At 44.3% G+C, this 143,722-nt stretch overlaps 5 protein-coding genes across 9 annotated transcripts; 3 read left to right on the forward strand and 2 right to left on the reverse strand.

The window, feature by feature from the left end:
* Positions 1–886: 886 nt before the first annotated feature.
* Positions 887–9,159, forward strand: SPINK4 (serine peptidase inhibitor Kazal type 4; the record flags this gene model as incomplete). Its single annotated transcript, XM_081103833.1, has 4 exons — positions 887–2,268; positions 7,260–7,300; positions 7,650–7,762; positions 9,114–9,159. Exons 1-4 carry the CDS (start codon positions 2,208–2,210, stop codon positions 9,157–9,159), a joined length of 261 nt encoding a protein of 86 aa, XP_080959959.1. The 5' UTR covers positions 887–2,207.
* A 4,707-nt stretch (positions 9,160–13,866) lies between these two features.
* BAG1 (BAG cochaperone 1) lies at positions 13,867–28,349 on the reverse strand. Its single transcript, XM_081103649.1, has 7 exons — positions 27,766–28,349; positions 25,846–25,974; positions 23,942–24,024; positions 22,336–22,449; positions 15,683–15,790; positions 14,780–14,842; positions 13,867–14,190 (listed from the first exon to the last, which is right to left on the reverse strand). The coding sequence occupies exons 1-7, from the start codon at positions 27,977–27,979 to the stop codon at positions 14,101–14,103; spliced, it is 801 nt and encodes a 266-aa protein (XP_080959775.1). The 5' UTR covers positions 27,980–28,349; the 3' UTR covers positions 13,867–14,100.
* A 278-nt stretch (positions 28,350–28,627) lies between these two features.
* On the forward strand, positions 28,628–41,180 carry CHMP5 (charged multivesicular body protein 5). Its single transcript, XM_081103993.1, has 8 exons — positions 28,628–28,788; positions 29,922–30,026; positions 31,369–31,415; positions 33,051–33,144; positions 33,281–33,352; positions 36,155–36,263; positions 37,599–37,711; positions 39,913–41,180. Exons 1-8 carry the CDS (start codon positions 28,720–28,722, stop codon positions 39,961–39,963), a joined length of 660 nt encoding a protein of 219 aa, XP_080960119.1. The 5' UTR covers positions 28,628–28,719; the 3' UTR covers positions 39,964–41,180.
* A 6,258-nt stretch (positions 41,181–47,438) lies between these two features.
* Positions 47,439–105,118, forward strand: NFX1 (nuclear transcription factor, X-box binding 1). Of its 4 annotated transcripts, none has more exons than XM_081103757.1 (24): positions 47,439–47,547; positions 51,247–52,245; positions 60,035–60,193; positions 61,347–61,424; positions 63,530–63,635; positions 65,391–65,462; positions 67,425–67,564; positions 69,510–69,609; positions 69,695–69,912; positions 74,893–74,990; positions 78,457–78,487; positions 81,393–81,472; positions 82,553–82,661; positions 86,802–86,921; positions 89,410–89,489; positions 91,517–91,747; positions 92,486–92,559; positions 93,598–93,699; positions 94,510–94,551; positions 97,723–97,821; positions 98,469–98,535; positions 100,147–100,292; positions 100,916–101,017; positions 102,741–105,118. In XM_081103757.1, the coding sequence occupies exons 1-24, from the start codon at positions 47,523–47,525 to the stop codon at positions 102,811–102,813; spliced, it is 3,351 nt and encodes a 1,116-aa protein (XP_080959883.1). In that variant the 5' UTR covers positions 47,439–47,522; the 3' UTR covers positions 102,814–105,118. The 4 variants fall into 4 exon arrangements, with proteins under 4 accessions (XP_080959883.1, XP_080959880.1, XP_080959881.1 ...); XM_081103754.1 differs by having other exon boundaries at positions 47,453–47,547; positions 78,457–78,529; positions 81,390–81,472; XM_081103755.1 differs by having other exon boundaries at positions 47,453–47,547; positions 78,457–78,529.
* Positions 105,119–117,382: 12,264 nt separating this feature from the next.
* AQP7 (aquaporin 7) lies at positions 117,383–127,003 on the reverse strand (the record flags this gene model as incomplete). 2 transcript variants are annotated; one of them, XM_081103758.1, is made up of 6 exons in its annotated part: positions 117,383–117,727; positions 118,105–118,322; positions 118,529–118,647; positions 118,859–118,996; positions 119,400–119,523; positions 126,863–127,003. In XM_081103758.1, the coding sequence occupies 6 exons, from the start codon at positions 127,001–127,003 to the stop codon at positions 117,445–117,447; spliced, it is 1,023 nt and encodes a 340-aa protein (XP_080959884.1). The 2 variants fall into 2 exon arrangements, with proteins under 2 accessions (XP_080959884.1, XP_080959885.1); XM_081103759.1 differs by having other exon boundaries at positions 117,593–117,671.
* Positions 127,004–143,722: the final 16,719 nt, after the last annotated feature.

Below are 143,722 nucleotides of genomic sequence, written 5' to 3' on the forward strand. Positions count from 1 at the left end.
CTTTGGTGTGCGGGCTGACACTGTAAGCACTGAGTCACAGAGGCCAGGGCCAACAGGGTTCTTCTTGGACAAGAATCCTCCCCATTGACTAATTTAACTATTCTCACAATTTATCTGTAAGCTTGAAATCTTCCTAAATAAAAAGTTTTTTTTAAGTGCTGAAATTTTGATTCAAATATTTTTGAGTGAGGTCTAGCTTCTGTAGTTTTAAATTCTCCCATTGGAAATCTAATCTGGAGATGGAGCTGGAAATTACTGATCCAAATATGTAAATAAAATTTTGTGGGCTTAAAATTTGTTTTAATATGTTTTTATTGATTTTTAGAGAAAAAGGGAGAGGGATAGAGAGATAGAAACATGGATGAGAGAAAAACATCAATCAATCAGCTGCCTCCTGAATTTGCCCCACTGGGTATTGAGCCCACAACCTGAGCATGTGCCCTGTGCCCTAACTGTGATTTGAATTGTGATCTCTTGGTTCCTGGGCTGACACTCAACCACTGAGCCACACCTGCAGGGCATTTGTTGTTGTTGTTGTTAAGCCTCACCTGAGGATGTTTTTTCCATTGCTTTTTAGAGAGTAGAAGGAAGGGAGGGAGGGAGGGAGAGAGAAAGAGAAAGAGGGAAACATCGATGTGAGAGAGACACATTAACTGGTTGCCTCTCTGCAGCTCAACCAGGGGCGGGGAACAAACCTGAAACCCAGGTACATGCCCTTGAACAGGAATTGAATCTGCGCCCCTTTGGGATGCAGGCTGACACTCTAACCAAACCAGCCAGGGCTTGTTATTCTTTTAATAAATCAGAAATTCTTTGAAAGCAGATAACCAAATATCTCATTCATAAATATTGTGTATAGATGGGGTAGTTTTAGATACTGATCTTGTCTGCATTAAACCCTTATAGTGTTTTATTTTGTCCTTTCCCCCTGTCAGTTGTGCCTTCATATGATGCAAAAAGAAAGAAAGAAAAGGTAGCCCTAACCGGTTTGGCTCAGTGGATAGAGTGTTGGCCTGCGGACTGAAAGGTCTCAGGTTCAATACCGGTCAAGGGCATGTACCTTGGTTGCGGGCACATCCCCAGTAGGAGGTGTGCAGAAGGCAGCTGATCCCCAGTAGGAGATGTGCAGAAGGCAGCTGATCGATGTTTCTAACTCTCTATCTCTCTCCCTTCCTCTCTGTAAAAAATCAATAAAATGTATTTTTAAAAAAAAAGAAAAAAAAAGAGCCGAAGCCGGTTTGGCTCAGTGGATAGAGCGTCGGCCTGCGGACTGAAGGGTCCCAGGTTTGATTCCGGTCAAGGGCATGTACCTGGGTTGCGGGCATATCCCCAGTGGGAGATGTGCAGGAGGCAGCTGATGGATGTTTCTCTCTCATCGATGTTTCTAACTCTCTATCTCTCTCCCTTCCTCTCTGTAGAAAATCAATAAAATATATTTAAAAAAAAAAAAAGAAAGAAAAGGTAAACTTCTGTTTACCTTTATAGCTCATTTCATACACTGCAAAATGTTTTCCCATCTGCTATCAACACTCTCATCTTCACAGCAGCCCTATGAGGTAGACAGAGCCAGAATTATCACCCCCATTTTGTGCACAGGTAAACTGAAGCTGTTTTATTTTTATTTTTTTTACAATTCTTTTTTTTAAAATTGTTTTATTGCTTAAAGTATTACAAAGAGTATTACATATGTCTCCTTTTTTTTTTTTTTTTTTGGTAGAGGCATTCCAGCCCCTTTTCTCTGCCTCCTGCCACCTTCCAGTTGCTTTTTCCTTTCTTTCTGAACTGCCTTCTCTCTCTCTCTCTCTCTTTCTCTCTTCCTCCCTCTCTCTCTCTCTCTCTCTCTCTCTCTCTCTCTCTCTCTCTCTCTTCTGACTTGGTTTCTCTGTTTTTCTCTTTCTACTTCCAATTTCCCTTTCCCTCTTGCTCCAGCCCCAAGACTGGCATCAACTTTGTGAGTTGTCCAAACTTTTCCTCAATTTGAAAATCTGCCAGCCCAATAACCACAGTCCCACCCCACCTCAGCTCAGCATCTCCGCGTAGAGAAAGCCCTTTCCGGATGCCAAGGTGCAGAGATTACTCAGGATGCCACTCCTGGCCTCTCCATCTGGCCCCAGATAAGATAAGGGGAGGGCTCAGCACTATAAACAGGCCCCATCCTTCCCCCGGCCCAGGCTTCACTAGCCGAGCCCACACCAACCAGGATCAGCATGGCCCTCCGTCTGTGGGTGGTCGCCCTGGCCTTGGCTGCCCTCCTCGTTGTGGACAGAGGTGAGTGGGGCAGAGCTTGGATTCTCTATGGCTTGGCATTGGTAGGTGAGCTTGGGGTGGGGGCAGAGGCTGGGCCTGGAGCACTTCTATGAGGCTTCAATTTTCTGCATATAACTTAAACATTTTTTAAAAAACAATATCTATTTTATTGATTTCAGAGAGGAATAGAGAGGGAGAGAGAGATAGAAACATCAATGATGGCAGAGAATCATTGATCGGCCGCCTCCTGCACGACCCACACTGGTGATCCAGCCCGCAACCCAGGCATGTACCCTGACTGGGAGTCGAACCATGACCTTGTGGTTCATAGGTCAATGCTCAACCACTGAGCAACACTGGCCAGGCTGCATATAACTTTTTCTTCACCCCTCCCACCATCGTGGGGAAAGCCCTGGGCTAGGAGGAAGGAAATCTGGATTCAGTTTCTGATTCTGGCCTAGAATTGCAAAAATCCTTTCCCCTCTTGGGCCTACATTTCTCCAGCTGTAAAGTAGGAGGTTGTCCTAGTTCAAAGCTGCACTGAGCAACTACTGGGTTAGAGATCAGGGAGGCAGAAAGGAGCAGGCCTATCTCGTCTGCTGGCTGCAAGCTGGTGGGTCTGGAAGGAAGGCTGGCCTGGGTACTCTCAGCTTCCATCCATTCTGACAGGCTATCGCTGTGGGACTGAGAGCAGCCATATGAGCACATGGAAGCCCCCTCTTCCTGGGAGCATTTGCCCTGGATTGGACACGTGCAGCTGGAATGGGGCCTCCTCAGAGCCTGGGGCACCTCTGCAGTCTCATACCTGTGTGTTATAAGGCTTTGTTCTCATTGTTCTTGACCCTTCAGACATATCAGTGAGCTTAAATCCAATGGGGGGTGGGGGTGGGGTGATGGGAGAGAATGAACAGTAGACAAGATAGGTGCAATGTATGTTAAACAGTATGTTAGAAGGTGATAAAATATGAGACAGAGAGATGGGTTTGGGATGGGGTTGTAAGGATAAATCAGGGGAACTTTTCCTCAGAGGCTGATGTTTGACCAAAGCTTGAAGGAGGTGAGGGAGTGAGCCATGTGAATATCTGAAAGAAGAAGGTTCCAGGCAGAGGGAACAGGCAGTGCAAAGGCCCTGAAGTAGGAGTCTTTGAGATACTGCAAGGAGGCCAGTGCAGTTGGAGGGGCGTGAGAGGCAGGGGAGGATAGAGGCAACCAGGAACTATAGTGTGTGAGGCCTTGAAGGTCAATGTGAGCTTGGCTCCCCCTCTGAGTGAAATGGGGGGTACTGAAGAGTTTTCAGCAGGTATGTTGTAAAAGGATCACTCTGGTTGCTGTTGAGAAGACTGAAGGGGGAAGCAAGGAGACAAAGCCATGGTGTTACAGGGCAAGGCCCGGCAGGACATCAAGGCCATCGACCTCATGGCCAGTCCCACAGACATTTCCCCAGCTGGGGACTCAGAGAATGGGTCTGGGGCTTCTGTCCCAGCACAGCCTGCTCACTCACAGCCTGGCTTCCTTTCCCCAAGTACTTCTCCTGGTGGGAACAATGAGGAGGCCTGCCCCGAAGGGAGTCCTTGCGCCCATTTCAGATTCCTGCCTTGGCTGAGTGAGAAGGGGATATCTTGGGCCCGAGTCCAGGGCAGCCTGGGGTAAATACAACTTCTTCTCACATCCTCCAGGAAGAAACTCTGACACCACAGGGTTTTGAACTCTTCCCCACAATGCACTTTAGGGGCCAATTCCTGAACACTCACTGTGTGGGGGCATTGACACTCGGAGGCAGAGGCAAGGGGAGCCCTAAGGAACTCAGGCCCATAGGAAGACAGGAGTGACCCAGTGGGACAGCACATGGTGGCATGAAAGCTGCTGCTATGGTCTGAATGATGGTGGCCCCCCGAATTCATATGCTGAAATCCCAATCCCCAAGTGACCAGAAAGCAGGTCATGAGGTCGGAACCCTCACGAATGGGATTAGTCCCCTTATAAAAGAGGCCCCCGAGAGCTGCCTACACCATTTCACCATTAAGGACATAGCAAAAAGGCACAGGCTATGAGCCAGGAAGAGGGCCCTTACCAGACACCAAATCTGCTGACACCATGACTTTGAACTTCCCACATTCAGAACTGGGATAAATAAATATGTTTTTATTTTTAATTATTTTTAAAATGTTTTTAATTGATTTTTTTTTTGAGAGAGAGAGGGATAGAGACAGAAACATCATTGATCGGCTGCCTCCTGTGCTCCCCCACGCCCTCCCTCCCCCAGGGGATCGAGTCTGCAACCCCTGGGTATGTGCCCTGACTGGGAATCAAACCGGTGAACCGGTGGCCTCTTGGTTCCTGGGTTGATGCTCCACCCCTGAGCTACAGCAGCGGGCTATTTTTTATTTTTAATAAGAATTTATTTGAGCCAAACTGATGGCATATACTGGGAGCAAGATCTCAAATGCTCCCCAAATGTTTGTTTTGTTTCTAAGACACCTAGTTTTTGGGATTTTTGTTATAGCAGCCCAAACAAACTAAAACTGAAGCCTAAATCCAGGCCTGCTCAGGAAACCCTGGGGGACATCAGGGAAGGTACATCTGAGCCTTGAGAAAAGGGTATGAGACCATGGGAGCAGGGGAATAAGGGCATTTCCGGCAGAGGCCACACTATGAGCCCAAGTAGAGCCTGTTCTAGGAAGAGGAGGCTGCGAGTGTAGGAACATGGAGGTGTGTGTACTAGGAAGTGAGTCCAGGGTGAAGTTTGGGAGCAGCTCATGCAGTGCCCTAAACATAAAATGAAGGAGCTTAGTGATCCTGACAGGCAGCCATGGAAGGGCTTTATATTTTTTTAATTTTTTTTTTTTTGTCCCCTAATAGTTACCGTGGAAGGCACAAAACTCAATGAAAGTTGACAGTGCATATAAATGTGTAACCCAGACCTCTATCAAGATACAGAATATTTCTGTCACCCCAGAAATTTCCGTGTCAGTCATCCCCACTCCCACCCCTTTCCCAGAGGCAACCGCTGCTCTGTATTCCACCATAGATTTGTTTGGCCTGTTCTAGCACGTCACTTAAGTTGCATTTATTCCTCCAGTCTGCCCTTGACCTTGGCCCAAGGTGCCCCTCCACACAGTATGTAGTCTTTTGTACCTGGCTTCTTTGGCTCAGCATGTTGTTGAGATTTAGCCATGTTGTCACATTATCAGTTGTTTGCTCATTTTTAAAAATATATTTTATTGATATTTTACAGAGAGGAAGGGAGATAGTTAGAAACATCGATGAGAGAGAAGCATCGAGCAGCTGCCTCCTGCACATTCCCCACTGGGGATGTGCCCACAACCAAGGCACATGCCCCTGACCGGAATCGAACCCGGGACCTCCCCAGTCCCCAGGCCGACGCTCCACCCAGCGAGCCAAACCGGCCAGGGTTGTTTGCTCATTTTTATGGTTGAGTTGTATCTCACTGTATGTGTGTGTCATAGTCTATCCGCTCTCCTGTTGCAGGACATTTGGTAATTTCCAGTTTTAGAAATTATGACATGGACGGGGTTGGGGCAGTGTGGTGACAAGGCTAGGTTTGCATTTTGATGCCTAACATCAGGCATGAACAGCACAGCAGCGGTCACTGTCTCAGTTCCCGTTTCCCTCTCTACCTTGGAAATCTCTTGTAATAGCATTCCCAGGCGGAGCTAAAACCAGTGCCTTGTAATCCTCTATTGATGAAGAACTTTCCACTTCTGGAGACAGCCCCCTTTATTGGGGCATAACTCCCACTGAGAGAACATTCCGGAACCCAAACCTGAAGCCTCCTTGCTCAGACAGGCTCTGTCCTAGCAAGTTGAGGTCTCCCTTGGCCTCAAGACAATCATTCAGAGATTTTAGGAAACATCCTGCCCTTTTCCACTCTACATAAACCGCTTTCCTTCCACCTGTGGTGTTAGGCATGGCTCCTGTCTCATCCACCTGTCACACTCACCAGTCACCTCACAATTTGCTCAGGTCCTGTAAGCAGTTCATCCAGACCTTGAGGGGCCATGGAACACACCAGTGTGTGCGGGAAGAGCCAGGTTAGGGAGTGACAGACCTGTGTGCAAATCCCAGCTCTGCCCTAACAAGCTGTGTTGCTTGACCTCTGAGCCTCCTTTATAGGTTGGTCCAGTTCCCCACGAAAGACTCAGATCTGCATGTGGTTTATGGGGCTAAGACCCTTGAGGGATGAGGGACGTTGACTCTGATGAGCCTACAGGGAGCCTTGGAGCTGGGGAGGCCCTTTAGCATTGTTCTGAACAGAGATGAGGGGTTCGGGCTGTTGTACCTGCATCAATCTGTCATTGGAGGTGGGCTGTTCCTGGGTAGGGGATGGGACCTAGAGCGAGGTAGCTCCATTCTCTGAGAGTAATTCCTAGGAAGGGTCTCACTATGAATGGCCAATACTCTTGGAAGCTGAGGAAATGAAGGTGTCAGTCCCACGGGTGGGCTCTAGGTAGCAGACCCCAGCACCCACTGCTCGCTCCATTCCTCCATTACACAGCATGAGAGAGGTATGAAGGGTAGTAAGATCATGTATTCTCGCTTGGCACAGATTGTTATTTTTATTATTACACTAGAGGCCCGATGCACGAAATTCGTGCAAGGGGCTTGGCCCCGGCTGTCTCAGCCTTCGCAGTCCCAGCTGCCTTGGCCCTTGCAGCCCTGGCTTCGTCCGGAAGGTCATCCAGACAGTCTTTCTGCTGTTCGGTCTAATTAGCACATTAGCTCTTTATTACGTAGGATGGGACATAATTCCAGTAGAATCTGACTAATAAGCAACAGGCTGGACTGCTCTTAATTCTAGATTTTCTGTCTCTGTTCATGTAACCCAAGGTCACATCAGCTTTCTGGGAGCCCCCCAGTCTGACTCACTGCCTTTCTGTGAGGAATTCGAGGTTGGCCAGTGGCTGGAACAGGTCCTCTGAAGCAGTCTTCAGATCCCTGGACTGGGGGGCTTAGAGCAGACATCACCTAATTCTTGCTGTTTTGCCTTTCAGGAGTGCCAGTGTCAGGAGAAAAGCTCGTTTTCTCAAGAATGGTAAGGCAGCCACTTACAGTTCTGGCCTTCCCTCTGTGGAGGGAGCCCTCCCATCCATGCTGGAAAACCAGCGTTGGTTTTCCTTTACACCCCTGCTCAGATAACTCCCGTGGCTCCACGGTGGCCAGGGTGGTTTCCCGAGCCGTGTTCCATGGATTAGTCCTCCCAGACTGAGCAGGCCCAGCCCCTTTGCCGAAGTCCCCAAACGGGCATCAAGCCCCTGCCAGCAGTGAAATCCCCCCACCCAGGCTCAGCAGGATCAATGCACTCTGGCTACAAGCAGAGCCCTGGGTTCCCCTCACTGCCTCTGAATCCATAAGTGCCCTCCCTCCCGTCTTCTCTCTCATAGCCCTACTGTGAGCATATGGCAGAGTCGCCAGACTGTTCCCAGACATCCAACCTGGTCTGCGGCACTGACGGGGTCACATATGAAAGTGAATGCCATCTTTGCTTAGCCCGGATGTAAGTCCACTCCCTACCTTCCCCTGTGTTTGCTTGTGTGGGGCTCCATCTCTGCTGCATACAAGTCTGAAAGGAGCAAGACTTGACCTGCCTCCTCCTCCACACACACCTGACCTAGGAAGAATCCCCCAACATTTGCTCCTAACAGAATGGGCATAAGTGTAATTCATGCACATGGTTCTAAGCAGAAAGCCGCAGCTGGTGAGAGATAGGGAGTGAAGACACTGATCCTGACTAGGTGACTTCATTTGATTATTAATTCATCCAGTCAACAATTATTTATTGAGCACCTATTATGTACTAGACACTGAGGAAACAACAGGGCATAAGCTAGACAGCATCATTGGCTTTCTGGGGCAGTCAGTCAGTCTAAGGGGGAAGCCACATTGACTGTTAGCTAACTACAGAATAGAATGCTAAAGGCTTGGATGGGAGTACACAGGGTTCTATGGGTACAAGGCAAGGGTAGGGAAGACTTCCCAGCTTTGAGGTGTAAGTAGAAATTAGCTAGGAAAATGAAGAAACAAGGGAAGGTAATTCTAAATAGAGAAATGAGTTTTTGAAAGATCTAGAAGGGAAAGTTTATATTTGAGGAAATATAAGAAGTTGGATATGCTGGAGTAGAAAATTTAAAAGAGAACAGGAGAGAGGCAAGAAATGAGCCTGGAGAGGCAGGACCAAAATATGACCTTGGTACATCTGAACACTCATTTAGTCTCATGTCTTCACCAATAAGACACTTGAGCTGGCCAGAGCTAAGTGAGATCATGGAAGAAAAGAAAGTCTTTGGAAGCTAGAATGCACTAGACAGATGTGCAAGAGAGCAGCAGGACAATATAACTTAGGTCATGATTAAACACTCAGGATTATATCAGGGGAGAAGTGACAGCTGTGAGATTGGATGTGAGGGATGATGGAGGAAGAGGCAAAAACAACATGCTGGTTTCTAACTTGTGGGTTTGGGTGGTTGGTGGTGCCATGTGCCAAGGTAAGAAACAGAGGGATGTAGCAGGTTTGTGGGGTGATGATGTCTCTGGACAGTTGAACCTCTGGGACATCCCAGTGGAGATATGGCTAGAGTTTAGGACAAAAGTCTGGGCTGGAGATAGGTTTGCAGCCATCAGTATGCTGTGGTGGTTGAGACCCTAGAAAGCTGAAACCTCCCAGGGGAGTGTGTGCAAGAAGGAAAAGCTATAGAGAGATGCCCAGGCACCCCTGGGGTCTGCCCTCCACCGTACACTAAGTGGGTGGTAGGGCTCAGCAGGTGTCTGAATGGACTTGGCCAAGGTCCCTGAAGGGTACATTACAGTTCCTGAGGAGGTGGCCTCATCCCTGTCTCCTGTGATCCTAGGAAAACCAAACAGGACATCCAGATCGTGAAGGATGGCAAATGCTGATCCCACAGGAACCTTGTAAGCCATGAAGCTTCAGGCTGGAGAACAGTGGTGGGAGTGGAGAGGATGTGACATGAAATAAAAGATCCAGCCCAACCCAGCCAAGTGGGCCAGTATTTTGGGGGACTCTGGGGAGGAGGTTGTGGATCTGGTCCCACCCTCCATACTCTGAAACTGATGTCCTTGCCATTGCTCCAGTGCTCCTCAACCCCGTTACGTGTCCCCCGAGAGATCCCTTTCTGAGGTCAGGGTTCTGAGAGGCCAGCCCCTGGCCTCAGCACTCTCTCAGCTCAGTGCTCCTGTCTGAATAAGGCCAAGAACCTAGGTGAGACCTATGCCCTCTGCCACTATCCGGGTGCATGCCCCAGCTTCAGAAGCCTTTGTGAGGGTCCCACAACCCTTCATGGCTTTCTCCCTGGCTGACGCAGCACCCCAAGTCTTCCCCCCACCCCCCCACAACACACAACCACAGCTGATGTTCAGGTAGTGTACACAGTACAACTGAACTGTTTGTTAAAATACTGAACTAGCTCTGGCTGGTTTTCTCAGTGATTAGAGCGTCGGCCCTTGGACTGAAGGGTTGCAGGTTTGATTCTAGTCAAGGACACATACCTTGGTTATAGCTCAATCCCCAGCCTGGTTGGTAACTGTGGGAGGTAACCAGTCTCTCACATCGATATTTCCCTCTCGGCCTCTCCCCGTCCCTTCCACTCTTTCTAAAAGTCAATGGAAATCATAGCCTCAGGTGAGGATTAACAAGACAAAAAAAATAAAAGTTTTGAACTAGGTCTGTAACAGTTGAAACAGGTGCTGCCTCAAGCCCTTGATGTCCCCCTGCACCCTGGCCACCCACAGCAGGATGACTCCAGAACCTGCTCTCTTTTGGCCAACGTCCACTCCAACTGGCTGCTAAACACACTGACATTAGACACAACCCAGCACACAGCACACATGCACTCATACAACGGCCCTCAGGAACACAGAGCATTCAGAAAGCCGACCATAGAGGCCCAGCCTATAGTATATGTCAACTACCCCCTCTTTAGGCCAAAGCCTACAGGGAGAACCTCTTGACAATGGTGGTAAGGAAAAGAGTGTAGAGGGGCCTGGCCGGATGGGAGCATTTCACACGGACACTGATTCCTATTCTAGTGAGGGCAGATAAGGCAGAACATTCTGTGGGAAAGCACACACATTTCAGAGGAAAGTGGGGGCAGGGAAGGCAGGAACTAACATTCCCTGAAACACAGAAATGGGAACCTAAGCAGGAATTGCTGCTGATAGATTTGAAACTATTATAGGGACAGGGAGGTCATCTATAGGCCCTTCCTCTGCTACTGACAACAGAAACTCCTGTTTCCCCCTGCATCTGAATAACAAAAAATGAATCTGGGCAGTAAGAGACAGAAAAGCTGAGATAACCGTGCCTTAAACAGAAGTTCATTTCTTTCACATAGACCTATTATATTATTAGTCTGCCATCCTCATCAGTTTCTACCTCCAGGTCAGAAACAGCTGCTCCAAATCCAGCTATCTCGTCTACATTCCAGCCCTCAGAAAAGAAAAAATGGCAAACTGCCTCTGAAGATGCTTCCCATAAGACGTACAGAATATTTACATCTCATTGGCTAAAACGATGTTTTCTTTGTCCATCCTAGCACAAGGAGACTGGGAAATATAGTGTTTAGCTGTTTGGCCATGTGCTAAGCTGAAAACTAGAGGTTTACTTATTGTAGCAGAATGGATATTTGTGACATTTAAAAGTCTCTGCTCTAAGTCTTATACTCAAGTGGCATATAGTTCAGCCAAGCTTCTCAGTGACCCTTCTCTCCCAGGCTTCCACTCATACAATGAGGAATCACAAAGATTCTGCCTGAAAAATGTGCCAGGCACCACAATGGAAAAAGTACCTAATTCCCACTTTACAGATGTAGAAACTGTGGCCTTGTCTCTGGAAACCACCCCAAAATATAAGTGTGGGCCCCTAAAGACCCTGTCTATGTCATGTGACCCTGCTGCTCTGGCCATGGCTGATTTGGCCAAAAGATTCTTTAGGATTTTTCAAATTGGAAACAAGGAAAACACTCGGTTCCTCTCTGGCAGTAAAGCTGTAAGATGTGTTTCCTACTTCACGGAAGAAGCACGATTGAGAGAAAGATGCTGACATACAAAGAAGATATAGAGAGCGATTCCAGGCAGTGTTTGAGGTCCTGAAATCCAGCTGTCCTTGAACTTCCAGTTACATGGGATAACTTGACATCCTGTCAATAAATTTCCATTTCAACCATGTCTTTGAAATTATGTTTCTGGTTCTCTCAACTAAAAGAAGCTTAACCACCAGATGAAAAAGGGATTCTAAGAGGAGGTAATTATGAAGGATAATTAGGAATTGTTGACTAAATAGACCGCATGTGGAGGATATTTTTTTTTTTTTTTTTGGCACAAAGTTTAAGCATGTGGAGGATCTTATAATTCTGTGAGGCTGAAGGAAGTTTATGGGGTCACAGAGCCCCATTTGTTCCCCTGAGATAGGGCGGATCATGTTCTAGGAAAGCGGGCAGCTGAGAAGGGATGTTCTCTCCCTGTTCACAAGCAGATACCCTCTGGATGGGTAGGTCTGTGCAGGGAAGGCTGTGTGACCAGGCCCCAGTAACCACCCTGCACATCTGCTAAACAGCCCATGACTTAGGGACTCTTTGCTCAACCCTTAAATGATGACTGTTAATACTGTAAATTCCAATGCGTTTGACATTTGTTCTACAAATATTTATTGAGCATCTACTATAAAACCAGACAATGTGTTTGAAATATGCTATCAACAAAACAAATAAGCTCCTTAACCCAGGGAACTTATAGTCAAGTATAAAAGGCAAATATTAAATTAGATAATCCCATAAATAAACCATCAGAGACTATGATACTTGCTGTGAAAGAAAAGTTATGACAAGCTGTGAGATGTTCTTGATATGTTCTCAGACAGTCCATGAAAGAGGCATTAAGTTCTGAAGGACAAATAGAAGTTACCTAGGAAAGGGGTGGCAATGGTGGAAGGGTGGCAAGGAGCTGTCCAAACAGAGGAATGGTGAGTGCTAAGACCCCGGGGCAGGAGAGGGTACAGAGCATCTGAGGACCTGAACGAAGACCAGACTGGCTGACCACACGAAACAAATAGGAGAGTGGCCTGACATGAGATGGAAAGGGAAGCCATTGGATGTTTTTAAGCAGGGACTGACATGGAAAGATTTGTACTTTACATCACTCATGATGCTCTGTGGAGAATGAATCAGAGAGGACCAGAGAGCAAGTGGAAAGACCAACATGGAAGGAAGGAGAGGAAGAGAAAATAAGAGCGAACACACAACCCTGTGTTAATTGGGAGGCAGCACAGTAGAGATAAGAGCATAGCCTCTGAATCAAACTGCCCAGCTTGGTGTCCTGGCTTAGTTACTTACTCTATGACTTTAGCAAATTACCTAAGCTCTCTCAGTTTCCTCATCTCTAACATGGATTAGTACCTATCTCCTAGGTTGTATGAGGATTAAATGACTAGTACATCAAGAGTACTTAAAATACTACCTGGCACACAGTGACTTTTCATTGAATGTTGTGGCCTAAGGTGACACAGCTACTACATAAAACAGTTAAGTACTGAATTGCTCTGATTACTGCTGGTGGTGGGCTGGGCTGGGCCCTGAGCTTCATGCACTTGTTCTCTCCACACCGCCTTGTCCTAGTCCCACCCACACAGTCCTAAGTTCCTGGGACTTCAGTGATGCCCTGTGTGCCAAATAAGATTGGCCTCAGAGTGGCCTATTGGGAGCCTGTCTCCTGAGCACTGTGTGAAAAAATGGGGTGACAGCAGCTGATCAGTTTAAGAGTTCTAGCCTGCAGAGCCACTCTTGATCTTCCAGACAGGATGCTTACGAGAGGCAACCGATCAATGTTTCTCTCACACAATGTTTCTCTTTCTCTCTCCCCTAAAAAAATAGTTTAAGCACTCTTCTGATTGCTGATGTGTATATAGTTTAAAAAAACAATAGGTGGTGGGGGAGGGAAGGCCACAAAATGGACAGGAACAGCTTTGAAGGAAATATAGATCTCAGGACAGTACAGTGGACAGAAATGCCGTTGAAGGAACTTCTGAGAAGCTTACGGCTGTCTTCACCACCTGCCTGCTTTACTCACTCCGTTTCCCTCTATGCCCTTCCCAAGACATGATTTTAACCCGGTTTGAACCAGAGACTCCGTCAACACTGGGTTCTAACCTCCTACAGATTTGCTAGGGGACAAGGAAGCCCATACATCAACCCCAGGCCTCACCTCGAGAATGGCCCCCTGGGATCTCCTGGCCCGTGGCTGTGCAGGTTCACTGGAAAGTAAATACAGAATCTGTGAACCAACAACCCAACCAGCTATTCCAGAATTAGGTCACAATGAGTGATATTTGGACTACTGTGTACCAAAAACCTGCTCCAAGCTATTTCCAACATTCCTGACTAGATACAACCTCCAAATGATTCTGATTTACATCTATGGGACTATGGGACCACAAGGGCAAAAAGGCCGCATGTATCTGAAGACCAGGGTGGCCTATAAATCTGAACTACCCGTGGACAAACGAAAGCACCCAAAGGTCAAAAGACATGGGAAGATTTGGGCCCTCCCAAGATAAGGTGGGCTGCTGGACAGCACAGCCACACAGAGGCAGAATAAGAAAACAAACAAGAGCTCTATTTAAGATTATAAACACAGTACTTGTTCATTGAGAGCAGGTGTAGCCAAAGGAGGATTTTAAGCAGGGAAATATGCCAAGGTGTAGGAGAAAGAAAACTGGCAATTGGTCAAGTGATCCAGCAGCCTTGGAGAAGTCAGGTAACTTCTGTTGCAGAGGGCAGAGCTGGTGGCACTGTTCTTCAGGGCAGCACAGCCTCTCTCCGTCTCTCCTCATTTGGCCAGGGCCAAGTTTGTGGATTGCAGCTGCTCTGCCTCCTGGCAGATGTTCTGCTCCACTGTGTCGCACTCAGCTAGGAGTGCCTGAAAGATCAATGCAGGGCAGTGAGGGTCCACCCAGAGTTAGCCAACCCCAAAGCTCTGTGCTCAACTATTCTGGAGAACCTATGGGTGACTGGCTCATGCTGAAGCAGGCTGCGCAGGGAGTGCCTGGGCTCCAAAGTAAAAGGATAGGGAGGTAGAGGGAAGAGCAGTACCAGGGTTTCTGACAATTCTCTAGGCCCATAACCACCAAAAGGAAGCCTTGACACTGCAACTGCACAATTTCAGGGCTACACTGTACATATGAATGGTGCCTCCTAGAGCTGTACAATGTGTCAGCCCATCTGCTCTCCAGTGATCTTCCTTCCCAATCAGTTTAAATTCAAACATAATTACAGGGACATGAAAGGAGCAATTCTCTTATATTCTGGGTTCATGCTGAATACCAACCAAAAAAAAAGCCACGCAACTTCTACTATATCCTTCTTTGAACAGATAAACACATACACCAACCCTTTATACCACACATGTCAAACTCAAAGGCTAACATGGGCCAAATAAATGAGGCATTGCAGCCTGCGAGTTTGACATGCTTGCTTTACACTGTGTAATGCTCTACCACACAACTCACCTGAACCCTTTTCACCAAACCCTTCCTTTTCAGTCTACTGTCTTTGAAATTTTCTGGCAGAACCTATGGAAGAATAAGTTGACACATAAATAATTCAGTAAAAATGATGTAAGAACACATCAGACATATCCATAGTACACCAAGTAGGTCATGGGTCACCAATGGGAATGAGACATGAATTTCAGGAGTAATTTTTCTGGGTCGGCATCCTACGTGACCCTTCCATGGCTCTTGCCCCTATAAAAGCTCCCTTTGTTCTGTCTGGGCCATAGAAACTGATCTGTAATGTGGACTTTGTTCTTTCACTGTTTCCTATGTATGCATACTATGTTGTGGCCATACCATGAGCTCGCTGTGGCAAGGAAAGCACCTTTTGCTTATTTTTTATAAGCCCCCTCCTTATTACCCCATCCTCAAATCCCAAGCAGAGTAGTTCACCCTCAAGAATGAGGCATCAGGCTAGAAATATCAGTTAATTTATTATCATCTGTAAAAGGGAAAGTGGTGTCAATGATTCCCAACAGCCTCATAAGAACTGGATCTGATTGAATTCTGTACAAGTAATGAGCTCAGTGGAATATCAGTCACATGAGTATCAGGAAAGTGAAGCCCTGTGTTTCTCTGACCATGAGACCATAGACCATTTGGATCCAAGCTTCATGAGGATTAGGTGCTACTAGCACATGTTAATAAAAATTCGAGAAGCCCTATGCTGGTGGGATGTGGGTGGTTAGAAATCAGGAATTGTCTTATCTTTCTGTGTATTCACCTAAGACCTAGCAGTATCTCGCATACAGCAGGTGCTCAACATCCTCAGACAATAAGGCCTCATTACTGAAAGAGTGAAACTGGTTGAAATATAGTCAAAGGAAACTAGTTCTTCTCAGGTGAATATTTACTTACTAGTGCATCAATCTCCTCCAAGATCTTCATAAACTGCTCGATTGTGGCTTTTACTTTCCTATCGAGTTTGCAGAGGGCTTCAGCTTGCAAATCCTTGGCCAGAAAACCCTGTGGAGAAATAATGCATTTTTGCAAGGATTCCTTGAAGCTGATGAAAAACGCCAAGCTGAGGTACTGATGAAGGAGCCACACTTTGAATCCATATTCCTCCCAATAGGCTGGGCCAGACCTCAGACCCACAACTTCATCTCTTGGGGAAAAATGAAAGCTGGCCCTGGGCCACCCTAAACACTATAACAGGCCACTCTAAAATAAACCACTGGGGCTGCAAATGCCTCCTGAGGCCTCACTTTAGCGAAGCCACAGGAGTATACCTACGCACAAGAGCCAGACATTAAGAGCACAGGGTTTAGCCCTGACCGGTTTGGCTCAGTGGATAGAGCGTCGGCCTGCAGACTGAAGGGTCCCAGGTTCGATTCCAGTCAAGGGCATGTACCTTGGTTGCGGGCACATCCCCAGCAGGGGGTGTGCAGGAGGCAGCTGATCGGTGTTTCTCTCTCATCGATGATTCTAACTCTCTATCTCTCTCCCTTCCTCTCTGTAAAAAATCAATAAAATATATTAAATGGGGGTTATGATACCCACACCCCATACGGTTACTGTGAGGATAAAGAGGTATATATGTAGACCCTTAATTCCTGACACAAACATGCTAACAAATGGCAGCATTTACATTATTTTTATTAAATTGTCTTGCTGTTTATTCACATTGCTTGGCCAAATGACCAGTTAGTTGGTGACAACAGGGATCTCTGAAGATGTTTATCAAAGCCGAGAGTTACAGATGCAGATTTGACAACATGTAGTAAACATTAGCCAACAATTTCAACTAAAAAATTTATTCTATCAGAAATACGTAGTCAGCCGAAATCGGTTTGGCTCAGTGGATGGAGCGTCGGCCTGCGGACTGAAGGATCCCAGGTTCGATTCCAGTCGAGGGCATGTGCCTGGGTTGCAGGCATATCCCCAGTAGGAGATGTGCAGGAGGCAGCTGATCGGTGTTTCTCTCTCATCGATGTTTCTAACTCTCTATCTCTCTCCCTTCCTCTCTGTAGAAAATCAATAAAATAAATTAAAAAAAAAAAAGAAATACGTAGTCAAAAAAGATTTATGTCTAAAGATTTCAAAGAAGCATTATGAAAAATGGCAAAAGAACATTAGGAGATAGGAGGAAATAGGGTATTTGAAACAGGAGAGGAATTTGATGTAGTGAGTTCTCCAAAGCTGACTTGAGGATGAAGGGGGTAAGGAATGTGGGTGGCCTCTGGGAGCTGAAAGCAGCCCCTGGCTTATATGATCAACCCAGAAATGGGCTTCTCAGCCCTACAACTACAAAAGGAACTGAATTCAGACACAGCCACAGGCACTTAAAAACAGGACCCTGAGGTCCAGAAAGAAATACAGCTCAGTTGACATCTTGATTTCAACCTTGTGAAACCCTAAGCAGAGAACTTAGCTCGCCCCCATGCCAACTCCTGTCCTCCGGGAACTGTGAGTTGAGCCAATGATAATAAAATTCATAGAAATGGGAGATGATACAACAAAGAAGTTGCCATGGTGCATAAAGAGAGCACTGGTTTGTTAGAACTGGAGGGCAGACTCCTGGTCCTGGGAAGGCTGCTTTCCAGTATGAGTGGTACTGAACTTGGATTATTTCTTGTCAGAGGGGGGCCTCAGAAGAAACCAACCCTGCACACACCTTGATCTTGGACTTCCAGCCTCCAGAACTGTGAGAAAATAAATTTCTACTGTTTAAGCCATCCTAAGCAAACTAATACACATGGCAAAATGCTTTGAATGGTTAAATCTAAGTAGGGAATGTACAGATGTTCATTCATTCTGCTCACTTTTTCAACTTTTCTGTATGTTTGAAAATGTATATATTAAAAAGTTGGGAGGGAGAACCAAGATGGTGGCATAGGTTAACGCCGGAGTTTGCTGCCTTGAACAACTACTTCAAAAGTGAAACTAAAAAACGGAACGGACATCACCCAGAACGACAGGAACGCTGGCTGAGTGGAAGTCCTACAACTAGGAGGAAAGAGAAACGCATACGGACACTCAGAGGAGGCGCAGTGCTGAAGTCAAATTCTGAGGTGCGGCGTGGGGGTACAGCGGGGCATCTTCGGGGGGAGGCGACTCATGCTCATCCGGCGCATCTTGGTCATCTGGCTCCTCCTCTGGACAGAGTTCACAAGCTTTTGCAAGGGTCATCCTAGCACTATGTGATCTCTCCAAGAAATAACCATTTGAGGTCTCACTGCTTTGCACCGGAGGTGACCAGTTGTTGTACGTGTACTGAGGGTTGCCAGTGTATGGTCATCTTTCGAGCTCATCTCCAAGCCACTCCACTGCCCAGGTCCACTTTCTTTTCAGATCTCCGTTGCCCTGCAAAATCTGGTAAGCAACAGGACAATTGCTAAAGAGAGCCACCATACACTTTATGCACTGGTACGCTCGCTTTTGATAGTGATTCTTAGAGTGCTGGATTGTGTCAAACAGCCCATCTCGGTCGTCTGGGATTCCTTTAAGTGCGTTATGAATTCTGTGAGTCTACCAGGAGTCCTCGACAGCAAGATTTGCAAAAGCAGATCCAAATAGGGCCGCAGCTCGTAAGTGTAGGAATACGCAACCTGCCACAGAAGTTCACTGAGGACAGTAGATGAGAACTGAGGATTCTCCCAGCAGCAAAAACGAAGCAATTTGACGGTTTCCTCCGAATTACTGCAATCCTCAATGATTTTCTTCACATAACTTGTTCTCACAAATAAAATGTCTGCCACATTCTGCTGAATTGGCATGATAGGCTGGGATAAATTAGGATCACCAAAAGGGTTGGGAAGAGGAGGATTACCATTGATTGAGGACTGCATTCTTGACGAGACATTGCAGCAGCAGATCAGCTGGGACACTACTGAGTACAGCTTGCCCAACTCAGCATACTGGTACTTGATGGGAGGACCTGGGCCCTCATCCAAAGACACAAGCATGAAGGTGGCAGGCACACTCAGCTTCAGAAGCTGTGTCTTCTCGGCCACGCCTAAATTGGCATACATCACGAACAGGTTGAAACACTGCTGCAAATGGCGCCCATGCTCCGAGACTTCCCTTCTCAGGAGATACAGCACCGCTCTCAGCAGGTGATCGCTGAGGCTCAGGTTGTCATAAGCCTGACTAGAAGGTCCAGGAGATGCAAAAGGTGAAGGGCATGGCCCATCTTGCAAGGAAAAATGCGCAATGAAAACGATCAGCTTTGCAAATGCACCCCTCACTTCTGCACTAGGGCACTCCAGGAGGTATTCAGAGAAGCGATTGGAAACATTAAAAAGGACGTTACGAGCAAACCAAAAGCACACATTCTTGCTGTGGCGAAGGAGAATACACAGTGCATCATACCAATCACTGGCTGAGCCACGGACTACTTTCTTGGTATGAAACCCTGTGGTGAAGCGGAACCTAGCAGCAAGTTGACTACTAATCACGGTGATTTCTTCTGCTTCAGACAACAGATGATCTTGCCCGGGAGGAGGATTTAAGTAAACACCATTACATGTAAGCAGTTTTTACATGAACTGAAAATATTCCAAACTGTACTGCATTCGGTTATGCATGAACTGCACGTTCTGTTAGCGCACACTTCTCTCGATGGCCGATGGCATGACGATTTGATGGGGTCTGCTGGTGACAGCGAGCTCAGATATGTATCGTATCAACTCATCGCCTTGGTCTATCGTGTCCAATCGCTCATAAAAGAGTATGTAGGCATTCCACCACCTTTTCTGGCGCCTGTATGACATGCGCTTCATCATGTGATCGAACACTTCTCCCATGTACTCTCCCCCGAAACACTGGTTTTTCATTTCTTCGTCGTCATCCATTTTACACTCTGTCACATCGCCGTCATCGAATTTATACCAGCGATTTCTCTCACCGTCCACACCATTCCTCTGAATGATGTAAGAGTAATAGTGGCCGCCACTCGCCTGGCCGCTGTGGACAAGCACACCCACGAGCCTGTACTTCGTGCTGCCTGCCGCCTCGCCCTCGGACTGCTCGTTCTGCTGAATCAGCTGACTCTCTGGGTTCACATTGTCTCCCTCCAGCTTTGCGACACCTGCCACCGTGTAAGGCTCCATGTCCAGCTCTCGAGGAAACTCAAAATAATCATTGAACTTGGTCGCACATTCTCTTTCCCAGTCATAGTCGAATCGTTTCAGTTGAATAGCAAGAGCGGGCTGGCGTAGGAGGGCGCGGTTGGCGTTTTCAATCGGGAGGGAGTCACAGACTCTGAGCTCCAGATACAGGCGAGTCTTTAGGGACCCAGACTCAAACGGGAGAAGCGGGACTGTCTGGCTTCGGTCAGAGCGAGTGCAGCTTTCTCTCCGAGGTTTGCAGCGGGTGCTGGGACTCAGAGAGGCAGAGCCCCTGGGGACAGGACTGAGAGCCGCCATAACTGCTCTCTCCGGCCCACCCTGTTGATCCTGTGCGACCAGCCCCGCCCAAGCCCTGCACAGAGGCATTTGCCGGATAGCCTCAGGCAAAGGCTAAGATTAGCACCTCCCTAGAGGACAGAAGTTCTCTCACTGCAGACACAGCTGATTCTCATAGCCACTTGGCCTGGAGGTCAAACCCTCCCTGGTATTAGCTACAACAATCAAGGTTTAACTATAAGACTGCGCACAAAGACCACTAGGGGGTGCACCAAGGAAGCATAACAAAATGCGGAGACAAAGAAACAGGACAAAATTGTCAATGGAAGATATAGAGTTCAGAACCACACTTTTAAGGTCTCTCAAGAACTGTTTAGAAGCCGCCGATAAACTTAATGAGATCTACAAGAAAACTAATGAGACCCTCGATCTTATATTGGGGAACCACCTAGAAATTAAGCATACACGGACTGAAATAACCAATATTATACAGACTCCCGACAGCAGACCAGAGAAGCGCAAGAATCAAGTCAATGATTTGAAATGCGAGGAAGCAAAAAACACCCAACCGGAAAAGCAAAATGAAAAAAGAACCCAAAAATGCGAGGATAGTGTAAGGAGCCTCTGGGACAGCTTAAAGCGTACCAACATCAGAATTATAGGGGTGCCAGAAGATCAGAGAGAGCAAGATATTGAAAACCTATTTGCAGAAATAATGACAGAAAACTTCCCCCACCTGGTGAAAGAAATGGACTTACAGGTCCAAGAAGCGCGGAGAACCCCAAACAAAAGGAATCCAAAGAGGACCACACCAAGACACATCATAATTAAAATGCCAAGAGCAAAAGATAAAGAGAGAATCTTAAAAGCAGCAAGAGAAAGAAACTCAGTTACCTACAAGGGAGTACCCATACGACTGTCAGCTGATTTCTCAACAGAAACTTTGCAGGGCAGAAGGGAGTGGCAAGAAATATTCAAAGTGATGAATACCAAGAACCTACAACCAAGATTACTTTATCCAGCAAAGCTATCATTCAGAATTGAAGGTCAGATAAAGAGCTTCACAGATAAGGAAAAGCTAAAGGAGTTCATCACCACCAAACCAGGATTATATGAAATGCTGAAAGGTACCCTTTAAGAAGAGGAAGAAGAAAAAGGTAAAGATACAAATTATGAACAACAAATATGCATCTATCAACAAGTGAATCTAAGAATCAAGTGAATAAATAATCTGATGAACAGAATGAACTGGTGATTATAATAGAATCAGGGACATAGAAAGGGAATGGACTGACTATTCTTGGGGGGGAAAGGGGTGTGGGAGATGCGGGAAGAGACTGGACAAAAATCGTGCACCTATGGATGAGGACAGTGGGTGGGGAGTGAGGGCGGAGGGTGGGGCGGGAACTGGGAGGAGGGGAGTTATGGGGGGGGGAAAAAAGAGGAACAAATGTAATAATCTGAACAATAAAGATTTAATTAAAAAAAAAAAAAAGTCGGAAGGACCAAAAAAAAAAAAAAAAGAACATTAGGTGATAAACAATAGAGAATTGGTTAAGTAAACCATGCTATGTAAGTTTTTAAAAGTATGGTCATTTTTAATGACAGAAAATGTTCAACATTTTTATCCAAAAAAAACAATTTACAAAGTGTACATAACACCATATCAAATATTTTCTTAAGGATGGAAAAGTAAATTCCAGTCTTTAGTAATGGTTATCTTTGAGTTGGGGCCTTACAGGTAATTTCTATTTTCCATATTAGTGTTCATATGTTAATTTAAAAGTTATATACAATCAGCATGTATTACGTTGTAATTAAAACATAACCATACATCCATTAAAGTTATAAAATGTGGAAGTCAAAGACAAATATGTGGTTTGGGACTGTTTCTAATCCTTACTTGGTTTCTAATATAAGAAACCATCTCTTAATATAAGAAATTGAATTGGATGACCACCCCATTAAGATCCACTCAACTTGTACCTTCTATGAATCAACAAAATATCCTTTGCTTTGCTAAACACTTTATAACAAACTAGACCAGAGATTTTCAACCTTTTTTATCCCATGGTACACACAAACTAATTATTAAAATTCTGTGGCACACCAAAAAAGAAAGTTCTTAGGGCAGGTACAAAGTCAAAGCCCACAAAGAGGTACCTGCTGGATTCCAATAAGCTCTTTATTTAACTCTTCCAGTTGGTCAGCTATCTTCTCCACAAACTTCTCCAAACTTTTCAACTTTTTTAGTTCAACTTCTTCCTCTGGTCTGTTCTAAAATGTTTAAGAATAAAATAAAGCCAATAATTACCAAAAACACTATCCCCTGTCAGAAAAAATTTCTTTTTACCAGAATCAGACTAAACCACTCATCAAAAAGAAAGTCTTAACTCTGTTGCTTCTTGGAAAGCAAATTGGAGGATATACATTAAGTTTTCAATCTACAAAAGAGTCTAGAGTAGAGAGAAGGTATTAGGTAAACATTCTGGCAAGGTCCTGACAATTTGGATTCAGAGAATAGAGCCAGACTCAACCTCAGCCTGGGGATGATCATCAATAGCCAGACTGATCCCTGGAGAGTGAACAAATTTTGAACACCTGTGAAGAATTCAGAATTTCTATATAGGTGGAATTCTACTATTCCTTTAAATAGAATTACAAAATGTCATCCACCAACATGACAATGATGAATACTTTTATTTATCATTCCCTCTATGCCACATACTATCCCAAGCACATTACCTGAATGATTGTTTTAAGCCTTATCAAAACCCAATGAGGTAGGTACTATTTTAAATGATAAAATTGAGGCTGTTGTAACCTAAGATCACATAGCCCAAAAGAAGTAGAGCTGAGATTTGAATCAGATTTGGTTCTACAAACCCTAGGACAGCTCCAATCAGGGGTCCTAGAACTTCTTCAAACTCAACCTTTGGGTTCTGCCCACCCATCACCATTCTCTCGGACCCTTGAGCAAGAAATCTAGAATATTTCCCCTTCTCTCACCTAAACAATTGGCAGTCAGAGCCAATATCTTCCTGATTTTATACTATTCCAAATTATTCACATTCTACTTAGTGGTGAAATCCTGAGTGCCAGTCTCCTAGCAGTTCCAAGTCTGGATGGGATTTTCTTTGCCTCTACTTTGCTAATCTCACCCTCTCTCCACTCTGAGTCAGTCACCTCATTCAAAGTAAGGGAACTTCATGTGACCAACAATTCCACTGTGTCACAATGCAGGGCTGGCCATGGCCCTCTCTCATCACCAATAGGCAATTGTCCTCACCTGTCACTAATTGGCTCTTTTTCTCCCTCAGTTCTTTAGTCTGAACCTTTCTTTCTGGCCAGTTTTTTACCCAATGGGAGATTTTAGTAAAAAGGGTGGTTAAAGGGAGAGAGCCTAAAACTTGTATTTATTTTTTAAATCTCCAGGCTTAACAAATTGTTCTTTGTAAATCCCCTCCAAGTAAGGCCTGTCTTAGGCACCTTATAACCAGACTGAGGTTCTACCACCAACACAAAAGTTATGTTATTGAGGCAGCACAGCTGCTCCAGACTTTCACAGTGAGACCCCTAACCAACAGAAGCCAGAGGGCATGAGAACAAAAAAACTGGTAAACCCATCACACAAATGGAGACTACATTTGTTTAGAGAGTGCTTCACCAATGCAGCATCTAGGTCCCCAATTTTGCCTTCTACACCGAAATATGCATAAAAGGCCTCAGCATTTGATTTGGTTGTGTTCTGGTAGAAAAAGTAATTTACCTTTTTCCCAATTAACATGACCCGGCAACCATTTTGTATTCCAACTGCAGACAATGGCTTCTCCATTTCCTTCAGAGACTGTCCTGAAGAGAAGAAAAGACTGCCAAGTTGTAACAATTGCACAGCATTGAAAACAGATTTCAGCAAGGGTACAGGAGAGAGACAAGTGTGTTCACTTATGGGAAGAGGATAAGTTGGTGTGATCTTTCTAGAACTAGGTGTCTTGACTCAGTAATTTCACTTCAGCTATTACTGTAAACAAATAACTGGATGTGTGCCTGCACAATAACACTTTACAGTAATTTTTAGTGCAACCTTATTCATATGGAGCAGCGGTTCTCAACCTGTGGGTTGCGACCCCTTTGGGGGTTGAACGACCCTTTCACAGGGGTCGCCTATGACCATCAGAAAACACATACATAATTACATATTGTTTTTGTGATTAATCACTATGCTTTAATTATGTTCAACTTGTAACAATCAAATTGGGGGTCACCACAACATGAGGAACTGTATTAATGGGTCGCGGCATTAGGAAGGTTGAGAACCACTGATATAGAGAGAAACTGGAAAGAGCCAAAAATTCAGGAATAGCGGGTGATGAACTATACATCAGTACAATAGAAGATTTTGTAGGCATTAAAGCTCATTTTTTAAAAGAAACATCAAGGCCACAATGAATGTTGATAACCCAGTGTTATAAGAAAAAAATGTTATAAAAAATGTATAACCAATATAAGCCTAGTTTTTTCAACTTAAAAAAAAAAAGAAGTCCACAAACAAGAACCCACACTTCTGGAAGCCAGAACAAACAAACAAAATAAAAGGCTGAACAGAAATATGCCAAAATGTTATGAGAGGTTTTAAAGCCAGGAGGGCATTTCTTCTTTGTGCTTTCTGTATTTTGAAACATGAATTTCTATTCCCTTTATAATTCTAAAGCAAAATGTTTTTAAAATAAAAAACAAGGAGTTACACTGTGAAGTATAAATACAAGTACTTCCCATCACTAAATTCTTTGTAACTGGCACCAAATGAGATAAATTTGGCCCCATCAGATAGCAAAATAATGGGTTACCATGAGAATGGGAAGACAGAGGGGGCAGGTGTGGAGTGGGTAGGGCTGGCAGAAATCAGCATTCCCCACTGGGCCTGCCACAGCCAGGCTCCTGGTGAGTGTGTTCATTCAACCCCCTCTGTGTCAGCAGCACTATGCTGAGCGTTGGACACACAGCAGTTTCTCTGCCCTCACGGAGTTTGTTATTCTAACAGAGAAATCAGATATTCAGCAACTACAAAAACAACTATTTAATAGTAACTTCAATATAAGTTATGCCGAAGTGGTAGGGAGTGCCATGTTAACATACAATGGGAAGAGGATATAACTTAGCCAGGGAAGACTTCATTAAAAGTCCATATGCTTCATTAAAAATGGTAAGGTTTCGCCCTGGCTGCATGGCTCAGTGGATAGAGCGTGAGCCTGAGGACTGAAGGGTTCCAGGTTCGGTTCCAGCCAAGGGTACATGCCTGGGTTGGGGGCTTGATCTTCAGTAGGGGGTGTACAGGAGGCAGCCGATCAATGATTCTCTCTCATCACTGATGTTTCTCTCTCTCTCTCCCTTTCCCTTCCTCTCTGAAATCAATAAAGAAATAATTTTTTTTTAAAAAAAATGGTAAGATTTCTGCCACCCTCATGTGACTTCAAATCTTATACCTGTCCAAATGTTTGGAAGTGTCCAGTACATAGTAGGTCCTCAATAAATATTTGCTGAAGAAATAAATGAATAAACAGCAAATAAGAATTGTCCAATTTTGAAAGCTATGAGCTACCATTAGGTATGATTAAGCAATTATAAATAGGTCATTTAGCTATAAGGGCGCAAAGCTGGAAGAGAAATGCCTACCTTTAAATATGAGTTTCTGAAAAGGTAGCGGGACTCCTGTGGCCTCTTCAACAACCTGGGCTAGATCTTGGACAATTGGTTCACTACTGCCCTGTTGTGGGGTAACATGAAGGTCGTACTTCTCATTGCCTGAGGAGAGAGAAAAGGGTTCAATTAAGAAAAATTTTCCACATGAACCAATATAGGCTGACACTTCATTATATTTATGTAGCCAGCCTTCAGCCTTCAAAGCCCAAGTCATATGCCCCCTACTCCAATCAGCCCTCCCCCATTTGTCCAGCTTCTGCTGACCTGCTCAAGGATTTCTGTTTCCACTGTTATAACTAACAATATTAGTGATATCAGCTAATATCTGAGTACCTAACATGCACAAGGAGCTGACCAGTCTCATTTGATGCATTATCTTACTTAATCCTCAGAACACCTCTATGAAGTAGGTACTACCTATTATGCCCCATTTCACAGGTAAGTAAGCTGTGAGTCAGTCCAGTTAAGACCTGTCTATAGAGACCCAACTGTGGAGTCAGCACTTGACATCTGATCTGATACCAAGGTCCATGCTTTTTATCACAAGCCGTCTGCCTCCTGTGGCCTGACTGCCCTTAGTCTGTATTGTACTGGCCTTTGTCCTCTTTGCTATAACGGACAAGGGACTGTTTTCCCTCCAAGTCTCTCCCACTGGGCACACCTGGACACATACATGGTTGGTGCTCAGTAAACAGACGAATGAGCCCTGGCCGGTGTGGGTCAGTGGGTCAAGTGCTGGTCAAGGGCATGTACCTGGGTTGCAGGTTCACTCTCAGTTTCCTGTGTGCCAGGGTGCTGGAGGCAACCCATCCATGTGTCTCTCACATCAATGTTTCTCTCTCTCTCCTTCCCTCCCTCTCTCCCTTCCACTCTCATAAAAGCAATGGAAAAAATAGCCTCAAGTGAAGATTAACAAAAAACAAAACAAAACAAAAAATAGACAAATGAGTGAATAAACTCAAAAACAGCAGAAAATTTCTTTTTGGAGCAGAGGTGCCAATTCTCTTTCAGGTATGTGGGCAGTAGGAGGTAGTCTGTTTACCATGCACCAGGCTAAGCCTTGAGCCTGCTCAACAGACTGGAAGTCAATGGGACAGGTGTGTTATTGTTTTTTAATATATTTCCATTGATTTCAGAGATGAAGAGAGAGGGAAAGAGAGAGAAACATCAATGCTGAGAGAGAACCATTGATGGGCTGCCTCCTGCACGCCCCCTACTGGGGATGGAGCCAGGATCCCGGGCTGGGACTCTTCAGTCCACAGGCCAACGCTCTATCCACTGAGCCAAACCAGCTAGGGCTGGGACGGGTGTTAGCAACTCTCCTTCACAGAGAACAGCTAGACGCCTAGATAGGAGACATCCCAGGATCACTCAAAACTGCAGGATCCAGCATCCTGGTCTTCATATCGGAGGCCCTGGGGTCTCCCACGGTTGGTTCTGGACTTGGCTCGCCCGTGAATTCACGGTGTAGTTCGGTGTCAACCCCTGCAGTAGACAGACCCAAAGGGTGCCCAGAGGGTATGCCTGGACCCACGGCCCACGCAAACATGGTACACGAGTCACACAGCAGCCATACACATGGCCAAATACAAGCCTGACACAAAGACCCACCATAACTGTGCTGGCCACACATGAACACGTGCAACCGGGGCCACGACGTGAAGCACGCAGGCGAAGATCAAACAAATGGCCTGAAACAAAATGCTGCGCCACAGAGAAAGGTGTGCTGACACAAGACCCGCACAAAAACCGGCCCCGCGGACACAAACCCACGCTTCCGGCCGCCCGGACAAACACCAGGACACGCGCTTCCGGAGGACCCGTGGCCACACACACAGGCCCTGCCGGAGTTTCCTGGCCCGGCACGGGGCCCACCCGGCCGCCCGCGCTCACTGTGGGTGACGGTCACGCTGAGTCCGGCTGCCGCCATTTCTTCATTCTGGGCCACTTCTTCGGCCGGGGCCGCCTCTTCGCTCTCGGTCACCGCTTCGTTCTCGGTCCCCGCTTCGCTCCGGACCACATCTTTGCTCCCGACTACCTGTTCGTTACGGGCCACCTCTTTGCTCCCGACTAACTGTTCATTACGGGCCACCTGTTCGCTCAGCATCTCCTCTTCGCTCAGCACCTCCTCTTCGCTCCGGGCCACCTCTCTGCTCCGGGCTGAGTGAGGCCGTACTCTCCTCTTCACCCGCGGCCCGCGAGCACCGGCGGCGGCGCCCTTGTGGGGTCCCACATGCCCTCTGGCCGCCCTCAGGCCGGATGAGCGCTGAGAGGGAGGCGGACCGCGCTCGGCCGGGAACACCGACTGACGCGACTCCCGGCCCGGCCGAGTGGCGCGCCGCCGGGGGCCCTGCCGCCCGTGGTCGCCCCTCGGTCTCCGCGCGCCACCGCGCTCCGCCAGACCCGCACTTGTCGCCTGCCCAGCGGTGGGAGCTGAGCACCGATCCGTGCAACCAGGCGGGGCTACTTCCCTGTCCCGCCCCGCCCCGCCCCGCCCCGGCCTTCCGGCCACGCCCCTTGGGGCGAACCCCGCCCCTACCCAGTACTGGGGAAGCCGCCCTGGGTCCCACCCACTCAGATGAGGCCCCGCCTTGCTGACCTAAAGCCACGCCCTCACGTCGTCCAGCGTGGCCACGCCCCCTGCTGACTTTCTATCCAGCACCTCCAATCTCCTGGAGCTCTTCTTCCCCGGAAAAGGCCGAGCTGAAAACCCGACAAAGGGATCGGGAAACTCCGAGAGGCACAGTGCGCTTGCGCACGGGGAGCCGGAAGTCAAGACCTAGGCGGTGTTGTCTCTGCTTCCGTTTCTGGTTTTGCTCCAGTGTTTGGGTTTTCTTCGCAGCCAAGATGAACCGATTCTTCGGAAAAGCGAAACCGAAGGCTCCGCCGCCCAACCTGACTGACTGCATTGGCACGGTGGGCGCTTGACTACACATAGCTAGGCTCGGGGCCTCTGAACCCCTTTACCCCACCCACCTCCCGGCTCCCGGCTCCTACTCCTCCACCCCATTCCCGGTCCCGGGCCCATTACACCTCGGCCCTTTCCACTCCACCTTTGTTCCTGTTACCCAGGTCGTTCCTGACGCCACAAACCAGGGGCCCCTGACCTATCGCTGTCTCCCCCAACTGGCACCTGACCCTTGATGCCCGCTGCCGCATCCACTCGCTCTTTCCTTATACCATACACACTTCCCACTTTGTCATTACCCCTCTTTCATCCCTCTCCCACGTCAGGACTCTCTTGACATCCTAGGTCAACATATCTGTACCTGATCCTGGATCTCAGTAACAAAATTCAGAAACCTGGTCCTGGACATTAAGCCACCACCCTCTATCTAGGGAACAGCATTAGAGCTCCAGCTCCCGCCAGTCTACAGCGCGCTCGCTCATTTCACACACCTGGTTGAGTTCCTAGCCTAGTGACTAGTTTCTGATTCTAGGGAAGTTACACTTAGTCGAGTGACTCTCAAATTATTTTTCTGCCCAGATGCACTTGAGGGAGACCCTGGAAAGTCAGGATTTGGGGGATGGAGTATAGTGTATAAAAGCCCCCCAAAGTTTCTGTCTGGGGATTCCATCCCACCCCTTTGGGCACATGCTGGTAAAGAGCCCAGCCCAGGCTGGAAGCCTGGACCTCCAAAGGGTTTTCCACCCTTCACCATGTGATCCTCTTTATTTTTCTTTTCTTCCTCCATATTCCTTTCTCTCTTGCTTCTTCTCCTGTAAGTATCTATCTATATATATAAAAGCATAACGGGCGGTTACCACTGGTCCACCAAACAACAGGTGGACCAGTTGCTATGATGCGCACTGACCACCGGGGGGCAGACGCTCAACACTGGAGCTGGTGGTCAGTGTGCTCCCACAGCCAACCTCCCCTGGTCAACCTCCCACAGCCCACCCTGGGCCGGCTGGCCAGATGGGCCCCTATCAGCCCCAATCGCCAGCCAGGTCAATGGACCCCCCACACACACACCCGTGCACAAATTCGTCTACTGGGCCTCTAGTATTGTAATAATGACCACTGCCTTTTATTTTTTTCCCTTAAGGTGGATAGCAGGGCAGAATCCATTGACAAGAAAATTTCTCGACTGGATGCTGAGCTAGTGAAGTATAAGGATCAGATCAAGAAGATGAGGGAGAGTCCTGCAAAGGTAAGGTAGGCAGGAGCTGCTGTGACAGCCTAATTTAAGCACCTGTGGAAATAGCATGTGGTGAGGGCCTGGTGAGAGATACAGAAGACATGCTCACAGTCTGGTAAGTAGAAAACCTATGTGAGGGAAGAGAGTTTACAACCAGATATGAGATGGAGACTGGGGCTTTGATCTAATGGAGAGAAGATACTGATTACATATCCAAAAGCATGTATGTGGGAATTAGCATATTCTGCTGAGAAAGTGGCAAACCTGGAGAGAAGGGCCGAGCCATGTTCAGGCATAATGAGTTGCCAAGCTGGTCCTGTTAGATAGGTGTAATAGGCTGATTAAGGAGTAGCATGCTGGGGAAAAAGTGGCCTTGATAAAGTCACCTAATTTCTTATTTTCCTCTTCTGCTAGGTAGAAACAGAATACTATACTAAAGTGCATGGATTGTGGATATAGAACTACCTTTATTGCTTCCATCTTTATAACATTAACCATTTGAGTGAGGATAAGTTACTTAGCATCAATGAACCTCAGCTTTCTCATCTGTAAAATGGGGATAATATCTATTTAATAGTGTGAGGATTAAATTAGGTAATTCATGTGACCTACAAAGTACTGTGTTTAGTACATAGAAACATTCAGGAAATGTTAGGTATTGCTAATACCTGTGAAGTAATAACATCTGCTTTCCCTTCATTAGAGGAGACAAATAAAATGATTTATGGAACCATATAGAAAGTGACAAGGGAAGAGACAAGAAGCTTTCCTCAGATATTTTAGTGACCAGAGGCAGGAAAGCTCATTTAGATTTGATGAGATGAAAGCTTAAACCATGGTGGTAGTCAGGAGAATGATATGATTCAATTTGAAAGTGAGTTCTGACAATTAGTAATAACTGTTCATGAAGAGACGACAGAGAGAGGAAAGGTAAGGTTGATATAAAGGTTCTCATATAAGAAGTGAGAGATCGATGGGGCTGTTGTTAGTCCCAAGGAGAGAGCAGGCTGAGGAGTTTGTGTGTGTGTGAGTTTGAGTGGATAGCAGGATGTCCAAGTTGGGGATCTCCTAAGGTAATTGGATATACAAAATCAGCACTGTTGGGGCTGAGGGTGGACTAAATATACACTAGGAAAAAGACATGCAGTTCATTCACTGAGATATGGGATGCAAAGGCAAAGAAGAATTGAGGCTTAATGACTGTGCTTGTGAGTTGAAGAATAATGCAGGAGACACCATATCTGCTAATTTGAAGAATAGAATAAGTAGATATGTACATTTGGGGATATGAAAGATTTGTTTTGCCATATATATACTTTTTACTTCTTTTCATTAAAATCTATTTTCTCCTCAGAATATGGTCAAGCAGAAAGCCTTGCGGGTTTTAAAGCAAAAGAGGATGTAAGTTATATGCATAATCTCCTTTCTTTCACAGATTTGACCAAAAGAAATGATCTTCCATCCCCTCAGGTTTTTATACCATTTTATAAGCATTCTTCATGTAATTACAAATTTCATGTAGTACATATATAGTTAGCTGGCTTTTTCTTCCCCTATATATTCAGCAACATCTGTTGTAGCACCATCCATTAAAAAAATTTTTTTTACTCCTCACCCTAGGATATTTTTTCTATTGATTTTCAGAGAGAGTGAAAGGGAGGGAGGGGGAAGAGAGAGAGCGAGAGAGAGAGAGAGAGAGATCGACAGGTTGCCTCCTGCACGCTCCCCAACCAGGGGCAGGGAGTGAACCCGCAACCCAGGTTCACTCAGGTGCCCTTGACCGGGAATTGAACCCACGACCCTTGGGTCCAAGGGCCAATGCTCCAACCATTAAGCCAAACCAGCCAGGGTGCACCATCTATTTAAACAGAACTTTTTGCTATGATAGGGATGTTATATTTATGCTGTCCAGTTCAAAATCTTTTAGCCATGGGTAGCTATTGAGCACTTGAAATGTGGCTAGTATGACTAGGAATTGAAGCTTTAATTTTATTTAATTTTAACAGTTTAAGTTTAACTAGCCATATGTGACTTATGTCTTCTGTATTGGACTGCCCAAATCTATAGGGTTTGGTTCTCCCATTATTTATTTAATTAGAGTGTGCCTTTAAAAAAAAAAAAAAAAAATATATATATATATATATATATATATATATATATATTTATTGATTTCAAAGAGGAAGGGAGAGAGATAGAAACATCAATGATGAGAAAGAATCATTGATTGGCTGCTGCCTGCACGCCCCACATTGGGGATTGAGCCTGCAACCTGGGCACGTGCCCTGACGGATCAAACCACAACCTCCTGGTTCGTAGGTTGACACAACCATTGAGCCACGCCACCAGGCTAGAGTGTGCCTTTTTAATTTTTGTTTGTAAAATTGGGAATCTTGGATATTTGTTCCCTCCCACCAGGAGATTTAAGGGTCCTTAAATAGTCTTACCCTTTGCCCCAGAATTCCACTTCTGGGAATTTAGCATAGAAAACAATGTAAAACATTATAAAGACATATATATATTAACACCTTGTAGCAACAAATGTTATAATATTAAGTGGAAAATAGTTTATAACTAAAATACATACAAAAGAAAAAGGCTGGAGAATTGCATCAAATGATATTTGATTAGAGCAGTGATTTTTCAGTAGGCGTGCTGCAAGACTTTTTAAAACATGCAATACCTGACAAGTCAGGAACACTGACCTCTTTTCCGTTAGATTGCCAAATTAAAAAATGACAGCAGCCAACATAACAATAGTCATCTGGTGTGAATGAATCAAAATTATATCTATTTTCTTATCAGATTGGCCAAAAAATATATTTTTTGGTCTACCGCAGAATTTTAGTAATTAGTTTATGTGTGCCATGAAATGAACAAGGTTGAAAATTGCTGGGTTGGAGTGATTGTTTTGGCCAATTTTATTGTATATTTAATTTAAAAACTCTTTTTAAAAAAGAAAATTCTTATTTAGACATACTTTCTTCTTGAGGATTTATATCTGTCTCACATTTGCCATTCTCAATTTACTCTGAAAAGGTATGAGCAGCAGCGGGACAATCTTGCCCAGCAGTCATTTAACATGGAGCAAGCCAATTACACCATCCAGTCACTGAAAGACACTAAGACCACGGTACTTCCATAGCACCTTTTCCCGTGATTTTATTTTATTTGTGTACTCTTGTGCTCTTTCCTGTGGTTTTTAAAAGACAGTTTAACCAGCATGGCTTTTTAAGACATTGTGTTTTTTTCTTAACCTTTTTTTTTAGGTTGATGCTATGAAACTGGGAGTAAAGGAAATGAAGAAAGCATACAAACAAGTGAAAATTGACCAGATCGAGGTGAGATATATACTGGCTTCTGCAAGAATGCACTAGTTTCTGAAAGAATCCAAATGAATGTTTATGTGATGGGAAGGGCACAAAAGGTATTGACCTTTTTGCCTGCCATTTACAAATAAGTAACTTTGAGAAAGGGCACCAAAGGTCTCGCTTTCCTTGTTAATGCAAGGTTCCTAATACCACATATGGCTAGTATGAAGATGAAATAAATGAGCTGGTGTATCTACATGCACAATGCCTGGCACATAATAAGCACCAACAAACACCCACTTTTCTGTTACTTCTAATTCAATGATTTTTAGTCTGTTTTCTCATTTGTAAAGTAGTTATGTTGCTGTCCATCTCCTAGGATTGTCATGAGTGTCAAATGAGGAGATATATGTAGAATGCTTAAAACAGTCCTAGTGTGGAGTTGGTTCTCTTTTCTAATAATGTTCTTTATATTTTTAATAATGTCATTAGGTCCTTAAAATTAGCATTTCTCTTGAGATCATGTTTTGGCTGGGACGTGAGCCCCAACCTGGGGCAGGGAGTAAACCTGTAACCCAGGTACATGCCCTTGATGGGGAATCGAACCTATGATCCTTCCATGCGCAGGCTGACATTCTAACCACTGAACCATAATGGTCAGGGCTTTTTAAATTTTTGTAAATGTTTTTTCCATTTTACTTTCTACCCTTTATTTGGAAAAACAAACTTCTGATTTGGGGGCTAGGAAGTAGTTTTCAAATGTTTTGAATTGCTCTAGAACAGTGGTTCTCAACCTTCTGGCCCGTTAAATACAGTTCCTCATGTTGTGACCCAACCATAAAATTATTTTCGTTGCTACTTCATAACTGTAATGTTGCTACTGTTATGAATCGTAATGTAAATATCTGATATGCAGGATGGTCTTAGGCCACCCCTGTGAAAGGGTCATTTGACCGCCAAAGGGGTCGCGACCCACAGGTTGAGAACCCCTGCTCTAGAAGTTCTGAAGTATAAGTGATGCTGATTTGGGCCTTCTGCACTATCAACACTTCCCCGTTATATGGAGTCTTCAGTAATGTGAAAAGTACATTTTCTGCATGTCCTTAACAGAGTAGAAGATATACAGTGTTAAGTGCTTAGTGTTTGACATATATTATTGCAATAAATTCTTACATAACCCTATGAAGTATGCTTTTAATAATCCCATTTTACTGATGAAGAATTTAAAGCTTAGAGACATTACTTTTCATGGAGTAATGAAAAATACTTAGCTTGGACATGTCTGACTCCAGAGTTAGCTCTTCAACCCATTATACAACTGCCCTTTATTGTGCTGTACCCTTTCTTAGATTGGTTTTACATTTGTTCTGGCCTTGGAGTAGTGTTCCAGTTAAGCAAGTAGATTATTCACAAATGATTTATGCCCTCAGTCAATGGTTTTCACCAGCCCGGTCTCAGATCTCAAACCTTTCCTTTTTCTATTTCTATTTCCCCAACCATGGCAGACCCAGTATAATTTTTTATACCACCCAGTTGTTTCTGCTACTGCCTCCTTTCTTACACAGTCTTTGGCTAACTCAAGAAGAGTGATTTGCTTATTTCAATTACCTCTTTTTCTCCATTAATTAGGAAAAATGTTGGTAGTGTAGTTGTTGCTTGATGTAATGTTTCAGGTAAATTTTCTATAATGACAGATGATGGGTATCTATTCTTACACTAGGACTTTGGATTTCCATGAGGCACCTTAAGTTCAAATGCAAGATTGCCAGTTTTGTTTCCATTTATTTATTTATTTTCTTGTTAATCCTCACCAGAGGATATTTTTTCCACTGATTTTTAGAGAGCATGGAAAGGAGGGAGGGGAAGAAAGAGAGAGAACAACAATGTAAGAGAGACACTTCTATTGGTTGCTTCCCGCACTTTCCCTGACTGGGGCCTGGGATCTAATCTGCAACCCAGGTACATGCCTTTAACTGGGAATCGAACCCATGACCCTTCCATGCGTGGGCCAACGCCCTAACCACTGAGAACCACTGTCCAGGGCCCTCTTTATTTTTAAGTTTACATTTTTACCACCAAAAACAGGAGGAGGATTATATAGGTCAATTATATTTATAGTTATTGTTAGGGAAAATCTTCAAACTTGTGATTTTTAAATAATTATTATTTTTAAAAATCTTTATTGTTGAGAGTATTATAGATGTGTCTCCCCTTCCATCTTCCCCCCCGTTGCCTCCCTCCACCCGGATCCTGCCCTACCCCAGGCCTTCACCACCCTATTGTCTGTATTGTCTGTGTCCTTGGGTAATGAATGTGTGCATATAAGTTCTTTGGTTAATCTCTTCTTGCCTCCCCTCCCCACTTCCCTCTGAGATTCGTCAGTCTATTCCACATTTCCATGCCTCTGGTTCTATTTTATTCATCAGCTTATTTTGTTCATTAGATTCCTTGTTCATTTATTATTATTATTAGATTCAGTTGTTGGTAGATAAGTTTTTATTGCCATTTTATTGTTCGTATTTTTTATTTTTTAAAAATACTTCCTTAAGCTCACTTTCTTTTAGTTTCAATGAGAAGGAACATGCAGGAGTTGCTTGAACCTGTCCTTTAGTGGAGCATCTGCTCAGCTGTTGACTAAAAATAATCACTAGCCAAGGACTGAGGTAAAAGAGGGGAGCTAACAGTTGTTGAGAACTTGTTATGTGCTCTGCATTTTTTTGTACATCATCTTTTAAAAAACTACTTCTTTCTAAGTTCAGAGGAGAGAGTAGGGGCAAGAGGCGGAGTAAAATGGTAAAAAATGAATTAAAATTGTGTCATATATTCCTATAGGATTTACAAGACCAGCTAGAGGATATGATGGAAGATGCAAACGAAATCCAAGAAGCACTGAGTCGTAGCTATGGCACTCCAGAGTTAGATGAAGATGACCTAGAAGCAGGTAAAGTTATGGGAAAAGCAATGCATATGTAGCTTTAGAGTCTGAAAGGAGGCAACCGCCTGGGACCTTTCCCCAAATGCTAGAGAAAATTCCTGTGAGGGTTACTTGAGAGGTAGTTTATGGTCCAGCCTTTGGGAAGACAGCTTGTGTGGCAGCCACATTGGACTTGCATACTCCACCTACAGCTCTGGGATGGACAAGCTCTGAAGGAAGGTCCACACAAAGGCCTCTGCTGCCTGGTGCTTGGTCTCTAAACACTGCCTTTCCCTGCTGTTTTCCTTTTGATTTTGGTCTCCCTATTTTGCTACTGGAACTCCTGTCCCTCAGAATAGCAAAGCAGATCAAGAAACAATAGTTGATAAATACTATTGTGCATCTACTATATACCAGACACTGTTAGGTTTGGAGATTCCGCATTGGAGAAAACAAATATGACCCCTGAATTCATGGAGCTTCTTAAGCAGGGGTAAGAAACTGCTTCTTTTCTGGTTCGGTCCCGGGTTTCGGCACAAAAAAAGGAAAGAAAAAAAAGAAAGAAAGAAACTGCTTCTTTCAAGTAGTTAATTGCAAGAGCACAAGTGGTTAGAGAAGTTTGGGATATCATGAAGCACATAACTGGGGAATCTAACCTATTTGGGATATGGGACCTAAAGGATGAGTAAGGCCCTGCTGGCTGGTGTGGCTCAGTAGTTGAGCGTCGACCTATGAACCAGAAGGTCACAGCTTGATTTATAGTCAGGGCACATGCCTGGGTTGCAGGCTCCATCTCCATGTTCTGCTTTTGCCTAGAGCCTCCCCAACCCCACTCATTTTTAAATTTTCTTATTTCCCATCTAGAATCTCCCCTAATGAGTCTTTGCCTGCTATTATTGTTCCTCCTGGGCACTTTCTACTCACTTTACCATGTACTTTTTTGAAAAGCCTGATTCATGTAATGATTACTTGTATACAACAATTTCTGCCTATTTTCATTCTCTTCTTTCAAGTTCAATAAATGAGAGAGAATTTTTTACATTTAATATTATCAGGATTTTCTAATTTGAATTGGTCAACTGGTAACTATAGATTCTTCTCATGAAGACTGGGGGCCTCATAAACCCATGAAGAATGGTTGTTTTGTTTGTTTTACTTTGATTTTTGTTTTTCATAGATTTTATCACATCAGTTCCATAGAAAATTTCTTACAATGCTGATCTTTTATTTTGAAAATAGAAATTAATAATCCCTTTTCCTTTGTTTTTATATGTTCATCTAATAAATAATTGGGCTTTCTTAACACAAGCTGCCAGTTTTCTTGTTGACTATTTTTTTTTATGTTGACTATTTCAATTTCAGAGTTGGATGCACTGGGTGATGAACTTCTGGCTGACGAAGACAGTTCTTACTTGGATGAAGCTGCATCTGCACCTGCAATTCCAGAAGGTGTTCCCACTGACACAAAGAATAAGGTGAAAGCTTTTTCTGTTTGTAATTTCTATGCAAATCATAAAGGTTTACGCTTGATCACCAGTCTGGGATTCTAAAAAGTACTATTAAGTTAAAACAAGGAAAGACTGTCTTGGTCATTATTTTGAGTACCCTTGAAAGCCCAGTTCTCTCACATTGGATTATGAACAGGCTGTGTAGATAATGTCACAGAGACCCAGGAATGTTTTTATACAGTGACAATTTATGTAATATTACAAGTTACCCTTGTTGTGAACTTGCACTGAGTGCCTTTTAAGTTTTAGACATTTCCTGGAAAAACATCAGCAGCACATGCATGAACTGTGCTTGGCTGCAGAGTAAAAGAAAGTTCTACTCTCCAGGAACACTGGTTAATTAGAGGGTGGTTGTTTTTAAACTAGGGATTAACAATTTAAGTATAAAACCTAATGTAGAATGATTCTAATTCAATATGGTAAAAGAAGCAGGACACTGGATTGAAGTCTCTGCCACTGACTGAGACCTTGGCAAATCACTTAGCTGTTTCAAACCTCTCTGGTCCTTGCATCTGTAAAATACAGGTATGATCTCACACAATTGTTGTGCAGATCAAATTAGATCTTGTATGTAAGGGCTTTGCGAACTTAGAGCCCTGTCCGAAGTGACATGGTTACTATTATTATTATAAATAGAGGCCTGATGCACAAAATTCATGCAAGGGGCTCGGCCCTCGCAGTCCCGGCTGCCTCGGCTGGCCCCTTGCAGCCCCGACTAATCCAGACCGGACGGCCGAACGAGGGCCGAGGCAAGCCACCACAGCTGCAAGCACCAAGCCCCTTGCATGAATTTTATGCATCAGGCCTCTAGTATAGGATAAAATTTTGCTGCATGTGAAATCCTGCTCATTCCATCTTGGGTCCTGATGTAGTGTGTCATTTTTTTGATGTTGCCACTGGACATTTACAGTCCTGGTGTTTTCCTTATCTCCCAACATGCACAGTGTAGTTGACAGAATACTTGAGTGGAAACCGGTCTCAGCTCTACCTTTATTCACTGTGTAACTTTGAGCAAATTAGCAATTCATGTCTCCTCTCTGAATTTCATCAGTGTTTTTCCACCTGTAAAATGTGGGCAGCAAAAGGTGGCCAGGTAATTTCTCAGGTCCCTTATAGCTGTTTTCTGTAAATGCTTGTCTTCCCTTACTCTACTCCTCCCATCTGCCTTGAGCTTGAGGTCATCTTATCTTTCTCTCCCTCACACCACCCCCACCCTTCTGGCCACTTCAAGGTTCCAGGTGCATAGGTTGTTTGTTATCAGCACACGTGAAAGAATTTTTATGAATACCACCATAGCCCACCCTTTTAATTCCCTGAAGCAGGTATGTTAGGTCTACTTCTAGAAGGTCACAGGTTCCTAAGTTGAAGTGCTGTTGGGATATGGTTTCTAAATTGATAGCAGTATCACTGCCTATAAGTTTGTAGGACAGTATGTTATGGCAGTAACTGCCTGTTCTGGGGCACTGCTCCTTCAAGGATTTGGGAGGTTATAAAAGTTAATTGCTCACTTTTAGGGATCAGAGTGAAAATGGGAATCTGGAGGCAAGGACTAACTCCTCAGGCTTTCCTCCTTGACCCTCCCAGCCCTGTTTTCCCCTTCTAGATTTACACTGCAGTTTCTTTCTGTTTCTGTTTCTCTCTTACTCTTCCTTTACCCTGTAAAGATCACCTCTTTGATCTCTTCTAGTTCTTGTCCAGGTTCATCACTTCCTTCCTTACCTTTCATAAAAAAAATCTCTCATCTTCTGATTTTGATTTTCATTGATTAAACATTTAGAGATGAGTTTTAACTATTAAATATTTGTAATCTTTTTTTTAATCATTTGAAAAATAGTGGCACTATGAGAATATTATGCTAAGTGAATAAGTCAGGAAAAGCTACAGAACCACATGATTTCACTCAGATGTGGGATATAAAACTGAAACTCATGGGCAGACAACAGTATGGTGATTATCAGGGGGAATGGGGTGGGGAAGTGGTAGGGATGGAAGGTATACTAGTAGTTTGACTTTGGGTGCTAGGCACAAAGTTTACTATTTAGATCTTGTATCTTAGAAATGTACACTTGAACCCTATATGATCCTATTAGCCAATATCATCCCAATACATTTAATAAAAATTTTAAAAAAGACAAATAGTGGTACTAAACATTGCTTCCTTTTTACAGGATGGAGTTCTTGTGGATGAATTCGGATTGCCACAGATCCCTGCTTCATAGATTTGCATCGCTCAAGTACATCTTGTAAAATAAATACGTATTCTGGGACTAGGAAATATTTATCTTTCCAAATTTATCATAACAGATTATGGTTTCTTTCCTTTCTTTGAAGGAAAAGTTAATTACATTGCTCTTTTTTTTCCCATTAAGAGACTCAACATTTGGGTGATGCTTTCTTTGTACTAAATTTTTATTCCTTTTCTCTTAGGAAAGACTAACTTACTTAAAAGTATCAATGGGCATGTATGATTTCATTCCTATAATTTGAAATAAAATCAAGGAAATGGGACTCTTTAGATTTTATGATAATTTAACTCCATTATCTCAAATTGACCTGATAAAATTGATAAGGCAGATGGGATTTCTGGGATTCTTCATATTATGATTCAAAATCATTTGCGGTATTATAGGTTGGTTAAAGTGATGGCCTTTTTTGATGAGTATTGTTGTGTCTTGTGAGTAAAGCATACTGTGTCCAATATTGGAATGGAATTAATACTATGTCATGAGTGGATGGTGGTTTTATTCTATGGTTCCCTCAGTATTACAGCCTGACTTGTAACAGTAATGAATATTTCTTGATATTTAATGTATAGGACATTTATTTATACTCAATAAATATTTTTCAAAAGGATATAACTTTAATAATATCACTTCCGCCTGAAACCTCCGCTGTAGAAACCAAATTTAATATAATTTTAATGTTGCCTGGCCAGTGTTTCTCAGTGGTTGAGCATGGACCCATGCACCAAGAGGTCATCGGTTCGATTCCTGGTCAGGGCACATGCCCTGGTTATGGGCTCAATCTCTGACAAGGGACATGCATGGAGCAGCCAATCAATATTGGTGGTTCTCTCTCATCCATGTTTCTATCTCTCTTTCTCTTCCTCTAAAAATCAATTTAAAAAATTTAATATAATTTTAATGTCAATTCAGCCTAAAAACTCCACTACAGAAATCGAATTTACCCAGTGGCATTGTGGTAGAGAGGAAAGATTGAGGAACAATCCAGGTTTGGGCCCTGGGTCTGCTATGTAATAGCTACTAGGTCGCCTCCTCACTTCTGTTTCCTTATTAGTAAAATTGTGCTCACCTCACAAGGCTCTTGTGTGGAATAATGGAGATAATTGTCATGAGTTCTTTGTTAACTGCAACATGCTGTTTTCATATGAGGGTTTATTAACAATAAAAAAGCAGGGGCTTCTTTCTTTTCTTGGGAGTGCTACAGCAAGTCCAAATTCCTGCCTGATTTCAGGATCTTTCATGATCCATCCTCCTTTCCACACTCAACTTTTCACCAACAACATTCCCTCCTCCACCTTGCTGGGTGCCTCACAATGCCACATGCACCAGCCTTTCATGTGTCAGCAGTTCACAACAGAATTGAGCATAAAATACAGAGTTCCCATATACTCCCTATCCCCACACATGCACAACCACACCCCCCCCCCTCCAACCCCACAACTATAGACATTCTGTACCGGAGTGGCACATTTGTTATAATCTATGAACCTATATTGATAGATTTTATCTCAAAGTCCATACTTTTGGTGGTGTACATTCTATGGGTTTTGACAATATACCTACCATTGAAGTACCATACAAAATAGTTTCACTGTCCTAAAAATCTGTGCTCTGCCTGTACCTCCCTACCTCCCCCTAAGCCCTGGCAACCACTGATTTTTTTTACTGCTTCCATAGTTTTGCCTTTTCCAGAATGTCATCTAGTTGAAGTCATACAGTATGTAGCCTTCTTACATTGGCTTCTTTCACTAAGTATTATGCATCTAAGTTTCCTCCATGTGTTTTTTTTTGCTTGATAGCTCATTTCTTTTTAGCACTGAATAATGCTCCATTGCCAGGACTTCCCTTTTTTAATGTAACTATTTACAGCTATAAATTTCTGTCTGACCACTGCTTTCATTGCCTGTCATAAGTTTTGGTATGTTGTGGAAGTACTGTTTATGGTGTATGGTAAATGGGCACATGGGCTCCTTTCCATGCTCCAGCTCCTTCTCCCACCCTGTGGGAATACTGGTATAGTGAAAACCATCAGTAAATGGACTGTGAGACCTTGGGAGCCTGGCCAGCTCCTTGGCCTAAGAAAGGCCACAGAGAAACTGCTTCTAAATATGACCCAGATTGCAAACAGCTAGTGTTTTATCTAACACAGCTTGTTCTCTGGCACATTCAACCCCCAACACCTCCCTACCCCCGCACCTGCTGGCCACAGGCTAGATGGGACGGGTGGAAAATTGCATTGGTCAGCCACCACCAGTATGCACGTAAGTCCTAATAAACCCATCTCTCTCACAGCCAGTCCTCCAGTTTATTTATTTGGAATCCACAAACAATATGCTAAAGTTTTTTTGAACCTCAGCTCTTTGCATTAAATAGGAAAGGCAGAATAAATGTTTATTTACTTCCATTTATTTACAAGTTTTGAAAATAATGAATAGGTTTCCTAGTGTACCAGTAATAAATTATTGCCTTTCAGTTCCAAATTTACCTTATTGCCTGCTCTGTGAAATGGATTTGGGCCTTTTAAATATTTATCCCTTTCCTGCTCGTAGATATTAAGCTTTGTCAGTAGAGGGCACCAGAGAGAGATTGCAGGAAAAATGGGGTTTTTTTCCTGTTTCTAGTTAGGCTTCTGTGCTTTGGGCAGCTTCTCCAGTGTCTGGCTCCTGTAAGGCCTATGGCTTCTTCAACAGCTGGCTTTTTCAGTGCATGGTAGCTAGCAGCCAGAAACTTCTTCTGGCATCCCCCCTAAGGTGGTTTGTAGTGGAGTGTCTCTTGTGAGACACCTCTCTATACATGGCTCTTCCCAACACCCTACAGTAGGTAGATTTATGGCAACCTCTTTTATATATATACTAGAGGCCTGGTGCATGAAATTCATGCACTGGGTGGGGGGGGTCCCCCTAAGCCCAGCCGGCACCCTCTCCAATCCGGGACATCCCTCTCACAATCCTGGACCGCTGGCTCGCCTGCCTGCCTGGTTGCCCCTAACTGTCCCCGCTGCCGGCCTAATCGCCCCTCACTGCCTCTGTGTACAGGCCTGATCATCCCTAACTGCCCTCCCTTGCTGGCCTGGTTGCCCCCAACTGCCACCCCTGCTGGCCTGGTCGCCCCTCACGGCCCGCCCCCGCTGGCCTGGTCGCCCCACACAGCCTGCTGTTCAGTCGTTTGGTCGTCCCTCACTAATCCCCCTGCCAGCCTGGTCATAGGCAGCCATCCTGTGAAGGCATGAGAGTTAATTTGCATATTACCTCTTTATTATATAGGAAGGATATGTGTGTGTGTGTGTGTGTGTATTAGAGACCTGGTGCACAAAATTCATGTTGGGGGGGGGGGCGGTCTTTCAGCCCTGCCTGCGTCTTCTCACAGTCTGGGAGCCCTCAGGGGATGTCCCACTGACAGCTTAGGGCCCGGAGGAGCGGGCCTAAGTCGTCAGTCGGACATCCTTAGCGCTGCTGTGGAGGCGGGAGAGGCTCCCACCACTGCTGCTGTGCTCACCAGCTGTGAGCCCAGCTTCTGGCTGAGCGGCACTCCCCCTGTGGGAGCGCACTGACCACCAGGGGGCAGCTCCTGCATTGCACATTTGTCCCCTGGTGGTCAGTGCATGTCATAGCGACCGGTCGTTCTGCCATTTGGTCAATTTGCATATTAGTCTTTTATTACATTGTGTGTGTGTGTGTGTGTGTGTGTGTGTGTATTTTTTTGAGAGGGAGAGGGAGAAAAAGAGAAACATCAATGATGAGTGGGAATCATTGATCAGCTGCCTCCTGCACGCCCTCTACTAAGGATCAAGCCCACAACCTAGGCATGTGCCCTGATCCAGAATCAAACCTTGTCCTCCTGGTTCATAGGTCAATGCTGAACCACACTGGCCAGGCAGATTTCTGGCAACTTCTGCCAGGACAGCACCACAGTGGCTTCCTGCCACCTAGTGAGCCACGGGAACGTCTTCTCTAAAAGGTCTGCACCTCAGTTCTGGGGTGATCTTTTTGGACACTATCTCAATCAACCTTAGAGGTAGGGGCTATTCCTTATATTGCTAATCTTGTATTCTTTTAGTGTTCTCTTTTGATTCTTTTATTTAGTTAGTTAATTCTCACCGGGGGATATTTTTCCATTAATTTTTAGAGAGAATGGAAGGGAAGGAGGAGAGAGACAGAAAGAGTGAAAAACATCAGTATGAGAGAGACATATTGGTTGGTTGCCTTCCACACACACACACCCCAACTGGAGTTGGGATCGAACCTGCAATTCAGGTTCGTGCCCTTGACTGGGAATTGAGCTTACAACCCTCTGGTGTGTGGGCCACTGAGCCACACCAGCTCTTTTGATTATTAGCCAATCCTTATTACTCCAGTCCCCTGTTATAGTTAATATGTCCTTAAATAAATAATTCCTCTCCTGTTCAAATTACTGTGCAGTTCTTCTCTCCTGAATGAGCCCAGACTGATAAAATCGGTAATTTCTAAAGATGATAACACGTTTGTTTGATGAACTGATCTGTCAAAATTAACAGACTTCATGGAAGATAAAAATTGAAATGTCTAATACTGACAAGGAGTTGATATCTATCATATACAAGAAACCATCAGCAAGAAAAATAGAGCAATGAGCAATGGAAATGAATAAGCAATTTAAAAAGAGGACACAAATGTCATTAAGCAATGTCAGGCTCATTACTAATCAGAAACAAAATAGGAAAATGAGCAATGGATATGAATAAGCAATTTAAAAAGAGGAAACATAAATGCCATTAAGAAATGTGAGGCTCAGTAATCAGAAACACAAAATAATGAAAGCACATCACACCTATTGTTTGGAAAAAGTTTGGAAACTGTATAATGGTTATATCTGAAATATACTTCAGATCTTTTCTTTTTTCTCCACATTTGCTGTCACTCTAGTCAAGGCCACCATCATATTCTGCATTTGCATAATACAAAAGTGTAACTGGTCACCCACTTCCATTCTTGCTCCCCACAATTCACTCTTCCCCTAGGAGCAAGAGAAATCCGTTAAGTGTATCTGCTTAGAGCCTTCCTTTCACTCTTGGGATAAAATTCATCAGCATGGCCTGCGGGTGATCTGCATTATCTCCTTAACCACCAATGCAATTTCATACTGTGTCCCTCTCTTTCTCACTATTCTCCAGCAAATATTTTAATACCTTGAAGACTTCAAGCTCTTTCCTTCCTCATAGATTTTGCATATGCTATTCCCTCTGAATCTTCACATAGCTTTCTTTTTCTCATCCTTTGTGTTCTACTGAAAGAATCCTAGCCACATATTCTCTCTCTCTCTCTCTCTCTCTCTCTCTCTCTCTCTCTCTCTCTCTATTGATTTTAAGAGAGAGAGGGAAATATTACTTTTTGTTGTTCCACTTATTTATGCATTCATTGGTTGAATCTTGTATGTGCCTGACTGGAGATGGAATCTGCAGTCCTGGTATATCAGGATGACACTCCAACAACTGAGCTACCCGACCAGCGCTGGCCACATTTTTCTGAAACAGATCCTAGTAAGTCTTTATTACTGTTACTCAGTTTCTTTCATAACAACAACATAATTTCTAGTTATTTTACAAATGTTAATTTGTAAATATAAACTACTTAGTTTTTGCTCGGCCAGTGTGGTTCAGTGGTTGACCCAAGAATAAGAAGTCGCTGATTCACATTAAAATTTACTTTTTAGAGAAACAGCGTTTGACACTGTCCCACATTAGAGGTTGAGAGGTGTAGCAGATCTACCTAATAGTCACAAACTCAAGCAGGCAGCCAAAATGAGGAGACAAAGAAACAACCTCCAAATGAAAGAGCAAGAGAATTCTCCAGAAGAAGAGATATGAAATAGATACAAATTAATCTGAAACACATTTCAGAGTAATGATGGTAAAGATGCTCAACAGCATGAGAAAAGATATAGTAACTATGAAAACAGAAATAAAGAATGACCTAGCACAAATAAAGAACACACTGGAAGGAATACACAGCAGCTTAAGGGAAGCTGAGGATCCAATCAGTGAATTAGAAGACGGAGGTAGAATATGGGATTTTTAGTATTGCATTCATAAGCTGTATACTAGGTTTTTTTGGGTAACAACAATGGTTTTTTTTTTCATTATCTTCCAGATATTTGGATGATTAAATACAGGGGTGGGCAAATAATAATTATTAATAAATAATAATACAAGAATCAACTATGTTTTGTGTGCTCACAACTGTAAAGCCAAAAAAATTTACATTTATCTCCCCTATTTTTTTTATATTTTATTGATTTTTTACAGAGAGGAAGGGAGAGGGATAGAGAGTTAGAAACATCGATCAGCTGCCTCCTACACACTCCCTACTGGAGATGTGCCTGCAACCAAGGTACATGCCTTTGACCAGAATCGAACCCGGGACCCTTGAGTCCGCAGGCTGACGCTCCATCCACTGAGCCAAACCAGTCAGGGCTATCTCCCCTACTATGCTTTTAATGCTTTTAATGACGGCAGGAACCATGTTTATATTTTCTCACCATTTACCTCTAGCACTTTAAGTGATGCCTGACTGAGACAGAGTACGCATTCAAATGTGTGTGAATGAATGAATCCATTTCCCATTCTCATGAAAGCCTGGGCCAGTGAATTACTTTACAAATGTAGATGCTTCACACTTAAATATTATGTTCTATTCTGTAATGCAACAACAAAACAAACACTCCACACATTCACTTTTTATATTTTATACTTTAAAAACTATCAGCGCCTCCAAACTTCCCCTTCATGTTGTATCTCTCCTATGTGTTGTCATCTATCTGCCCCGTTCACCATTTCTAACATGTAGTTTATCATTTTCTGATTTGTAAGAGCATTTTGTATATTACCCGTTGTTTTGCAGATCGTTTGTCCCAAGATTGCCTTTTGACCACTTAATTTTGTTTTATGTATGTATACATATATATATATATATATATATATATATATTGTATTGGCTTACGAGAGGAAAGGAAAGGGAGAAATAAAAACATCAATGAGAGAGAATCGTTGATCGGCTGCTCCCTGCACGCCGTACACAGGGAATTCAGCCCATAATCCGGGCAACCCAAGCGAACATGGAACCGTGGGTCCACGCTCCACCACCGAGCCAGGCCAGCTGGGCAGTTTTGTGTTTTTTAACATGAACTACTCTAGATAATGTCCGAACTAACTTCAGAAGACCAAGGGAAATTGGGTGGGTGGGAGAGCAAGGGGCATAGTAGCAGGTGAGCACAGTGAATCTTAAAAACGAAAACGATGATTACGCAAGTGCCCACGCCCATGCCCCACATTCCTTGCAAGCTATAGTCACTTTGTCTCCTCCTTCCGCCCCGAGCGTGGCGCAACTGTCTGACGTCAGAGACGCACCACACAGTGAACTCGGGCCGCGCAAACTCTGTGGCCCGTCTACCCGGCGCGCTGAGGCGAACGTTCTCTCGGCGCCGGAAGTTCAGGGCACGTGACCGGGTGACAGCGCTTGCTGGGCTGCAGGGCTCGCTGTAGGTGTTGCGGCACGCACGGGATGGCGGAGGCTCCTCCTGTCTCAGGTACTGCTCTGGCCCGTGTGGGAGTGGGCCCTTCTCTAGTTGCGAAGGTTTGGTCAGGGTCGGGTCCTAGGGCTTCGGCCATTCATATCGCGAGAATGGCGCCAACTAGGGTTGGGGATAGTGGCTCGGAAGGGCCAAGCCGCGCGCGCGTCGTGCTGACGGAGACCTCGACCATCCTCGACTAGGTCGTGAAACCCGGCCTCTGGGTATCCAGGGAGAGCGGGTTTGACCCAGCGCGGCGATGTGGGTGTCCCGTACCTCCCCGGGCAGCGGCTGCACTGATCTCCGAGAAGCGGGCGTCAGTGACTGGCGGGCCCTCGACGCCTAGTGGCTTTGCACGCTGTGCGTAAGGTGTATCCGCGCGTCCCGGGGCAGCGGCGGGGGCGCGCGCCGAACACCTGTGGTTTCCCATCTCGGCCTCCACGAACTCGCGATGTGCCTGAGTCATCTTCTTCACCCGTCAGTTGGGAGTAATTAAGTTAATTCCTGGGAGGGTTCCCGCCCTGTACTGTACCTGCTCCATAGTTGTTAGCTCACTTCCTCTCCCGGAGTTAACCTCTGTGTATAGAGACAGCCTCATTTGGCTATTAATGTACCATCCATTTCCATTTTCTTCCGAGTGCACCTTAGATCTTTGTTTTGCAAACTCTCGGACAGTAACCGAGAAGAAACATTAAACTTCGAGACCTCAGTGCACACATACATAAATATACAAGAGAAACAAAAATTTCGTGAGGCAGTGGTTTTCCTTACCTTCTCGGTACACAATTTTCTATTTCTTTTGAAGAATTACTTGTCGCAACCCACTACATTGACTTGGTTTCAGGCCCCACTCTTTCTGAAAAACAGGGCAGCAATTTGCAACATGAAATTTGTAAACTGTCGTTGATTCGAGTCTTAGTTCTGCTGTCTACCAGCTGTTAGGGTACTAAGAAGAGTATAGATGTATTTGTGTACTGGATGGCAGATAAAATATATTTATTACTGTGGACCTTGGCCAGAGAGTTGGAGACCACCCTGCATTGGTGAACCCCATTCCTGATTTGGGTATTAAGTCATCTTGGTGGGTGGGAACCTTTCATGCTGGCCTTTGTTACTCCGCCACCCATTCTTTTCCCACCTCCTCTAAAATGGACCCAATGATCTCAGGCTCACTTCCGGTGTGCATTTCAGTGTTTGGAGAAGAATTGGATGGGACTAGTTGTGAGTCATAGTTTCGGCCAACAGTGTTGTGCCCCAGGTTACAACCTCCAACGCCTAATCTACTGAGAGACAAAGTCCATACTCCAAAGGTCTCCCCACTCCCTCTTACTGGCCAGAGCTTGCTTTTGCCTTAGTTTCTATTCCAGTGTTCTTATTTCAGCATGGTCTCTAACCCACACCTCCATCCCCACTCAAGGTTTCGTTCTCTTGCCTGCCTGCCTCTGTTCTCAAACAGCAGCCCAGTCCTGAGGGCTGTCTTTCTGCCCATGTGCGGACTCTTATGCCAGCGTTGTCTCTGGACTTTATAATGTCCAGTTTACTCTGCTCCACCCACCCGTGGACACCTACAGTGCTGCCATGTAATCTTGGACCTAGGGTACCACTTGCACCACAGCAAGGCCTTGGTGTGAGACATACCATTTACTGAGTGACTTCCAGCTCCTTGAAATAGTGTGGGGGAAGGTGTTTCAGGTCTGTGTGAGTCTCAGGTCCAGTTTCCTGGTTCACGTGCCCTTTTTTCCTGTGTCTCTTAAGGCTCTTTCTGAGAGCTTTGCCTACAGCAGGGGTCCTCAAACTTTTTAAACAGGGGGCCAGTTCACTGTCCCTCAGACCGTTGGAGGGCCGGACTATAGTTTAAAAAAAAACTATGAACAAATTCCTATGCACAGTGCACATATCTTATTTTGAAGTAAAAAAACAAAACGGGAACAAATACAGTATTTGTATTTGCATGTGGCCTGCGGGCTGTAGTTTGAGGACCCCTGGCCTACGGGATCATGTCTAGTGGAGCGTATTCTGAATATGAGTAGGTACTGCCCTGTCTAGAATCTCTAGTTGCATCATCTCCCTACTGCTGAACATGAAACACCCTCTTCCCATCTTTTACCAGTTATTTACTGACCCTTTTTCTGCCTCTCTCTCCGACCTTACTTCTTCAAGCAGGAGAGGACTGCACAATACCCACTTGGTCTAATCTATCCATTCCCACCTTCTCTGCCAGTTTCTGAGTTTGTCTAATCCTTTTGCCATTTTGTAAGGCCCTCCACCCCATCCCAAGAATTCTGCCTAACTGAAAGCTTTCAAAACAAATTCTGGATTGAATGAGAGGTTACCCTATGACCTTTATGATGTCGTTCACTTCTTTTGTGTATATTTCTATGGTACCAGCTGCCCAACCTCTGACAGTGTAGTATGGTGATAGTGAAAGAGCATGGTCTCCAGAACCATGTAGCCTGGGGTGGAATTCTAAATCCACTTTAGAAAACCCTTGTAGCCTTGGGCAAGTTACTTACTCTTTCTGTGTAGCAGTTTTCTCGTCAGGAATGTGAGGGAGGATTAAATGAGCTAACACATGCAAAGTGCTTAAAATAGTGCCTGACACCTGTTAAGTACCTAACAAAGTACCTAACCCGATTATTATTAAACCCAAAGCCCCCAGGCAGTAAACTGCGCCCATCTGTGGTTGGGTCTGTGTGTCTCAGATAGTCTGTAATCCTAACAGCTATAATAAAGCACCATTTTAACCACCTTATACATGTTACTGATTTGCTTTACTCTTCATAGCAACTCTTTGATGTAGGAATTATTATTATCTCCATTACATATAAGAAAACGGGGGCTATTTAACTTCCATAAAGACAATAAGTAAGCCCAAGTCTCTTTGGCCCTATAAATTCAGAGTATATTCTATATGCTACATATAGTTCTCACTTGGCTACTAACTAGTTTTGTATCCTGAGGCAAATCATTTTGTCTTTGTGCTCCAGATAAAATGAGACTAAGTTGACTATACAAAGAAGCATTTGGGAGGAATAAATGAATAGGGCATATGTTTAATTTTTGAGACTCTGGGATTCTGGACTATATTATAAAGGTTATGTATGGAACCGCTAATATATATTCCTGGGGGGAAGAGATGAGAACTAATGTACTTACTATGCTAAGTACTATCTATGTGAAATCATATTTAAATTTCACAATAACCCTTTAAAATAGTATTATCATCTTTTGTCATGGATGAGGACACTAGGCAAAAAGCAATCAAGTGATATATACCTCAGCTTGTAGCATAAGTTGGAGGGCCAGACTTCAAACTGATTTGGCTGGTTGCTAAGCCTGTTTACTTGATATTGCACAATGCTGCATTAGAGTTTCGAAAGACGACATGGAACCTGCTGACTGTTGTCTCATCTCTGAACTATTTGCTGACTTTAAATTTTTTGTTAAAGTAAATGCATGTATAAATAATGCCTGATGGCCCAGGTGAGCAGTTTTACTAAGCAACTCTCAGCACTGGCTATTGGTGAAGCTACTGGACATGCAATGATCAGTCTTCCACAACACCTTGAACCCAACACCTTCAAAGGAAACATGTTTTACTAAGAGCCCATTTTATACAATGTCCTTAGGAAAATAACTTTTCGATATGGCTTATGGTCTGATGGGCTTCATGGTTAACTGATTAATTTCCTGGCATGTCTGTTTCTTGTGTCCTAGGTACTTTTAAATTCAATACGGATGCTTCTGAGTTCATTCCTCAGGAGAGGAAAAAATCTGGTCTACACTGTGGGAGTCAAAGAAGACTAGATTCTAATAGGATTGGTAGAAGAAATTACAGTTCACCACCTCCGTGTCACCTTTCCAGGCAAATCCCTTATGATGACATCTCTGCTGTTCATCAGTACAGTTACCATCCTTCAGGAAGCAAACCCAAGAGTCAACAGCTTTCTTTCCAATCCTCTGCTTCTAATAAATCACTCAAGAACCTTCAGAATCAACCTGTACAGAAATTGAGGAGTGAAAAGCAGCATATCAAAGTCAAGAGAGTACAAAGTGTAACTGACCAGACCTCAGATGTATCTGGCTTAGAAAGTGTGGCCAGATCAGAGAGTGGGACAAAGCTCAGAGAGCACAGCCCTTCTGAAAGTGAGAAGGAAATTGTTGGTGCAGATCCCAGGGGAGCAAAACCAAAAAAAGCAGCCCAATTTGTGTATAGCTATGGTAGAGGACCAAAAGTCAAGGGGAAACTCAAATGTGAGTGGGGTAACAGAATGACACCCAAACCCGAGGATGCCGGATCTGAAAATATCAAACCTGTGGGGGTTATCCACCCTGACTCTTCAGATACATCCTTTAGAAAAGGAGTACTGGATGGGTCTGGGGCCAGACGCAATGAACAGAGAAGACACTCACAGAAAAGGCCTCCCTGGGAAGTGGAGGGGGCGAGGCCACGTCCAGGCAGGAATCCACCAAAACAGGAGGGTCAACGACATACAAGTGCAGGGCCCAGAAACAGCATGGCCCCCATTCCGAAGGATAATCTTAATGAACGACCAGCAAAATCTGCCTGCAGCAATGGGAACTTGGCAGTTGTTAACAAGTCTTCCAGAAGGATTGACCTGGAGAAATGTGCTATAAGGAGGCAGGATCCTCAAGTTGCATCTTTCCCACGAGGCAAACAGAACCCCGTGCTAAAGAATGTGGAAACACACACAGGTAAATCTACCTAGATGGGTAGGAAATGTTTTGTTTTTCTGATTTTAACTTTTGAATAGGTTATATATTCACACAGTTTAGAAGTCAAAAAGTATAAAAAGGTACACGGGTGGCTCAGTTAGAGCATCATCCCATACACCAAGAGGTTGGGGGTTCAATTCACAGTCAGGGTGCATACCTAGATTGTGGGTTTGATTCCCAGTCGGGGTGTGTATGAGAGGCAACTGATTTATGTTTCTCTCTCTCTCTCTGTCTCCCTCTCTCCCTTCTCTCTCTAAAATCAATTAAAAAAACAAGCAGCCCGACCTGTGAACCAGGAGATCACGATTCGATTCCGTTCAGGGCACATGCCCCAGTTGTGGGCTCAATCCCCAGTGGGGGACGTGCAGGAGGCAGCTGATCAGTGATTCTCTCTCATCATTGTTGTTTCTTTCTTCCTCTCCCTTCCTCTCTGAAAGCAATAAAAATATATTAAATAAATAAATATTTTAAAAAACACACACAAAAAAACCCCATATTCTCAGGTTTGGTTAAAAAAAAAAAGTACACAGTGAAAAGGTCTCTCTGTCCTTGTTCATCATCTGCCTGGATTCTGCCACCACCTTCTCCTCTCCCCAGTATGTAACTAGTGACTTACTTTTTATGTCATAAGCAAATACAAATAAGGAATTTTTTTCTTAAATAAGGAATTTTGTAAGTGTTTTGAAAAATGCATATATGGATGGTATAGATATTTAGTAGCAATAATTTTTTTACTTTATTTTTATTAAATTTTATAATAAAATATAGATCTTCATACAGTCCAAGACAGAATGAGTAATCAAAAGTTATTTTTTATCATAAACTAAATAACTGATAATAAATACTGACAGAAGACTACACAATGTACCATAATATTATAAAATGTAGCAACTGATTCTTCTATGTGTTCTCTTCTGTATGGGTGAATATTTCTTTATTGCTTTTTAAAACTTTTTAATTTTATTTTATTGTTGACAGTATTATAGATGTCCCCCAATTTTTCTCCCTTTTCCCCCCTCTTCTCAGCCCCTGCCCCACCCCACCAGGCCTTCACCACACTATTATCTGTATCCATTTGGTTATGCATATATGTATATAAGTTCTTTGGTTAATCTCTTCCTATCTGCCCCTCTACCCCCATCTGTGATATGTTAGTCTGTTTCATGCCTTCATGCTTCTGGACCTATTTTGTTCGTCAGTGCAAGATTTTTTTGGATTATGAAAGCACAAGTAGAAGATGATAATATCTCCACTACCTCTCCTGGTTCCAGCCTGTATCATCTTTTTTTTAAAAAATATATTTTATTGATTTTTTACAGAGAGGAAGGGAGAGGGATAGAGTTAGAAACATCGATCAGCTGCCTCCTGCACACCTCCTGGGAATGTGCTCTCAACCAAGGTACATGCCCTTGACTGGAATCGAACCTGGGACCTTTCAGTCTGCAGGCCGACGCTCTATCCACTGAGCCAAACTGGTTAGGGCCTGTATCATCTTTTGTCTGCTCATCTGCAAGTGTTCCTAACTAATCTCACCATCTCCAATTTCTCTCAGTTCATCTCTTACACTAGTATCAGAGAGTTATTTTTCTAAAACACATATTGAATTGTGTCACTACCACTACCCCGCCCCCTTTTGTTCACCTTTTTTCATCACCTACAGATTTTGGCTTCTGCCTTACCCAACAACCTCATTTTCTGCTGCCCATCACATTTTATTCCCTGGACTCTATATCTTTTTATCTTTTCACGATGTTGCATGTTTTGGCTCTCTCATGTCTACCACTCAGCTCATTGGTGAATTCTTACTCATTTCTCAAAAGCTAGTTTAGTCACATGTCCAGGAAACCTTTTCTCACCTCAACAGATAAAATAAATCTTTTCCAGCCCTGTGCTATCTCTTTCCCTTACATATGCATGCCTCTATTATAGCAGTTACACTGAAAACCACCATTTGTTTATGTGTCAGTGCTCTTCACTTATTATAAGCTCCTTAGAAGCAGAAACTATCTTTTTTTTTTTTTATTGATTTCAGAGAGGAAGGGAGAGGGGGAGAGAGATAGAAACATCAATGATGAAAGAGAATCATTGATTGGCTGCCTCCTGCATGCCCCTATTGGGGATTGAGCCTGCAACCCGGACATGTGCCCTGACTGGGAATCAAATCCGTGACCTCCTGGTTCATAGGCCAACGCTCAACCACTGACACGCTGGCCTGGTGAGACTGTATCTTTCTTGACTGTTAGAAAGTTCTTCCTTACATTGAACTGAAAACTTCCTTACTATAAATACTTTCTATCCTCTGGTTCTAGTTCTGGCCTCTGGAGCTACACAGCAACTAGTCTCTCTCCTTAGAGTTCCCCTCCCCCTCATTACAAATCTGCTTCTCATAATATTTGAAGACACTTCTCATTTTGCCCTGAGGATATATTTCACCTAGACCCATTGGCAAACCGTGGCTCGCGAGCCACATGCGGCTCTTTGGCCCCTTGAGTGTGGCTCTTCCACAAAATACCACGTGCGGGCACGCATGTACAGTGCGATTGAAACTTCGTGGCCCATGCGCAGAAGTCGGTATTTTGTGGAAGAGCCGGTATTTTGTGGAAGAGCCATAATCAAGGGGCCAAAGAGCCACATGTGACTCGCAAGCCGCGGTTTGCCGAACACTGACCTAAACCAAATAGCTTCATGGACCTTCGCAGTTTTCGTCTCCCTCCAGTTTAATGTGACATACAGCCTAACATGTGAAGCCACCACCTGCCTGAGTCTGTTTTCACATTGGCCTATAGTTCTTCTAGTTCTAATTTGCTTCACCAGGCAGTCATTCTTGGGACCTTGACTTGTTTGTGAAGCCAGGCATTGTTATACCAGAGTTGTTTCTGAATTTGTAAGGCTGGTTAATGGTCTCCTATCTCTCTCTCTCTCTCTCTCTCTCTCTCTCTCTCTCTCTCTCTATATATATATATATATATATATATATACATAAAAGACTAATATGCAAAGTGTCCCGGTGGGAGTTCGATTGCTCGCTATGACGTGCACTGACCACCAGGGGGCAGTGTGTAACGAAGGAAGGCCCTGGCCGGCAGCTGGAAGGCCCTGTTCTGCGGCCAGGCCTAGGGACACTACCCGTGCACGAATTTCATGCACTGGGCCGCTAGTTGTTTCATAATGAATTATCACAAATGTAGTGGCTTAAGATATCACAAATTTATTATGTCACAGTTCCTGTGGATCAGGAGTCTGGGTCCAGGTTAGCTGAGTTCTTCACTCAGTCTCACAGGACTGAAACTTGGCCAGGGATGCAATCTCATCTGAGGTGTAGGGTCCTCATTCATGCTCACTGGTGTTGGTAAGATTTAGTTCCTTATGTGTGTAGGACTGAGCTCCCCATTTTCTTGCTGGCTATTGCCTGGGGGTCACTCTCAGCTCCTAGAGGCCACCTGCTAATCTGTACCACATGGGCCCTCTCCACAACTTGGTAGTTTACTTCTTTAAGGCCTATAGGAAAGCATCTGCTATAGATTTTTCAAACCTCTCTGATGTCTGTCTCTGCTCTCTAGACTATTTTAAAAGGACTCTCTTGATTAGATCAACCCACCATACTCAAGGGGTGGAGATTATACAGGAAATGCATACCCCAGGGTGGGAGTCTTGGAGGCCATCTTAGAGTTCTGCCTAACAAATCTTTCTTGGCCTCACATCCCTACATATTCTTGAGAACACTGTATTCATATTTACTGAGTAAATACTATGTGCCAAGCAGTTCTAGATACTAAAAATACAGTGCTAATGGGATTTACATTCTGGTAGGGAAGACAAGTAGAAAGCACTCAAATTTTTAATTTGTTAGGTAGGTGATAAGCTAAAAAAAAATATAAAACAGGTTAAGAGGACAGGGTAACAGGGGCACTAGTTTAGGAAAGGTTGGTCTCTTTGATGAGGAGACATTTGAAGAGAGACCAGAAGGAATGCACCCTGTGGCTCTTTGGAGAAGAGCATTCTAGGCAGAGGCAGAAACAGGTTTAGATGGGTGGGAGGGCAGGATCTGGTGGGAGGGCAGGATCGTGAGCAGTGAAGGTAGTGGGGAAGCAGTTAGGAGAGGAGATCAGAGAAATCACGTGAGCTGGATTATATGAGGCTCTTAGATCTGGTTCTGAGTAAGAAGATGAGAAGCAGCTGAAAGGTTTTGGGAAAAGGGATGGCATGATCTTGCTAACATTCTAAAATGAGCATTCAGCCTGCTGTGTGGAGATTAGGCTTTAAGGAAGCAAGGGGACAAGTTAGGAGGCTGTTGAAGGAATGCAGGTAGTTGATGGAGACAGACTAAATCATTCTTCTACCTTTGTTTTAAAATCCTTCTTTCATTGAACCTAATGCCACATTACCTTGTAACTACATCACCTGCCATATCTTATCATTTATTAGCCTCCAGATCTCCCAGCCCTCATTAATGCTTCTAGCTACATCTTTTCTTTACCACAGTGGTTCTCAAAGTGTAATTCCAGACTAGCAGCCATCAGCACAACCTGGGAACTTGTTAGAAAAGCATATTCTTGGGCCTCATCTCAGATTTACTAAACAAATTCTGGGACCCAGCAGTCTTACCTTTTAACAAGCCTCCAGGTGATTCTAAGGCATTTTCAAATTTGTGAACTAATTTACCATATATCTTGCTGTTATTCTGAGTAACTTTAGTGATCGTGTGCATTGTGCCATCTTCAAATTCTTTGATATTGTTAACCACAGGGACTTTGACCTTCATTCCATCTCCATACCCACTACCAGGGAAATAATCTTGGAAATGCCCCATCTCTGAAATGTTAAAGTCTATGTTCCACTCTCTGACCATAGATTCCTGTCCTTCTGGCTCCCTCAGTTTCTTCCACCCACTACCAGTTTTGCCAGCCTCCTACCCGTCTGCATTCCCTCTCTAGGCGGATCTTTTTTTTTTTTTTAATAATTTCTTTATTGGTTAAGGTATTACAAATGTGTCCTCATTTCCCATTAACCCCCTCTAGGCGGATCTTATCGTAGATCATTTGAAGTATTATCCTTCTGCCAAACCGTTTGGTAGAATCACATCCCTGGATTGATGGTGCAATCTATCTTTCCTCCTCCTGGGTAACAGAATGCTGTTCCAGGAAATTACATAATAGTACAGATTTGGTGCTGCTGCAATTAATTTGCCTTCTCAGGAAAGCCTCTACGATCACCTTGTTTAAAACCATACTTCCCCCACTGTCAGCATTCCCTATCCTCCTTTCCTGGTTTATTTTTCTCCATAGCAACATATCACTATTTGATGATGTTACATATTTTCATAATTTATTTGTTTATTGTCTACTTTCCCCCATTAGATAATAAGCTTCGTAGGGCAGAAGGTTTTTGTCTGTTTTGTTCACTGGTTATCCTAAATGTCTAAAAAGTGCCTGAGTACATATACACAATGGAATACTATGCTGCTGTAAAAAAGAAGGAATTCTTACTATTTGCAACAGCATGGATGGAACTGGAGAGCATTATGCTAAGTGAAATAAGCCAGTCAGTGAAAAAAAAATACCACATGATCTCACTCATTTATGGATAATAAAGACCATTATAAACTGATGAACAAAAATAGATACAGAGGCAGAGCAGCATTAAACAGACTGTCAAACTGCAGCAGGAAGTCTGGGGAGGGTTGGGGGAGGTAAGAGATCAACCAAAGAACTTGTATGCATGCATATAAGCATAACCAGTGGACACAAGACACTGGGGTATGGGAGGCTGGGGGAAGGTCAAGGGGGGAAAATAAAGGAGACAAATGTACTACTCTACTCTTTGTAATATTTTAAGCAATAAAAAAAAAAGTTAAAAGAAAAAAAAGAGTGACATAGTAGGTTTTAGTAATTTTTTTTTAAATATGCTTTTATTGATTTTAGATTGAAAGGAAGGGGGAGAGAGAAGGCAATATCAATGTGAGGAACATCGATCGGCTGCCTCCCATACACACCCTGACTGGAAACTGAACCCTCTGGACATGAGCCCTGACAGGGAATTGAACTGGCAGACTTTTGGTGCATGGGGTGATGTTCAACCAACTGGGCCACACTGGCCAGGGCTTACTAAATATTTTTGAATAGCGGTCTCCAACTTCATTTGGCTTTCAGGACTGCCTATTTTCTCTTGTATGACTTTGGCCAGCTATCCTTCCTTTTCATCTAAGACTACTCTAGACTTTTTCCTCCTATATTTCCTTTCATCAGTTTTTTCACATTTACAATTCCATGTTCTTAAGCTGAAGATCTTCCCAAGTCTGTTCTACCCTCCACAAGAAAAAATTACCCTGTTATATGATCTCCTGTCCTTCCATTACGGTCAAATCAAGAGTTGTTTGCCTTTCCCCCCCCCTTTTCCCTATTTTGATTAACTTCTCATTCCTCTGCCATCATCACCACGTGACTCAGACCTGCTGGTAAGGTCATGAATGGCTTCCTATTGCCACATCCAGTGGAAAGGTGTATTTCAGTCCTTATGCTGAACTTCCCTTTGAGTTTGATGCAAAGATGGAGTATTTTTTTAAAAATGTAACTTCCTTGACTCATTTGTTCCTTCATTCAGTCACTTGATAAATATTTATTGAGCACCTGGTACATGTCAGAAACTGGGAATACTACAGTGCGCAAGGCAGACGAGGCACTGTCTCTGCCTCACAGAGCATACAGTCCTGGGGTGTTTGTATTTTTTTTGTTATTAAATTGGACAAACAAAGTAATCTTAGGAGAGCTAATACCATTAAAGGATTAAAATGTGAGCTTTTGGGTCATATAGCAATGAATTTGAATTTTGGCTTTTTAATTTCAGTTTTGTACCTTGTGTAAGTGATTTTAATCACTTTGAGCCTCGGTTTCTTCATCTATAAAATGATACTAATATTTTAACCTTGTTAAGAGAATTAACTAATATGTATAAAGTGCATTAACACAGCATTGGGTTGGGTAATTTAAGGTTATTTTATCCTTATAACCTATTTGGATTTAAAAACAATAACATTGTGAAATAAATGCCTTAAGTATGAACTAAAAATATATATTTATATTTATACACTCATCTCTGAGAGCACCTGACTATACTTGGGATAGAAAGACTTTTGCTGAGGAAAAAGTCTGGAAGTGGGTGAAGATATTGAGGAATAAGTCTGAGAGGATTCTTATAATGCCTTACACTGGTCTTTCTCACCAGATGGCGAGCTTCTAAAGCCAGGGACTGTGTCTCTTTCTGTCTAGTAACCCTACTATGCGCTTGTGATAGGCACTAAGCATATCTTTATTGAGAGAATCAAAAAAGACTTTCAGGGCAAGAACTGTCTCACCACCATGGGTTGTTGGGAAGCTATCCAGGCTTCAGTTTCTTGCAGTTGACCATTCATGAGCCCCATCCTAGCCTGAACCCATGGGTCTGGTAGACTCAGAGCACCCAGTTTAAACAGGGCAAGGCAGGGCCCACAGTGTGCTGCTCCTGTGGAGGTTCAAGTTGTGTGATGAGGGGCATTGCTGGGCGGTTTCTTAGGAATGTTTCCTCAGTTGTGGGAATTCCCACCTGAATACCTACTTCCTAAATCTTCTACCTCAGCATATTCCTGCCTCCTCTTGGCCTGTCTCTGAACAGATTCAGACATCCCTTAAAACCTCTGTGTTTGGGTTCTTTCAAATGCTTTGCTGATCCTTGGTTAACTAAAGTAAGGATTGGTTTTCTGTATTTGAATTTATTTGTTTTGTCTTTTAAACAGGTTCTCTAGTTGAACAACTAACTACAGAAAAATATGAGTGCATGGTGTGCTGTGAATTGGTTCGCGTCACGGCTCCAGTCTGGAGTTGTCAGAGCTGTTACCACGTGTTTCATTTGAACTGCATTAAAAAATGGGCAAGGTCTCCAGCATCTCAAGCAGGTCAGTAGTTATTCTCACCCATTTGATATATTCACTTTTTAAAACGCTATTTAATTCTTCTTGAATATTTTATCTGCAGGGAGAATATGTTATCTCAATCATATATTTCAGATGGCCAGTATTAAGCTGTAGATCTCAAACCAGCTAAACAAAACAATGTTAAAATATATTTAAGGTAAAATAAAATCAGTCACGTCTACTGAAAATGGTGGTTTTTATCCAGGTAGCAACTATAGAAAACATTCCTTGTATAGTTTGCTTTAGAAAATTTATAGAAAGCCTCTGTTTAATTCATACTTGAAAGTTGTTTTGCCTTTAAGAAATCTTCTCCATAGTATTTTGTGGGCTTTTCTCAAAGGATACTAGTACTTATGGGTAATGCAAATGTGAATAACATGCTTTCTGAACTGTGGCTCTTCTTCCAATTTAAGATATCTGGGCTTTCATGCATGTACTTAAATATTTTATCCTTTTCTTTTTTTTTCAAGCCAACATTCAGATAATGGTTACCTTGACATTAGAAATACTGTAATAGGCCCTGGCCAGGTTACTCAGTTAGTTGTACCTTCATCCCAATATGTCAAGGTTGTGGGTTCAAACTCCAGTCAGGGCACATATTAGAACCAACCAGTGAGTGCATGAATAAGTGGAACAACAAATCTCTCTCTCTCTCTCTCTCTCTCTCTCTCTCTTCCTTCTCCCCCTTCTCTCTCTCTCTCTAAAATAAATTTTAACAAAATGAGAAATAGAACATTATCACTACAAAAAGAAATGAAAATTATGTGATGAGATGGAGGTATTTGCTAACACTAATTGTATTATGGTAATCATATTGCAGTATGTAAACATATCAAAGCAACATGTTGTACACCTTAAACTCACATAATGTTATATGTCATTTATATCTCAGTTAACTAAAGAACAAAATGGATACCCACTTGATTCATTGTATGTAAAGTCCTTATATATAAATAGAAGCCTAAATACAGTATTTAAGCAAAGCATTCGGAATTGTGATTTTGTTTCTTTAATGTCTAAATCCTTAACGTGGAAATTACCACCACTGCTTCAATGTTATAGCTTCAAATTTTTTTAAATTATGTGTACTTTTTAAAGGAAATTATTTTTGTTTTCTACCCCCTTTTTTTGGAAGATGGCCAGAGTGGTTGGCGGTGCCCTGCCTGTCAGAATGTTTCTGCACATGTTCCTAATACCTACACTTGTTTCTGTGGTAAGTTTTTTTGCATACAACGCATCCACTTCATGCTTTGTACTTCAGTTCCCAGCCCAGGAGAGGTGGTGTGTTAGGCATGTTTTAGAAGTTACTAATAAGACTTCAAAGCCACAGGGGTCTATTAGGCATATGCATGTTGTCCATCAAACAGATAGTCACAGACCTTTACGACTTTGGTTGAGTATTCTGGAGAAGGGTCTTTACATCCTGTCCTCCAGGCTCATGCTGTTTCCAAGCTGCGGTGCAGTTCTCCCTGGTCTTCACTTTAGACTCGAGCTGATCAAATGGCAGAGGCAGGTGTAGACATGGCTCCTTCTCACTTCTAGCTATAATAACTTTGATAGTCCAGATTTGAGCAGCATAAGGAACGTAGTGTTGAAGTATACTTTATTTTAACCCAATGAATCAGTCATTAATGTTTATAGTAGAGAGATTTTTCTATAGACCAGCATTACTAACTATCCTTGTGCCCTCCCTCTTTACGGAATACTCTTCCTGTTTTTAAATAGCTCAGTTTGCCCTGGCCAGTGTTGCTCAGTAGTTAGAGTATCGGCCCACACACCCAAGAGTCTGAGGTTCTAGTTCATGTACCTGGATTGCAGGTTCAGTCCTGGCCCAGTCACTCAAATGGGGCACATGAGGGAGGCAACCAGTCGATGTGTCTCCCTCCCTCCCTCTTTCAGTGTGTGACTCTGACAGTGATGCTGTTGCTGACAGAAAAAGGGAACACTGAAGAATGAGAGGTTTTAAAAAAGGAATGAGAGGTTTAAGAGGGAAGATAAGATGCTAACTTTGGCTGCAGATGTAGGCAGTTTGAGGTGACTTGAAACACTAAGTATGGATGTTCAGTAGATGGTTGGACAAGTAGGACTGAAACTTGAGACTTCAGGGCAATGCAGAAAATGTAGATTTGGAGATCATTGGCCTTTAGGTATATTAAACCTCACAACATGAATAAGAGTTTTGAAATAGACTAGAGAGAAATGCAGAGCCCAAGGACTGGAACAGACTATCATTTAGGGCAGTGGTCGCCAACCGGTGAGGTCCAAAAGTTTGGTGACCACTGATTTAGGGTGTAAATTGTCCAAGAGAATTTCTCTAGGGTAGGGGTGGGGAACCTTTTTTTCTGCCAAGGTCCATTTGGATATTTATAATGCTATTCGTGGGCCATACAAAATTATCAACTTAAAAAGTAGCCTGCTATATTTGGTCAAACATTTTATTAACTCACCCCTAATGCCTTGGCAGGGCCAGACCAAATGATTTCGTGGGCCTTATGTGGCCCGTGGGACAGACATTCCCCACCCCTGCTCTAGGGCAAGGAGGAGTCCTGTGCCTCAGTTTTACTCTTCTTGCCTCTATGCTCAGTTGATGGAAGGTGCTTACTAAACATTTGCGGAGTGACATTAATTATAAAAATATAGCCCCCTCATGTAGACATGGCTCCTTCTCACTTCTAGCTATAATAACTTTGATAGTCCAGATTTGAGCAGCATAAGGAACGTAGTGTTGAAGTATACTTTATTTTAACCCAATGAATCAGTCATTAATGTTTATAGTAGAGAGATTTTTCTATAGACCAGCATTACTAACTATCCTTGTGCCCTCCCTCTTTACGGAATACTCTTCCTGTATTTAGAATAGGGTACCCTACTTTAGAATAGGGTACTTCTTTCCATCTCTTACTGCTTCTCTCTGCCCCCGGCCCCCACTCCCCCTTTGCTCTCTTCCCTTATTCCCCTATTTTTTGGCCCTTATAGAGATATTCCCATTTTCATTCAAGGGCCCATTTATAGAAGGCTTATTTTGTAGGTGTTTTTTTTGGATTAAATGTGTCCATTAGTCAAAGGGGCATTTTTATAAGTGAAAATAACCTTGCATTTATCTTTTCCAGGTAATCCACCATTTAAGACATATCATACTCAGTGAATTAATAGCATTATATTCAACATGTTATTTTAGGATTTGGGATAATATGTTTATTGAAGTAATGAAAACCACATTGATGTTCCATGCTGTCTAGCTATGTTGTATTATTTCATTAAAGTCTAGGATGCATTTGAAGTTTGTACCATTTGACTGTTCAATCTGATATGTTTTAGGCAAGGTAAAGAATCCTGAATGGAGCAGAAATGAAATCCCACATAGTTGTGGTGAAGTTTGTAGAAAGAAACAGCCTGGACAGGACTGCCCACATTCCTGTAATCTGTAAGTTGGAATACTAAACCCCTGGGGATTCTTTTTTTTTTTTTAAATATATTTTTATTGATCCTTTACAGAGAGGAAGGGAGAGGGATAGAGAGTTAGAAACATCGATGAGAGAGAAACATCCATCAGCTTCCTCCTGCACACCCTCTACTGGGAATGTGCTCACAACCAAGGTACATGCCCTTGACCGGAATCTAACCTGGGACCCTTCAGTCCCCAGGCCGATGCTCTATCCACTGAGCCAAACCGGTTAGGGCTCCCTGGGGATTCTTGATGGACACATTTTGCTCATGGCTTTGAGTGTACATATCTGGTTAGCATATGTAACACGATGGGGTAAAGGGCAATATAGTATCATTTACTGATCACTTATCCTGTAAAAGTAGAGTCATTGAATCCTTCAAACAGTCCAGTGATGTATATAGATATTTGTCATCTCCGTTTTACTGATGAGGCTCAGAAAGGCCAAATGTCTTGCCCAAGGTCACTGTGCTAGGACATGATGGAGCTGGTATTTCCAAAGCCAGTGCTCTTCTCACTATATTACTCTGCTGGCTTCCAAGACGAAACATCCCCCACTGATATCCAGGTCAAAAAGAGTATATAAGACAGAGTTCTGTTTGGGGAAAGGTAATTGTGAAGGGTCCTCTTGGCAGTATGTTTAGGATGTGAATCTCTTCCCTACAATAAGTAGAGAGCTTTAGAACATACTGTCTAAATAGTAAGATAAATGTGCAATAATAAACAGTTAGTCAGTTACAATGCATTTTCTACAAGTTTTGACCTCAGACCAAGGCTTAGTTCCTGGGTTTGAGTCACTTAACAGTTATGTGATGTTAGACAAGTTACTTAATTTCTCTGAGCCTGTACTATAATAATGATATGAACTTGTAGAGTTACGATTATTAAATGAATTGATGCACGTAGGAGGCTTGGTACAGAGCCTGGCATGGGGTAAGTGGTCAGAAAATGGTAATTCTTGCTTATATTACCGAAATCTAAAAGTGAAACAGACATCAGAATGTTATCTCGGTACTTCTGCATGGAGCAGGAGTAAATGTTGAACCTGAGGTCTTACAATCAAGATGTGTGGTGGCTGCCCTAACTGGTTTGGCTCAGTGGATAGAGCGTCAGCCTGTGGACTGAAAGGTCAAGGGCATGTACCTTGGTTGTGGGCACATCCCCAGATTATCTGCTTTGAAGATGGCAGTATTTATTTGAATATATAATTCCATTCTGTAACTTTTTTTCTTTGGCTTCTTCCCCTCATGTCAACTGTTTCTATCATTAGCCCACTGTCTGGTTATTATTTCACTAGCTGATGAGAAAATGTCTGTACTTCTCATGGACTTAATAAATTGAGCTCTATTATGTTGCTCAGGTTCTAAAAGACTCCATTGGCCATCGTGCCATTCAACTGAATGGCAAGCAATTTTTATCCCTGCACACTACACTAAGTGGACCAAGACCATATTTGGAAATGTCATCTCTGACTATCAGACCCAAATAAAACAAGTATTTTGACTTGGGTTTTACTTTTCTGGCTCAATATCCTAAAGATGATAATGCTGTTAATTCTTTTTATATAAAAACATTGTTGTTGTCTTTGTTTAAATTTAATCAACTTTAGACAAATACTAAAACATTTCTTAGTAGATGCATGTGTTGTCATATTACAATGGGAGCCAGCTGGGGCAGCTTTGTTCAGATTTGGTTTATATGTATGATTGATTCATCCAAGTTTTTCTTTTTTAGTCTCTGCCATCCTGGACCTTGCCCACCCTGTCCTGCCTTTACAACTAAAACATGTGAATGTGGACGAACCAGGTAAAGTTAGAATTGTACTCTAAAGAAGACTTATTTTTCCTCATTCATCATTTCAGTGTGAATCTCTAAAATAAAAAATTAGTGGGTAGGTGTAAATAGTACTTATTTACTACCATTAATAAATGTAGGCATAAATAGTACTTTTCTCTAAATAGTAGCTTTTTTTGCTGCCTCGATCATGTTCTGCAATCTTATAAATGATTATGAAGTTCTATGCACAGTGAGATTACTTATTGAAAAGCCTAGTGACAGCCCAGCTCAGTGATTGAGCATTGTCCTATGAACTGGGAGGTCATGGTTCAATTCCTGGTCAGGACACATGCCCAGGTTTCGGGCTCGATCCCTAGTAGGGGGTGTGCAGGAAGTGGCTGATTAATGATTCTCTTTCATCATTGATGTTTCTGTCCCTCTCTATTCCCCTCTGAAATCAATAAAAAAATTCTTTTTTTGGTAAGAAAAGCCAATGTGACAGGGACTTCTTTTTCTTCTCTACTGGGTGAAAGAACCAGAATTGAACCCAGACCTTTTTAGGTCTAGAAAGCAGGAACCATTTACCCGTGGCTAGCATAGTATCTGGCATCTAGAAGGTTTTCAGTGAATAGTGTTGAATGAAATAATAAGTGATCCCAGAGCCTCTCCTTTTTTCATCACAATATGATTTCTCCTGCATCGTCAGTGCAAGGATCACAGATAACTGGAATGTCTCTGAGGCCCAGGAAGACCATCAAATCATTTCTGAACCACTCAACGAAATGGGATCAGGCAGATTTTTAATAATATGCATTTGTTTAATGTTTACCAAACTTAGGAGGGTAACAGTGTTGCCTGAGAGTCACATACAAGGGATCTAAGTCAGAAAGACTAGGTCATATCTGGGCTCTGCCACTAACTAGTTGACCTGGGCAAGTTGTTTCGTCTCATTGAGCCTTGTTCTCTTACCATAAAGTAGAGATGATAGTGTTTTCCTCAAGGGTTGATGTTAGCCATGATGCTGAGCACTGGCAACTGATCGTCTTAAATCCATAACAGTGACTTTTTTTAAAATATTTTTTTGTTGATTTTTTTACAGAGAGGAAGGGAGAGGGATAGAGAGTTAGAAACATCAATCAGAGAGAAACATCGATCAGCTGCCTCCTGCACACCCCGTACTGGGAATGTGCCAGCAAGTAAGGTACATGCCCTTGACCGGAATCAAACCTGGGACCCTTCAGTCAGCAGGCCAACGCTTTATCCACTGAGCCAAACTGGTTAGGGCAATAACAGTGACTTTAAAATATGTACTTGAAATAGGAGTAGGGGATAGAGTAAAACTTTTTATGTAGGAGAATAGACTCCAAGTTCTAAGTCATTAAACTGGAAAGAGACCTAAAGACAATTGTCTGAAAGCCCTGGCTTCAAGTCCTTCACTAGCTGATAACTCAGGATGTTTATTAGAACAAAGCCAGAATGATTTCCCCATCCTGAATCAAAGTCACATATAGTGTGTTCTTAAATTTTATAGCTACATAAAATGCCAGAGTGCCAAGTCCCAAGAGATGCCATTCTCATTCTGAGAATGTATATTTAGCGACACCTCTCCAACTTTCCTGCTGCCATCTATAAGTTCTTCTGAGAGCTCCAGGCCCTTTCTCCTCCTGCATGCTGCTTCATGGGAACTCGGAAGAAATTGCATATAACAAAAACTTAGGAGTAGCTTTCAGTTCCTCAATGGTCAGAAAATAGGGGACAGAGAGGCAGAATGGGAAATAAGGAAAGCAAAGGAGGAAAAAGAAGCAAGTGGAAAAGGGAAGAGTAATTAAGGAAATAAGGATTGGAGGAGGGAAACGAAGAAAAAGTGGGGGAAATGGGGCCAAGAGAAAGGTTTAGTAGCTTTTGGGGGAGGTCTTGTACTAGTTGAGCTGTCAAACAGGTCTAATGTCCAACATTAGACCAATGCTGTCTTTACACCTACTGTCTTTACAGGCACACAGTTCGCTGTGGTCAGGCTGTCTCAGTCCACTGTTCTAATCCATGTGAGAATGTTTTGAATTGTGGTCAGCACCACTGTGCTGAGCTGTGCCATGGGGGTCAGTGCCAGCCTTGCCGCATCATACTGAACCAAGGTAAGTGGTGAACACACCATCCAGCAATACTTGTGTACTTTTCTGGAGCCTTATTTATGGTTTTCTTGATGACATGGGTTCGTCTCAAACCTGTAGTCACAAAGACTGTTAGCTTTGCACCTTGGACAGAGAAAACTAGATATATATATTAATGCTTAGATAGTTTTCATTATTTTCATTTCATAAAACCAGTATAGGTCATTGTCTTATAGAATTTGGACAATAAATTTTATTTTATTTTTTTAGGGAGAGAGAGAAACATTGATTTGTTGTTCCACTTATTTATGCATTCATTGGTTGATGCTTGTATGCGCCTTGACTGGGGATTGAACCTGAAACCTTGGCATATCCGAACAATGCTCTAACCATCTGAGCTACTTGGCCAGGGCTGTACAATAGATTTTATTTTATTTATATATTTTTGTTGATTTCAGAGAGGAAGGGAGAGAGAGAGAGAGAGAGAGAGAGAGAGAGAGAGTTAGTTTATCAATGATGAGAGAGAATCGTTGATTGGCTACCTCCTGTGGAATCCCACTGGGGATTGAGCCTGCAACCCATACATGTGCCCTGATCAGGAATCCAACTGTGACCTTCTGTTTCGTAGTTGGACATTCAACCATTGAGCCACTCTGGCTGGACAAAGATACATTTTTTTTTTAATATATTTTATTGATTTTTTACAGAGAGGAAGGGAGAGAGATAGTTAGAAACATCGATGAGAGAGAAACATCGATCAGCTGCCTCCTGCACATCTCCTACTGGGGATATGCCCACAACCCAGGTACATGCCCTTGACCGGAATCGAACCTGGGACCTTTCAGTCCGCAGGCCGACGCTCTATCCACTGAGCCAAACCGGTTTCGGCCAAAGATACATTTTTTTTAATACAGTTTTTATGTGTATTATTTCTGATGTTTTGTTAGAAGCATTCTATTTTATGTTTTACTAAATGTATGAATTTAAGATTTGCTATGATTTTATAATGTTATATTCTGATGTTGGTTTTCTGTGCAAGTAGATATCTATACGAGAAAGAAGGAAAGCGACGTTAGATCTGCATAATTTCTATTTTCTTCTCTTCTGGTCTGCATTTATTATATAGGGGTTGGTATATTTGCATAGACTGATTTTAAAAATATATTTTTATTGATTTTAGAGAAGAAGGGAGAGGGAGAGAGAGAAACATCACTGATGAGAGAGAATCATTCATCGGCTGCCTCCTGCACATCCCCTATTGGGGATCAAGCCTGCAACCCAGGCATGTGCCCTTGACCAGTATCGAACCTGGGACCCTTCAGTCCGCAGGCCAACGCTCTATCCACTGAGCCAAACCAGCTAGGGCTTGCATAGACAGATTTTAATGAGATAAATTTTCATTATAAATTGAAAATGTAAAGTGACACTTAGAAAAATTATGTAAGTTGATGAAAATTCATTAATACATCAGAAACATAGCTCTTAAACATAACGCATTCATTGCTGACCCCAAGAAATAAAGGAATCCATTGTTTCTTGAACCCACAGAAAAATCTATAGATGTTAGACTAGTTTCCCTATCTAACAAATAAAAGTCTCAAATTATTGAAAATTTTGATTTAGTGTGGATACTTGAACATGATTACTTCAAACTCAGCTCACAATTCTTGGTTTTCAATTATGGCCTTATGGACCAGATATTAGTTCCTTAATTTAGAGACTTGCTTCACTTTAATACTGTTTTCAGGATATGCTGCAGAGGCACAAGAGTGTCACATAATTTTTTATTTCCTTCTATAATGAAGCTCTTAGGTGGGACTTAGAACTGCTGTGTAAGCCACATTCATTTCTGCATCAGGTCTGATCAACACTAATGAATAGTATTTTGTGTTTTCCTATAGATTATTTGAAATATTTTAAGAACCCATACAGGTAATTAATCTCGTGTTTTTGAAATTGTGTCCTAAAGTATGCTACTGTGGCAGCACCTCGCGAGATGTGTTATGTGGAACGGACATAGGAAAGTCCGATGGATTTGGGGATTTTGGCTGTTTAAAGATATGTGGCAAGTAAGGTTTTTATGTTTTTCTCAGTTAGAATAAAGCTGTATTTTATGCAACAATTGTGTAAAAGTCTGTTGTTGTTTTTTAACAGGGATTTGAAATGTGGGAACCACATGTGTTCTCAGGTGTGCCACCCTCAGCCCTGCCAGCCGTGCCCACGGCTCCCCCATCTGGTACGCTATTGCCCTTGTGGGCAAACTCCTCTCAGCCAATTGCTAGAACTTGGAAGTAGTGGTCGGAAAACGTGCATGGATCCTGTCCCTACGTGTGGAAAAGTGTGTGGCAAGCCTTTGTCTTGTGGTTCCTCAGGTAACTAGTAGACAGATGAATATAAATGTTTGGCAGCAATGACTACTTAAGCAAAACCATTTTAAATCCTAGTTGTAATATCAGAGGTTTTTCTCAATATTAGGATCAAATTTATATGAGCACATATCCTTTCCTCCTCAAAATATAGTTAAGAAAATTCACATTTGCCCAAGTGATTTATCTTTCTGATTTGGGTATTTTATTGCTAACGCAGATCACTTGTGTTAAGATACTATTCTACGGGGGAGAGGGGGAGGAGCGAACTCCAGATATACTTTTACTAATCCAGGGTTCAATGTTTAAAAGCATTTTCATATAATAGGAATATCTTAACTAAAATTCTAAATACACTAAAGCGTTAGCCATTTGGACCACTCAAATGTCATTCTTTATAGCGAAGTTTTCCATTTAGCTGAGGATAATACTTCTGAGCATAATTTTAGATGGACATTTTTCTAAAATTATCTTCTTTCTTTAAACAGAGGTAAATGAAGAAAATTTATTTCCTATTATTGACCCAGAGTCATCATTTTTCTGAACCTCGGTTACTGTATTATGCTGAATACAGTGATGCCCTCAGAGACTGCTGAGGTTTCTCAGGCTGTTTCCCCATACCAATGAGCAGTTTGAATTGTTTTATCTTTTGTTAAAACTTCTTCTTGTTGTTTTTCTTGTCAATGATTATTCTACCTTTAGTGGCTCTTCCTTTCTTCTGACCTGTGGCTTCTGATTACTTGGATACAGAAACCAAAAAAGACTTTTTGGAATTAGCTATAAAGTACTAGTCTGAGTTTCTAACTGAGACTTTCTGAGGCAGTCTTTAGGAAATATACGTGTACAGTTTTGCAGTGACCTGGCAACTTCTTTCCGAAGGGAGGGAGGGAGGGGGAGGGGGAGGAGGAGGGAAGACACTTCTTCACTTCTTCCTTGTACCAGCTGGAACCTAGTCTGTTGGTTTCCTTGTCTGCTTATCTTCAGATAAGCCCTATGAGATAGAGATGGAGATCAAATGATTTTTAAATCAAGAAGGATGGTAAAGACCTTCCCTTCTCAGAAAGCACATGAGTCAGTTTTGTAAGAATTTCATATGTAATCACCAGAAATCCTACTCGGAGGCTAAGATACCTTGTTGGCAATGAGAGAAAGACGAAATATTAAATGAGTAAAGCGAAGGGACTTGAGCAAGAAAAGGATAGTAACTATTAGTATGAACTGACCTGGTCAAGGGATTCAAGGATAATTACTCTAATCATGACAAACTTTTAAGGAACTAGGTTGAGTTGGATTGGGAAGCTCAAAATCAAGTGTATTCAGAGCTGGCATATCTGTAGAAAGCTTGTTTAAGTCTTTTAGTATCTCACTGGAGGAAATTTCCAGTCTAGACATTTAGCTTTAGTACTCTTGTACTAAAAGTAGAGTTCTGCTATCAGGATGGTAGCATGAGCAGCTACTTGGACCCACTCCCCAGCAAAATAAGCATAGCAGGCAAAAACTATTAAAAAAAAAACCAACAACCATTTAAAGTCTCTGGAAACTGTTCTACAGGCATACGTCAATTAAGAAATATTTATTGAAGAAAATCTACTAAAACTCAGAACAGCAAGAATCTATGTCATTTGAGTCACAACCCATTTCCTTCTTCCTTTCCCCCCACCCCCAGCTCAGCACTTAACAAAAACTTCATTCAGGATGGGTGTGCTCCAGAAGACAGGGCTTCCTCTGCCCTCAGCTCCCAATCAAGGGGTTTTTACTGGGTGGAGCAGACTACTGCATTTCTCATGCCCTCTAACTCCAGGTTAAAGAGGCTAAAGTTTGGGTAAGCACAGCTGAGAGATCGGGGGCTTCCTTCCTTCATACAGCTTTACCCATGAGTCGGATGTTCTACCCTAATCACAATATGTGAGAATACTGGGCCCAGTCACCCTCGCCCTGGCTCACTTGCAGGGCAGAGGTTTAACACTACGAGAATTACGCAAAGAAAACCCAGAGACTACTATCCCATCTGGCATCTAAAATAGTGGCTTACACGTCCCAGGGGAAGAGGCAGTTTATAAGAAAGCAAGCTCCTAAGTGTTCCCCAAAGGAACTGACTTCAATTTGAAACAGTGTGGGGGAAGGTTCAGGGCTAAGGTCCTTTAGAAAACAATAACTCCTCTTAATTAAGAGCAACAAGCTAAACTATAGGCCAACTAGTTCACCATAAAAATTTTTTTAAAAAAATGGGAAGAGATGGCAAAGAGGACCCTTTCTGGGGTCAAACAAACTTCGAAGACTTGCCTCAAAGACTACCCCTGCCCACATTTCCTTGGATCAGACGCTGAGCTATTTATGCCTCAAGGCATTGTTGAAAACAATAGAGCAACCAGTCAGCAATTAGTGGAGTCTCAAGAGTAAGGGTAGTACCAAATGAGGCAGACAACATAACTGAGTGATCAGAGAGAGAGAGAGAGAGCTCTGCTAAAACCATTGTCATCCCAGGCTCTGCCATCCAAAGGGTGACACCAAGGACATCATACCAGAGGGGAAATAGACTTCACTAAAGTAGCCTAGACAAGTCACAAAATAGATAAACAACAACAAAAATACTATGGAGAGAGAGAAAGAAAGCAGTATCCAGAGTTGCCACAAAAAATTATGAAGTATGCAAAGAAATGGAAAAAGACCCAGGCAACAGAAAGTTTCTATGTTCTGTGAGAGTGACCTTTGTCATATTTAACAAAAATCAAGGTATCATGTTCAAGGAACTAAAGGAAACCATGCTTAAAGAAGTCAAGGAAGGTATAAAGACAGTGTCTCATCAAATAGAGAATATCAATAGAAATGGAAGTTATAAAGAAGAACCAAATGGAAAATATGGAGTTGAGAAGTTCAGTAATGAAGATGAAAAATTAATTAAAGGGGCTCAACAGTATTTTTGACTTGTCAGAAGAAAGGATGAATGAATGTGAAGATAGATTGATAGAGATTGTATAATCCAAAGAATAGAGAGAAAATAGAATGAAGAAAAATGAACAGTGCCTCAGAGAAATGTGGGACATTTTTAAGCACACCAACGTATCTATAATAATAAAAGTGTAATATGCTGATTAGACTGGACATCATTCTGGATGTGATTCCAGACATCCTTCCAGACGAAGCCAGGACTGGAGGGAAGCCCAGGTCTCGGGTACCAGAGAGAAGCCGGTGCTGGCAGCCAGGGGAAGGAAGGCTTTACTCTTGTACAAATTTGGTGCATCAGGCCTCTAGTCTATAATAATAAAAGCGTAATATGCTAATTAGACAGGACAGCCAAACGACCCTCCGACCCTCCAGACGTCCTTACGGGCGAAGCTGGGGCTGCAAGGGCGAGGCAAGTGACTGTGGCTTCGAGGGCAGAGCCCCTTGCACGAATTTCCTGCATCAGGCCTGTAGTACAGTATATAATGGGAATGCCAAGTTCTTTTCTCAACTTATTTAAAAAGCAATTGTATAAAATAATATGTATGTAATTGGATTATTTGTAGAAATATATCTGATAATAACAGCACAAAGGAGGTGGGTGGGATCAATGTTGTGTTGGAAGAAGGAAATGATACCAGGTGGTAACTCAGATTCACAGGAACAAATGAAGGATGCCAGGAATGGTTAATAAGATAAATATAACAAACTATAAATATATACTGTTCTCTTTTCTCAACTTCTTTAATAGACCATAACATATATAAATGGTTATAACAATATGTTATTGGGTTTGTAACATATAGCTGTCCTATGTATAACAAAAATACGACAAAAGAGAAGCGGGAATATAGTTATATAGGAATAAGCCTTCTATATCTCACTGGAATTAGGTTATTTAAATCTGAAGTAGATTCTGATAAGGTACATATGGTAAGCCCTAAAATAACCATTAAGAAAATAACTCTTGCTGGCGGTATGGCTCAGTGGTTGAGCATTGACCTGTGAACCCTTAGGTCACAGTTTGATTCCCAAAGGACATGCCCGGGTTGCACGCTCCATCCCCAGTGTGTGGCATGCAGGAAGCAGCCAATCAATGATTCTCTCTCATCATTGATGTTTCTATCTCTCCCTCTCCCTTCCTCTCTGAAATCAATAAAAATATATTTAAAAAATTTTTTTTACAAGAACTGTAAGTGAAATGGCAGGCGTAAACCCAAATATCAATAATAACAATGTGAATGGATTAAACAAAAACAAGATCCAACTATATGTTACCTTCGGGAAATAGACATTAGAATCAAAGATACAATTACACTGAAGAGACTATGAGGGGTCCTTGAGACAGGAATTGGCCTAAACCTTGCTTACCTGCATGAATGGCACGCCATCTATCACCAGATGTTCACAGAGCTCGAGTCTAGGAGATTGTAGATCATGGCTTCTTACCATTTTTGATTCTCGGATGATTTCCAGTCAGGAGCACTTTAGTAACATCATCCATGGCTACAATTTTAAGGAGATTTAAGTATAACCTGGAGACTTGGGGCCTAAATAAGGAAAGAGATAGATGTGTTCTTTTAAAAAAAAAAAAATTATTGATTTTTAGAAGAAATGAGAGACATTGATGAGCGAGAACCATTGATCGGCTGCCTCCCTGCACTGCCCCTGCCTGGGATCAAACCCACAGCTCGGGCATATGCCCTGACTGGGAATCAAACGGAAGACCTCTCAGTACATGGGACAATGCTCAACCAACTGAGCCACACAGGGCAAAACAGATCTGTTCTTTTACTTAGGCAAAGCACCATGCAATCCAAAGCATATTCCAGTGACTACTGCTGGACTCTCCTTGCTAGAAAAGGCTCAGCTTCCTGGATGAAGGGAAAATAGGGGGGAAGCATTGATGATATCCTTCTTCCCTCAACTCTGATTCTGGAGTTTTAGGGAACAGAGGTAGAAGACCAATGTAGCTAATAAGTGGGGGAATCTGCAATGAGTTGTTGCAATTTTCATTCCTACCTCTTTTCATTTTTATTAAAGATTTCATTCATACCTGTGAAAAGCTCTGCCATGAAGGAGACTGTGGACCATGCTCTCGCACATCAGTTATTTCCTGCAGATGCTCTTTCAGAACAAAGGTAAATCCTAAAAAATGATAAAGAGTTTTTGCCACCAATGCCTTTTAAATTGGTGATTATGGAAGAGGGGGCGATCAAAATAACCTCAGTTTTATTCTTGTCGTACTATGTATGATTTGTTTAGTCTAGCCAGTGTATACTGACACCTACTATGGTTGTAGGATAGATATCTGGGGTGGAGAGGGGTTTGGCAATAAAAGCTCAGAGGCCAGTCATGGGGATAAGGCAAGTATAGCTCAGCAAATCAAGTGTGATAATGCTAGATGCTGGAAGAGAACAACAATAGCACTGATGCAAAGAATTAACTAAGAAGTTAGAGGGAACATAGTCCACAAGATCGCCCTCACTTCTGACACCTACTGCAAGAGTTTAGACAACTGCTGAATTAGAATGGTCCACATGACTACCCTCAAGGTTTGATAATTCACTAGAAGGACTCTCAGAATTCAGTGAAAGCTGTTATAGTCATTGTTACAGTATATTACAGGAAAAGGATACAGATTAAAATCACCCAAAGGAAGAGGCATATAGGGCAGAGTCAGAGAAAGTACCAAATGTGAAGCTTCCAGTTGTCCTCTCCCCATGGAGTTGGAACATTGTTAGTTTTTCAGCATCAGTGTGTACAGTGGAGTATTGCCAAACAGGGAAGCTCCCCCAGCTTTTATTGAAGTTCCATTGTATAGGCATGATTGACTGCCAGTGTAGCTGATCTCAGTCTCCAGTCCTTCCAGAGGTCTACTAATACTGTGTGGCCCAAAGCCCCCACCCTAAATCACATCATTGGCTCTCCAATGTGGTCATCTCCCACCCTAAGGCTATCCAGTGTGGCCACCCTGACCCTAAATCATATTATTAGACTAGAACCCAAGTTACTTGTGACCCAAGGCCCCAGACAAACAATGACACTCCTATCTGGCATAATATTGCAAGGGCTTCAATATTACCTTCCAGAAGCCAGTAACGAAAGTCAGACTTCTCAAAGTCACGGTTACTCATTATACAACTGTTTTATAAGTTGACAAGTTTAGTCAGTGTGTCTACTTTCTACCCTGGGCAGTTTGAATTGGACTTTGTGTTATAAAAAGGGTGTCTTACCATTTTGAAATTAGACCTTAGTGCCCATCCCTCTGTCTGTACCAGGAGAGTCAGGAAGCCTTCCTGTGGAAGTCTTTGGGTAATCAACTTGAGGAACAAACTGAATGTTGATCTACCCTGCTCTCTGACCTACTGTTAGTCATTTCAACGCATGCCGACCCTGTCCCAGCAGAGCACAGGCTGGGGTGCAGACAGAATCCTGAGCCATTGGTTCTATTTCTTAAATACAGCCCAAGGTCTGGGTATCAGCTGACTTAAAAATGATTCTGAGGATATAATCCATAATTGGGAGATGCATTAATAGTTAAGCTTCAGAATAAAATACAAAATGTAAAACCACAGTCTACCTGCAAAAGTTATGTGAGCATTGTAGGTTTTTTGTTTGTTTTTCCTGAAAGAAACCACAGAATACAAGGGGCAGAAAGGAGTTCTGAATGTCAGGTAGAAGGCCACTTTATGCTTTGTAAATACAATTGGAAGACTGAGATGCTATGATTTAGTAATCACAAATTTAGTAATGTCTAGAGGTGCTCTCTGTGACAAAGAATCACAAGCAATGTTGGGACGCATGAGCTCAAAATGGTTACTGTCGATTTGCTTCTTTCTTCCTAGTAATCCTTTTTTCACTCACCTTTTTTTGCTTCTCATTCACTCTGTGTCCTCACTCCCTCTAATAGTGGACCCTATGGCAGTGAGAGTATTCTTTTTTTTTTTTTTTTAATATATTTTATTGATTTTTCACAGAGAGGAAGGGATAGGGACAGAGAGCCAGAAACGTCGATGAGAGAGAAACATCGATCAGCTGCCTCCTGCACACCCCCCACCGGGGATGTGCCTGCAACCAAGGTACATGCCCTTGACTGTAATCAAACCTGGGACCCTCGAGTCTGCAGGCCGATTCTCTATCCACTGAGCCAAACCGGTCCTGGCAGTGAGAGTATTCTTAAAAAGCTATGTATAGATTTTTGCAAATAAAAGCCTTATTGTAAAATTGCTATACAAATTCACTCTCAATATATGAATTCTGTTCAACCCTTTGACAAAGTAAAAAAAAAAAATCTCTTCAAAATGCTGGTAATCACCAACTCATTGTCCAGCCAGATTTTTCATGAATGTAGATTTTTCATGAATTTTCTTTTGTAATGGAATGACCTTTTCCATGGAAGTAAGTTTTCTAGGTGAGTAGAACATTTCTTAAAGCTTCAAAGGTTGTTTTAATCATTTTGGTGGGAGTCTTTGAGAAATATATGTAATATATTACTGCCTCTTTACAAAGAATACTGTGCTTAAGTTTTTATTAGTAGTTCATATTTATTATAGAGATTCATGGGAGCTCTGCCTTTCCCTACAGTTGTAAATACCACTCCAGCATGTCATTTCCTCTGTACAACCCAGGATTAGCATTAACTGGAAAACTCACTCAGGCAATTTTATGAGTCGCCTTTGCTTTATATCTCTAGAGAGCATATAGGGAGTTTTTTGGTATCATCAAACCTAGCCAACTCATTAATTTATCTAAAACATCTTCTAGCCAAAAGCTTCAATTTCTTTGACCTCTTTACTTCTATTATCAACTTTAGTGGTTGCCCTTTTTTATTTTAAGGGTCATTTTCACTCAGAACTAATGTTTTTATCATTTTACTTATTTCTGAGTACAATGCAACCTGTAAATGGCATCAAAGCCAAATACGAATGTAGTTGGTGGACAGCCAGCCAGGTTCACTCTACCCCAAATGACTGGCTTGTTCCCCACGCACCAGCCTCATGTTATTCAGGATCATGCTTCAACAAAATTACATGTGATAAATCTTTGGGGCCATTCACACAATGCAAACCACAGTAATAAAACTTTGAATGCCAAAGGTGTACGTACTCTAATCCCACTTTGCTGCAGTCCAGCTAGGTTGTCAGTAATGCTCTTAAGTGTGTAGAGTTATTTGCTCCTGCGTTAAATGACACCGGATTGTTACATATTTTCAATTTTTTATTGTTTTGTCTGTATATACCCTTAATAGGCAGTTATTTCTCTTTGCTTTGCCTACCTTTAGCAGCCCTTCTTTCCATTTAGGTTTATAATACCTAATCTGTGCATTTGGAGGACAGACCACAAAGATTGTTACAATTATATTTGCATGAAAAATTAGTAAGCCTGGGGCCTTGTTGTAAGTAAAGCATATTAATATAGGGACTGGGCTAATCTTGCTCCAGATAGTGAAGTTGGTGAATAAATTACCAGAGAAGTAGAGTACATTTGGGATATACATGTTACATTTAGCATTATACAATAGTTGTTTTGTTTCATTCATTCTTTTTTTTTTCTTTTTTTTTTTTTCATTTATTCTTAAAGTAGTCACTTTTTCTTTTTCCATAGGAGCTTCCATGTACCAGTCTCAAAAGTGAAGGTATGACTGGGAAGGGGCATGAGGAAACTTTCTGGGGTAAAGGTAATGTTCCATAGGATTATGTATTTGTAAAAATTCAGTGAAGGTACAATTAACATTTGTGCATTTCATTGTATGTAAACTTTACCTCATAAGAAAAGGAAGAAACAAATTGAATTCTTATTAATGAAGTGCTGAAAATTTTAGGGGAAGTGCGCTCATGTCTGCAACTTACCTTAAAATGCATTAAAAAAAAGATAAATTGCCCTGGCTGGTTTGGCTCAGTGGATAGAGCGTCGGCCTGCGGACTGAGGGGTTCCGGGTTTGATTCCGGCCAGGAGTATGTGCCTTGGTTGCAGGCACATCCCCAGTGGGGGGTGTACAGGAGGCAGCTGATCGATGTTTCTCTCTCATCGATGTTTCTCACTCTCTGTCCCTCTCCTTTCCTCTCTGTAAAAAATCAATAAAATATATATATATAAAAAAAGAAATTAAAAAAAAAAGATAAATTGATGGGTGCGTAGAAAATAGATATGTGGAAAAATAACTAATGGTATAATCTAGGTAGTGAACCTATAAGTGTTCACTGTAAAATTGTTTAATCTTTTTTATATGTTTGAAATTTTTCATAATAAAATATTGAAGAGAAGTGAAGGTAACTAATATCTAATGGAACAAGCTTTTTTTTTTTTTTTTTTTTTTTTTAGAGAATATATATATATTTTTCTAAATATATTTTATTGATTTTTTACAGAGAGGAAGGGAGAGAGATAGAGAGTTAGAAACATCGATCAGCTGCCTCCTGCACATCTCCTACTGGGTATGTGCCCGCAACCCAGGTACATGCCCTTGACCGGAATCGAACCTGGAACCGCAGGCTGACGCTCTATCCACTGAGCCAAACCGGTTTTGGCAGAACAAGCTTTTTTAAAAATATTTTTTTATTGATACTTAGAGAAAGAGGAAGGGAGGGGGGGGGCGGGGAGAGAGAGAGAGAGAGAGAGAGAGAGAGAGAGAGAGAGAGAGAGAAACGTCAATGTGAGAGTGAAACATCAATCAGCTGCCTCCTGCACACTTACCAGGATTGAGCCCTCAACCCAGGCATGTGCCCTGACCAGGAATCTTACCAGCAACCTTTCAGGGCATGGCACAACACCCAAACAACTGAGCTACACCACCCATGACTAATGAAGCAAACTTTTTTACACACAGACTTCGATGCCTGATCCCCTTAAGGCTCAATAGGATATTGGATACCTGGAACCAGGGCCTCAGCCAACAGCTATACCATTTTACATTCTCACCAGCAGTGAGGGTTCTAATTTCTCCCTAACACTTGTTATTTTCTGTTTTTTATTTTTATTAATATTATTATCTCTGTCCTAAGTGGGTGTGAAGTGCTATGTTGTGGTTCTGATGTTCATTTCCCTAATGACTAATGATGTTGAACTTTTTATTTGGCCATTTCTGTATCTTTGGAAAAGAATCTGTTCAGGTCCTTTACCCATTTCAAATTGTGTTGTTGTTGAGTTGTAAGAGTTCTTTACAGAAAGTCCTCAGTTTACGTTTTGTGGTTATGTCGCCATCTTCCATTTACTTATTAAAAAAAAAAAGTTCTCTCAATTTGACATATGTACATATGTACTTTATGTTTTTTATTTATTTACCACAAGTAAAGGTCAGGAATTGTTATCTTTCTTTTAAATTTTTTTTACTGTTTCACTTCATTTCTGGTGTGTATGTGCTCCATGTGAGTGACATAGGTGCTTATGTAGGTGGGTTCCGATCTCTGACGTAACCCGAGGACCTACTGTATATATTTTGGATCCTAGGTCCTTATGAAACATGATTTGCAAATATTTTCTCCCATTGTGTGTGGGTTGTTTTCCCCCCCTTTTTTTTCTTCTTTCTGTTTAGTCATTTAATATAAGAGGAGGTCACAAATAAATCCTCCCTCTTTAGATCATGGCAATTTTAATCTGTCCCATAAGCATAGCCACTAAAATCTATTAGGAGAAAATATGGTAGTCAAATGGGAAAATCTTTTCACTTTCCTGAAGGTGTTTCTTGATGCACAAAAGTTTTTAATATTGATGAAGTCTAATTTATGTTTTTGTTGTTATTGGGCTCTTAGTGTCCTACCGTTTTTGAAAGTATATCTGTAGGAAGAATTTCTTAAAATGGAAATTACCACTTAATTTTTTTATTTATTTATTTATTTTTTAGAGAGAGTGGAAGGGAGAGGGAGAGACAGAGAGAGAAACATCCATGTGAGAGAGACACATCGATTGGTTGCCTCCCACACGCACTCTGACCAAGGCCAGGGATCAAGCTGGCAACCATGGTACGTGCCCTTGACTGGAATCAAAACCAGGACCCTTCAATCTTGACTCAGTCCTTGGCTCTATCCACTGAGTCAAACCGGCTAGGGCACTATTTAAATTTTTAATAGATATATTTGTACTCCAAAAGTTTATGCTCTCGGCACTAAATATGTGTGCCTTTTTTCCATACCTTCACACATACTGTATATTAGTCGTCCTGTTTTCTATTTTTTGACAATTTGGCAAGTGAGAAATGGTATCTTATTTTAATATGCATTTTTTACTGTTAACATTTTTACCACTTATTTACATAATTATTTTTAAATTTTTAATTGATTCTAGAGAGAGAAAGGGAGAGAGAGAGAAATATCAATTGGTTGCCTCCAACAGGCACCCTGACCAGGGAATAAACTCACAACCTGGGTATGTTCCCTGACTGGGATTGAACCCACAACCCTTTGAAGCATGGGATGATGCTCCAAACAACTGAGCCACACCGGCCAGTGCTTATTTTCATTATTACATTTGTATTTCTTAAGCCTGCAGTCACTCAGATATGTTATAGCCTTTGCTTTGTTTTTCTTTTCAATTGTCCACAGCAGATGCTACATTTATGTGCGACAAGCGGTGTAGCAAGAAAAGGTTGTGTGGACGGCATAAATGTAATGAGATATGCTGTGTGGTAAGTGGACCTATCATTAGTCACAGTCAGATTGCATTCATTCAGGAGCTGGGCTTCTGGAAGCCTCGGCCAGCTGGAATGCAGCCCAGATTTAGAAATCACTGGAAGGGGCTCCCTGAGCAGGAGTCAGAGAGCTGCCCAATCAAGCTGAACTCAGTCAGGTTAAAATGTCAGTCAGTGGCAACATGGAGGAAGAAAAAGACAAAAGACAGAGGCCTCAGGCCCCAGAGCTCAAGACTGCTAGATGAGCAGTTCTCCACAGGAGATTGTGTGCTGTCCCAGCACACATACTGGCCTGTGCTTAGTAACTCGGGCTTCAGGTTTCATATACTCCTTGGGTCAAGTTAGTAGGTAAAATGTGTGTGGCATTGTTGAAAGGAGCAAGTTTTAGTTATCTGTAATATTCACTTCTGTGGAACTAAGTAAAGAAAACACTTCCTGGCAGTCAGATAACACAGTACCAATAGCAAGGTAATGCACATATACTGGTACATACTTAATACATACATGTGAATGTGTGTATATTTAAAAAATACATAATTGTTTTAAATTTTATTGACATGGTGAAGAGTAATAAATTTGTACAGTATATCAAGACTTATTTATAAGCTAGTGTTTGAAGGCTTAAAGACTTCTTGTTATTGAAAATTTCTAACATACACAAAAGCAGAGAAACTATTAGTCTCATATACCCACATCTCCACTAACTCCGCCTCCCCTGGTTATTTTGAAGGTATAAATTCAGACATCATTTCATTCATAAATATGGAGAGCTTTTATTATTATACTAGAGGCCCGGTGCACAAATTCGTGCATGGGTGGGGTCCCTCGGCCTGGCTGCCAATCGGGACCCAATAGGGCTGGCCTGTGGGGGGGGGGGGGGGGGGGACGGACACCAAAGGAGTGCACTGACCACTAGGGGGCAGCTCCTGTGTTGAGTGTCTTCCCCCTGGTGGTCAGTGTGTGTCATAGTGACGGTCGCTTAGGTTTTTATATAAATAATCTATATATTATTATTTATCTTGTTTATGAAAAATAAAATAGAGATAATTTTGTAAACAAATATAATCCTCTTCCTAGGATAAGGAGCACAAATGTCCTTTGATTTGTGGGAGGAAACTTCGTTGTGGCCTTCATAGATGTGAAGAACCTTGTCATCGTGGGAACTGCCAGACATGCTGGCAAGCCAGTGAGTGTCTTCACTGTATACTTTATTATAAGAATTTTCTGGGAATTTAGGCATAATATATTTTGAGAGAATGATATGCTTAGAGTGGTATGAATTACTGAACTAATAAGTCTTAATATTTCAGATATACTAAGTTTTTTAAAAATGTTATTCTGTGCCCTAGCCAGTTTTTCTCAGTGATTTTTAAGACAGCCTGTAGACCAAAGGGTCCAGAGTTCGATTCTGGTCAAGGGCACATACCTTGGCTGCAGGCTCCTCCCTGGCCCGGGCTGTGATCAGGGCTCATGCAGGAGGCAACCAATTGATGTGTTTCTCTCACATCGATTTTCTCTGTCTTTTTCTCTCTTCCACTCTCCCTAAAAAAAAATCAATGGAAAAATATCCTCGAATAAAGATTAACCAAAAAAATAATAATAAAAATAAAAAAGACTTTAAGAAAAAAAGTTATTCTTAGTGCTATATTGTCCCTAAATGTATGAAACGTGGGATGTAGGCAATGATCCTAAGATGGAGTCAGGTTCATTAATGGATACCTCTTTTGCTACTTGCTTCTTAAATATTATAGACCCAGGTTCTGTCCTTAGCAATTTTTCTATCAATGATTTTCAACCTTTTTCATTTCATTGCACACATAAGCTAATTACTAAAATTCTGTGGCACACCAAGAAATGTATTATATTTTTGTGCCGATCTGACAAAAAATATAGGTATAATTTTGATTGATTTACATACACACAAAAAAGTAGTTACCTACCCTTTTTGCTTCAAAGTGACATGTTAAAAAATCAGGTGCCTATACTTGTTTATAAGAATTTTTGGTACCAACAATTAACCATCAGTTGCAACCTTATGCTATGTGACCAATAAGATGCAACTGTATTATTGACCTGTATATTTATGGTCAGGACAGGACATTCACATTGGACAGCTATTGTTTTAAAAATTCTTGCAGCACACTGGTTGAAAATACTGCTCTGTATTATTAGCAATACTTTGCAAACTTTTTGGCCACAGGACTTATTTGCATTCTTAAAAATTATTGAGAACCCTGAAGAACTCTTTTTATGTGAGTTATAGTTATCTATGTTTACCATATGAGGAGCTAAAACAAAGAGATTTTTAAAATATTAACTTCATTTTTTTTTAAATTGTAGTTACCATTGCATGTTAACATAAATAATAATTTTTTAACTATATTTTCAAAAAAATTAAAGTAGATGCTTGATTTAATAGAAGGTAGCGGATTCTCATATCTGCTTCAATATCAATCTATTGCAATATAGTTGAGGCATATGGAAAAAATCCAGCTTCACACAGTTTGTTGAATAAGTAATTGAGTATTTTAAAACTTTTACAAATAATTGTGGGTATTCTTTTTTGCTATTACACCAAAATTTAACTTCATTTCAGAAAGTACTTAAGTCAATGTTTTTGTTTTTATTCTCGGTCACATTGAAATTCATTGGTTTTTCTTGTATTTTGAATGGATCTTTTACCCATACATTGATCATTTGGAAAAGAGTTGTTCACTGGGTTATGCATATCTTTGAAGTATTGACAAATTTTGTGTTATACTGTTAAAAACTCACGGCTATAATTATCATCAGAAAACTCTTAGGAAAAGTATTAGCAAATTGTCAAGCTCATCATAGTGATAATTACATATTTTCAAATATTCTATTTTTATTCAGAAGCTTGAATTTTATCATTGGCAGCAAAGTCATTTTTCATAAAGTGACAGGCTCACTTTGTTCATTTTTTATAAACTGTCTGCCAAATACCCAAGTCTGAATAACCAGAGTTTGTCAGTCATTGTTTCAAGTATAAATGGTGTTCTGTAAAAAAAAAAAAAAAAAAAGTGTGTGTGTGTTGGGGGGGGCGGGGTGTCAGTTGGGGAAAAAGGAGACATATGTAAAACTTTAGACAAAAAAAAAGTTACTTTAGCTCACAACCCAGAGAAGTGCAATTCTTCAAAAAACAAAATCCATTTTTTGTTTGTTTGTTTGTTTTAAATTCTCATCTAAGGACATGTTTTTATTGATTTTCGAGAGAGGAAGGGAGACACACACACACACACACACACATTGATGTGAGAGAGAACCACCTATTGTGACCCTCCTATACTTCCCCCAACCAGGGACTGGACCTACAACGTAGGTATGTGACCCTGACTGGAAATCAGCCAGCAACCTTTTGGTATATGGAACAATGCTCCAATCAGCTGAGCACCTGGCCAGGGCACAACCCGAGTTTTTTGTGTGCAGCAAAAGTGCATTATATGCAGATTCTCCATTTTATTCCACAGAATATTAACATATACATATTCAAGATTCAAGGGTGGTTTTTTTGTTTTTTTGCTGCTTCATCAAGAACTTTCTTAAGTGAAACTGACATTTTTATATTTACTATTAAGTACTTGTCAGTGAAAAATACAATGATTACAGTTTGATCCTGCAGCCTTGATTTGCACTAAGGCCCTGGCAGGTTTTTGTTTTTGCACCAACATCGTAGAAAAAGTAAATAATATCTTAGTATTTCTATGAAAATAATTTTGACCTTGTGGACTTATTGAAAGACTCTCAGGGATCCCTAGGGATCAACAGGGCACTTTTAGAACTGCTGCATTAAAAGATTGGCCTAAGCCCAGCCTGGTATGGCTCAGTGGTTGAGCGTTGACCCAGGAACGCACAAGTTACTGGTTCAACTCCCAGTCAGGGCACATGCCTGGGTTGCGGACTCAGTCGCCGGTAGGGGGCGTGCAGGAGGCATCTGATCAATGATCCTCTCTTATCATTGATGTTTCTCTCTCAGTCCCTCTCCCTTCCTCTCTGAAATCAATAAAATAAAATAAAAAAAGATTGGCCTAAGTCAGATATCCCATAATTATGTCTTCTCTAGAATGCTAGGCTCATCTCATTTCAAAAAGGCATTGAGTCAGTGTTTTGTTACAGATCACACACATGGAGAACAGAAAAACATACATGACCCAGCTATTTCACATATATCAGCTCATCCTCACAATAATTTTGTTGAGTGAATAGGTAAAAGTTTGGTATCCTCATTTGACCAAAAAGCTCAGAGGGACTTGCCCACAGTCCCTGAGCAAATAAATAATAGGTCTAGAACTAGGAGCCTAAGTCTCCTGACTGTATTTACAGGGCTCTTTCTACCACATCGTCTAACCTTTGAAGGGTTTGCTGGAGAGTGTTGACTAGAAAAGAGCAGTGGTAGATTCTAGAGGTTCCAGAGTTTCCAAACTCTAGTGTCCCAGTTGAGAACCATGATCCAAGGGCCTGGCCTCTATCAAGAGTCTGAGTTGGAGAACTGGTTCCCCTTGGGATCTATGGGTTAAGTGGGCTGCTTCTTAGAACTGTCCCATGTGAGCTTCATTTTGATTTGGCTTATAACCTGTGCCTAATAAACTCACATGTAGCTCTGTGCTTCATTTCAACTTTATATGTCAAGCACCATCGATGTTGATTATACTATGGAAAATTTTTTTAATTGCTTCAGTGGCTCTCTGAGGTTTATATCAAATGTATATTTTTGTATGTTTGTTACTGTGCTCTCATAATCTCTATCATTTTCCTAACCAAAAGAGTTAAAGAGCTGTACCTTTAGTGGAAGTCTCATGTTGTTCTCTCAAAGTTGGCCTATAGATCTATTGTTTATAAAATACATATAACACTGTCTTAAGCTCATGGTCTTAGAGTTCATTGTAGATAAAAATGAAACACTTTGTATCTGTCTGCTCCACACTTTTCACAAAATAAAAACTTAAAAAATAAAAAATAGCCTAGCCCTAGCCAGTTTGGCTCAGGGTCTGAAGGGTCCCAGGTTTGATTCCAGTCAAGGGCACGTACCTCGGTTGCAGGCTCCCGGCCCTGGTTGGGAGCATGCGGGAGGCAACCATTCGTTGTGTCTCTCACACATCAGTGTTTTTTTCTCTCTCTCTCCCTCTCCCTTCCACTCTCTTTAAAAATCAATGGAAAAAATATCCTTAGGTGAGGATTTAAAAAAAAATAGTAGCCTATTCTCCTCTAGAAATATAAGCCCCAAAGTGTGTGTGTGTGTGTGTAATATGTGTGTGCTCATCCCAACTCATGAAGGGTTATTTTGTTTCACCCGCTGCTCCACCAGGTTTTGATGAATTATCCTGCCACTGTGGTGCATCAGTGATCTACCCTCCAGTTCCCTGTGGTACCAGGCCCCCTGTGTGTACCCAAACCTGTGCCAGAGTCCATGATTGTGACCATCCAGGTGGGTCCCATCCCCTTGCCTCCACACCTTCCAGCCTTCTCACACCATGTCATTTAGAATGTTACATGATGGTCTTCACTGTTCTGAGGTCATGCGGTGATGGCACCCCTTGCCCCACAGTTGCTCAGAAGCTGCTTCTGTGAAGATGGGTCTGTGATTGGATGTCAGACACACCTGAAAGGCCAGGAGAAGCCCTCACTCGTCTTGTCTTTCAGGGACATTTTTTTCTTTCCTTGTGGCCTCCACTTTTGGTGCATATTTCAAAGTTGAGCATCTTTTTACAAAATTAAAAGTAACGAGTTTTGTTGTTGTTATAGAAGCAATATATGTTTATTATATAAAAAGAAAGAAAAAAGATAGTCAAAACATTGAAATATAATTTAAGTCTTCTTTTAGGAATTAAATTTAGTGTGTATTTTTGGGGATCTTTTTTCATGGGCAAAATACATATTTGTTTTTTCCCCTCTAAAATAAAGGTGGGATTCTACTGAACTTTCTCTCTCTCTCTTTTTTTTTTAAAAACCTCACCAAGGTTATTTTTCCCCATTGATCTTTAGAGAGAGAGAGTGAAAGGAGGGAGGGAGGGAGGGATGGACGGCGTGGGAGGTGGGGGGAAGAGAGAGAGAGAAAGAGAGAGAGATCGCTTCCACATGCCCCAACCAGGGCTAGGGATCGAGCCTGCAACTGAGGTACATGCTGTACCCTTGACCGGGAATCAAACCCAAAACTCTCGGTCCACAGGCTGATATTCTAACCGACTAGGGTTGAACTTACTCATTTTAACTGGCATTTTCCCTTCTTATTGTAATTTTAGCCTTTCTCCTTATCAATGAATATTTTTTACAAATAGATTTTTCAATGGCAGTGGAGTGTTCTGTTGCGTAGATGGACCATAACTTATGTTGCTGGACATTTAAACTGTTTCCAGTTTCTCTCTATGGTCTGCTACAGACACCAGGCCAAAAGCTACTTATCATCACCCATGTTTTCATATCTATTTAGTCTTGTCACTGGCTTTCCTCTAGCACAGCGGTTCTCAACCTATGGATTGCGACCCCTTTGGCGGTCGAACAACCCTTTCACAGAGGTCGCCTAAGACCATCCTGCATATCAGACATTTACATTATAATTCATAACAGTAACAACATTACAGTTATGAAGTAGCAACGAAAATAATTTTATGGTTGGGTCACAACATGAGGAACTGTATTTAAAGGGCCAGAAGGTTGAGAACCACTGCCCTAGGACCATATGAGGTCCATCATTTCATTTAACCAAGACCCAGGGGCAAACCTGAAATTACTCAGGTCACCAGATTTGATGCTTACAGTAACTTTGGCCATCTGATTCATACTGACAATTAGACAACTAGCTCTCGATTTTTAAGTTAATAGAGTAAAACAGAATTAAGTACATTCTTTTAAAAATATATATTTATTGATTTCAGAAAGGAAGGGACAAGGAGAGAGAGAAACATCAATGATGAGAGAGAATCATTGATCAGCTGCCTCCTGCACGCCCCCTACTGGGGATCGAGCCCGCAACCCAGGCATGTGCCCTTGGCCAGAATCCAACCTGGGACCCTTCACAGGCTGACGCTCTATCCACTGAGCCAAGCCAGCTAGGGCTAAGTCAATTCTTTGTTTTATTTTATGTTATTTCTTTTTCCATCACCATTTATCCCTCCACCTACCAGTACTTTTTGAAGTGAAAAGTTTCTTCCCTGAGGATCTTAGGATGGCCCTCCCAGCTTAGTTTGCAAGCCCTTGCTGTGGTGTTTACACCAGCATGAAGTAAATGCTCAAGCCAGTTCTCACCCACTCCTCCTTCACACTCATTAGCAGATGTTAAAGCTGGAGTCCAAAGCCTATTGGTTAATGTCCATAGTATGAACTTAACCGTTTGTGAATTTTGTTGTTTTAGCCTGCTTTTGTTCAGCATTCCTTTAACTTTTTTTTGAGTGATTGTGGTATATCCAACATGCTGTGAGACACAGGGAGATTTAGAGGAAGAAAAAATATCCCATGACCTTGAGGTTCTTACATTCTCCCTGAGAGGAAGAGGATGGTAATTACGTACACATGACACAACTAATCATTGCATGAAGATGGGCCAGATAACATGGCAGTAAGCCATCCACGTAAGAACTAAGACATTGGGGGTTGTCAGAGAGCTCAGGGCAGGGTGTGGTCAGCTAAGGAAGGCTTTGTTGTAGGACATGAGTTTGGATGAACTGCCTCTTATAGGCAGCAAGGAAATTGAAAGGGGTCAGCGGCAGCATGTTAGGTGGATGAGTAACAAAGGTGTCTGAGCAGAAGTGAGCAGTTGCTGTGTAAGGTAGAGCCAAAAGAATAAGTAGAATAGACAGACCATGGGGCTGTGCTAAGTACTGCAAGTGTAAAAGTTCCCTATCATATGCCATTATAACGGGTAATAATTTATGTGGCTTTATTTAACCACTATTTCTAATTTTCCCTTTCTTCTATAGTATATCATTCTTGTCATAGCGAAGAGAAGTGTCCGCCTTGTACTTTCCTAACTCAGAAATGGTGTATGGGCAAACATGAGGTAAGTTTTCTCTGTCATGTTCATTATTCCAGCCAGAGATTTATTTTTATTGAATTACTTTGTTAGTCTCATTTTTTCTCAAAATTAATACTCCCAAGAAGCAGAGGTTAGCTATTGACACTTAAAAAAAACAAATTAAGGTATGCCCTAGCTCAGTGATGGCAAACCTATGACACGCGTGTCAGAGGTGACACGCAAACTCATTTTTTTGGTTGATTTTTCTTTGTTAAATGGCATTTAAATATATAAAATAAATATCAAAAATATAAGTCTTTGTTTTACTATGGTTGCAAATATAAAAAAATTTCTATATGTGACACGGCACCAGAGTTAAGTTAGGGTTTTTCAAAATGCTAACATGCTGAGCTCAAAAGGTTCGCCATCACTGCCCTAGGTGGTTTGGCTCAGTGGATAGTGTCGGCCTGCAGACTGAAGGATCCCGGGTTCGATTCCGGTCAAGGGTGTGTACCTTGGTTGCAGGTTCCCCAGCCCTGGTTGGGGTGTGTGCAGGAGGAACCAATCGATGTGTCTCTCTCACATCGATGTTTCTCTCTGTCTTTCCCTCTCCCTTCAATGGAAAAATATCCTTGGTTGAGGATTAACAGTAAAAAATATAAAAGTAAAAGGAAAAAAGTATATAAAAGTATATTAAGGTATACTTTGCATAACTGTATACTACACACACACACACACACACACACACACACACACACACACACGAAATAACATCCTAAAGGGTAATGAGAATATAGCCAAGTCATTAGGGGAGGGGACAACAGAGGGCACTTAATGTGCAAAAATTACCTTCAGCACCCTGGTAGCAGAGTAGGTAAGTGTTTAATGATCGGGAACTATAATCTACCAAAATACTGATTCCAAAGTGTTACAAGCATGTACACCCTAGACTTAAGAGACCTCTTCAAAAGTGATAATTATATGTCACTGGAGTCAAAGTATGTTTCTCATTTTGAGAATTCTTGAAAGAATTTGAGTGATTATATAAAAGTAACCTTTGGTTCCCTAGGAATACAATTTCTGCATCTTTTTCCTGGAGAGAGGAATCCTGGAAGGAGGCATTTCTAAGAAAAAATGAGTTGGGAGTTACAATGGCTGGTTGACTTCATTTTTTTTTTTTTGACTTAATTTTTTAAATGACAGAGTTGTCTAAAGTTGTGGAGACTATGAGTTAGGAGATACAGGAGAGTTGAATATTTAATTATATGTAACAGTCCTGCCTTGGCCAGGTAGCTCAGTTGGTTAGAGTGTCATCCCAATATGCTAAGGTTGTGGGTTTGATTCCCTGGTCAAGGCACATACAAAAATCAAACAATGAATGCATAAATAAGTGGAATAACAAATCAATCTCAATCTCTCTCCCCCCCCCCCCCCAAATCAATAAAAAGACAACAACACACAAACAGCCCTACCAGCAGCTTGAAGCCATGGGCCATCAGTGCCCCAGCTCTCAGGATTTGTCTGTCAACTTAGTGCCCTAGGGAGAAGATTGTCTGATCCCCCAGTTGGTCACAGCATTTCAAATACTCCTAGTTATGTGGCTTCATATGCTTATTACCCACCTTGGGAAGTTTATATCCCAAGTCATACCTAGCTGTTCCCATATATCCCTTTGTATCTTAACAAGCATTATTAAATAAGGTTCATATTTGTTTTTTAACTAAACTTTCAGACTTTGAAAAGTCGCCTAATTTTTTTCAGATAAAAATTACTTTTTGAAAGAAATATTCTTGTCCAGCCAGCATGGTTCAATGGTTGAGCATCGACCTGTGAATCATGCCCAGGTTGTGAGCTTGATCCCCAGTGTGGGGCGTGCAGAAGGCAGCTTTCTCTTCATCATTGATGTTTCTATCTCTCCTACCCTCTCTGAAAACAATAAAAAAATATTTTTTTTTTAAAAAAAGAAAAGATAGTTCTTTTTGAAAGTTTAGAAATGTTTAGATAGAAAGTTAAAACTCAACCCAAATCCCACATAGAGATGAAAAAAAAGTGACTACTTCCTTCTCTCCTAGTTACGAAGCAACATCCCATGTCACCTGGTTGATATCTCTTGCGGATTACCCTGCAGTGCTGCACTACCGTGTGGGATGCACAGGTGTCAGAGACTCTGTCACAAAGGAGAGTGTCTTGTGGATGAGGCTTGCAAGCAGCCCTGCACCACCCCCAGAGCTGACTGTGGCCACCCCTGCATGGCACCCTGCCACCTCAGCTCACCCTGCCCCGTGACTGCTTGCAAAGCCAAGGTGTGTATTCCCAGCTCCAGGTGCAGCATAGACTCTGGTTCTCAGGCTGCTAATGAGTCTAGAACTGCCTGTAGCAGCACCTGGGCATGCATCCTTATCAGAGGTCATTGGTTGCAAGAAACTGCAAGTTAAATTAGCAAGAGAAAGGTGGAATAAATTGCATAGATTTCTGTCGGCCCACCTTGAAATGGCCTTTTAAATATATAAGGGTCTGTTTTATGCAAGATGTTTTGCTAGGTGTTGGGACTATACCAGTGAACGGGAGACACATGATCCCTTCAATTAGATGGGTCAGATAATTAATTACTCAATTAATTATGATTGGTGTCAGGAAGGAGTATTACACCCATGTAAAGGGAGCTGTGAGAGTATGTGAGAAGGGGACTAACATGGTCTGAGGGATTAAGCAAGGCCCCCCTGAGGAGGTGAAAGCAGTGGGATGAGGAATAGTTGGTTAGGCCTTGACTGGTTCTAGGTCAGATGTGTGTCTCTGGTTCAGTGGTAAAAACTCCATTCTAGGCCTGTCCTTTCAAGTGGGGTTAAGGATAAGAGTAGTTCCCAGAAAGGGGCATCTCAGCTACCACTTAGATTGCAGTGAGGCTAACTTCCTCCATCTCGGAGGGCAGCCACTCACTGTCTTTCTCTGCCATGGTTTGATTTGAGAGAGGCTTTAAAAGGGAAAGCTGCCTATTCACATGGTTGTCATGTACTAAACGTCTCTCCATGTCAATCTTTCAGATTGAGCTGCAGTGTGAATGTGGACGAAGAAAAGAGATCATGATTTGCTCTGAAGCATCCAGTACTTATCAAAGGTTAGTGCTACCTAAATGGTAACAATTGGTGGATCTAAGTAAAGGGAATACACATGTTTATTGTAGGATCCTTGCAACTTTTGTAAAAGTTGGAAAGTTTTTAAGAAAGTTTTCTTGAATTTCATTTTTCTGGTTCAAAGAAAAGGTTCTGCTTTATGTACCTTTCCTTCCTGAACTTTAATTTATAAAATAACCTCTTTATTTCTCCTCCTCCTTCTTCCTCTCTCTCTCCCTTTTGGTCTTATTACACCATGAAATCAGAAGGGAAGATGTCCTGAAGTTATTTTAATGCCCTACCAGTTGTGGTGGCACAGCTAGGACCAAGTCCTGTGTTCTTCCCCTGGGGTGGGGGTTTCTGACTGTCTTTGTAGCCTCCAGAAATCTTGGGACCCATGTGTTCACACAGGGATCTGAGTACAGAAGTGGAAGTGTTAGGAATGGATGGTTGTGTGCCATGGATACAGAGATGTGCCATGGAGATAGGACTTTAGGAGTATGCAGACAACAGAGAGTGGCAGTGTTGGGATACCCCCAGAGTCCCAGGTATTGCCCTGGATGTTCAAGGGAGCACTGAGGAGTGGATTGCCTCATAGTTTCTTGTGGAGCTAGCTGCTTGGAATCTGATTGAGAAAATATGCCATCAGCATGTAAGTAGTTTATAATAAATGGGCTTTCCAGGTCACACAAATTGTTGAGTGATACATATGCCTTGAAAGAAGTCTTCTGTGTGCCTAGTACAGTGATGGCGAACCTTTTGAGCTCGGCAAGTCAGCATTTTGAAAAACCCTAACTTAACTTTGGTGCCGTGTCACATATAGAAATTTTTTTATATTTGCAACCATAGTAAAACAAAGACTTACATTTTTGATATTTATTTTATATATTTAAATGCCATTTAACAAAGAAAAATCAACCAAAAAAATGAGTTCACGTGTCACCTCTGACACACGTGTCATAGGTTCGCCATCACTGGCCTAGTATGAGGAGGTTTTTGTGAAACTGCAGTGCCTTTTCTTTCTTTTCTTTTTTATACTTCAGAATAGCTGCTATTTCCATGGCCTCTAAAATAACAGATATGCAGCTTGGAGATTCAGTGGAGATCAGCAAGTTAATTACTAAGAAGGAAATTCACCAAGCCAGGTATTTTTTTTTTTTTAATCTTCACCCAAGGATATTTTTCCATTGATTTTTAGAGAGAGTGGAAGAGAGAGGGAAGGGCAGAGAGAAATCTTGATTTGAGAGAAGCACATCAATTGGTTGCTTCCTGCACGCGCCCCAACCAGGGCCTGGGCCAGGGCCCAGGCCGGGGAGGAGCCCTTGACCCTGGGACTCTTCTGTCTGTAAGCTGGCACTCTATCCACTGAGCCAAACTGGCTAGAGCAAGCCAGGTAATTTAAAAATGTGTGGCTATGCCTTCTTTCTCCTATTAGGCTTCATTTCCAAAGGGCCGGAACAATTCATTTCTCAGTACCTCATAGAAAAGCCGTGTACACAAAGGTATTCAACAAACCTTTGATATTAAGAGTTACACACAATCCACTCCAATGAATTCTACTCAGTGTATAGCTGAGCCTAGAAGAGACTTTTCCAGGCCTCACTCCAGCCAGTAGCCAGAGGAAGCAGAGGCGCAGATGTGCTTAGCCCAACCCACTGGAGAACAGAGAACCAGGGTGGTAGCTATGTCAGGAGGTGGAGGTGGGGCTGTCAGAGGGAGACTAGGAGCATTTTTGGGTACTGTGCAGGCAGGGGACACTCTGAGGCCCTTCTGAGGATTCCTCAACCTCCATAACTCAGAGGCCTGCCCACCTGTCCTTGACAAGGACCTAATCCAGCCATCCTCTGGCCTAGAGTCTGCTCTGTTTCCAGGTTGACTAATAACTAAGATCTTATTACTAGCTAGAAACTGTGAAACCTGTGCCCTGACTTTATTTTTTTCATTTACTTCCCAAGGCTGGAATGTGATGAGGAGTGTTCAGCCTTAGAAAGGAAAAAGTAAGTAATGTCAACTGCTGTTCACCTAATTGTCCTTAAGCTCTGTGAAACTAGTGGGAGGAAGCAACCCTTCAACATTCACTCGCTCCTGCTCTGCGTATTCCCCTGCTATTGGAGAGCAAGAGAAATTTGATCCTCAAGAATTGAAGTATCTAAAAAAAAAAAAAAAAAAAAAAAAAAAAAAAAAAAAAAAAGAATTGAAGTATCTAAGGATAAAGTACTTAACATGATTTCAGCATATTTCTGAAACATGAGCTCGTATGGTTTTGGGCATGGTATAAACATCACATACACAGCATGCTTATCCATACTAGCAGACTTCCTGATTCCACTGGAGAAAAGAGGCTCAAAATTATTATTTTTTTTTTTTGAGGGTTAAAATTTTTTAGTGAACTTGTATGTTGAAGTATAATATGTATGTAGAAGATCAGAAGTATATAGATCAGTGAGTCATCACAAAGTGAATACAGTGTTATAATCAGCACCAGGTCAAGAAATGGAAAATTGCCAGAATCCTCTCTGTACTCCACAGGGATATAACCTCTTATTCTGACTTCTGACACTTTAGGTTAGTTTTGTCTGTTTTTGAAATTTATATAAATCATGAAATCATATAGCTTGCATTAGTTTTGTGTAGCTTCTTTCATTACATTTGTGACATTCATTCTTCTTGTTGCATCTAGCAGTACTTTGTTCACTTTCATTCCCACTTATTTTATTGTATCAATATATCATAATCTTTTCTACCATTAATAGATATCTGTGTTACCAGTATTGGGCTATTACAAATAATGTTCTGTAAAAAACATTCTTGTTTTGGTGCATACATGTATTTGTTTCTATTGAATATAAACCTAGGAGTAGAATTGCTTATTAACCCTTTGAGTGCCAATCAATATCCTAGGAACTATGCTAAAATTGCCAAGGCATTTTTGCTGATTTTACAGCAGTTTAGGAAAAAAATTATGAATTGCAAGTAAATGAAGTTACATATTCAAAAACTTAAGGAAACCTTTACTACATTTGTTTTCATCTTTGACATATATTGTTTGTTATTGTATTATAAAATACTAGTAGAAAAAAAATTTGAACAAAACATATAATGTTAAAGCGCTCCTGGCAGTTTTGGCGAGAGACAGGAGGAGCGCGATCGCGCTCCCCGGCACTCTAGGTATTAATAGGGTATGCATATGTTCAGCTTTATTTGATTCTGCCAAACAGTGTCCAAAATGGTTGTACCAATTACACTCTCACCAGCAGGGTCATAGTTCTTATTGCTTTTTTTTTTTTTTAATTCTCACCTGAGAATATTTTTTTCATTGATCTTTAGAGAGAGAGAGGAAGGGAGGGAGGAGGGGGAGAGAGGGAAACATTGATGTGAGAGAGACATATCAACTGGTTGCCTCCCACATGTGCCCAGCTGGGACATGGAATCTAACCTACAACCAAGGTACGTGCCCTTGACCCTTGGTTCGAGGGCCAACACTCTAACCACTGAGGAAAACTGGCCAGGGCTGCTCTACATTTTTGTTAGCACCTAGAATTGTCAGTATTTTTATTTTAATCCATTCTCCTGGATGAATAGCCTGATGTTAATGAGCTTTTAACTTATATTTACCTGATGACCAGTGAGATTGAGCACCTTTTCCTATGTTTATTAGTCATTTGGATGTTGTCTTTTATGAAGTGCCTGCTCCAGTCTTTTTTTTACATAGTTTTAAGTTGTGTTGTCTGGCTTTTTTCATATTGTTTAGTAGGAGTTCTTTATATATTTTGGATATGAGACCTTTGTTGGTTTTATATATTGTATTTTTTCGTACTTCCTGCCTTTTCACTCTCTTCATGGTATCTTGATAAACAGAAGTTTCTCTTTTTTAAAAAATATATTTTATTGATTTTTTACAAAGAGGAAGGGAGAGGGATAGAGAGTTAGAAACATTGATGAGAGAAAAACATCCATCAGCTGCCTCCTGCACACCCCCTACTGGGGATGTGCCCGCAATCAAGGTACATGCCCTTGACCAGAATCGAACCTGGGACCCTTCAGTCCGCAGGCCGACGCTCTATCCACTGAGCCAAACAGGATAGGGCAAACAGAAGTTTCTAATGTTAAGGTAGTCCAATTTATCAGTCTTTTCCTTAGTGAGTAGGGCTTTTTATGTCCTATTTAAGAAATATTTGTCTGTCCCCGGTCATGATGACATTCTTTGTTACTGTCTAGAAGGTGTATTATTTTACCTTTAACATTTAGAACTATAGGTGACCTAGACTGATTTTATGATCATGGTATATGAGGAGGGGTGGTCATGAGTCAGTGTTTTTTCATATGAATATTCATTTGACCAGTACCATTTAACAAGACATTCTTTTTTCAGTGCTCTGTAGTGCTACCTTTATTTTATTTCATGAGGGATGAGGTTTAAGTAAATTGCAGGATATACATAGTTAGAAGATTATGCATTATTAAAACAGTATGTGTGAAAACTAAACAGTAATATGAGAAAAGCTAATCACATAATGATAGGGGAGAAAAAGAGGCAAAGTTTTATGTGCACTGATTGTATTGTATTTATTGGGAGGGAAATCTGAAAGGAAATGTACAAAAATGCAGTGCTTATGTTGTTAACAGGGATTATTTTCCAGACTTCTATAATGTGATGTTAATTTTAATATTTATAGGTCTACTTAATGTTTAGGTGAAACCTCATCCCTCATTGACCATTTCTAGTACTCTCAAACCCCCAGCCTTCTTTTCACCAAAAAATCTAAGTCCCCACTGTTATCCTGTGGCTTGCTTGGACCCACATAGATCTGTCTTGTTTATTTTCTTCTATGAAGACAATACTATATTTTGTCCCAAGTTGTTATTCTTTCCTTAATAATCGGGCTTACCAAAATGAGATCATCCTATATAATAAAAGCATAGTATGCAAATTGTCCTGGTCAAATTCCCAGGAGGTCTTCTGGGAGTTCGACCAGGGGGCGGGGCCGTCAGGGGGAAGGGAGGGCGGCCGGCAGCTGCTAAGGACCCTACCAGTGCACACATTTCATGCATGCACTGGGCCTCTAGTTAATGTATAAAGAACTTGGGACATGGTGAGCACTTTGTGTTACTATAAGATAGTTTCCCCCTCCTTTCCTTTTATTTACATATTCTTCTCTTATTTTTAGACAGTTAGCAGAGGCATTTCATATCAGTGATGATTCTGATCCTTTCAATGTACGTTCTTCAGCATCAAAATTTAGTGACAGTTTGAAAGAAGATGCCAGGTATGTAACTTGTTACCGACTTTCTTGATTGTGGCTTATAAGAATGTTTGGTCTTTTAAGATAGAACTAATATGTACTCTGTGATTGAGTGAGTTAAAGTTTATATATCTATTACAGGATATTATATGATGTTTAATAAAAATCCTTCTCTTGGTTTCAGAACTATCCCTTGAAGAGTTGAACTTGGTGTGTGTGTGTGTGTGTGTGTGTGTGTGTGTCTGTGTCTGTGTGTGTCTGTGTGTGTCTGTCCATGTGTCCCCTGTGGCAGGTGTTTGGGCCTCCTCAGGGCTAGACTAGCCTAAACGCTGGCCAAATGCCAACTCTGTCCACCCAGGTTTCAGTCACATGGGGCCTCACTTGGGCAGTAACAGCTTTTATTGTCCACTTATCTCCTAGCCCTCTGATGGCTATTTCTTCTTCCATCTTCTCCTTTCTCATATTTGTTTTCTCTTTCTTAGTTCAGTCATAATCAACATTCTGTTATCTGACAATTCCTGACCTCTGCAGTTTTTTTGCTCATTTTGTCCATTATAGTTCATTTAGTTCACTTACCCTCTGTCCCCACTTTATAGGCAGAAAGGGTGGGCAGGAGGGATTTTCAAAGAGCAGAAACAGATGAAGTTAACTGTCGTGATTTCTCATTTCAGGAAGGACCTAAAGTTTGTCAGTGACGTTGAGAAGGAAATGAAAGCCCTTGTGGAAGCCGTGGATAAGGTTGAAGTCAAAACATACCATTGGACATATCTCTGAGGCCAGCTTGATAAAAAATCAAGTCCCAGAAACACCCTTGGTATAGAGTAGTTGTAGAAAAGTCACAACTTCCTTTTAAGGACTCTTGCCTTTTCCAAAAGCCCAGCCATAATAATATCCACAGAACCCCTGTCCTGGTTTAGGAAAGATATCTGCAGTAAAATTACATGTAAATAAACATCCTAGTTCATTGCCTAAGGGTGGGTGAAGAAACCTGGACGAGGGCTTTCAACAGTGATAGTTGAAAGACTATGTGAGATACTTAGGGAAGGGCTGTTGTAGAATAGGACACACTAGTTCTTTATTACTCCAAAAGCAGAAAAGAAATCCTTGGGTAAAAGTAAAAAGATGGCTGACTAGAGCTGAAGAGTAACGGCATAGACTTTTTTAGAGTCTCAAGCGTGTGAGGCCTCACCCAGCCGGCATGGCTCAGTGTTTGTCAACCTATGAACCAGGAGGTCACCGTTTGATTCCCGGTCAGGGCACATGCCTTGGTTGCGGGCTTGATCCCCAGTGTGGGGCATTCAGGAGGCAGCCAGTGATTCTCTCTCATCGATGTTTCTATCTCTTCATCTCCCTTCCTCTGAAATCAATAAAAAATATTTTTTAAAAAAGAGAGAGTGAGGCCTCTCTCCTGGAGGCAGCCAGGGATGTTGAGGAGGTAGCTTGAAGCAAAAGAAGTCTTTAGCCAGAAACAGCCAGCTACACAGCGGCTTCCTCTTCATTCAGTGTGGACTCAGTGAGGATGAGATGCTTTAGCTTCATATCTAATGAAGTTTTCTTTCCCACCATCTGTCTTGCCCCCTTCCATTCCTCCCTTTGTACTCACTTCCCAGCAGGATACTAACACAAAGGAGGAAATGGAATAATTGTTCCTCTTCTAATTAGGAAACCTGAGCAAATGTATTTTTCTTTTTTCTTTTTAGTATGTTTTTATTGATTTCAGAGAGGAAGGAAGAGAGAGAGATCAAAACATCAATGACGAGAGAGAATCATTGACTGGCTGCCTCCTGCATGGCTGCCCCAGTGGGGTCAAGCCTGCAACCCAGGCATGTGCCCTTAATGGGAATCTAACTGTGACCTCCTGGTTCATAGGTCGATGCTCAACCACTGAGCCACACTGGCTGGGCCTGAGCAAATGTATTTTTCTGCTTGGGTGTCTATATCTGCACATAAATGATTTTTAGTGCAGAAGGTACTTTTTTAGGAAGTGAGATTTTCCTGTTTTGTAAGTCTTACATTTATTTAGTCATTTCTTGGGATTATCACCCTCTCCACACTTAGAGGCCTCCTCAGGAGGAGCCAATCACTGTCTAAGTCTTAGTTCACTTACCTTTGTCCCTCACCTGGGCAGCTACTACTGTGTGGCTGGCAGTAGATGAAGTGCATCAGCCCTCATCCTCCCAAACTGCTGTCTTTGTTTGGCAGTCAGTGAAGTGCTGTGCACTGTAGGCCTCTAAAACTCAGCTGCCTCTCTGTTGACCCAGGCTGTTCTGGTGTGGGGGGAGGGAACTTTGTAAGCATATTTGGATTCCAAGGTAGTTTTATCACTCATCCTCTTTTCCCTTAATATAGGGAAAGAACAATAAGAAGAGCCACTTCTTCCCTCCCATGAACAGAGACCATCGCCGGATCATCCACGAACTGGCCCAGGTGTACGGCCTGGAGAGCGTGAGCTATGACAGTGAACCGAAGCGCAACGTCGTCGTCATTGCAGTCAGGTGGGTTGGTCTTGCCATCAGAGGAGGAACTGCTTGGTGGAGCAAACTGGACCCGGGAAGCAGTCTGTCAGTGTTTGCTTTCCTACTTCCTCTCCTGGAAGAATAGTTCTCCTTCTGGGACAGCCACTCTGAGGTGATCTAAAAGTCCATTCAGAGAGCCAAAGCTTCAGTCCACAGAACAGACCCACATAAAGAATACAAGCCTCATGTCTGCCCAGATCCACATCGGTCACTGGAAGCAGCATTCCTCAGGCTGAGGGAGCAGACCCTGAGGGCCTGGGTTGGGGGCCTGCCCATCACATCTGTCCCTTTTTCTCTTCTGGCATGATGGAAACAGAAAGAATGCTGCACTGTGACTCAGCATTTGCCATTAGAGGAAATGGGGGCAGTAATGTGTGACACAGGAGGGGACAAGGAGGATCTAGGATTAAGTGTGAGATGAGAAAAAGCAGGTAACCGGTGGTGGAAGGGACGAGGGTTAAGTGAAGGTGACCATGCCTGAGCGGGGACAGTCATATCAGAGAGTGCTCAGCAACATCATAGCGTCATGGATGGGATTTCTAGCTGTCTGCCTGTCTCCACAAAAAATTCTCACTTCTTAATATTTTGTGTTCTTTTATCAGAGGGAAGTCTGTTTGTCCAACTACCACGTTGACAAGTGTACTTGAAAAGGAAATGCAGGCACGGCCTCCACCCCCAATTCCTCATCACAGACAGTCAGACAAGTAAGGATTGTTCAGCTGCTTTCCAAAGGGTCCTGGCTGTTCAGAGAAGCTAGCAGGGCTGAGCTGTCCTGGGCTGCCCCAGCCATTGGTGGCTTCTTCAGGCCTGGCCTTGGGGTTCTATGTTCAAATATATAAGGTTTGACTGGATGTCAGACACATTTATCATGCCAGAGGGGTTCCCATTTGATGTTTGCTATGCCCACTTCCCCTCAAGGAAGATCAGTTATGATGTAATTTCCATGGTGTAGCTGGAGACACCGGAAAGTGGATTCAGCCTGTCACACCAGATGATTTAGGAACATCATGCAGTTTACAACAGTTACTCTGGATGGAAGTGAGATTGGTGTGGGGAGTTGGCAGGAAAGAGGGGGTCTTTCATGTTTTGCTCTACTTTCATATGATTTGAGTCATTTTTACAACAAAAACATGCATTCATAATTTAAAGAGAAAAGAAAACCACATTGGAAAAAAAAAAAAGAAAACCACATTGGCAAGCAACAGCAAGTCTGCCAGGTGTTCTCTCAGGAGCAAGGCGAGCACTGTCCCTCCCCCTCTCCCTGGCAGAGGGAGGCTGGCTGCCTTACTGTGATGAAGCAGTGCTGTTGAAAGTTGCTCTGAAACCCATAGGGCTCCTGCTGCTGTTCTGGCCTTCCACACAGAAGCCCTGGCAGTACCTCCTACACAAAACCTCTGGGAGCATGGGTAGAGCAGTTTACAGGGTCAACATAAGGGTCATAGCAACCGCTGTTCCCCTGGGACAGATAGAGCAGCTGGGTGTTGCCCATTGGACACAGCCCCAGCAGGAGCGTCCGGGACCATGTAGCCCCCAGTGTCAGTCCCGATCATCCCTGGGAAGTAGGTGGCCTAGATTCCAGTCAGCGCAGATTGCTGTCTACATGGGCAGTGGTTTTGGAAACAGGTGGAGTATTTTACATACTATTCCACAGCCGCCTCCAGTACCACCTGGGCATAACCATGTGTAGTCATTGGCCGGTTTATGCCATGCTGTCTTTCCCGCCCCTCCCCCTCCTTTGCTTGCTTAATTTTTTTTTTTAATATATTTTTATTGATTTTTTACAGAGAGGAAGGGAGAGGGATAGAGAGTTAGAAACATCCATGAGAGAGAAACATCGATCAGCTGCCTTCTGCACACTCCCCACAGGGGATGTGCCCGCAAGCAAGGTACATGCCCTTGACCAGAATCGAACCTGGGACCCTTCAGTCCGCAGGCCGACGCTCTATCCACTGAGCCAAACCAGTTAGGGCAGCTTGCTTAATTTTTATATAAAACTGTGTTGTTGAAAATTTTTAGAATAGAGAAAATAGTATTAATATAATAAACCCCCATGCACCCATCACCAAATTTCTGCTCATGCAGACCCTGCTATCTTTTTTGTTTTAATATATTTTTATTGATTTTAGAGAGGAAGGAAGAGGGAAAGAAAGATAGAAACATCATGATGAGAGAGAATCATTGATCAGTTGCCTCCTGCATGCCCCCTACTCAGGATCAAGCCCGCAACACAGGCATGTGCTCTTGACAGGAATCAAACCTGGGACTCTTCAGTCTACAGGCTGACACTTTGTCCACTGAGCCAAACCAGCTAGGGCTCTGTTATCAGAGTTTCACAAATGATAAATCACCCAATCCTTAACTTTCTAAAGACCTGAATCTGGGTTCCCCCAGAAAGAAAAGATGGATTATTCTTTGTTTGCTTTTCAGGAATCCTGGGAGCAATAATTTACAGAAGATAGAAAAGGAGGCGGTAATTGACTACTTTGATGTCCAGGACTGAGAAGCTCAAGATGCACTTAGATGAAAGAATGATTAGGTGGGGATTCATTTGCCAGCAGATAAATCATGCTTATTCCCAACTTCCTGGTGGACTTACAGCCTCTCATACTGTCTTGTATTGATACGTTCAAAGCATGAGTGTGTCAGAAATCCCCTGTCCTCTGATCCCTTTGTATGAAGTGTCTTTGTGCAGCCAGATGCTGGTTGCACAGTCACTAGAGATTCAGTCATGTATTTGCAGAAACTCCTCACACCTTCACTGTGATTGCTCAGAGGCTTAGGACATTGGACTTGATTTGGACAAACCAGAATATTAGCCTGAAACCCCCTTTATGACACTTAGCCATAGCCTCAGTTATCCCAGTTATCCATCCATCTCCTGAAAATGCCTGTGACATTAGATGTACCTCGCTTTCTTAATCCAGATTGATCACAGACACAAGCAAACTTCTCAGTCTGAAATATCAAACATTGAATTTGATACACTATATCCAGAATCACATGTGTTATGTTGAACCCAGCTATCTTATGTCAGTCTTTTGCCAAAAACTGTCATAGATATATCTAGATGAGCTTATTTTAATGGTTCTCAGTACTATTAGTTCTAGATCTAGCAGAGAAGTTGGGTGGCTTTAAAGAATTTCATGTTTTAGACTCCAGGGAGCACCTCATACCACATCACTGAGCGTTTCTGGTGACAGTCACTTCAGCGATGCACCATGATGGCCGAGAACAAGCTCCTCCTGCCACGTTCACACTGTGGCCTCAATGTATGACCAGAGTAGCCCCAACACCTTCTCTCTGGTTGAGAAAGAGTCTCAGGTAGACTTATCTTGCCTGTGTTGCTTTCTCCCAGGCCTTCAGCAGCCATATTCGCTCTCCCTATGTCTGAGCGCTGAACTTCGTTTGAATAGTCAGAAAAGTATGTGGACAGTCCAGGGCTTACCCCAGCAGCCCCTGGAGGCGTACTTCAAGCTCCTTTAAGGCAGGTGCATTACCAGTTATATTACCAGTTTGGCCCTCCCCATGGCACCCTCAGCACAGAGGCCAAACTTCCAACTTCCTTCTCCAAAACAAGCCACAAGCCCAGAGCAACAGGAGATTTGAGAAATGACTTTACAAAACTAGCACTTAATTTTCACAGAGCAGGGCTAGCCTTTGGTCCAACCCAGACAATCTGCCTTGAAAAGCATCAGGTACAGCTGTGGGAACAGAAAATTGGAGGAAAGAGATGATCTGTAAAACCACCTTATGTGGGCCCATTTAGCACAGGTTCAGTGGCCCTATGCCCAATAGGAAGCCCACACGCAACTGTTACATCTTTTAATCAGTGGGTTTAGTGGGTGAACTGTACATTGAGAGCATCTCAGAATCAGCAGGAGGCAGGAAACCTGATTTCAGATTCCAGCTGTCATATAACAACTTGCCACTTGGTGGAATGGAGCTGTCAAACTACCTCACCAGCGTGGTGGTGATTAAATGAGATAACAGGTAGAGGTACCTAACCTATCATAGGTGCTGAACGTTTATAAAAATTATACTTGATATCTGGAAAATATGTCAGCATCTTTAGTCTCCATAATACTAGCCAAGTAAAAGGTTAGAGTGCTGAGCATGCCTCTTCAAGTGAATACTTGTGTGCCTACTTAGCACCAGCCTTGTACTAGGGCTGTGGGGAGCAGATGTGGCCTGTTCTTTAGTTAGTAATCCAGGAGGGGACACATACCTGAATATATATAGTGGAATGGGTTGGTCTGCCAGAAATCGCTCATTAGTCTTATTAAAAGCTGAAGTGTTATACGGGGAGTTTTTTGTGGATGGTAGGACTGGGTTAGCTTTCATGTTGGGGGAAGGACCTCTGGTGGGGAAGAGAAACAGGAGGAAGCATTCGAGCTGCTTCTCGAGATAGCAGACTGCCATATGGAGGAAAAGTATGCCAAGTGAAGGTAAAGGGCATGAGGCAAGCCCAGGTGTATGGCTTGTGGTGGGTTTGAGGAAAGGATCTCCCAGAGTGGGCAGACAACTGGAAGTACAGGTGATGAAGCTGAAAGTGTAGGCTGGTCAACTTGAGAGCCATGGGGGATTCTAAGAGAACAGCTCGGCTGGATTCATGATCTAGAGCTGGAACCAGCAAACATTTTCTGTAAAGGGCCAGATAGTAAATATTTGAGGCTTAGAACTGTAGAGTTTCTGTTGCAGCTACCATTGTACAACTCTGCCATTGTAGTGTGAAAGCAGCCACAGACAATACACAAGTATTAGAACTCCATTCTAATAACAGTTTTATAAAATCAGAATCGCATGTCATTTTTACGTCACAACATATTGTTCTTTTGCCTAACCTTTTAAAAATGTGAAAACTATTGTTAGCTTATGAGTTGTACAAAAACAGATGTGGCCATGGACTTTGTTTGCCAAGGGATAACAGGTAAGAGGCCCAGCGGAGAGCTCTGGGAGCGATCCAAGTGAGAGGATAAGGGTGGTGGGAACTGGTGCTGCAGAGGGAAGAGATGTCAGGAGATCCAGGAGGTAGGAGAGGATGCCAGAGAGCAGCAGAGAGCCAGCCCCCTGCATCGCCAAAGGGACCCCCAGACCCCCTCAGCAAAAAGAAGCTGCTTCTCATTCTCCATTGAGCAGTGGCTTTGGACAAGACCACATGAATGTGGACCAAAGGAAAAGATATCCCTCCACACCATGCATAGAGCCTGTGGGGACCAAGACTCCACGCTTAATCCCCAAGGATCAGGTGTATCTGCTCCCCCCTCTAGCTTCACACTCTCCAGCAGGAGTTTGCTTATGGGGCCAGAGCTTTCCAGAAATCAAGTTCTTATTTCTGGAATTCCCTCTGGCAGAGCTGACTCCTCTCAATAATGGTGCCCGCCTGGCGTGCAGTAGGGGGTTGTATGTGGGAATGGAGATGAAAGCAGCCCTCCAGGTTGCAGGTCTGTTTGAAGCACCTCTGGATGGTGTCCTGGACAGGACCAGCCAGGCCTCAGGGGGGAGGGAGGCGGCGTTAGGTCTTGTGAGGGAGGTGCAAAGTTTCAAACCAAAGGTCCTGAGATTTAGGTTTGGCATGTCCTTCCCACATGGTGCCGGTCTTTGTGCTTCATGCCTAAAAGTCTGGAGACTATTCTCTAAGGAGAACCTGCTGCTGTGCCACCTCTGCCACACTCATCAGGCAAATTCTCCCAAACTCCCCACATGACCGCAGCACAAACGCCCCCTACCATCTCTCGAGGCCTTTTAGAGCTCACAATTCCCCAGGGCATTCTCTAAGCCCATCCAGCCCCTGTCTACAAAGGCCCAGACCGAAGGAACAAGGCTCCATGGGATCTCACTTGTGAGTGCCAAGCCAGGATTGGATATCCAGGCCTTGGGTTTCCCAACATAGAGCTGCCCTAGGCCAGGACGGGCCCGAGTCTTCAGGATAAGGTGCATCATCTTTCCCAAACAATTGCCTGGGCATATTCCCAGTGGCCCGGGCTGCCCTCACCACAGGCTTCATGCTGCACAGCCTCCTGGGAGACCTGGGTGCAGAGAGCCCAGCTGAACTGCTAGGATGCCCAGTTGGCTGCCTCAGCTCTCTGTGTGACTCCAGGCATTTTGCTTCCAGCGTCTGGGCATTGGTCTCCCCATCTGTCGGGAGGGTAATAGTTCCTCCTTGTACACTGCCCGGAGCCATTGGGAGGGTCGTGGGGAGACAGTCTGAGAGGTCGGAGAGTCTGCCAGTGTCATTTGGCATCTCAGCACGGTTACATCTCTGGAGCCTGTCCCAGGACTGTCTCAAGGGCAGCTCAGGGGGAAGGAACAGAGCAGTCGCAAAGTTGCTCTGATAGGGGCTGAGGCTTTCAGACGCACACACACCCCCTTATCCCACACACACCCCAAGTCTGACACCTGGGTGAAGAAGTCAGAAGTCCTTATGTACCCACACTTTCCCAAGTATCTCTTCTGAGCTCATAGTATGCACTAAGCATAGTGTTCATATTTTACTCCTCAAAGCCCCATGAGGTAGCTATTCTTATTATCCCCATTTCACTAGTATACTCTGAGTAGTGGGGTAACCCAAGATCACTCAGTTAACACCTGGAGATCTAATATTCCTGCTAGGTCTGACTCCAAAACCTGTGTCCTCTCCGCTACACAGCAGTGGCAGCTCACACTGGAGGCCCTGGGATTGCATGACCCATGAGGTCAAGACAAGAAAGTTTATACTGTACAAATGCTGAGAACACCAGCAACTCCCCCGCCCACAACAGGGGTTTTCCTATAATACCCACAAGAGGGCAGTATATATCCTCAAAGCCTGGGGATGGTGTGGGGTAGTGTTTTACACTTTGCCTCGTGAAAGCTCTTTAAAACTTTTTAGAAGAGTTTATTAGCTTGAATGTATCACGTTTTCATTTTTTAATTTGTTTTTTATTCTTGAGAGTATTACAGATGTCCCCCATCCCCCCCCTTTTTTTTTTGCTAACTCCCACCCTACTCCAGGCCTTCACAGCACTATTGTCTGTGTCCATTGGCTATGCATACATGCATATAAATTCTTTGGTTAATCTCCGCACCCCCACCACCTTCCCTCTGAGATCTATCAGTCTGTTCCGTGCATCCATGTCTCTGGACCATTTTGTTCATCAGTTTATTTTGTTCATTAGATTCTACATATAAGTGAGATCATGTGATATTTGTCTTTCTCTGAGTGGCTTATTTTGCTTAGCATAATATTCTCCAAGTCTATCCATGCTGTTGCAAAGGGTAAGAGATCCTTCTTTTTACATCCATGTAGTATTCCATTGTGTAAATGTACCACAGCTTTTTTATACATTTATCTACTGATGGGCACTTGGCTGTTTCCAGATCTAGCTATTGTAAATAATGCTGCTATGAACATAGGGGTGCATATGTTCTTGCTGATTGGTGTTTCTGGTTTCTTGGGATATATTCCCAGAAGTGGGATCTCTGGGTCAAATGGCAGTTCCATTTTTAATATTTTGAGGAAACCTGCATACTGTTTCCACAGTGACTGTACTGGTCTGCATTCCCACCAGCAGTGTACTGTGGTCCTTTTCTGCACATCCTCACCAGCACTTACTGTTTCTTGATTTATTGATGGTAGCCATTCTGGCAGGTGTGAGGTGATATCTCATTGTAGTTTTAATTTGCATCTCTCTGATAATTAGCGATATTGAGCATTTTTTCATGTCTCTTGGCCATCTGTATATCCTCTGGAGATTATCTGTTTAGGTCCTTTGCCCATTTTAAAATTGGATTGTCTTCCTTTTGTTGAGTTATATGAGTTCTTTATATATTTTGGAAATTAGCCCCTTATCAGATGTATCATTGGCAAGTATGTTCTCCCATACAGTAGGTTCCCTTTTCATTTTGATGGTGGCTTCTTTTGCTGTGTAGAAGCTTTTTGGTTTGATGTAGTCCCATTTGTTTATTTTTTTACTTTATTTCTCTTGCCCTATGAGATATATCAGCAAAATTTCTGCTAAGTGAGATGTGATTTTATTGTCTATATTTTCTTCGAGGATGTTTATGGTTTCAGTCACATACACACACATATCCTTACATTTAAGTATTTTACCCATTTTGAGTTTATTCTTCTATCTGGGTAAGTTAGTGGTCTAGTTTTATTACTTAGCATGTACCTGTCCGATTTTCCCAACACCATTTATTTGAAAAGACTGTTTCTACTCCATTGTATGCTCTTGCCTCCTTTGTCAAATACTAATTGACAATAATGATATGGGTCGATTACTTGGGTCTCTGATTTATATGCCTGTTCTTGTGCCAGTACCAGGCTGTTTTTTTTATTACAGTGGCTTTGTAGTATAGTTTGATATAATGCTTCCACTTGTTCGTATCTTCCTCTGTTTCTTATTTCAGTGTCCTATAGTTTTCTGAGTAGGTCTTTTACTTCCTTGATTAAGGTATCTTATTTTTGTTGTTGCACTGGTAAATGGGATTGATTTTTTTAGTTTCTCTGTCTGAAAGTTCATTATTAGTGTATAAAAATGTCATCGATTTTTGGATGTTAATTTTCTATCCTGCTACTTTGTTGAATTCATTTATTAAATCTATGAGTTTTTTGATGGAGTCTTTAGAGTTTTCTATATACAATATTATGTCATCTACAAATGATAGTTTTACTTCCTCCTTTCCAATTTGTATACCTTTTATTTTTTCTCCTTGTTTGATCAGTGTGGGTAGGACTTCCAGTATTATGTTGAATAAGAGTGGTGAAAGCAGACATCCCTGTCTTGTTCCTGTTCTTAAGGAAAACGCTTTTAGTTTTTGCCCATATGATATTAGCTATAGGGTTGTCATATATGGCCTTTATTATGTTCAGGTATGTTCCCTCTATTACCTCTGTGCTGAGAGTTTTTATCAGAAATGGGGGTTGGATTTTGTCAAATGCTTTTTCTGCCTCAATTGATATGATCATGTGATTTTTGTCTTCCAGTCTGTTTGTGATGTGTCACATTTATTGATTTATTAATATTGTACTGCCTTGCATCCCCAGAATAAATCCCACTTGCTCATAGAATATGATATTTTTAATGTATTGCTGGATCTGATTTGATAATACTTTATTGAGGATTTTAGCATCTATGTTCAATGACCTGTAATTTTTTTTTCTTTGTAGTGTCTTTATCTGGTTTTGGAATTAGGTTAATGCTGGTCTTGTGAAAAGAGCTTGGAAGTCTTCCCTTCTTTTGAAATTTTTGGAATAGTTTGAGGACAATACAAGTAGGTATTAGTTCTTTGAGTGTTTGGTAAAACTCTCCTGTGAAGCCATCCGGTCCAGGACTTCTGTTTGCTGAGAGTTTTTTTAAATGACTGTTTCAATTTCATTAGTAGTTATGGGCCTGTTTAGGTTTTCTGATTCTTCCTGAGTTTTGGGAGATTTTTATGTTTCCAGAAATTTGTCCATTTTACCCAGGTTGTCCAGTTTGTTGGCATATAGTTGTGTAGTATTTTCTTACAATCATTTGCATTTCTGTGGTGTCAGTTGTTATTTCACCTCTTTCATTTCTGATTTTATTTATTTGGGTCCTCTTTCTTGCAGAGAGAACCAGTATTTAAAAAAAAAAAAAAAAGCCAGCTGGTGTGGCGCAGTGGTTGAGGTCACTGGTTTGATTATTGGTTGTGGCACATGCCCAGGTTGTGTGCTCGATCCCCAGTAGGGCGCATGCAGGAGGCAGCTGATTGATGTTTCCCTCCCATCAATGTTTCCTTTTTTCTCAGGTCAAAAACTCTGAAGTTACTCTGTAAAAAATCAATAAAAAAAATTTAAAAAAAATCTGAAGTTATACCTGCCTCCTTACAGGCTGTAAGGGAATGAATAAGGGAGAGAGTAACAGGGCCCCTTAAGGCTACTGGAAGACAGGGCAGAGGAGTAAATGATAAGCAATAGCTCATTTTTTGAAAGGATCATTCCAGGTGCTGTAGAGCTGAGTTAGAGCAAGGGAAGAGCCTGGGAGACCAGTCAGAAAACCACTGCTATAATATAAGTAAGAGGTGACAGTGGCTCAAACCTGGGGTGGTGAGAAGTGGTAACACCTATAGGATTTGCTGGTAGCTGCAAAGTGGTGTATGAGAGGAGGAAGGTATAACTTCAAAGTTTGGTTTTTTTAAAAATATATTTTATTTATTTTTTTACAGAGAGGAAGGGAGAGGGATAGAGAGAAACATTGATGAGAGAGAAACATCGATCAGCTGCCTCCTGCACGCCCCCTACTGGGGATGTGCCCGCAACCAAGGTACATGCCCTTGACTGGAATCAAACCTGGGACCCTTCAGTCCGCAGGCCAACGCTCCATCCACTGAGCCAAATCGGTCAGGGCAACTTCAAAGTTTTTGACCTGAGTAATGGAAAGATGAATTTACCATTTACTGAAATAGGAAACTGTGGGAAGAGCAGGCTTGGGAGAAGAATATCTGTCCAGTAGGTGGTTGTACATGGGAGGCCACAGATAATGCCTGGATACAGAATTGGGATGGAAATCTAATTTTGGCAGCTGTTGGCATAGAATGGTATTTAAAGGTTGGTGAGATCATGTTGGGCTGGGGTGCGGGGGTGGTTGTGAAAGAGAAGGGTTCTGAGAACTGTGCCCTGGGGCCCCTTATAATCTACAGGGCAGCAAGCTACAGACAGGGCAAGAGTCAGAGATCCCCAGAACCAGAGCTGAAACTGAAACTAAGTGGAGTCCTGTGGGGTGAGGGTCTCTCGGATTTTCTTCCAAGTTTCCTAGGAGAGTGTGGGCTTCTCTTGCCCTGACTCATCTGAACCTCCTGAGGCCCCAGGACACAATTCATTTAAGGCCCCAGAGTATTCAGGCTCCAGATCCAGGGGACATCATAGAGCTTGGATGCCTCCTTCCCTTTGGCCTCCTCCTCTCTTAAACATAGGTGCTCCCCAGGGCTTCATCATCCCTCCCTGATCCACCATCTGCAAGCTTTCAAATGCCACCCTGGGCTTCAAAGCTCTCTCTCTAGCTCAGGCCCATATCTTCCCTGAATGTCCCACAGGCACCTGCAATCTAGCATGTCCAACCTTCAGACTGTTTCTGGTACGTCCACCACCTATCCTGTTTTCCTAACCCTAGTAATGGACCTCCCTTAGTTCATATTCTCTAATGTCTCTTCACTTGGGGCCAGAAGCCAGGACACAGGTAGGGAATGTGGGGTGTTGGGTATGGGGTGTGGGGAAGGCAAGAACACATTCTTGCTGGCCCTAGCCGGGCTGTTGTAGGGAGCTGTAGTGACCCCCATGTGAGGAATCCTTATCGGTCAGCATGTGGTTGAGTCCCTGAAGGACTCAAAGGTGCAACTGTAGATTTATTGGCCTCATCTTTGTGCCTGGGTATGCCTGGCCCTAAGCTGTGTGTCTTCTCTCTCAGTCCCTGAGCCTACTGCCCCCACTCACCCAGGTCCTCCTGCCCTTGGCTCCTGAGCACAGACACAAGGGGAGACCATGTAGAGAAAACTATACTTGGCCTTGCCCTAGTCAGTTTGGCTCAGTGGATAGAGCATCAGCCTGGGGACTGAAGGGTCCTGGGTTGTGGCTCGATCCCCAGTAGGGGGCATGCAGGAGGCAGCCAATCAATGATTCTCTCTCATCATTGATGTTTCTATCTCTCCCTCTCCCTTCCTCTCTGAAATCAATAAAAAATAAAATAAAAACTCGGCCTTCAACCTTGCTCCATCACCATGGATTACAAAACTGAAACCTGAAGCACCTTACTCCTCTGAGCCTCATTATCCCCACTTTACAGATGAGGAAACTGAAGCCCAAGAGGTTCAATAACCTGCCAAAGTTTGATGAGGGGCACTTGAGTGTTTGGGGGGGTTTATGCATTTTTGTGGTTCTGATTGTTTTCAGTGTTTTGTTATTTTAACTGTACCTGTATGTAATATGCATGTTTACAGACTACATTCCAATATATTTAAAAAACAAACAAAAACTAGCCAAGCTTGCCGTGGCCAGTGTGGCTCAGTTGGCAGGAGTGTCATCCCATACACACTGAAAGGTTGTGGGTTCAATCCCCAGCCCTGGTCAGGTGCATGATCAGTGTTTCTCACATTGATTTTTCTCTCCCTCTCTCTATAAAAATTAATGAAAATGTCCTCAGGTGAGGATTTTTTAAAAAAACAACTAACCAAGATCATATCAATAAGGACTAAAATCCCTACTCTCTACCCCTTACTAAGCCAATCTCCCCAGGCCTCAGTTTCCTTGGATATAAGATGGGCATGATGGCATGAGATCCATGAGAAGGTGTAGAGTGACAACAAACACACTCCCTGCATGCCAGGCATAGCTCATTTTGTCATCCCAGCAGCCCTATGGGGTGGGAACTGTAATTGTCCTGTCTTACCTAAGATCATACAGCTAGTGAGAAGCAGAGCTAGTATTTTGATCCAGGTGTACTGGCCTTTTTCTGTGCTCTTTGGTGCCGTAGGATCATCTCAGTGGTGCACAGGAGGTCTGGGCTCCTGGCTGTTCCCACTCCAGAGTCAGCATAGAGGTGGGTAAGGAGCCGAGGTCAGATTTGGACTCTGAGTGGTCATAGCCTCCTCCTCCTGAGAGTTTCGCACCCCAGCCTGGCCTGAGATGGCTACTCCCACCCCTTCCAGGGTTGCAAAACCCCACCCGAGGGAGGAGACAGACCAGCCAGACCAGGGTGCTACCTGTGGGTGCCTCTCCCCTAGAGGCCCTGAGTGGGAGTGGGAGTGGGAGAACAGGCTGGACAAGGGAGTAAGGGCTCTTCCCAAAGCCAGGACCACGAGGCTGAGCACCGAACCTGTATCTGCAAAGCCCTGGAGACGCCTGGCCTAGAGCTAGTAGTTCTTTCTGCCCCACCCCTGTCCCCCTCTACAGCCTCAGCTGGGTAGGGCATGGGGTGGGTAGGGAACTAGTATAACATGAGGCTTCCAAGTTCTGGAAGAAGTTAGAGCTGGGGGGCTCCCCAGACACCAACAGATTGAGGCCTCATTGTACAGATAGGGAAACGAAGGCCCAGGGAAGGGAGGGGGTCCTCTCCGTGTCACACATCCAGCCCATACTGGGCCTGGGAGTGGAGCCAGGACTCCCACGGCTCATGTCCTAGCCTGGCTCCCAGAGCTGCACAGGTATGTTTCCTGGGTCCAGCCAGGGAGTGGTTACAGGAGGGATTCCATGAGAGAGAGAGAGAGAGAGAGAGAGAGAGAGAGAGAGCGCGCTCATGAGAGAGAGGAGAACCCAGATAAGAAACCACAGGCACCATGATACCTGCCCTGCCCCTGCCCTCCCCTCATCCTGCTCTCTTTCCTTTCTTCCTGTCCTTCCTTTCTTCCTCCCTGCAGTGAAACCTGCCTCTCTCCTCCAGGAACCTCCCTCACCCTCTACCCTAAGCCTTGGTCTCACCTCTCCTCTAAGCCTGGCCTCAGTTTATCCTATCCCTCTTCTTTGACCTCATCTTCTTTCACCCGCCCCACCCCCCACCCCATTGCCAGCAGCGGCCCCTCCACGTTCCCACCTCAGAACCTTAGCACTGGCTCTTTCCTCAGCCTGGCGTGCTCTTCCTCTGTGTCCATATGGCTCACTTCCTCACCTCCTTCAGGTTTTACTCAGAGTCACCTCAGTGAGGCCTGTCTTTACACCCACACACTTCCTATCCCCCTTTCCTGCTTTTCCTTCTAACACGTTTTGCACAGAATATCAGCTCTAATGAGAACAAGGACTTTTGTGAATCTTCTTTGTGCCTGTATCCTCAGCACTGCAATGGTGTCTGGCATGCTGTAGGCTTTCAGCCAACATCTGCCAAGGGAATGAAAGGGGTCTGTGCTCTGCTGAAGTGCTCTGTGATGGGTCGGGCTCATCTAGCTTGACATTGGGATCAGAATCTGCAGGATGTTATGGCAACAGGCCTAGAGCAGGTCTGTGTCAGAGCAGTGGACAGTAGGCAGGGGTTCTGGAGGGACCCACTGGCTGCCTTAGCTCTGAGACCATCTCCCAGGGACATAAAGATGCCAGAAGGCTGAAGTAGTCAGTGAGGGACAAAGGAAGGTAGCAATCAGAACCCTGGGACCCATATATGCCTCTCCTACCTGTGACTGAGGCCTTATGGTTATGCTGCTCTGAACCACCAGGAATTAGAAAGGCCGCTCTCCTCGTGTTCACAGAGCCACTGAGGTTCAGAGAGGAGAAGAGAGGCTTATCCAGGGTCCCAGGGGGAAGCAGCTGGCTGGGACTTCCAGCTGTGGGCCTTCCCTGTGACCCCCAGGACTGTTCCCTGGTTAAGCTCTCCACTCTGGGATGTCAGACATACCTCTCTCCTTTCTCCCTGGGTCCCCTATAATCTTCCCACCACCTATTCTCATGCTATAGCCATTTTTCATCTTTTAAAATAGATGAAGCCCATGTAGGTGTATATATCAGCTATATATTAAGAAGCACAAGCACCTAACCCATAAATTTTTCCCAACTCCAAAACTAGAAAATTATTAATAGCTTCCACCACCCCTGTGCCCTTCCCCATCTCATCTCCATTTCTATAATCCTGTAGCCCTGGAAGAACCACCCCCCCCCCCCCTGCTTTTTTAAAGTAGTTTTATCATGTGTTTGCTCAAAGAGTATGTTACTTTTGCATGTTTGTCAACAGTCTAACTGGTGTCATACTGTATACAGTCTACTGCATTGCTTTTTATGCCTCCAAAATACTTCCTTGTTGCAGGTAGCTATTGTGCCTTAGTTTTTATTTATGTATCAAACCTATTGTGTGTGACTGTATTGCAATGTACGTATCTATTCCCATGTAGGTGGACATTTGGATTGTTTCCAATGCCCCCTGACCATCCACTCCGTGCCCCCTTTCAGCCAAATCTCCTGAGGCGCCCACTGCACACCTCACAGCCTCCTCCTGGCTGTGCTCCTAAGATCCTGCTCACTGACCCTTTCACTCTCCCATGGCCCCAGCTATATCCACACACCCACAACTTTTTCAGTCTCATTCTTCAACTCTTTTTTGAACTCCAGACTATACAAAAGACATAATTGTTTATTGAGCACTTACTATGTGCCAAGCACTATTCTCAGCATTATATATGTTTTATTCCATTGAATATCCACAGCAATGCAAATGTAGGTAATAATAACATTACAAAAACAAAACAAAAACCGAGTCCCAGAGAGGTTGAGTAACTTGCCCAAGACTACACATCTCTTGCCCTTCAAGTCCCATAGACAACTCAAGCTCAACATGTCCACCATATAACTTGTCATCTTCCTTTCCAAACCAGTTCCCCTCCCATTCTCTGCTCTCAGTGGAGACATCTCCAGTGTCACAGGCCCAAGCCAGAAACTGAAAGTAAGACCTGACTCCTGCCTTGTCCTCACCCACTCCTCCATCCAGTGCCAGCCCAAGTCCTAGTTATTGAGCAAAACCCTTCTCACCCACCAGCACTGACCTATTAGGTGCGCTGCTGCGCCTCTCGGATTATTGCCTCTCACCATACTCGCTTGCAGGCCCCAATATCTCCCTTTTCCACCAACCTGCACACAGCAGCTCAGGAGGACTTTCTAAATCTCTTCTCTCCATGTCCCTGCCTCCAGAAGAAAGCCCAGCCTCCTCTGCCCTCTGTCCCCTCAATCTGTAAAGTGCAGCAGCCAACCCCTGAAAGTATACACCCCAACCCCAATTCTGTAGTATCTCCTCTGGGAAGCCATCCTTGGCCTCAGCTTTGAGGCCAGACTGTGAGCCCTCTATGAGCCCCACAGTCTCTATGTAGCCCCCTCTCCACCACTTAGCTCTTGACTCCTGTCCCCATTAGACTGTGTTTCTTGAAGGCAAAGACCCAGCCTCCTCCACTCAAGGCCTGCACACAGGAGGTACTCAATAATTGCTGGAAGGATAAACACACAAGCAATGGTAGGAACCATGGATAATGCTGCCTTCTGAGTCCCAGAAAGTAGGATGATTCCTGTCTGGCCCCAGAGTTGGTGTCTCCTGGCTGCCCTACCTCCATCCAACCTCCGGGCTTATCCTCTTGAACTCCATGAGACCTTTTCCTGTCCCTACACCTTTTAGAAGGATTTGCCTCTCTGCATATTCTTTTCTAGCTCTGGAGTTTCTTAACATGGGACAGCTCTGACACCAGGAATAAGGAAGAGGAGTCTAACCCCTTACATACTTTCCATCTATCTACATCAAGCATTTTCAAGGGTAGGGGGTAATTTTGCCCCCAAGAGAGAGAAAATGGATTATTGGAAGGGGTAAATGAAAACGTTTACTATTTCTGTATAAAGCACAGGCATACGTAAAATACACAAACAGATATACAGTATCCTAGTATCTGGTATTAAAATATCATGTAATGGGGGAGGTGGGGGTCTAGCCCTGGTTGATGTGGCTCAGTTGGTTGGGCATCGTCCTGTGTTCCATAAGGTCGCCAGTTCAATTCCCGGTCAGAGCACATGCCTGGGTTTCAACTCAATCCCTGGTAGGAGGTGTGCAGGAGGCAGCCGATGAATGTTCCACTCTCACATCGATATTTTTCTTTCTCTCTCTAGAATTCAATAAAAAATATTTAAAATTATATATATATATATATATATATATATATATATATATATATATATATGGCTTGTGAGGTGGGGCAATGACAACAACAACAAAAAAAGTAGAGAAACTCTGACCTATATCATGCTTGGGCTTTGTCTAATCTGGTGCAAGGACTGGCCAAAACTGAGGAAGAATCTTGAGTCCTATCCCAAGGAAGCTCAGGTTAGCAGCTCAGGGTATCCCCAGAACTGACTGCCCACTAGCTAGCTGTTGGTCTTTCCCCAAGCCATCCCTTTCCTATCCTATGCCTGAAAGTCCACTGTTCTGTGTCTGGCATCTTTTGATCTTCTGTTCTTCCTGTGGCCTTTCCCCATTCTCCCCCAGGGGGCGCCGCAGCTCCCAGGACTGGAAGGAATTGGAGGCCTCTTGGGTCCATTCTCTAGCTTTGGGCTATGGCATAACCCTAGAGTTCCTGGAAGAACCGGGAGGGAAGCCTAACCATAGGAGGCACCCAGGAAGCAAGGGTGCCACTGTGGAGCAAGGCTTTATTGTGGTGGGGATGGGGTCACAAAAAATCTTACTTAGAATTGCTGTACTTGGATGTTGTCACTTAAGGGTGGGACAGGCTGGACTGGAGTTCTGTTGTCGAGGGACACAGAGACAGAGGCAAGGGAGGAGTTCACAGTTTGGTGAGGCATGGTCTTGGGCAGTACAGGTGTTTGGTGGTCTTCATACTCCACAGGATTCTCCAGTATCTGGGGCTCCCGTGGGATAGTGAAGCCAATGAAGACCACGTAGATGATGCCACCTAAGTAGGCACCGAGGAGCGGTGCCACCACTGGCACCCACCACCAGTTCTTATCCCTGCAGGCAAGAGGCAGAGGCCTGGTGAGGGGGCCGATACCCGAGACAGCAGCTGCATCCACCTCATGCCGAGACGGGGTAGGCCTGAGAGTAGAGGAGTGACCCCCATCCTAACCCAGGAGTCACCCCTGAGCCTGAGACACTGGTCAGCTGTCCCTGATTCAGGGACAGAGGCTGATCTGGGGCAGGAGTTACATTCAGTCCAGAAGCAGGATCTGCATCCGTGCTAATCAGAGGGAAGGTCGGGACCCACTCCTGCCTCCCCAGACCACCTGGCAGCTCTGCAGGACTCCTGTGCTGTTCCTCATATCACCTCCACCCCTCCACATGCAGGAAACCCACAGAAAACTCGAAGGAGTGGCTGGGCAGGGCAGTACCTGAAGACCTCTGTGCCCCAACCGGCAATAAAGGTGAAGAAGCGGGGAGGCAGGTCCCGGGATGGATTGATGGCATATCCTGTGTTCATGCCCAGAGACACTCCAATGACGACAATAAGGATGCCAATCACCACGGCCTGTGTCCCTGGCAGGGCTGGGTTGTTACGTTTGTCCGTGATGGCAAGGAGACATAGCTGGAGCATCCCCGTAAGGAATACCTGTGGAGCAGATGCCATAGCAGCCACCCAGGCCCCCTAGCCAAACCAGGGCCTCAACAGTGCTCCCAGGCTGAATCCCCTGGCAGAGATATATCTTAGTACAGTTCCCATCAGAGTTCTTATCCCTCTATGGCGGGGGGCTGCCTGCCGGCCCCTTCCTGAGGTGGGGAGGGCCTGTGGAGGGACAACCACCCTGAACCACTGACCTCATCCAGGAAGCCCCTCCACAATGTCATGTACTCAGGAAGGTAGGTGGCAAAAATGTTAGCAGTGGCTACAGGGCCAGTCACTGTCAGATTTCCGCCCGAGTAGTTCATAATGGCTGCTGTGGAGACGAATTAGAGTGTGAAACTTCCCCTAGTTCAATCAACCCCACTGTAGTCCCAGAAATAAGGTGGGAGGCAGGGGTTGGGAGCATCTCCAGGGCTTTTCTCTCCCAGACATTTTCACAGGCCAGGACACTGAGATCAGCTCTGCCCATAACTCAGAGGAGGAGGCTGAGGCCAGAAGTGGACAACCCAGGACAGGACACTCACCGTAGAAGATGCCATAGATGCTGGCAGCAGCCAAGAAGGAACCCACGAACTGACCCAGTACATACACAGGAAACTTCTTCCAGGACAAGTGGCCTAGTGCACAGTTGGTGAAGGTCACCGCTGCGTTCATATGGGCGCCTGCAGGGTGGGCAAGTGTGTTGGGAGAGTGAGAGCAGATGCAACAACAGCAATAATATTGAGAGCCCCAACAGTAATAATGAGGCAAGCATTTATGCAGTGCACCCTCACTTAATTCTCACAAGGACCGGGGCAGAGACCACCATCTCCATTTGGTCATTAAGGAACGTGAGGAGTGAAGAAATTAAATAGCTTGGCTAAGTTGGCCCAGCCTGTAAAACTGGTGGGTCAAGGAGGCTCTTGAAGAGTCTGGGTGAGAAGGGGGCTTCGGGTATTCTCCCTCCCAGGGGGCAGTGGGGTGAGGCGCTGGGTGACTGGCAGGAGGGGATGGCTGGGGGTGGGCAGGAAGAACCTGCAGGGGATCCCTGGCCTTGACAGTCGGGCAGGGCCCAGGCTCACTCACCAGAGACTTTCCCTGCCACGTGCACTCCAATGGCGACTCCGAAGCCAAAACCCAAGTTGACACCGAGGAAGCTCCCAAAATTTTCTCCTAGAACCATATGGGCCACGGAGCCAAGGCCAAACACCTGGGAGGGAGGGCCTCTGAGAGGACTGCCTTCCCAGAAGCCCCAACCTCAGAGGAGGGCTCAGAGCTCAGTTCAGGCTCCTCACCCTTGTGCCCTGGGCCTCCCCAAATCGCCCTGGGAGACCCTCTGCCATGCCCTCTTCCTCCGGAGACTTCCCTCCTCATGACCTCTCCCTACTCGTCCCTGTCAGGGCCTCTAAGACCTGACCAGTGAGAGCTGGGTGGGAGTGTAAAAGGAGCCCAAGTGGGATAGTGGAGACAGAGGCTCTTATGGACACATCCAGACCCCTAAACCCCGAGCCCAAGTCGGATAGTGGAGACAGAGGCTCTTATGGACACATCCAGACCCCTAAACCCCAAGCCCACCTGAAGTTCAGGGGATGGCAGGGCCTCGAGGTGGACCTGGCTGCCGTGGATTGAACCTCAGAGCATCTCACACTTCAAGCCTAGCCTGAAGGAAGATTCTTCAAGGGATCTCCAAACTTCCTGCCTGGGCTCTGCCATGGCCCCCACCCACATCAGCCCTGGGAGCCAGTGGGGTTCTGACTCGCACCCTTAGCAACATTTCCATTGCCCTCGTGTAATTCCTGAACTTCCAGCTCTTACCCATCCCTACCTGCTGGATCTCCTCAGGTGACACCCCCATGGATCCCCTTTGCAGGGAGAATAGAGGCCTGAAGCTAGGCCCTCACCACCTACAGCCACTCATCTGAATCTATATCTGCCTGTCTCTTCAGCTCTCATACCTGCACCCAGCCTCTCCCTTCCTCTGCAGAGGCCTCCCTCTTGCCTGTATTGTCCACCCTCCCCTTCACTGGCTCCCACAGACTCATGTCTCTTCCTTCCTAAAAGTAATCCCTCCCATCTCAGCCCAGCCTTCCTGTTCACCTGTGGACACCTCTCCCCCCCCTGTCAGGCTCCAGGAAAGAACCCACTGGCTGGCTCCTTTATTCCCTTGCTCTCCCTCCTCAACCTGGCTTCTGCTTCCACATCTCACCAAGACTACAGCTCTCTCAGAGGGCTCCAGCCCTCTGGTTTCCCAAAGGTCCCTTCAGACATTGTCTTACTTGACTCCGCTGACTTTGACTCTCTTAACCACTCTGCTCCTGGGAAGTCCTTCCTCTCAGCCTCCATGACATGTCTCCCTCACGGTTTTCCTCCTCCCTCCCTCTCTACAGTTCCTTCCCACATCCTTTTTCCTTCCTCTGCTCCATGAGTGTAGATGATCCCAGGGCTTCCCCCCTGGCCCCTTTCATGTCTCGCCCCTGGCACTCTTCTTGAGTCTTCTTACCAGGTCAGTGGCTCCAGCTATGCCTCCTGCACTAAAATTCCCAAAACCTGCACCTGGGAGCCCGATCCCTGTTTCCCGATACCCGCTGGAAGTCTGGGTGTTCCACAGGCATCTTGGACTCTCTGTTGAAAGCTCACCATCTCAGAAAATGTGATCCTCATCCTATGTTCCCCGTTTCAGTTGGCCAAACCCGAAACTTGGATGTCATAAGTGAGAGGTTTCTCTCCCTCCTCCCCGACACCCACTCCTGTTTACATTCTTCCCAGATCTTTTTCAGCCTCCTTGCACCCAGAGTGACCTTTCTAACACAGAGGTCTGATCGTGTCTGCCCCTCATTTAAACATTCACTGGCACCCCTTCATTTCTAGGATAAAGTCCAAGCCCAGTAGGCCTCCATCCAAGACTCTTAGTAATTTCTGCCTCTCAGTTTCATATCTGCTCCAGTGTTCTCTATGTTCAGCAATAGTATTACCGCTAAGTAATCATAACCACTTATTGAAAATTTGCTATGTGCCAGGCACTGGTAAACGATACATCTCTCACTTCCTTTAACCCTTACACCAACATACACATGAGGTACTATTAATCTCCCCATTTGACAGATGAAACAATCCAAGGCTTAGAGAAGTTGAGTGACTTGGCCAAAGTACACAGTCTGCATGTAGTAAGCCAGAATTTGAATCCCAGAAGGTCACCTATGCCAGACAGCCTCAAACCAAACAACCACACTACACTGCTCCCTGCACACCTCTGTGTTTTTCCATATGCTATTCCCTCTGTCTGGAATACCTGGTCCTATATCCTGACAAAATGATAGTCTACTTTAAGGCCACACTCAGCACCTCCTTTGAAAAGTCCATGTGTTTTGGACATGTTGACTCCAAGGAACCTCTAGATGTCCAGATTGCTGGAAATCAGAGTCTGGATTTGTATCATCCAATGTGATGGCCACCAGCCACATGTGACTATTATGTGCTTGGAATGTGGCTAGTCCCAACTGAGAGCTGCTTTAAGTGTAAAGTACAAATTCATCAAAGACTTAGTAGGAAAAGGAGAATGTAGAATCTTATTAATAGTTGTATATTGATTGCATGTTGAACTGGTAATATTTTGGCTCTATGGATTAACTCTATTAAAATTCATTTCACTTGTCACTTTTTACCTTTTTAAAACTTTTAAAATTACATATATGGCTCATATTGTATTTCCCTTTGATAGTTCTAGAGTTTTTGAAAAAGATAACCTGGAGAACTGTGGACATGAGGACTACTTCTGAAGCCATCAGGGAGGATGAAAGCAGGAGAGAGGACGAAGATGAGAAAGCATCTGAGGGCTGAGCCTGGAGGGCATTAGAAATGCTCGCTGGAGCAGGTGTTGAAATGAAAGAAGAACAAAGAGAGAGTGTGTCCTGGACATCAGGGAGAAGCAGAGTTTCCAAGAAGGGTGTGGTCTACACAGTCTGGTGCAACCTTTGGGTCAAGTGCATGAAGGCCTAGAAGGCCTCCCTTTGGATGTAACAATCAGAGGTCATTAATAATGTGATGAGCACTGTATCAGGCCATGGGGACAGAAGCCAGGCCTTAGAGGCTGAGAGGTGAGTAGGTAGCGAGGAAGAGTTGAAGGGCTCCAGTGTAGACCTCCCTTTGTGAACCTGCCTGAGAAGGGAGTGAGAATGTAATAAATGAAGGGGCTTATGGGATGAAGGGAGGGATGTCTTGTTCTGTGTTGTGCTGTTTTAAGTAGACTTTGGTATGTTAAGATTGAGACAGAGAGAGAGGGAGGCTGGAGATGAAGGAGAGAGAAAAAGGATGGGGTAAAGTATCTCAGTAGACTGAGGGATGGGACTGACAGGATTGAAGGAGGGGCCCTGCCTGAGTGGAGGGGGAGAAATATGGATACACAGGTAGGTGTGTTCTGGTGGTGAGAGGGACAGGTGGGTAAGGAGCCAGACACAGAAGCCCACCTGATGGTTTTCTCTTTCAAGCTGGAGGCCAAGCCATTTGCTGATTTAAAAAACAGGCAGTCCAACCAGCGTGGCTCAGTGGTTGAGTGTGGACCTATGAATCAGTGAGTCATGGTTCAATTCCCCGCCTGGGTTGTGGACTTGATCCCCACTGTGGGCCATGCCAGAGGCAGCCAATCAATGATTCTCTGTCATCATTGATGTTTCTATCTTTCTCTCCCTCTTCCTTTCTCGCTGAAATCAATAAAAGTATATCTTCAAAAAGAAAAAAAAATAATAAAATAAAAAACAGGCAGAGTACAGAGCAGCTTTGGGAAGTTTGAGGAAAAGTGAAATAGCCTGGATAGAGTAGGGCAGAGGCAGTGAGCAGGGCCCACTGGGTTCCTCAAGAGCCCTAGGACAGGTGCAGAGGGGCCCAGAAGTGGGCCAGCTTAGGGCCAAGGGTAGGATGAGGCAGGAAATGACAGGAACAGATGGGCTGTGGGAGTGGGGAGTGAGGTCAGGACAGACTGACAGGTTTGGGAGGTGTCGGGAAGTGCAGGGAGTGGAGCCAGCATGGAAGGTCTGAAGACCAAGGGTCCTTTATTTCCAAGAAGGAGCTCAGAACCATTTGCTAAAAATAGTGAATGAGCGAATAAACCCCACCTGGTCTCCTGTGTCATGGTTGCTAAGTGGCAGCCATGGGCCTAAGCCATCCAACGCACGTGCTTGGTTTCGATAACTTAGTTTTGACAATCAGAAGTTTCAGCTTCTCTTGAGGAATCAGAAGCCCAGGTAATGCAAACCCACATTCCACCCTGCACGGCAGCAGTCAGCTGGAGCAGTGGCAGCAGCGTCCTTGCACAGGTCGGCACTCTGCAGTCAGGCCCCTTCCACTCTGAGTTGCTCTCGCTGGCCCCTGGAGCAAGTAACTTTGCACCCCTGCCCTATGGTCCAGTTCACGTCTACAGCTGGTTTTTCAGATCCCTGAAGGCCCACCTCCTCCCTTCCTGGTCAGTAAATGTGGCCAAGTCCTTCCAACAGTCAGAAGGCCAGCCTCGAGGACAACACTCTCATAGATGGCAGAGAGGAATTGAGTAGAACAGCCCATTTCCCTCATCCTGGACACAGTAAATGGAGCCCAAGGTCACACTTGCTTTTCTTGTAAAACCTTTACCCTGATGATTCACTGAACTCCCTATCAATTTGGCACAGGCCCAACAAATAACAATAACACAATGCTTAAACCTCCCAAAGTTCTTTTACATGTGTTACTTCTTTTAGTTCTCACAGCAAATCTGAATGGCAAATGTTTCTGCTCCCACTCTACCAATGGGGAAAACAAGGCTCAGAGTGAGGTCTTGGACTATGTGGAGCTCAAAAGTGAGGGCCTTATCTCAGCTGGGGGCTAGTTAACAAACCAGGGTGTTAGAAACCCTGCCATCACTAAACAAAGACACAGAGCATAGAGGTTAAGGGTCAAGACCATGATGTTAGACTAGACTGGATTTAATTTTACCTTAATATGTGACTTGAGCCGAGACCGGTTTGGCTCAGTGGATGGAGCGTCGGCCTGCGGACTGAAGGGTCCCAGGTTCGATTCTGGTCGGGGGGCATGTGCCTGGGTTGCGGGCACATCCCCGGTGGGAAGTGTGCGGGAGGCAGCTGATCGATGTTTCTCTCTCGTCGATGTTTCTAGCTCTCTATCTCTCTCCCTTCCTCTCTGTAGAAAATCAATAAAATATATTTTAAAAAAAAAATGTGACTTGAGGCAAGTACCAGTCTCACGGAGTCTCAGTTCCCCCCTCTGAGAAGTGGGGGTAATTTCTCAGAGGGGGAACTCTGTTTGAGGATTGGGAAGGTATTGCACGTAAGGGGCTTAGTTTAGAATCAGTGCCTGGCATGCAATAGGTGCTCAATAATAATCTCCATAAAAGGAAGAGAAATGCAGACATGGGCAGGCATCAATGGGTGGTGCCTTTTTCTCTAAGAGATTTCGAAGGAAGCACCCTCCTGCCTCCAGGGTTCCAAGGTTTAATAGTCCTCATGGGACTGGAATGTTTTGTCATAAATGAATTACTTTGCCCTGGTTTAAGGCAGGACAGAATCCAGTGCTGTACTCGCAGCTCAGGAGCCAAGCAGGAAGGTGAGTAATGGGGGAGGGAGAGAGTGGAAGGCAGGGAGGAGAAAGCAGCTTAGAGCACTTGTCATAATGACCAGACACCAACACAGGGGTCCTACCTGTGAACTGGGTGTTGGGCTCTTGGTCTTCCTCACACAAGTCTGCCAGCTCAATGTTAGTTTCATGTTTACTAACGAGGAAGCTGGAGTGTTAACAGTTAAGATACTTATGAAAGATCACACAAGGAGAGGGTAGCAGAGCCAGCATTCAAACCCATCTCCAAAGCCTACGAAGGCCCCATTCAGCACATTTTATGACTGAGAAGGCACACTTAGAGGCACAGAGAGATCTGCTCCAGGCAGATCTCAGTGGCAGGATAAGAACCCAGACATCCAGAGTCCCTTGGGCTCCGTAAGTCCCATCATCTCCTATTCTGGGGCGCGCGCACACACACACACAGACTCACACACACTGTTACACTCATTCACATATACTCACACACACAGTTACACTCATATGCACGTGCACACACACACACACACGCATGCACGCAGTTACACTCATATTCATGTGCGCGCACACACACTCAGGCACACTTACACTGTCTCACACACCCTGCCTCTCTTCCCACTTCCTCTGGCATGCTCCTGGCTGCCTTTACTTTTCATCCCAGAGGCTGCCCCTTCTTTTCATGGACCTGGGTTCTCCCTAAGGTGCAGACAAGCATGGCTACAGGTCAGGGGCAGAGGCTGGCTGGGGAAGGTGGCAGAGCTGAAGCAGGGGAGGAGGGAGTTTCCAAGAAACGGCACCTCCTGGTTGAGGTCTCGTTTCTGTCCTATCACCCACTAAAAGAGCCCTTGCCAGGTCCCCAGTGACTTCCATGTTGTCAAACCGCATGGACCCTGGTCAGTTCTCACCTTCTCTGTCTGCTGACCACTCCCTCCTGTGGGCCCCCCACACTCCCATCACCAGTCACCGCCCACTTTCTCCTTCCACCTCTCTGGCCGATACTTCCCAGGCCCCTTTGTGTGCCATTCTTCATTCTCTCTCCTCAGCGTACTGCCTCTTCATATACACTCTCACTGAACAGTTTTTTAACCACCACCCATACTCTGATGAACTCTAACTGCATACGTCCAGCCCAAGCTTCTGTCATGAGCTCCAGGCCTCATAACCAGCCACCTCCTAGATTTCTTCCCAGGCACCGCACCTGATCATGTCCAAACTGACTTTACCTCTCGCCCTGTGCTGGGCCCCGGGCTCAGAATGGCCCCCTTGGCACTTACCCCACATCTATGGCTTAAGAAACCTCCTTGATTCCACCTTCTACAACTGCCTCAAACATGTGCTTTCTTCTCTATCCCTGGACCATTCGCCATTCTTTGTCCTAGGTCTTTGCAACAGTCTCTTAACAGGTTCCCCTCACTTCACTCAGCCTTGCCCATTCTGTTGAGACTCCACACTACCCCCAGAATTTCCTTCTAAAAATCCAAATCTGACCACATCATTCCCCTGCTTGAAGACCTTCAGTGTCTCCCCTTTGCCCTCAGTATTAATTCTCAAAACCTGACACTTGCCTTGGCCTGTGTGCTCAGTGGTTAGAGCATTGACCTGCACACTAAAGGGTCGCAGGTTCAATTCCTGGTTAAGGGCACATAACTCACATCGATGTTTCTCTCTCTCTCTCTCTCTTTCGGTGTCCCTTCTCCCCACTTCCAGTCATGCCCCTGACACTCCCCAGCCCATAATTTTGTTCTGCCTCCACAAAGTATGAGCCCTTTCTCTCCCAAAAAGACGGTGATAAAGGCAGAGCTCTCTCCTTACTTTCCTATGCTTCCCCCTCAGGCTCCTAGATCAGAGACAGGAATGGGCAATGTGACCCAGGAGGCCAGCAATGGGAGGGTCATGGATTGCCCTCACTGAGCCCCAGCTTCGTGAAGTCTTGGGTTCGTGCCCCTTCCTCAGAACTCCATCATGACACTCACCATCATGACAAATGTGCTCATGAGCTCGGCCAGGAACTCTCGCACCATCTCCTTCTGCAGTATTGCTTGCATCCTTATTATCACGGGTGACGGGATCATCTTGGCCTTGCAGGTGGACCTGAAGCAGCAGCCCAAACCCATAAGCAGAAGTGAGACTCAAGTACACTTGCTACCTACCCATCAGCCCATTAACTCACGGCTGAGTTAATGGGTAACCCAGTGGACTGTCCACACACACACACACACCTCCTGTTGCTCCGGGCTGCTGAGACAGCTGGGATCAAAGACACCTGAGTGCCACGGGGACAGGGAGCAGGACTGGGGGTAAATAGTCGGGTCATGCCCCTTCTTCTTTCCGGTAGGGACTGTACCAGTGGGAAGACCACACCAACAAGGCCACTTGGCAGAGGGGCAGTGGGGGATCTGATTGATGCAATCTGTGGTGCCAAGGAGCCCGGGCGAGAAGCAAGTGGGAGAGAGCAGGGAGGAAGGTGGAACTCGGTTGCCTGTCTGCCTGCCTGCCTGCAGGAACCAGGTACCTGAGGACACAGGCAAGGCATCAGGCAGGACCTGACAACCGAAAGGCATTCTGCACGCAGCACAGGGTGAGACAAAGTCTGCTCCCAGGCTCTATAAACAGCACTGAGGCCTGAAATGTGCACCAGGTTCTGCCAAAGGTGAGGGGGTTTGCAAAGTGCACCCGCTCAAAACCAGGTCAGCACAACAGATGGTGAGTGAGTGCGTGAGTGAGTGAGTGAACAAATGAGAGAAAGGGAGAGAGGAAAGACGGATCTTACTCCTTGGTGTATTCTCAGTGCCTAGCACAGTGCCAGACACATAGGTGTTCCAATATATATAGTAGGATGAATAAAAACTGGGGAATTCATCTGTCTTTCCATTAGGTCCCCAGAACTTTCTGCAGTGCCTGGCCCGTGGTAGATGCTTGATAAATATTTAATAAACTCATGATTGGGTGGATAGAGGAAAAAGTGAGTTATAGGCTCTATCGTCTGTTGGGGGTGGGATGGGATAGAGCTTGAGTTTGGAGGAGATGGGGTGCAGAGGCTAAAGAGGAGAAAGAGAGGTGGAGATAACTCTAAGTGTGGCCTTTGGTGCGTGTTAAGACTGGTGACCCTCCCTGTTGACTGCCTGAAGCTGACACTAGGCACTTACTACCTTGCTCTGCTTGGGATAGCAACATCACCCCCCAACACCCCAGGCCTCCTAAATTTCCCCAGCCTCACAGCAGCAAAGAGTAAGCAGAGGGAGTGAGAAATGTGAACCAGGCATGGACACACCACCTTTTGCTTTTCTGGCGGGGCCCCCATGTTCATTGCTCACCCACCTCAGTCCTTGCTCTGTCCTTATCCCAGGAAAACAAACCCAGGGCTGCTCATTGGAGGGATACAGAGTTGCCTGGATGATCCATTGGCTCCCATCCAACTCCAGCTCCCATGCATCACCATGTATGTCGGTCACCTTGCCCCCATGACTGGCCTCCTTAGCCCCAAAGAAGATCCTATGAGCAGCCTGAGGCAGTCAGGGACCCAAGAACAGTCCTGGGAAGGTGCCACAGAGGCAGAGGAGAGGTGGATAGAGCAGGAAGTATGTCCTACGGGGAAAGACAGAGCGAGGAAAAGGGGGTGGGGTGTGATTTTAAATAGAGCAGTCAGAGTGAACCTCATTGAGAATGTGGCATTTGAGCCCTGGCCAGGTAGTTCGGTTAGACGCAGGAGCAGGGAACCTTTTTTCTGCCAAGGGCCATTTGAATATTTATAACATCATCCATGAGCCATGCAAAATTATCACCTTAAAAATTAGCCTGCTGTATTTGGTCAAACATTTAACTCACCCCTAATGCCTTGGCAGGGCCAGACCAAATGATTTCACAGGCCTTATATGGCTCAAGGGCCGGAGGTTCCCTACCTCTGAGCTAGAGCATCATCCTGATACACCAAGATTGCAGGTTTGATCCCCAGTCAGGGCACAGACAAGAATCAACCAATGAACGCATAAAGAAGTGGCACAACAAATCAATCTCTCTCTCTCTCTCTCTCTCTCTCTCTCTCTCTCTCTCTCAATAAATAAATAAATAATAAATAAGATGTGGCATTTGAGCAAAGACACAGGTAACTGTGGGAAGAGTAACTCAGGCAAAGGAACCGTCGCTGAAGGCCGGCGGTAAGGAAGCTCCAGTGTGGCTGGCGTGGGCAGAGTTGGGGGGTGGGGAGGTCAGAGGAAACAGACTAGGGAGGTAGGGCCTTGGCCATTGCAAGGACTTTGGCCTCTATTTCACCCCAAAGGAACCTGAGCCTGAGAGGGCGAGAGGTAGTGAGTTTAGTTCAGTTGAGCACCACCACTGACCAACCCCTGGACCCTTACCCAGGTCTTTCTGAGCTTCGCTATAGGCACAGGTGGGAGAGGCCCTTTCTCTGGGCTCCATGAGCTACTGAGGGCATCAGCTGGCATGAGGGAGAGGCTTAGGGTGTGGCAGAGAGGGCACTGGGTGCACTGGGGGTGGGAGATGGGGGGCTGGTATAAGGGAATGAGTGAGTGCTTACCGCTTCTTCTTGTCCGCTTGAGTCATGCTGGCAGAGAGATTTAGATACTGTGGAAGCAGAGAGAGGTCACTAGGGCTTGGGGGTACAGAACTTGGCCCCGCATTTTCATCAGACCTCAGCCTCCAGGAGAAGCCACAGGACCAGTTGTTACTGGTTCCAACCCCTCAACCCAGCCAACCTGGCAGGGAGTAGGCATGCGGCTGGCTGTGCTTCAGCCAATGGGGAGAGGTCCTGGAGTCCTACCCCCCTACCATGCTGTCCTCAGGACCCTAACCTCTGGACCAGGCCCTTCAGAGCTCCTCTGACCTTCCCAGGTCTGAGACATACTTTGGACAGTGGGGATGACCACAGACTCCCCTCAGTGGCTCCACCCTCACATGTGCGGCTATTATTGCCTTGAGCCTAACCTCAAGCACTCTGGCTGCTGATTTCAACTGTGACTTTCCAGGGCCTCTTCCTTACACACATATATGCACACAGGATGAGTTTCTAAAAATTCATTTAGTCCATACCCCCTCAGAGCAAGGTTTGTCTTTCTCACCATTCCTGGAAATTCCTTATATTCCCACTTTCCTTGGAAATGGCAGCACGAATATCTCTTGAGATTCCCCATCCCCCTTGTTCTCTAGCCCAATTCCCTCTCGCTGCAGCAGTCACCACCCTAGCCTGACTGCAGAACCCCTTTAGCCCCAGCCCCAGCCTCTCAAGGGGGAGAGACCACTCCAGCAACGCCAGCAATAACCCATCTCTCTGATCCTCATCCCTCCTGCTTCAATCCAATGTCGCTGGTCTCCACTCTCTCCTGGCCCCACCCCCTCACCCTGCTGACAGCCCAGCGCCACACATCCTCCCAATCTGCTCCACCACTGATCCTCCCAGCATTCAATTTACAGGTAAGAAAACAAGCCCAGAGAGAGTGTCACGCAGCAACTCAGGACTAAACCAGGACAGACATCCAGGCTTTCACCTCCCAGCTGGGGTTTCTTCCCCTGATGGTCACATGGTCACCTCTTCCCCATGTGGTTCCCAGGGAATGGCATTCCCAGGCCTGGGTCCCAGAAGAGGCCCCCTTGTCCCAGCCCTGCCCTAGAGTCAGACTCACTCTGCTGAAATGCCTTCTTTCTCAGCGTCCACTTTGGGGCCTTCTCAGTTACAGCAGGTCTCAGTCTTGTTTCTCCATGACTGTCCCAAGCTCTGGCTGCCCCTCAGCTGGGGCTCCGCTGTCCTTGTGTCCCTTGTCTAGGGCCCGCCCCTCAGCCCTCTTGGGGCGGCTCCAAGTGCTGCTCTTCTCCAGAGTAGAGGTCAGTGGAGCAGGGGTTTGGCCCGTACCACTTGAGCCAAGTCCAGATGAACTGCCCAGAATAGCATCACTTCTCCTGCCAGCAGTGCCATGGAGACCACGTTCTGAGACAGCCCTTGTGAGGTCAGAGATGGAGCTCAGGGTGGGCGCTGGGCCTCACGGTCCCAGAGGAAGGACCTGTCCTCCAAGCCAAGTGTCCAGCCCAGAGCCAGGAGAAGCCCTCCCAGGCCCCAGCCCCAGGCCCAGGGGAGGCTCCAGAGGCTCCTGCATGTCTGGCTGTGGGGAGCGCTGTGCAGAATGTGGATTGGAATGTTCTGGGGATCAACAACCAGGTGGAGAGGTTCAGGGGAGACCCTGGGACAGTCCTCAGGGAGCCCCTATTCTGAAAGAGGAATGGGGGACTCAGGACCTGGACTTACCCAGTCTGAAGGAAAGGAGGACACATGAGCCATATTTGCAGGAAAACCCCAGTCTGAGGGGGAGGGAGAAAGCCAAGCCCGGTCCTCTGGGGGCCCCTCATCTGGAGTGGGAGAGAAGAAGCCTAGGTCTCAGCCTCTGGGAGCCCCCATCTAAGCAGGGCTGGGACACCTAGGCCCTGTGCTCGAAAACACTTCCCTTGGGGACAGCAAGTGAGGCCCCTGTGGGGGAACCAAAGCTGACCAGAGTATGGAGCTCCGACCCAGGGCTGCAGGAGCTCAGTGACTAAGGTGGGGTCAGGCGCCAGCCGGGGACCCACTGCCTTCTAAAAGGACTTGTGGAGCTGGAGCATTGCTGGGCCTCCAAGGATGAGGCAATTCGGGATTTAAGCAGGTGACCCAGCGCTGAGACAAAAGGGAGTGGTTGCTGGTCTGCAAATTGTAAGGAGACCCGTGAAGTGGACTGGTAGGTGGGAGACAGTAAGTCCAGGGAACTCCTTGTGGGGAGGCAGTGTAAGAGCTGGAATAGGACTGACCTCTAGAGGGGGCCAGTAGACCAGGCCAGGTCTGGAACCTGGGCTGCCTAGGTCCCCACCCCAACTTGTCCTGCAGGTCATGCTTCAGGGAGAGGCAGGGGTCAGCTGCCATCTGAATCAGAAGTCATCCTTAGGAATGAACTCTTTCATTGCCCCCCCTGCACCCCCCCACACACACACACACATACACACACACACTCTGAGGCTCCGCCCCTCACCTCTGCAGACTCAAGTGGGCTCAGGATGCTGTCCTTCCTGGGACAGGAGAATGTACCCTGGACATGGGGGACACTGCCTTTAATCCTTTCTTGTGTGTGCTTTTGGATGAGGGTGAGGTAAGGGTCAAAAGTGGAGCTGAGGTCTAGGATGAAGTCAGAACTTGGGCAAAGTTGGATTAGGCTGGTATCAGGCTGATGAGGGAGGAAGGTGAAATCTATGTTGAAGTCAGTGGTTAAGCTCACTTACTGGGCCGGGTGGTGGGGACCAGAGATGGAGAAGACATAGTCCCGTTTATCTCTTGGGAGAGATAAGATAAATGGCAGGTGATTTAGGATACACTGTGATAAGATGGAGGGAATACGGGCAGCAGCTAAGCCAGCCTGGAGGGAGGTAAGAATTTTCCAGAAGAGATGACATGGGAGCTGAGTCCACCAAGGTGAGCAGGAGAGGGTGGGGGGAGGGTGGGGGGAGGGCGATGATTTGAAGCCCAATGGGATTGTGAGAAAACCTGGGAGGGAACTGTGAGTGGCTTTCAGAGGGAGGGCTGGAGAAGTGAGCAGGGGCAGACCATGAAGAACTTTGTCTGCCAGGACACGGGATCAGACTTTATCCCAAGGGCCTGAGGAGCCATCGAGGGGTTTTAAGCAAAGAGAAGAGCAAAGTAGCCAACCTAGGGTCCTTGAGGCCCTGGAGCATCCAGTAGGCCTGAGCTTGGGAGAGGGTTCCAGCTGGAGAAAGAGAAGAGAACAGGAGATATCAGCGCCTGGGCCTTCACCATAAGTCTCAATGGGATTGCCAGGAAGAGGGAGGGAGCGGGGCAAGAGACAGGGCCAGGATTCTGGGGACAGGTGGGTGACTGAGAAGGAGCAGGTGAGGAGGAGATAGACGCCCGTACACTGGGCTGCCAACAGGCTGCCAGGAGCTCGAAGGGGTTGTGGCCCCAGAGTTGGGTGTGAGAAGAGACCGGCCTTGATGAGCTGGTGGGATGGAGAATGGCCACAACAGTGAAGACATGGTGGCTAAGGAGACAGAAAGATCAACTGTGGAGAGAAGAGAGGCAGCTAAAGGGGCTGCAAGGTTGGGTGTTTGGGTCAGAGTTGGGTCTATACAGAGCCTGGGAGGATCTCCAGGGCCAGTGGGGATGATGGAGAGCAGAGAGGGGACACCTGGGGTCCCATCTGCACAGGGTAAACTCTCAGTAGGGCCACTAGATAAAATATAAGATGTTCAGCTAAATTTGAATTTCAAAGGAACAATATTTGCAATACCTGTAACATACCTATACTAAAACACGATCCATTGTTTCTCTGAAATTCAAATTTTAACTGGCTCTGAACTGCAGTGAAGACTGACACACACACACCCGCGCCCGCCCCCCCAGGTGTAAGTCCTCACTGGGCATCAAATTCTCCGCACGACCTTGGCTCAGTCCCTGCCCTAGGCCTCTGCTTCCTCATCTGGGAGATGGGGTCGGCAGATATGTGGTCTACCACCCAGTCACTTCTGGCATCCAGACAGGCCCCAGGAGAAGGTTTATGAAGGTAACAACAGCCCATCAAGTCAAAAACTAATTTGGTTGAAAATGAATTTGTAAAATGAGTATGCTACAGGGCAATTTTTGCAAACTTTGATATTTCTTTAGGCATTTAGTCCCTCTTTCAGAAATTGTTTAGTTTCCTTGTTCTAATTTTGTCTGCAATCCACTATTTTTACTAGCAAAAGGTTGGAAATAACCCCATGCTCATTTATTTCTCATGACACCAAAAATCTTACAATGTGAACTGGTGAATGGTGACATTCATGTTCAACCTAACTGAAAATTTAAGTATTGATGAACACACAGCCAAGCAAGTGGAGCAGACATAATTGTCTATCATTGGAGTGGAAATTTTTTAAAATTGAAAACAAATTTGAAAATCTCAGATTCTTTTATTTGTTTATTGTCTAAAATAATAAAAGAATAAAACCTATATAAAGTTTTTGTACAGTACTTTTTTCATTCAAAACATTTATTCAGAATAGCTTTTCATGCCAATAGGCCCACATCCACATCATGCATGTGGCTGTACAGCACAGAATGTTAAATGTGCCCAACTCTTCTCTCTCATGAACAGCATGGGACAGACTCAAGTGGTTGAAACGCAATAAGGAGTGAACATGCAAATAGAAATTTTTTTAAATGAGAGTGAAAGAAAACACCCAAAGATGCCAAAAATTCTCTGATCTTCTCCAGAATGCCCCCAAAAGTGTTGATGTGTAAAAAGCTAATCATTTTAGCTAATTATTTGTTTCAACCAACATGCCACTTGATTAACTTACTTATCATGTAAACTACTTGCAATCAAATTGTCTTAGACTTGGGGTTTTTCTGACTCTTTAGAGCAGTGGTTCTCAACCTTCTGGCCCTTTAAATACAGTTCCTCATGTTGTGACCCAACCATAAAATTATTTTCGTTGCTACTTCATAACTGTAATGTTGCTACTGTTATGAATTATAATGTAAATATCTGATATGCAGGATGGTCTTAGGCGACCGCTGTGAAAGGGTCGTTCGACCACCAAAGGAGTCGCGACCCACAGGTTGAGAACCGCTGCTTTAGAGTCCTGGGATCCTTTGTATACCTGAGCAGTCCATCGCATCAATCAGTAAGAAAGGAGCTGCTCTGGCTGCAAAGCAGACCTGGGGGTGGGAGCACAGTACAGGTCCCTCCAGGTGAAATCACTTGAAATTGTGAGATTATCTATCTATCATCTATCTATCTATCTATCTATCTATCTATCTATCTATCTTTATCTCTCTCTAATATATATTTTTATTGATTTTAGAGAAGAAGGGAAAGGGAGAGAAAGATAGAAACATCAACGATGAGCCCTAACCAGCTTGGTTCAGTGGATAGAGCGTTGGCCTGCAGACTGAAAGGTCCCAGGTTCGATTCTAGTCAAGGGCATGTACCTTGGTTTCGGGCACATCCCCAGTAGGGGGTGTGCAGGAGGCAGCTGATCTATGTTTCTCTCTCATTGATGTTTCTAACTCTCTATTCCTCTCCCCTCTTCTCTGTAAAAAATCAATAAAGTATCTTTTTTTTAAAAAAAGAAAGAAACATAGATGATGAGAGAGATTCATTGGTCAGCTGCCTACTGGGGATCAAGCCACAACTGGGCATGTGCCCTGACTGGGAGTCGACACTCAACCACCGAGCCACATCAGCTGGGTGAAGTTCTGAGATTCTCATTTTCCTCAAAAAAGAAAACATTCTTAAGCTTCACCTAGGTAAGTGTTCCCTTTCCAACTCATTTCTTAGGTAGAAAATTGTGATTCAGAGCAAGGTAACAACTTGCCCAAGATCACCCAGAACCAGAACGTCTAGATCAGAACTCTGCCCCTGCCCTAGTAGGAGAACTGGGGGTTACGGGGCTAGTCCGGGGCAGGGTTGAGGGAGGACAGCACAGGCAGACCCAGGATGGTCTTAACCCTGACATTGCAATAACCATATCCCCAGCCCCCGCTCTTATCCTTCCTTCTCAGTCATGCCTGGACCTCCAGGACAATGTGGACAAAGACTAGAGCAGACAAGGTCAGGAGGCACAGCCACTTGCCAAAGGGCACACATCCTGTAAGTCAAAGAACCAGAATTCAAACCCAGGCCTGCTCTGCTCTAAAGCGAATGTCAGACTGCCTAATGTGGCATCAGAAACCAGGCATAGAGTCCAGGCCTGTCACTTTCTAGTATGAGCTGGAGCTATCAGGGAAGGCTTCCTGGAGGAGGGAGTCTCATTGACAAAGTTGGGAGATGATAGTGAAGGAATAGGCATGTATAAAAAGCATGTGTATCTTTGTATATGTCTGTGTGTGAGCATGTGTGTGAATGGGCAAGTTTGTGTGTGCATGTACATATCTCTATCTGGTCTTGCATGTGAAAACTACTTTCTATGTTCTCTCTCTCTCTCTCTCTCTCTCTCACACACACACACACACACACACACACACACACACACACACACGCAGTGGTGCACACATGAGTATGAGCCCATTCCACTGGGTTAATATTTTCCTGCCTGCGTCAGCACAGTCCCAGTCAGTGGGCAGCTCACTGCAGGAACGTGCCCTATCTGATCTGGTCAGCTGCTACGGGCCTAGAACAGGGGGGGTTTGCGGTGGGCAGAAAGCCCATCTCAGCAACCCCAGGGCAAGCTACTCTCTCTCTACTCTCCTGCTCAGCCTGAGAAAGTAGGCAGGCCCAGTGGCCAGGAAGCCCCAGTGTGATGCTATTGCCCAGCCTCCCCACTCACACTGGGGGGTCCCCAAGTGGAGAAGCCTCCCTTCTTCCCTCAAAATAGACAAGGCCAGAGGCTCCCTGAGATACCTCTTCACTCCCTTATTTTTGCCCTAATCCCAAGGCCTCTCCAAACACAGATGTTCCACTGAGGATGAACGGCGTAGAGACCTAGAGGAAATGATCACAGGGTGCCCCCCTTCAGCAGAGGAGCAGGCCATCCTGTGGGGTTTTATTTACAGCTTTTCAAGAACACAGTGATTACACTAAGGGCCTGTGCCGAGAGGTCTGTGTGGGCAGGGACAGGGGCACGAGCACCTACAGGCACTGAGCCTCAGCTAGGAAGGCTTAGTGAAACACGGGGACCTGCGTATAGCCTCCTGGGTATAGCCTCCTGGTTCCTGGGCCTCTCCCAGTGTCAATGGGAGTCCTCCCGCACTCCCACCGGTCCTTGGGATGCAGGCTGCATCAGACTGGGGTAGGCAGACAGACACAGTCTCTTCCACTCTGGGCACAGCCCAAGATCCAGGGAGAGTCAAACCAGATGTCCTAGCTCCTAGCCCAGCTTGAGATGCCCTAATACGACTTTGTATAGGAGAGACAAGGATGGAGCCTAGAGGGTGGACCACGACACACATCTCCTACCCCCCACCCCCAGTTGCTCCCCACAGTGCAGACTTAGAGGCTTCCTGCCTCCCTCAGGCTCCATGTCTGGGCAGCTTTCTCCCTACCCTAGGGCCACTTCTGACTTTCATAGCCCATGCCACTTTCGCTTCGTGGGCGGCCTCCTCCTTTAAAAGATTAAGTAAACGTAATATTTTATGCCCTGACCAGGTAGCTCAGTTGGTTAGAGCAGCATCCTGATACACCAAGGTTGTGGGTTCGATCTCCAGTCAGGGCACATACAAAAATCAACCAATGAATGCATGAATAAGTAGAACAACACATCAATGTTTCTCTCTCTCTCTACTTTCCTCTTTCTCTAAAATTTTTAAAAATTCAAAAAAATTATATTGCACAACTGTGTTGATACAAAGATGAATAAATTAATATTGTGTATTAAAACATTTTTTTCAACCTACAAGTTCATTTTTTTTCTTATTTTAAAACAAAACATTTCTGGTGGGCTTTTAAATAGAAATCTTCGTTGGCACTGTGCCTGGAGAAGTCGGCCCTGCACCTCCCCGATGTCCTTTCCGAGCGCACAAATGCTGCCATTTCCCCAGTCTATTGCCAGCCCAGGTCTCACCCCACTGCTCCAGACCCAGCAGCCTCTCTCGTTCTCTCTCTCATATGCCTAATGGGCATATCTGCCTTCACCTGCTCCAACCCAACCTCCTCTAAACTCTCCCAAATCTGTTCCACTCTGGTTTCATCAACCTTTTTTCTTTTTTTATGAAGTGTTTAAAAACAAATTCCAGCCATTATGTCATTTCACTTCTACATTCTCCAATATCCATCTCTAATATGAACATTTTCTTGCATAATCACAATGCCATTCACACCTAACAAAAATGAACAATTCCATGGAAATATCAAGTACCCAAAATTGTTTCAAAATATCTTTTTAAATTAATTTGTTAGTTTGCTTGAGCCAGGATCCCAACAAAATCACACTTTACTTGGGTTAAGTGCTCTCAAACACTTTCTCCCTCTTACTCATGTCACTGGCTTGTTGAATAAATGTGGTTCTAGAGGAAGTCCATTTTCTAGATTGGCCTGTTTGCTTCCTTGTGGCGTCATTTAACTTTTCCTCCCTCTCCTCTATTTCTCAGAATGCACAGGAAGTTAGCTCTAACAGTGTGATTTTAGTCAGGTTCTATTTGTGGGGGTTGGGGGGAATCCTTTGTGAATAGTGCTGTGTGCTTCCTCTTGCACCCCATTCAGAGGCACATAGTGTCTAGTGATGCTGGCCAATCCGTGGGCTCGCAGGGCGGCAGCCTGATCCTCCCATGGTCAAGGTTCCCCATCAGCTATTCACCTTCCGGTTTCATCCTTTGATTTTTGCCGAAATCAACTTCAAAATTCTTCCACACTAAAGCATTTCAAAGGAGAAGCTCTGAACAGCAATCTCTTAACCCACAGAGAAGAAGGCTAATAGTAATGGAGTCTCTGGTACCCGATTAGTCAGAGTGAAGAGGGGAGGCAGGGTCAGGGATGCTTCACGAGAAGGTGGAAGGAGTGAGGTGGTGGCAGAGGGAGCAATGGGAAGCCCAGGGGCCATCCGGCCAGGAGCCTGAGTCTGGGGCTGGTTTGAAGTTTGGCTGGGGCAGGGGCGCTCCCCCATCCAGGTGGCGAGCTGTGTGGTTCATAGTTCAGACTTTAGAGCCAGGCAATCTGAACTTGAATCCAGTTCAGCCTCTTAATTGGCTTGGGTAACTGTGAGCAAGATATTTAACTGGGTGTCTTCATCTGTAAGATGCAGACACTAACCCTGACCTCCCAGGGCTGTTGGGAGAACGGACTGGGTGGTAAGGGGTGTGGCAAGTGCCTGGTGGAGAGTAAACACTGTGTGGCAGAGAGATGCCTGAGGAAGGGAACCCTATCCCCAACCCCTCTTGCCCTGACTGACTCCTGCCTGACACCAGGGCCAAGTAGAAGGGCTGTGGGGAGGCGGTGGGGAATATCGCTCTCTCTTTCCACAGACAGCACCACCAAAGCCCACAGACTTCCACCCAGGTCTCAAGCCACTCCAGCTGAGTGTGTCTGGTCTCCCAGCTCTTCCCATTGCAGACTGGTGATACCCTGGTCGCCTCCTTGGGTCTGGGGTGAGCATAGCCACCTGCCATCGCCCGCTCAGTCAACAAGCTCACCGGTGGCTGGGGGACTCGGTGTGACAGGGCCTGGGGCAGGCAGCCTCCTGGGGATGGCCTGGCCTGTACAGCGCCTCGTGAACAAATAGCACAGGCACAATGACTGCATGCCGAGGCCCCTGCCCTGAGCGGAGACAGGTAGGTTGTCAGGGCGGGCGACTATGCATGTGGGTGGGATGGAGTGGGGTTTCTGCACTCATGGCTCCAAGACCCTGAGCCCTGGAGCGAACAGCCGGGTGGGGCAGAGAGCCGGGGCTCCTCCCTCCTGCTCTTGTTCCAGCCTGTTTGCTCCTGCCCTGACTGCTCCTGCACAGCCCTGGCCCCAGTTAGCTTCTCACTTGCTTGCCGAAGCAGCTGAGGCAACCCAGCCTAGGTCTTCCGTCGGGTGGGATGGGGGAGTTGAAATACTCGACCTCGCAATCACATCCTTTTTAACAGCACTCGTTAGACTGGGCACTAGCGCCCCCTGTTGGCGGTCTAACCTGACTCCTTTGGCCCCGAGTCCCTTCCTCCAACTCCACTCAAGGGACTGGCAGGATTAGCCTTAGCCCCTGGGTCCTGCTCTGAGGGGAGACACCAGCCCAGTCCACACACCTTCATTGCGGTTTCCGAGTTTTCTTTTCCACATCACTTGTGCTGCTTCCTTTCTTGTGTTGTTGACTTTGGTGCTGTCTGTTTACTCTGACTAAGCCTATACAGCCTGGGGTTGAAAACTCGGAACTTGGAGAAGTGTGAGCCTGAGAGAGAGCAAGCTGGGGGTGGGGGGGGAGGGCTGGCGGGGGGGTGGGCATAAGGGCTGGGGTGGGGAGTGAGAGAGAGACTGGGAGAGCTATGAGCTGGTTCCCAACCTCAGTCTGGGGGACACTGCTATTCACCCCCCCCCCCCTTTGCAGGCCATCAGTGTTGGGAGGGGGCAGGGATGGGTGGGCAGACTTTCCCAGCCTCACCTCGGGCAGGTCTTGGCCTGTAACGTTAATTTGTTTTGAAGCTCAGCCCCAGAATTCTAAATGCCTCACTTCTCTAGGAGATTTGAACACCCCTTGTAGGTCAGAGTGCAAGTTCTCTGGAGGTTGTTACCTGCTTTCAACCCCTAGTCCTTCAACTGAACAACTCGGAACGCCGCCATTCCCCATCTGAAGCCCCAGGACCAAGGAACGTCTCCAAAGTCACTAAGAGAAATCTTGGAGTAGAATCCAGGCTTCCTGTCTCCCAACCCAAGCTCTCTGCTCCACTTCAAGCATCTCTCAGATCATGGGACATGATGGGAAGGCGGCCCCAGGCCAGGCGCCGTGGCAGGGGCCAGCACACACAGACATGGGCGTGCATGTGTTCCTCATGCCAGCGCAGAGTGCACACAAAGCAGGGCATGGCAACCAGAGGCTGATGTGCTTTCCTCATATCCCAGTAGATGAGACACCTCCTGGACCTTATGTCCTTCCGGCCTGAGAGAGGGTAAGAGAAAGCTCTGGCTCGATGCCCACCTGCCACACTCACTGTGTGGCCTGTGGCGTGTGCATGCCCTTTCAGGGTTAGGATGAGGGAGCCACCCTGGCCTACAGCCCAGGACTTAAGGGATAAGCTTAGAGAAACCACTGCCATCACCCTGGGCTTAGAGTGCCCGGCTCTGCCAGCTGGTCCAGCCAAGCCCTCCTTGAAGAGGATGAGCTGTCATCAGGAGCCCTCCTCACCTGCCTCCCCCCCAGGCCGCCTCCTCTGGGCTCAGCAGAATCCAAAGCTGCTTCCCTCTTTCAGGGAAGCACCTGCACCCGTGCGCATTGCTCAGGGAAGAGCTGCGTGTTCCCCAGGCCCCGTCCACCTCATACCGTACACGCCTTCCACACCTCCAGCCCACGTCTTTGCACAGCCCACACGGCCTACGTGCACAGGGTCTTCCTGGCCCATCTGCACAGTTCAAACATGGGCACACATCTCAGACTCGGACATGTAACACAGCAGAGATCCCATAGAAAGGAACACACAGGTGCTCCATTCCACACACCCTCTGCCCCTTCCTGAAACAGGCCATGTGAGGGTGAGGGATGAGTCACCTGCTAATCCGAGGGACCTGCTGATCCAGCAGGATGGCAAGTCCCAAGCTGACAGATGTGGCCTCAGGGGACCAACACCCCGCGTGGGGTCGGCCCTGCCACCAGCCTCCAGCACCCCAACCCTCCACCTCCACCCTTATTACCTCCTGCCCACACTCTCAGCCAGGACTCATGACATAAAGGCACCTCTATTCCTTTCATATTCATAGGTATAGTTATATTCATATTTATATTTCTGCAGCTGAGCTGTCATCTGTCACTATACCTTTAGGGCTACCGTCAAACTTTTGATGTAGATATAGATGCCGTAGGAGGAAACCAGGGTGGCAGAACCACCAGGGTGCATGCAGGAGGCAACAGATCAATGTTTCTCTCTCACATTGGTGTTTAGATATATCTCCCTCTCTCTCCATCTCTCTCTCTCCCTCTCCCTTTCTAAAATCAATGAACATATCCTCAGGTGAGGATAAAAAAAACACACTCACTCTGGACCCAGGGGACAGGCTTTGTCCCCTCTTGTCCTCTCCCACCTATACTCCTGCTCAGGATTTAGTCTCCAAGACTGGGACCTCCCGGAGGACAGAGAGACAGTCTACAAACAGACAGAGAAACAGGAGGCCAGTGTGGTCAGTGAGTATGTCATCCAGCAGATGAAGGAAGCTGGTAAAACCCACCTCCCCTGGCTCCTCATAACCCATTATCAATGAGTCAAGCACTGCTGGGTCTGAAGAATGCCCGCAAGCTCCTACTAGATGCCAGACATATCTGTCTATACAGGGCCAACTTTGTACATGCATTAAAATTAAAAAACATCACTCTAGCCAAAACCGGTTTGGCTCAGTGGATAGAGCGTCGGCCTGCGGACTGAAAGGTCCCAGGTTTGATTCCGGTCAAGGGCATGTACCTGGGTTGCGGGCATATCCCCAGTAGGAGATGTGCAGGAGGCAGCTGATCGATGTTTCTCTCTCATCGATGTTTCTAACTCTCTATCTCTCTCCCTTCCTCCCTATAAAAAAAATCAATAAAATATATTTAAAAAAAAAATCACTCTAGCCCAGCCAGCATGGCTCAGTGGTTGAGCGTCGACCTATGAACCAGGAGGTCACGGCTTGATTCCTGATCAGGGCACATGCCAGGGTTGCAGACTTGATCCCAAGGGGCGTGTGGGAGGCAACTGATCAATGATTCTCATCATTGATGTTTCTCCCTCCCTCTTTCCCTCCCTCCCTCCCTCCCTCCCTCCCTCCCTCCCTCCCTCCCTATTTCTCTCTGAAATCAATAAAAATACCTTTTTTAAAAAAAAAAAAAAAGGAAACATCACTCCAAATCTCACCATCTTTCTAGTCTAAAAACATAATATATAGTGGTTAAGAGTGTGGCCTCTGAAGCCAGACTTGGGTTCAAATTCCAGCTCTGCTGCTTACCTGTTATTTAATTCATTTGTGCCTCAGTTTCCTCATCTGTAAAAAGGAGATAAGAGTATTTATCTACCGCATGAAATTGTTGTGAATATTAAATGAACTAATAGCACACGTGGAGGGCTTAGGAGTGGGCTTGGCCTATAGTAAATTCTCTTAAGAGTTTGCCACTATTTCTTTCCCTCCCTCCACTAATTTGGTATTTTATAATCTGTCCCTAACAACCCAATCTTCACACAACTGCCAACATGGTCTTCTAAACACAGATCTGATGGGGTCTCTTCAGTACTCAGAATCCTTCTGTGGCTCCCCATGGCCCTTGGGATGGTGTCTGGACCCCTATCCCTGCTCATAACACCCTCACATCCATCCCAGCACGCCAGCCTCAACACCTCGCCACTCACGATGCCTTAAACACCGGGACTCCGCTGGGCGCTCTCTGCCTGGAACGGTCTGTCCATGGTGTGTGTGCTGGTAAATGCTTAACAACACGGTCTCGGGAAAAAGGTATGCATTTATACACATAAGTTGATTATAAATTTTACTGATGATAAAGCTGGAGAATAAATACACAATTTACAAACACTAAACATGTATTTATAAATACTAAAACATTTGTGCTCTTTATTGTAATTCTACAGCATCCACTGCTCTTTAAAATGGTTTCTTTAATTTTTGCTAATTCTTATGTTTGTACCCAACCTGTGGTTGCAATGTATCCAGGATTTGACAAAAATCAGACCATGAATAAATGTTTGATTACGATCCGATTCCACAGAAATTCACTCACTTCATTGACTAATGAGGATAATCCCGACATTTCTGTTTACATTAAGGAGTAAGATAAAAGTAAGAGAACAAAGACGTATTTTGAAATTTCACTCATTCACCAGTGTTGTGTGACCCTTTTTGCTGAATTGGATAGTAATTTCCAAATAGTGAAAGAACTAGAGGCCTGGTGCACAAAATTCGTGCATGGGTAGGGTCCCTAGGCCTGGCCAGAGAACAGGGCCCATCTGTGGGGTGACTGGTGGGCTGGGCAATCGGGGGGGGGGTGCCCTGCTGGCACCCACCTTGGCTGGCAGCCTGGCGCCACCCACTCGCTGGCCCCAACCGAGGGCAGCTCCTGTGTTGAGTGTCTGTCCCCTGGTGGTCAGTGTGCATCATAACAACTGGTTATTCTGCTGTTTGGTCAATTTGCATATTAGGGTTTTATTATATAGGATGTTTCCTCAAAGTGCTTTTTGTTTTGTTTTTGTGCCTTGACCGGGAATC

Source organism: Myotis nattereri (assembly GCF_964212035.1).
Source record: "Myotis nattereri genome assembly, chromosome: 12".
NCBI classification, from domain to species: Eukaryota; Metazoa; Chordata; class Mammalia; order Chiroptera; family Vespertilionidae; genus Myotis; species Myotis nattereri.

What these genes read in the sequence shown, in the direction of transcription:
- NFX1 (XM_081103754.1), top strand. Translation starts at nt 47,523, where the DNA reads ATGGCGGAGGCTCCTCCTGTCTCAG. An exon ending in GGAAACTTTCTGGGGTAAAG is followed by an intron (nt 78,530 to 81,389) that starts GTAATGTTCCAT and finishes AATTGTCCACAG; the next exon opens with CAGATGCTACATTTATGTGC. An exon ending in TTGTGGAAGCCGTGGATAAG is followed by an intron (nt 98,536 to 100,146) that starts GTTGAAGTCAAA and finishes CCCTTAATATAG; the next exon opens with GGAAAGAACAATAAGAAGAG.
- BAG1 (XM_081103649.1), bottom strand. Translation starts at nt 27,979, where the DNA reads ATGCTGAGCGAACAGGTGGCCCGTAATGAACAGTTAGTCGGGAGCAAA. An exon ending in TCAGAAACTCATATTTAAAG is followed by an intron (nt 24,025 to 25,845) that starts GTAGGCATTTCT and finishes TCTTCTCTTCAG; the next exon opens with GACAGTCTCTGAAGGAAATG. An exon ending in TCATGTTAATTGGGAAAAAG is followed by an intron (nt 22,450 to 23,941) that starts GTAAATTACTTT and finishes TAAACATTTTAG; the next exon opens with AACAGACCAGAGGAAGAAGT.
- CHMP5 (XM_081103993.1), top strand. Translation starts at nt 28,720, where the DNA reads ATGAACCGATTCTTCGGAAAAGCGAAACCGAAGGCTCCGCCGCCCAAC. An exon ending in GTTTTAAAGCAAAAGAGGAT is followed by an intron (nt 31,416 to 33,050) that starts GTAAGTTATATG and finishes TACTCTGAAAAG; the next exon opens with GTATGAGCAGCAGCGGGACA. An exon ending in CCACTGACACAAAGAATAAG is followed by an intron (nt 37,712 to 39,912) that starts GTGAAAGCTTTT and finishes TCCTTTTTACAG; the next exon opens with GATGGAGTTCTTGTGGATGA.